Here is a 144179-nt window from a genome sequence, read left to right on the forward strand (position 1 = left end):
CATCTGTGACATGGCTATTACTCAAGCCTCCCTGAACTGCTGGAAAACATGACCAACATTATACGAAACCAGAGCGGCAAACGCCCCATTGCGGTCCTACACTACAACCAAGTGACTAGAAAGTTTAGCCTTAAAGCAGAGGCTGGTTACGCTATTAAAGCCGGCAAACAACTAGCCTACCTATTAGGGTTGATGCCCAACACCCTAGCGCTACAGATGCCCTATACAGCAGACATTACAGGAGGGTTCAACACGCTGTATGTATACACAGACATTGTAGAGCATCAGATAGTTGGGGACTTCTATGTGCCCTTATTGCGGTCCGTACTGGTGAGTGGTCAGAATAACGACTGTGTCAACATTGTTTATGACAAACCACACTACATTCCTGTGAGTAAGCATCATATTGACACCATTAATGTTGAGATAAAGACGGACCAGAACAAAAATGTGTCATTTCGTTATGGAAAGGCGATTGTGAAGCTACACTTTCACCTGGGCAGAACTCTGTTGGTTTAAAAATGGTGATACTGAAAACTTATGGAGACCCAACCCTTTACCAGAATTATTACAGGGCCCAGACAGGAAATGCTCTTCTGGGTTACCATGGCACCCCAGTTATGTATGGGGCAGGAATAGGGGGAATATTCAGGAGTCTTTTTCGAAAAGCCATGCTGCTTTTGAGAAGAGGCCTAGAGATTCTTAAACCACACACTAAGACAGCTGTTCGGAATATTGCTAATGATGTGCTTGGCCGGGTTAGGCAGTTTTGAAAAGAGTTAATCCACGAGAGGGATCAGGGCTGATGTATATTAAAAGGAGAAAAGCCCCGAAAAGAAAAACATCATGGGTACAACTAACAGGCCCACCCAGACCTTTTAAAAGAACATCACTGATGAGGAAAAAACCTCAGAAGCAGAAAGCTGAAAGAAAGAAGAGGTGTACAGCACCAACTCAAAAAGGAGATATATTTTAAACCATCATGGCTTTCATCCGTGGCAGTTCTGAGGAATGCACTAAATCTGAATTAGATCTATTCCAGATTGGACCTACGCAGACCTGTATTGAGAAAAGCCTGTTTATCAAAGAGCCACGCTTGGCAGTGCTGACGGACACTGCACTGCTAGAATTTTACATTGCTGGAAATTGCAAAGATTATATAGACTTAAACAATACATTGCTATACGTGAGTTGCAAAATTGTGAATCAGGATGGAACAAACCTGGCCAGAGGTGCTAATGTGGGTCTGGTGAATTATCCATTGGCATCCATCTTTAGCCAATTGGATGCGACTCTGGGAGACCAACTCATCAGTCAGAGCAACATCTCCTACCCTTATAGAGTCTTCATAGAATCTGTGCTGAATTACGGCGAAGACACCCTAGCCACACAATTTTCTGCAGGGTTATTTGACAAAGACAGCTGGACATCATGAGGCGGCAACCCTGGATGGGGAAAATTTAGGCTTTGTTAGAAGGGCTGCTCTGACAGCTGAAAGCCAAAAAATAGACCTCCTAGGTCATCTCCATGCTGATCTGTTTTTTCAAGAAAAATTGCTTCTGAATGGAGTGGATGTGAAAATTAAATTGACACACAACAAAGATGCTTTCTGTTTGATGGCAGATGATGCAAACAGCCGATACAAATTACAAATTGTGTCAGCCTCACTCTTTGTAAAAAAGGTGAGAGTGGCACCAGGTGTCCGGTTAGGACATGCAGAAGCATTGTTGACATCCAACGCCAAATACCCCGTGGATCGTGTCAGCATGAAAGTGTTTAGTATCCCCCGAGGAAGCCGTGTTAGCAATCAGGAGAATCTGTTTTTGGGCCAGCTACCCAAGCAAGTGGTTATAGGGCTGGTCGATAATGATTCCTTCAGCGGGGTTTACAATAAAAACCCCTTCAACTTTAAGCATTATGACATCAGTTTTGTATCTCTGTATGTTGACGGTTTCCAAATTCCCACAAAACCTCTTCAGCCTGAATTTGAAACAAGAAACTGTGTTTGAGAATACATGAGTCTGTGCAGACATCCGGCAAGCACATGAAAGATAGGGCTCTGTTAATTAACTGTGAGGAGTTCACAAGAGGCTACACTCTTTTTGCTTTTGACCTGTCTCCAGACCAGGAATGCGGGGAGCACTATTCTTTGATCAAAACAGGGAATCAGAGCAGAAGTTCAATTTGCAAGGGCTCTTCCAGCCACAGTCAACATGATAGTGTATGATGTTTTTGACAACATGATAGAGATAAATCATACAAGAAATGTTTTGTATGACTATATGTAAACATGGACAGCATACAGTTAACCTGCATCCTCTCTTCAAACCCCTACATGCGAAAGACTTTCTACGGTGTGTTTCCCTGTGACAGACTTCCCAAACAGAGATTACTACAAAGACCTGTGGGGTTAGTAGTCAATACCCATCTACATAACTTACCTGGAGAACACTGGCTAGCCATCTACCTGACAGAAGATAAGAATGGAGAATTTTTTGATTCCTATGGTCATCCTCCAGACCACCCGAGGATTCCCAAGGCCATTATGAAATTTCTAAGAAAAAATGCCAGCAGGATTGCTTTTCAACCCAGACAATTACAAACCCCAGACTCTGACTCCTATGGCTACCATTGCGTGTTTTAAGGGTCTAACATTTAAACAAAAGTTCAAGAATTGTATTCTCATGATGTAGAGAAATGACCGGATGGTGGAAGAAATTGTAAACAACAAAAGACACATGGCCAGGGCTTCCTCAGTTGTGTTTCATCCAACCCAAAGCTGTATATCCTGCAATGATTTTCATAGACTTGTTTACCAATAAAGCACCCCTAGGGGCTTAAATAATTTACAGTGTTGTTTTTTCTTTTATACCTGTAAAACAATCAATCACAGACGGTATATAAGGTTAAGTACACTTTTGAAATTTTTTATTGCTTTATAAAATATACATCAGAGATACTAGAAAGCAAGCCATGGAACGGTCTTTTTCTTTTTTTTCCTTTTCTTTGGAAGAGGTAGGAGGGTTCTTTAGGTTGTCTAAAGCTTCTCTATTGATAGGATCGCCCACAACAGATGTAGGTACGTTTAGTTCAGCTAGGGCAGCCAGAAAAGCATCCCAGTCTTTACGGATATGTTTGGCAGATAGGGCCTGGGTTTAAGTGATTCCCTTAAGTCCAACATATTCGAGCCGTCTATAGCATCACCCTTATACACAAAAGCACCTTTTTCATTCCAGGAAGAAACACTTTTGTTCTGCATCATTTTGTTTAACAGCACACTTGCATGATTCCTATATCTATCAGGAAGATCGTCCAGTACTTCCTGAACAAGCGCATCAGAATTTACAGAGGCTTCTGCAGAGATCTGGGGCAGAAGCAGGTTTAGTTTTTCTTTCTCCGCCTCCCTATGTCTTACATGAATGAGATACCTTTGAAGAAGAGCATCATAAAGTTTGACTTTTTCAAATTCCGTTAAGTTGGTCCTGTGAAGAATCCCCAGCATTTCAGTATAGAGGGTGTTGATGGCAGCTTTTGTGATGTTTTCCTCCTTAGGAGTGGTTCCCTTCAATTGCTCTAACTGATGGCTGGGAACCAGATACATCTTTTCAGTATATTCCATCACCGTTTAGCTAAAACTCCAGTTATTATGGAGATGGCGATACTCAATAACAGCGCAAGATACCCCCCAGACTGCTTCACTAATTGTTTCTTCCTTCTTAGCGATACTCTCTTGTTGCTTAGGCTTTTGATAAGGGTGTGCTTTTTCCTTAATATACGCACCTGCTGGGGAGTCAAGGGAACATTGCCTTTTAAAGTGTTCAGAGCTATCTCACAAATCGCCTCTATGAGCTCATCTGATGCTGCACATAAAATAACTTTTCTCTGATGTAGAGGGGCCTTAATAAGAAGAGTTAATAGGGGAAGGTTTCTTTTTATACGACTGTACATGTTGACTAGTCGGGTAGGCAACTCAACAGAATGCAGGGAGATGGTCACCGTCTTTTGTACCCGTGTGTGGGCTTTTTCATGGTGTATATCACAGGCCAGTCTGGAGGGAAAAGTCCAGCTCTTAATCTGTATGGTTCAGGTGTGGAGGCATTTAAATCCACAACCAAGTAACCGTAAGGTTTTTGTGTAGCCTCTGCAAAAGCCTCCATGAAGAACTGAGCATTTCTGGGATACATCTGCCATACTAAAGTTGCAATCTGTAATTTATCTCTGGGATTCTTAAATAGCACCATATATTTAGCATTTAGGCTAATGGCCCGGTTGCTTTTTCCCTTGCAGAAAATATTCTGCGTAATGAAAAAAATACTCAGATTTCTATGATGCACATATTGAGTAAAAGCTTTTTCCACTTCTTGATCCTGTGATGCACAATTCATCACATCATTAATAACAACATAATTTGTTCTATTAGGAGGTAGTAAATTGTCATCATCAAATTTCTCAAGCAAGCCCTTCACAAAATTAATAAAAGGGTATTTACATAGTAATTCTTGGTATAGAGGCTGCCAAACATTGTAAAACCACAGAATATTATCAGGAGGTGCTGAAAGTACACTATGAGCGTTGTCCAACATGTTTTTTTTTATAAAAAAAACTCTTTTCCCACAGTTACTAGGTCCTGCTAAAATGGCTGAGAACGGATGGTGCCATCTTGTATCCATGACTTAAAACCCGTAAGGAACAGTTTTAAATCCTTGGGTAATTACTTTTTTGTCATACACAACTTTCTGCGTTTTCTTGAGAGCTTTTGTTTCAAGAGTCCAGTGCCGTTTGTTTTGAACAATACCCTACTGATGCACTACTATCTCAGGCTGTACCCACTCTTCCATGTCTGGGACATAGGCAAAAACTAAGTCTTTCAGACTGTTGAAATTAATTTTTGTACAGTTATCCACTGTCAAGGCTATCCCTTTGAACTTCAGGCATGCAATCCCTCCGGACAGCTTGTAACTATATGATTTAGGTCCTGCTGACACATACTCTGTGATATATTGTCCATTAGGGACCTCGCTTGTGAGTTTGCATAAAAAAATCACCTAGAGGCGGATTCCACTGTTCCTTCTGATTCACAAATATCACAGAATCTGTGTCATGATACAGGCAGCGCTCTTGCAGCTTTTCTAGCAAGCTGAAGAGCTCCAGACGAGCATAAGCAGTTGTAAAGCAGGCTATGAACACGTTCTTACCCCCTGAGACCACCATGCGATCTTTTGAGTGTTTCCAAGTCACACAAGCAACTTCATCATCAATAAATTCATACATTCAAACCTCAAAAGCATCAGAGAACAGAATGTTAAACAAATCATCAGGATCTCTTACCACCTGTGTGTTAGGCAGATTGGATTTCTGAGCAAATTTCCCCCACAGATAATTCAAAAACAGTTTGGCAATATTTCATTTGGCTTTGTTTTCAGAGATCAGGGTGTGGCGCAAGAGCACCCCCTCTTTTTTATGAAACTCCTCTACATATTTCTGTTTATCAGTTCCACTGACACACCACTCGGGATACCCTGATGCCTCCTGTTTCTGACGAAGTTGCATGTCTATATAGTCTGAAAACAGGCCTGTAGATGTCCTTTCAAAATGCCACACTTCATAGATTTCTACCACCCTGTATCCCTTCTCTACAGCAACGTTCAGTTCCACTGTACACCACGTTCCTACCAGAGCCCTCTCCTCATCAGAATGGGTGCATGTTTCCAACTGTGCTTTTGCACAAGCTGCACACAGGGGAAACATGAGTTTTCCATTCATCTTGACAGGCAGCACTGGGAAGAAAAGACCTCTGGGAGGATACACTTTTACCTTTGCAATCCCAGAATAATTAGAGAGGGGCTCAAAGTTCTCATAGATTACCTGTGGATGCGCTATGGGGAAGGATTTTCGTTTAAGTATGAATGGATATAAACTGCAAAAATCATAATAATGTATCTGCTCATCCGTGTTTGGTTTATAGTAGACTGATAGCGTTAGTTTGCCTGCCGTAGAGAGAGTCTCTAGGTTCTAGAGGCTCAGGAAACTGCTGCAGCGAGAAAGTTTTTAAGTTCCTCATCTGTTTTCAGCAGCTGCTTCCATTCATGCTCCCAAATGCTCCTGACTTCATACCCCAACCCTTTCAGTTCAGCAGCTTTTTTCTCTGTAGAGTTATAAAGAGACTCATAAGATTTACCCAACAAAGGATTCCTGTTTTCTGGAGAATAACACAGGACACATCTGTGCCAAAACCATCTGTTAAATTCAAAGGCCGTTTTCTTATTATCTAGGATAGCATAACCATCAAGAAAATAAGTCTCAGCCTGAAATTCGCCACCCTTCAAGGCATGCTGAATCTGAATATTTTCTTTATGCTCTATGTATGAGAGCCACTGGATTGAAGGGGTAGAGAATCTCTTGAGCTGTTTGATAGTTGTCAGGCTGGGGGATGGCTATGGTATTATCCTTCAGAAACTTAAACCTGTACATGGCCAGGCTCACACTAGCCAGAGTAAGGTATTGGAATGGATCTATAGCAAGCCATTTAGTCACACACTTCTTTCCCCTGTTTACTTCCCTCCTCTCCTTTGTCATTTCTATGATTTCATGTCTGTACTTGGTGCATCTCTGTACCAGAATGGCTACATCTTGCTTGCAATAAAACACCAGCTCTTTCTGCATGTCAAAGGTGTTTGATTTGTTTTTCTCATACCATGCTAAAAAATTCTCCCTTTCTTCGGGCATCATCTGATGTACACCATAGTCCTCAACTCTGGGCATGGACCCCACATAATTCCAGTTCTCAGGAGTATTAAAATAATGGGGAAAATAGCCCTTACATCCTTCAAACCCAAAGCTGACGGAAACGTAGAGAGAGCCATGGGTAGATGACAAAGGGAATCAATGAAATTAATGTCTAACCTTTTTAGTTACACATATCATATCAGTTTCCCCCCCTGAGCAACAATGTCTACATCGTTTTTCTTTGATCAGCAGGCTGATTATAAAATAACCATCGTAGCCTTTTGAGTTCTGAGCTATAAATGTGCGCTTGCTGAACTGACTATCCTTAGTGAAGGTCTTAATAAAGTCAGCAAGGCACGACTCACCTTTAAATTCCCACGATTTGCCTGCAGGGGGCCACTCATTCTCAGCATTCTCCTTTTCGTCTGTCTTGCTGTGTTTCTTACCACACTTCTTTTTTACGTGCTTGGGCCTAGCCTTAAAACATTCCAGTTTCGCTTGTGTAAAACAATAATTTGGAATGTGAACACCTGTTGATTGGTGACACTCAAAATCATAAAACACATATTTTACAGACACGTCAGGTTTGTAAACTGATGGTTTTTGTCCTTTGTGATAAATCCCCAGCAGACGGAGCACTGCCTGCCCTTGCATTTTTCCTCATTGCGCCGATTTCTGGAAAGAGTTGCAGTTTACACAATAGTTTCTATGCTTGCATTTTACATCTTTCTTAGAGGCCAATTGCTTATGTCTATTTAAACAGGTTGTAGACCTGCAGAACATCTTAAAATTATTACATCTCTGCACTGCCCCAACATTACTAGCACATTCTGTACTCAAACAAAGTCTGCAACAATACATAGTTATGCATGTGGGTGTATAATGTTCTGCAATATGCACAATAGTTTTTAGAGCCAAAAAGTGCTTTCACATTGAGCACTCCATAGTAATGTTCATCATGGAGAAACATGGTAAAGGTTTTGGGGTAGTTTGAACCTGATGTGTGAAGCAGATTTCAGCCCTTTTTACCGAAACATCCCACCTGAATGTTGACCTTCAAATGGTCTTCAATAATGGAAACATCAGTAAGGGCAACTTTCTTTTGATCGGTCCATCCTAATTCCCTATGCAATTCCCTGGCTGCTGCCTACAACTCAGCATCTGCGGGGATCTTGTCGGCCATAGCAGCTAAAAGCCCCCCAGCAAAGCAGAGATTGTTACCTAGGGCATTTAAATCTACCAAGTACTGCCTTTTTTTACTGATGATTTTGCTGTAGGGTATAGAGCCTATTGCCCTATGACTTCTGCCGTTTGGTGACCTCACAATGGTGGCAATCAAACGCAGAGAGACATCTGCAAGTATTTGTGCATTGCTCTGCAAGAGATTGGTGATGTGTGCTAGAAAGTCCTCAGCATTCAATGCATCCCTGCCCCTTCTAACAGAAGACAACGGATTCGATAGCCCTGCACCATCCAGTCTCAGCTGAACAAAATCCCCAGGCTGTATTCTCTGTTGAATGTCATTGAGAATCTGTTGAATCCCATCATATAATCCTGCCACAGCCTGGGCATAGGAAGTTATGCGCTCAAGATTAATAAACTGGAAGGCCTCGGTAATACGTAAAGCATGAAACCCCTCAAATTCCTGAGGAAACTGGGCCACACACTGTACATATACCCGGGGCTGATCTTCATCAGCGGGTGCACATTCAACTTCACTATCAGGGGTTGGTGTAGAAGAACCGGCGGCACGTTGTCTGGTTCAACATCCTGAGAAGGTGTAGACAGACATGAACTTGAAGGCACACTATCTGGCTCAACATTTTTAGAGCCTTTTTTACTGGAGTGCTTTTGGTTTTTAGAGGCTGAGAGTGGTTTTTTAGCCCTGCTTAATATTTTTTGAGCCCTCCTTCTCCAGTACAACTGGTGCTGGGTTGGTTTGCGTTTCTTAAACCTTTCTGGGGGGCTTACCCCCACCCCACTGGTTAGCAATACTATTATGAGAGACGTGATACTGTTGGTGCTTTTTAATCTCATTAACAAGAGTCATCAGAACTGATGAATCAGAACACCCTCTACAAACTTGATTCATGGATAATCGGTACTGGTTAGCATTCATCATCATGTTAGCGGTTTTCACCATATTGTTAGCTTTTTCAATCAGAATGTTAGCTTTTTAAATCATATTCTCTATAGCCTCGTATGTATTCAATATCAGTCTGCGCTGCTCAACACGATTGTGTAAATCTTGCTCAATCCTGGGATGCCTGTTGAGGGTCGTCACACCTTGGCCTCTTAGGCGCTGGGTCAGGAACCTCCTGTATCGCTACACCATCACACTTTTTATTCTCATCTGCAAAGTATAAAATAACTGTCATTTATGGTTGTAACTAGGGTCATGTTTACACACACACACACACCTTACCCATGCTAGTGCTCTGGCCACATGTAACTTTAGGGGATAGAGAAGGGCTTCCTGTGATGTACACTGTGAAAAAAAAGATAACATAATAGTTGTTTTAGGATCTGTGTTTACACACACACACACACACACACACACACACACATCTTACCCATGCTAGCACCCTGACCCCTGGTAACGCTAGGCATCAGAGGCAGACTGTCGGTTATGCACACTGTGAAAAGATAACAGGCACTTTAGCTGATTCCTGGGATGTCTTGTGGGCCCCTTTTAAACTTAAAAATATCTTATTTACCTATATCATCGTACGCCTGATTTTTCTCAAGATGTTTAGTTTTTTTTTTTTTCTTAAGGGGTGGTCCTGATCCTCCAGATTCCTCAATCTTGCCATCACCTAAAAGCATATCATCATTTTAAAACTGAAATTAGAAACATGCTTCTTTACATCATAGGTTTTCTTAAGGATCCCTCTTCCAACATAAAAATGTCTTATTCACTTGCATCATCAGTCCTCTGTTGCTCAACAACAAGCTCTGTGTTCTTAAGGGGTGGCCCTGATCCTTCAGCTTGCTCAGCCCTGACCCCTAAAAGCAAAGAAACATATCAGTATTTTAAAACTGAAAACAGAATCATTTCAGTTTAGAGGAAACCCTAGCGTTTGACCCTGGAATTACATGTAGGCATGTTGAGACTTGCCCTGCCTGGAACCTGTATATAGCACAGCCTGGATTTATCTGTGTATCAGTAGCACATTCAGAAAAGATGCAGATGTTGCTGATGGTTGAAAGTGCTTTGAGCCTTGTTTGTGGGAAAACAGTACCCAACAGTACTGTTGTACAGTACAGATACAACAGTTCAGACCTGCACTCGTATTTCAAGATATCGCTCCCCCACTGATAGGTGAGCTTCAAAGAAAAATAACCCCTCTTTTGGACTCTCATGAAATTAAATCTACAGAGGAAGCATGCAGCAGCTTTAGGAGGGTAACAGATATGATGTTTGCTGATGGAAAAACAAATTGGGGTTGTCTTTTAACAGCCTTGCTGTTTGGAGGTCTTCTGGGTAAAAAATTACAGTTGCAGACATCTAGTGAGATGGATGAACTTGCTCACAAATTGACTGCTCACATCCTGAGTGCAAAATCAGAATGGATTTTGGAAAATGGAGGTTGGGTAAGTATGACAAAAATATATTGGTCTTAAGTTCGAGAAAATTAGCTGACTAACAATAACTGCTATCTATCTTTTATTGTAGGAACACGCCATTGCTGAGAGACCTCTCTATCATGTGATGACCAGAATTATGGACTTATTCAAGAATTATCAGCCTAAGCTGTGGCTAACACTCCCTATTTAAAATTTAACTATGAAATAAAAAAGTAAAGAATATTCAAAAGATCTCTTTACATGTTTTTTGCATGGCTTCAGGCAGAGGTTGCGGTTGAGGGGGGAGTGTTTTAGCTGCCTTACATGCAGACAGAGTTTAAAACATAATAGGCTTCTGTTTGAAGCAACCAGTTTCAGGCAGAGGGGGAAGGACATGCATACAGAGTTTAAATCAGAATAGGCTCCTGTTTAAAGCAAACAGTTTCAGGCAAAGGGAGAAGGAGGGGGGGTCTAGCAGCCTTAAATGCAGACAGAGTGTAAAAACAAATGGTGATTTAGGATCAAACATTGTGTCTGAATAGTAATCTGGAATAGAATACAATTTAAAAAAGAAAGTTTAATTCCTATTTTCAAAAAGGAATATACATTGTTGCCTACATAACACACATCCTAAGTGCAACATCTGTTTCTAATATAGCTAACAGAGGAGGGACCATCACTCATTATGACGTGAGAACTAGCATAGCTTTAAATTTCAAGAATCTTTTTAACTTTTTTAATAAAGTACATATAAAGTTCTTGTAAAATAAAGTACATATAAAGTTCTTTTTAAAATAAAAGTTAACTGGCATAGAAACATAATTCTTACTTTTAAATAGAATTTAAAAAGTTTGCATTTTCTAGCTAGGAAATAATACAAGGCATACAATGCTGCCTACATATCATGCTAGGCATCCTGACATCTGTTTTACATTTAGCATCTAGCAAAGGTAGAAGCCATCAGTCATTTTAACATGAGGTTCTTTAGCAACTTACTTTAGCAACTTTTTACACAGCTAGTTCTCTTAAATAAAAGTTTGCTTACATAAAGAAATACATTTTCAAATTGAAAGAAACTGATTTTACACAACTAGTTGTTAATTTTTCTTACTTTTAAATAAAATTTAAAAAGTTTGCATTTGTAGATTAGAAATAATGCATGGCATTTCTCACATCTGTTTCACATTTAGTATCCAGCAGAGGAGGGGTCATCAATCATTTTGCTTTTTACACAGCTAGTTTTCTTAAAAGTTTACATAAAGAAATACATTTTAAATTGAAAGAAACTGTTTTTATTTTCATACCTCCTAACTGCTCCTCATGCATAGGCAGTGTTAACAATGCAGATAAAGACACTCCTGCAATACAGATATAGTTCATAATTTTTAAAAAAAGATTAGCTTATTTGTCAGTAGCAGGGTCTAACATTTATTAAAATAAGTCTCATACCATCTAAGGAGCTATCCATCATGGTCTTTGCCCTGGAAAATCAAAACATATTGTTCTTGTGCACTACCCTGCTTTTTTAAAAAAAATAATAACAGCTAACAGGAACATGCAGAATGTTACTCACCTCAGGCTGTAAGAGAACAGGGGAAAATGGGTATGTTTGTACACTGCTGCCCTCGTGGACATAAAGTTAGAACATTATTATCTTTCCGGCGCCAGGTAAAGACCTTCTTATGCTCCCAGGCATTTTAATCATTTTAATCTTTTTATCTTTTTAATCTTGTAATACTAATCCTTTTATCATCTTATATTTTGTTTAATTGTATTTTGTTTTCATTGTGTCTTACATGTTTTGTGATTTTATTATTATGATGTATGTATTTTATCCTATTCTGTTTACCGCCCTGAGAGCTACTTGCTATGGGCGGTATATAAATGCAACAAAATAAATAAATAAATAAATAAATAAATGTATGCAGGTCTAAGCTCCCCTATTGGCTTAAGGTATGGAATTTATTTAATTATATCACATTATATCACATCACAAGGTTATCCTTTGTTCAGAGCTGAATGACTTTGGAAATTCTTTCCACATGCTGATCTTATAACCTGTGCGTTACAGCAGCAGAATTTTTTTCCCCCTTGACCATGTGGTGGAGGCTTTTTGTTCCCAAAACTTTTACAGAGCTGACATGGAAATTTTTCTCTCTATGGGTTAGGGTTTTTCCCCTTGGCCATGTGGTGGACGCTTTGTTCACAAAACTTTTTACAGAGCTGGCATGGAATTTTTTCTGCTTTCTAGGATTTCTAACTTTCCACATGCGGCTTACTCAGGATTAAGCAGGTATGTTGCATCTGCATATATTTATTTAGGTTATGACTGCATGGTTTTAAACAAAATGTTTATTTTCTTCTGCCAATGAAGTGACACCCTTAGTTCATTAGAACTTCATTGACAATCATAGCTTGAGGTTTCAGAGGAATGGGGGCCGATTTAGCTCCTCTGGATTGGTGGAAGGGGTTTGCAAATTCTAACATTTCTATAGGCATGATTTTAATCACCCACAGTTGGCTTTTTAATCAAAGCATGCTGAGGGAATGGGGCATGGGGGTGGGGTATTGTTGGGAACCTATGTATTTTATTGTTTTCTATTTAAAATTAATGAAAAAGGAAGGCAGCCTTAGGATTGGGTATCAGTGTATGGCTTTGTGGGGCTGGGAGATGAAGGGCCGTGGGGCTGAGATAAGGGCATGGAGGGTGGGGCTCATCGATCATTTTGGCAGGCTGCTTTCTGTTTAAACTATAATTCCCATGTTTTTAAACAGAATTTAAACACACAGTTTTCATACAAAAAAAACTTTTATTCAACAATTTAACATCTTGTGTTAGAACAAGGCAATTCAAACTGTTAAGATAACAACATGAAGCAGGCAATCTCAATTTTCTAGAGGACAGATTTCATCCTCTAAAATTGAGAGATGAAAAAACTTATATAACCCCTGTTGCTGATGACACTTCAACATGTTTTAAAAATGACTGATCAGTGCTCTTCAGGATCTGATCAACAATTTTAACAGAGTCCTGGGAACGGGCTACCTTCGTGACCAAAATTAATATCTCATTAACAGTTTCTTGTGTTAGTACAAGACAATTCAAGCTGTAGGCTGTTAAGATAACAACATGGAGGACATTTTTAAAACAATATTTTTACAGATAAATCGTAACTTCCTAGAGAGGTCACTTTGTGTCCAGAAAAGATACTCATGGGAACTCTGCCTTGGGGCATCAATGACACAACCGGCGCAGGCCTCCCGCATGTGTTGCCTTAAAGAGTGCTTTAAAATGGCATAAACAGTTGCCCTGACAATGCATTTCATTGCTCCCCTACTTTTTTTGGTAAAATATTGTCCGTTTCATCTGCTTGAATGCTCACAATACTTCTAAGGATGAGGTGGCTGGGTTGATTTGATGTCAGATCTGCAGAATCCTAAAATAATAATAATAATAATAATTTAGAAAAATCATACACAGACCTTTCTTTGGAAATGACTCCACAAACCTGCGTTTGAATGCTTCCTATTGATGTCATTTTCCAAAGAGCTGATGGTGGTGGATAAACTTCAACAGTTTTTTCAGTTGCTGAAGGTCCCTAGAAAATTAAGAACATGCTTTAACATTTTTGCAACCTTTATTTTTACACTTCCCCAATCATTTACTTTCCAAATAAAAGCTTACCAGTATTACAGTGTTATCAGAGGCAAGTCTCCAACATGCTGATCCATCTTTTGTTGACCTCAATTGCTTCCTCTTTTAGCAATTTAGCATGTGGAGAACCATCATCTTCATCAGAACTCGTGATAATATAGCGCTTTCAAGGGTTAGGGACCTCTACTGATGGCTGGTTGGTTAATTTCTCAGGACTCTTAGGAGTGCTTTCCTCAGGACTCTTGGAAGTGCAGGCTGCTTCCATGTCTACAGTTGGCTGCTTGGTTAATTCCTCAGGACTCTTAGGAGTGCTGGCTGCTTCCATGTTCAAAACTCAGAATGTGTTCAAGGCTCAGAACATGCCCGGGCATGCAAAATTGCCTGCTCTGACCACCCCCTCTCCTGATTGGTTCAAATCCATGGTCTACTGGTTGCCATAGCTACAGTGAGTCCTTGGGGAGGGTTGGAAATGGACACTTTTGGGGTCCATTTCCAGAGGGGTGAGGGGAGGTCAGGGGAAGGTTAGGGGCCATGAATCATAGCCCCTAGGTCCACAGCCAGGGGCTGGGACTGGTGATGTCATTTGGAAGGGGGTAAGGGCTGGGGGAAGGATGGAGGGGAGGGGAAGTCAGGGTCAGGGGTCATCATCCATCATTTTGACAGCAGGTGGTCTTTCTATACTACTTGTGCATTTGGTTCCTTTTTCCTAAGTGTAGAACTTTTCATTTATCCGTATTGAATTTCATAGTTGTTTTCAGCCTATCAAAGTTCCTTTGAATTTTGTTTTCTGTCTTAGTTATGCCCCCCAATTTTGTATCATCTGCAAATTTGATAAGCATGCTCTGTACCTCCTCATCCAAGTCATTAATAAAAATGTTGAAGAGCACTGGGCCCAGGACCGAGCCCTGTGGTACTGCACTAGTTTGAGAAGTTACCATTGATAAGCACTCTTTGAGTACGATTCTGGAGCCAACTGTGGATCCACCTGATAGTTGTTCCATCCAGACCACATTTAGCTAGCTTGCTAATCAGAATATCATGGGGCACTTTGTCAAAAGCTTTGCTGAAGTCGAGATATGTTATGTCCACAGCATTCCCACCGTCTACAATGAATACTGCCAATCCAAAAGATTTATTCTGGAAGTGTATGCTGCACAAAAGTATACATCTCAACCAATCTTGAGACTATATGCATACAGGAGGCAGGTTAGACACAATTGCTCAGCCTGATCTAACAGGTGGGGCTGTGTGCAAGCAGGTCTTTAAAAATAATCCATTGAGCAGCAAGTATGGCTACCTTTCAGATTTTTAAAAAGGGCCACACACAGTCCTTGCTGCTCCATGCTCATTTGGTTGAATTAGTGCACTAGTTAGTTTAATTGAACTTTTAAACTTTTAAGAATTAAAAAATACAAACAATTAAAAAACCTTCATGTCAATTTCAAACAAGCAGTTACTTGATTTTTCTAAGCAAGCTAAATTGTAGCTATTAAAGCAATATTCAGAATTGTGAAAATATCATCCAAGAAATGGCCAAGTTCAAAAGGTAGGAAGTAAAATTCTTCCATTTCAGTATTGCTTGAGAAGTTCATTTCCATGGCGACTGCATATGGCTTTTAATCAGTTTGCTTTGAAGGAGTGTGAGTACAGGCACTACTGTGCCAGTAAAATTGCTATATCAAACAAGTTTCAGAGAATATATTTTAAAACTGAGACTTGGCCCTCTTATTCAGGACACATTTCCAAGTTGGCTTCCAGTACTGAACAAGTTGTCCATCTCCATTCTTGAGGAACAGCAGAAAAAGAAAGCTATAATTGCTGCATATTGTTAAATGTTTTCAGATAGTCTTGCTAAAATGCATACTTCAGATTAATTGAAATTGTGATCACTGATGTTTTAACATTGATTAAAATGACTATAAGTGTTGCAACCTTTAAATTCATGCTCACTAAGTGAGACTTGTTTATCCTCTAATGCATGACTACATTAATATAAATTCTCACATTGTAACTTCAAAGCAACAGAATTTTAGTTTTGAAAAGGTCAACCAATAATTTAAAACAGAAATATCTTATTATATAGCAATGGTAAGAGGTTACTTTTTCTCCTGTTTAGTGAGCAATGATTCCATTAGATATTTTATTTTAGAAATTAATGCTGTTTTCACATTTGAGGAAGATAGGAGTCAGAAGGCAATTGGATGAAGGGGAGAAGCTCATTTAATTAATTTACAATAATTTACAGCTATTTTGTAAAAAGGCATTACAACTGATCAAACTGGAGAATGCATGGCTATTTTACAATTATAGGTACAGAATTTAAATATTCAAGCTTGTGATGAAAAAGCGGCAAGGTGGTTGCAGTGTACAATGTAAACAAGTAGCTTTGGAAAGTGAACAAAGTCCTTGAATCTTTATTTTTTTTTTAAAAAAAATCCTCTTGATTCGTTCCTGAAATATGATCACAGGTCAACATGTAAATACTCATCTAAAAACATAATTTAAATTGTGTTCAGGATAAAACCATTTTGATGAGGAATTCAGATTAAGATCCAGTCTGAGTGCGTGGGGCAGTGTTGAGGTCCCTGTAAAAAGTAAACATATTTTCTTTTAAAAAATGTGCTACAACATTTGTAGCACAGTGCAGCATTAAAACTTTAAATACAAAAATATTTTCTCTTCTGTTGGGATAATAGACCTAGCATACTGGAAAGTAGTAACAATACTGCTACTCATAGCATATCTGGTCCATGTCTTTCAAGTCATGTAAGGCAATTGCTGTGTTAGTTTATTGTGTATGGCTAAAGAAAAAAGTTCAGGAAATGTTAGTCTTCGCTATGTTTTCCGGCTACTCCACATGTGTTCCGGTGTACTTTTATGATCTGTTGAATGTTCAAAAGGAGATCTGTGTCCTAAGGGAGACCTCGAGTCATAAGATCTCTGATCTAATGGTGACCTAGGACCGCTACTGGAAGCTCTGTGGTCCATTTGCCAGTCTGAGTGATACCTATAGTCCCTCGAAGATTTATGATGGCTGTAGTCTGAACTGGATCGATGGTCTAAGTGTATCCGATGATCAGAGTGTGACCGACTGTCCTTTAAACTTCCTTCCAGACTTGACCTGTGATCTCTGTTCCTATGTTCATCTAGCTTTCTATGTTTACCATCACTGTAGTATCTGAAAAATAAAATAAATACTAGTAGAAGCAACCATAAAACAGTAGGCCTTGTAGAACATGCATCAAGAATTCATTATTTTTAAAAAAAATTGTTTGCAGTTTCCTAAAAATAAGTGTTCTTAGAAGTGTGGCATTTCTTGCCTTTGATAGTTGTCAGAAAAGTAAGCATTTTTAAGACTGTGGGATAAAGAATAAAAGATTATTGAAAACTAAGAAACAAACCATATGATTCTATCATCCTGGTGCGCTCTTGGGTAGGATAGGTCAGGATAGGTACAGCATAGGGTTATATCATTTTTCTCTCAGCAGTGCAATTGTGGACCAAACTACAGGTGACATTAAATGGATCTTTGCATTTAACCTGCTGATTTCTTAAAAAAGCAAACTACATCAGTTGGTGTGTATATCTGCACAACAATTAATGGGATCAGAGCAGACATGGAAGGGAATTTAACTCTTTCCTTCCCTGTTTCTGTCCTGAGGAAAATCCCTTTTCTAAAGGCATATCTGCTTTGTAAGAAAATCTCCCACTGGAACCAATGGAGAATTTTCTCCCAATGCAAATACTAACTTCAAGGAGGGATTTTCTTTAGGACAGTAATAGAGGAGGAAAGGGTTAAATTCCCCATCCATGACTGCTCTGATACCATTGTCAGCCCCCCATCAGCTGACACAATTTACATTTTTTAAAAAATTGCACATTAAATGCATTTAATGTCACCTGTAGTTTGTCCTGTAAATACACAAGACTATAAAAGGAGGAAGGGGAAGAGAAGTAAAAGTAGTGTAGGGCATGATATTTGAAAGGACACAGTACTTGGGGGTGGGCTCTTGCATAAAGGATGAATCCCACAAAACTAATGAAAGTTGTATAGTACATGTTCTGACTTCCCATGTGCACCCTGCTTAAAATGTAAAGTTGCTTGCAATCCTAGTTCTACAAGTGCAAGGACACAGCCTCTTCTGCACTTTTCCATTTGAATTTTTTTACAAGGCTTAAACTCTCCTGTTATCAGTCATGGGCTCAGCACAATATTACAGTGATCTGTTACATCAAACTGAGTGAACTGGTCTCTATAATCTAAATCAGAGTATGAGGCTAAAATCTAACCTGTTTCAGAGATCTAGGAAAAACTCTTCCATTGGAAGATTCCCTTCTGGGGCTAGGAGCAGCTTGTGGACAGGGGGATTTTTGGCAGGACGACCCTATGTGGGTTAACTCCCCAACCTTTAACCCCTATCATATTCATGCTACCCCTTCCTCCCCTGGCTGCTACTGTTGAGGGAAAAAATTAAAAACAGCAAATGCATTCATGCATGCAACTACCATCATACTTGTTTCGGCCCTTAATATGGTCAACATTTTCTGAGTTCAAAGGCCCAATGATCTGAAAAATGAAATGGACTGCCTTCAAGTCGATTCCGACTTATGGCAACCCTATGAATAGGGTTTTCATGGTAAGCGGTATTCAGAGGGGGTTTACCATTGCCTTCCTCTGAGGCTGAGAGACAGCGACTGGCTCAAGGTCACCCAGTGAGTGTCATAGCTATGTTGGGATTTGAACCCTGGTCTCCCAGGTCATAGTCCAACACCTTAACCACTACACCACACTAATTGGAGAGAAATATTGGGCAAGAATTATTAAATACATGGGAAATTAGGGCTCAGTGGATGGATGTCACTAACTCACCTGTTATCTTGTTTATAGTGATCCCAATCCCTGTGATCTTTTCCATTACTGAAGTTGGAATAAGGCCTTTTTCTAGAGTCACTTTTTCTGTAGGTATCTCCATGAAGTCTGTCTTTGTGATGATCATGGTACTGTGATAAGTGTCTGTCAGAGGAATAACTATCTCTGCTACTATCATCATGATTTGTGTTCTCTTTTAGGTGGTCCACATCTGCTTAATGCAAAGTACAGAGGTTTGTTAGTTGTGAATATTTAAGAGAAACTACTAACTGAACTTTTTGAGATCAGCGAATGGGCTGAATAAGTTACATTCAAGAATTTAAGAAATGTGTTTAAATAGTTCATTTAAAATATTTAAATATAAAGCATTTGCTTTTCCCACACACTCTAAGCCCTGACTGAAAATCACTGAAAACTTGCACTCTGATCCTTAACACCCTTATTTGGAAGGAAGCCCCATTGATTCCCAATGTAATTATGGTAGACAGTAATAAACTACAATTCAAAACAAGAACGACTAAATTGAATGAATTTAAATGCTTAGAGTGAATTAGATGCTAATCCTAAAATTTATTGCTGGAACGAATTAATTTATGCACAGCAACTGGGATAACAGTACATCATTGCATCCTGGTATGATGCTGGCTTCATCAGCGTACATAGTTAATTCAGGCTCCTGAGTTTTGCTCAAAGAAGGTACTTGACTTTCTGAGATCACCCCTTCCGCCTCAGTCTCCCCTCCCCCTCCAGCCTATATTCAGCAGATTCCCTCACTCTCAGGCGATGTTTCTTTGGGGGGAGGGCAGGCTTGGAGAGCTGCTGGAAGTTCATTTCTACCAGTTCCACTCATGCAATTTTCTCTAGAACCAATCTGCTACCTATAATGAAAACTGTTTGTTTATTATACAACAATTAGTGCTCCAACTCTGAGCTTCTTACCTGGATTTCTAATTAGTGTATTCACATTGCTGCTGATATTCTGGTCATTGTGCTGCTGAAAAAAATAAGGAAAATTAATACTCAGGTTTAATTTGGTAATAGCAACATTCTAACTATATCTCATTTCATGAAGGACTAATACCATTTTTTAAAAATAAGACAGATAACAGCTTATTGATTCAGTACTACTGTGCAGTCTATTAATATGGATTCAGAATCTGTAACACACTATAAAACAAAAAGGTACTACCTGAATTTCTTGGCGTTTTTTAATTGCATGTTTGTACAATTTGTGTAGTTTTCTGGCATCAAATTCCGTAAACTTCGAAACAAAAATCCACAGGTTTCTAAAATTGGAGAGAAAAAGGAAGTAATTTAGATTTCCAGTCTTCTGAAATGCCATTAACATCCTGATTCTACAGTGTATTATTCTACTAGTACCCCTTCCTCTTTCAACAAGCCTTTTAAGTTGAGACCTTATCCCAGTCTGCATCTGTGTTGCAATTGCTTTTCAATGTTTTTAAACTTTTTTTAAGACAATATATTTTTAACTTTTTTAAAAAAAGATGTCTTGGAAGCTTTTAAAAAAGTTGTTAAAGATGTTTTGTTTTAATGTATTTTAAAGTCTGTTTTTATGATGTTTTAAAGTGTTTTTAGTGCTTTTGTTTGCCAGCCTGGGCTCCTGCTGGGAGTACGAGCAGGATATAAATCAAATAATAAATAAATAATACACCACTGCTATTGTTTACTGATTTCGCTATTCTAGGTGAACAAAAAAAAGCCTGAAAATTCTATAATTAGCTTTAGGATAATTACACAAACACAAATCCTTAAGGAAAATTATACAACCATGAGAGTGGCTAGCATGGATTTTTCACATTCCACAATGTTAAATTGAAAATACCCCTCTTGCTATACTGCTGCTTCCCATAAGCTCATTTCAAAACTTATGTTCCTGAACACTTCCTTAACAACCCTCTACGTTTTCACAAAACAGTCAGAGAGAATCGAGTCGAGTTCAATGTGTAAAAAGAGAGAAAAAATCCAGACCCCTGTTGGACATGTTTGTCAGAGTTCTCATAATTTGTTGAAATTAATTAAAAATCAGCCATGTTCACAGAGTACCTGTAATCCTATTACTGACCTTGCACCATACTCTGACCTTCATCTTCTGCAGTTTAAAAGTAAAAAAAAATAATGCCTGGCTGATTTTTAATTAATTTAAGAAATTTTACATTGAATTCAATGATAATATCAGGCATGGTCGGTAAGAACCAACTGTCAGTGGTCTACAAGCAAGACTAACAGCTGTTTGGCTTGGCTGATCAGGGCCCCCCACACCAGACATTTATTCCACTTTAAACAGTCATGGCTTCCCCCAAAGAATCATGGAAAGTGTAGTTTGTGTAGGGTACAGAGAGTAGTTAGGAAATTTCTATTCCCCTGACAGAGCTGCAGCGCACAGAGGGTTTAACAGTCAGCCCCCTCTTCCAAGGATGGTAGCTCTGTGAGGGGAATAGGGCATCTCCTAACAACTCTCAGCACTCTTCACAAACTACACTTCCCATGATTCTTTGGGGGAAGCCATGACTGTTTAAAGTGGAATAAATGTCTGGTGTGGATATAGTGAGTGACAGCTTTGATTTAAATTTGGGTGAGAGACTACACATATCTGCTGTAGAATAAAAAGGTGAGGAAATGGTGAAAAATAATGACACTGTTAACAATGTTTTCCTTCTGGAAAGGAAAGAGGCCTTCCCTCTGCCCAGTGCCCACCCACCAAAGCTCCTCCCTCCCCTTCTCCCTGCCCACCCCCAGGTCAGTCTTACCTATCCTAAGCCTGATTGCGCAGGAATAAATCTCACTGACCTCAATAAACATGCAAATGATCAAACCTACCCTCCTCCTCCCTCCTATCCCCTCCCTCCCTCCCTCCCTCCCCCCTCATTCCCACTTCTCATCCCCTCTGTGGCCAGTTTCATCTATCCTAAGCATTTGCAGGGAAATAAATCCCATTGAACTCAATAAGCATGCAAATGATCAGACATGCCTTTTCCCTCCCCCCTCCTTCCTTCTCCCCTGCCTACTACAGCCTTCCCTCCCCCTTTTTCTCCTCCCCTGTGGTCAGTTTCACCTATCCTAAGCATGATCGCAGGTGAGTAAATCTACTGAACTCAATAAGCCTGCAAATTATCAAACCTACCCACCTGCTCCCATCCCCCCTCCTCCCCTTTGCCCTCCTCCCCCCATGGTCAGCTTCACTTATCCTAAGCATGACTGCAGGGGAGTAAATCCCATTGAACTCAATAAGCATGCAAATGATCAATCCATTCTCAGCAAACTTGCACAGGATCCCATTTCTTGCCTCCTGGATTAAAAAGCAGAAAAATTCACTAATAGGCAAAAACCCTTGCTGTTTAAGAACATACCTGTAGCCAACAGATATTTCTATCAAACTTTAAAAAGCAGTGAAATTGGACAGCTATAGTGAATGCACCAGGGGAGCAGGAGACCTGACCTCCTCTCTGAGATATTGTACTGCCCTGCACATTTGTCAAAATGCAAACGCAATTTGGGTTGGTCTTTCATAGTCCAATCCACTTCCTGTGTAGCTTGGAAGGATTTGGTAACGTGACTCTGGGCATATGGCGAGTGGTGGCAACACCTGCAATCAGCCCAAATAACAGAAACAAGACATGTGCTGTGCTGATCTTGCTTTAGCAGGGAGGAAGCAACATTAATAAAACAGTTGATAAGAGTTCAGATAGTCACTTTAAATGTTTGATTTACTTTGCAATTTTAGTGAAGTTTCGTATAGTAAATCATTTTCTTTTGCTTCTGTTTCTTTGAATATGTGAAGTGCAGCAACACTTTGCAACACTAAAAAAAAAGCTCCAAAAGCAATTGTGGAACAATGGCACTGACTATTTTGCAGAATAGTTTCCAATGGACATGAGGAGTATCTCAGTTTGCACAAGATCATCAAACAGTGGGAGGTGAAATATATTCTAACAAAAGTCTAGGTGTGCTCTATGTTTTTAATTGACCATGTCCACCTTTCCTTAAGTGGACTAGTTTAAGCATAGCAGGCTGAAAACATGCATCTTGGGCAGGCCAAGTTTGTTTTTTCCAACAGCTACAGTCATTGCTTAAGTAGCAACATATTGTAATCCGTCTGATTTTACATCAAACTGCAATTTCAGATTCAACAGTTAATGCCCCCAAAATAGAAATAGAGCATAACCTCCAGTTTGAAACGAGATGAAAGGCTGTCTTCACCATCATATGACATTGACCAATAGATTTTGAAATTAATATAAATTTGACAGATTTCTAGGATGAATAATGAGAGAAATATAATTTTCTAGATTAGAGTCTCTGTAGATACAGTAGTAACACAGAAAAGAAGCAAAGTAAGAAGAACACCAACAAGCATACAAAAATGTAATTATCTTTGGAGATGGCAGGTGTTGCCACCCCTTACCATATGCTCAGAGGCACGTTACTAAATTCTTCCAAGCTACACAGGAATGGACTGTGAAAGACCAACCCAAATTGTGTTTGCATTTTGACAAATTTGTAGGGCAGTCCAATATCTCAGAGAGGAGGTCAGGTCTCCTGCTCCCTTGGTGCATTCACTATAGCTGTCCAATTTCACTGCTTTTTAAAGTTTGATATAAATATCTGTTGATTATAGGTACGTTCTTAAACCGCAAGGTTTTCTGCCTATTAGTGAATATACCTCAAGCTGGTCAGAGATTTAACAGACTTGAGCTTCCACCTAGTGGTTAACATACAGATTGCACTATGATATAGTAACTACGTGGCTCTGTTTGTTCACATTACTTTTTAAAAAAAATATTATTCAGCTGTCACCTCGCAACAGAGAGCATACAGAACACATTTGCACTGTAAATGGGCCTAACACATTTTCTGCACTTCACATTTACTACCTTTTTCCCCACATGGCCCTAAAGAATAGACCATTAAAAGAAAAAGAGCCTGGGCATTAAAAAGCTAGCTAGGCAGCAAACCATACTGCACTTCTTCCACAACCATCAAACCTTGCTGGGCCTGTCACTGTGGGGCATTTGTATACATGAATATTTTCAGGAAAGAGGGTTTTGGATCTCTTTCCTCTTGTAATTTGAAAAGACACGTCCTGAATCTTCTCAATAGGTTTTACTGATTTTCAAATCAACGACACCAGTAAGACTATACATTAGAGGTTTGGCAATTCCCTCCCCCAACTTCCCACCATCAGCACAGTACATTACCAGAGCTGTTTTTCCCCCTCACAGAGAGGTGGGTTCTAATCAAACTAATGCCTGACTGGGAAAAGGTTAAGTAGCCCTTTCTCCTCCACCCTCACCCAAGATTTCACCTCCCCCATGTGCTTTTCCAGAAGTTGGGTCCTCGCAGTGTATAGCTTTGCCCACAGTTGCTAATGGAAGCACTTAGACATTTTCTTCTACCTCTGAAATTACTTACTTTCTCCACTGTTTTATTAGTTCAGGATTTGTGTATTCTTTTAGACACTCAGTTATATGATCTCCAATTTTGATAAGACACTGTCTTGTATGTTCCAGTTGCTCTCTTTCTGAGAGACCTTTCTCTGGTCTATCCAGCTGTTTCAGTGCTGCTTTGACAGGCCTCATTCTTTCTTTACACTGTAAAAAATAAAATATTCAGAGAAAGAGACCTAAATTTCTTTCAAAAAACGTATCAATAAGGTGATATTTATAGACACACTGGATATCTATTACATGAAGATTCTGACCACCACTGTTTGTTTCTTTTACTGCATATTTCCCATGAAAATATAATTTAAACCCAATTTAAATTTTACAAGCAGCATCAGACTTAATAATCCATATAAATGCAGAAATCATTGCTTAAAATATTTTAAAAGCAGTTTGCACAGAACAAATGCACCAACATTTATTACTGAAAAGCACCAACAAATGTTTAATAAAAATTCAGAGCTTATTTTTATTTTAAAAACTCCAGCCTTTAAAAAGAAAAAATAATTCAAGGCAACTTACAAAGCAAAACATATCATACAATATTTAAAAACATATACAACACCTAGCACTCCTAAGAAAGCAATTAAAATAATATTAAATAGACCAGAAACAGAGTAATTGCTGTAAACCGCCCAGAGAGCTTTGGCTATGGGGTGGTATATAAATGTAATAAATAAATAAATAAAATAAAACAAAGGACACTCAGCCTCTTAAATACATGTGTTTTAACCAGATGCCTAAAATGGTAACTTGTCAGACCCTGATAGACCTTGCTGGGAAAATACCGCAAAGTGAGTGCTACTACAAAAAAGGCACTGCTCCTGATAGCTACCCACCATGCTTCACAGGGATGAAGGACCTGGAGTAATGCCTTGGATGATAAATGGAGCATGCCAAGAAAAATATAAGGAGCAAGGCAGTCCATAAGCTACTCAGCTTCCAAGCCATTTAAGACAGAAGCAGTTTGCCTGGTTGGATATAGCTATTATACTAGCTTCTTGGCAACTGCAACACCGCTGCTCACTAGGAGAGGGGTGAGGTGACGGGAACATCAGGGCTGTACAGGCATACCAGCAGAACCAATGTGGTCTTCCTGCTGGTGTGCCCACATACCCCGACCTCCCTGCCAACTTGCCTCTCTCCCTCTCAGTAAACAGCAGTAACCCCGCTCCACTTGACAAGCAGCTTCCACACATAGGGTTTTAAAGGTTAAAACCAGCATCTTGAATTAAGCCCGTAAACAAACAAACAAAACTGAGCCCATAGCCAGTAGAGATCAGACTAGGGTTTTGAATACTTAGCTCTAGTCAACAGACTGGGTATAGCATTTGGCACTAGTTAGTTTCAAATCCTTTTTCTATGTAGAGCATTTCAGTAGTTTAATCTTGAGGTAACTAGAGTGTGAATGACTGATTTCATCAGAATAAGTCTGATTTCATCAGTTCTTTTAAAAATGCTATTCTTCCTATTTGATAAACAGTATGGAAGTTATAGGTATTTGATCCTCAAAAGGAGCTTGTCATACAAAGTTTTGGGCAATACCACACTTCTTTAACTGGACTTGTCTCAGCTGTGAGTTCAAGAAGAGAAGTACTTATTAAGGCATCAGGTGAAATATTATCGTTATAGCATGGTCTTGTTCATGGCCAAAAGAACATAACCTAATCAAATACACAAACCCAAAACAAAGCCCAGTCCTAAAAATTCTGCTGAAATCTGACAGATGGTTTTATAAGGCAACTGAATAATTAAGAATATTCAGTTTAGAGTTGACCGAACTGGGGATGGGTGAACAGACAACGCCAAAAAGTTTTGAGGAACCTTTTAGTGCCGTCATGATGAGGGTGACCCTTTTACCATTTTTTCAGGGGTGAATTTGCCAATTGTGCAGGGGCAATAAAACATGTCGAGACAATGCTCTCTTATCTTCCAAGGCTTGTCTGCAAGGCAGTTTCCTTTGCCTGAGTTCACATAGTGATGGAAGACAGGGAATACATCTTGTCCTGCATTTTCTCTAGTTCTGACCCAGGTTGCTCCTCATAATCCAGATCTGCTGCTGTTTTAGCATCATTTTTTGCTTATCACATAGCCAAATCTAACCGCCTACAGGACAACAGCATCAATGTTTAGGCAGAATAAGATTTATTTGAAAACAAAAACTGTTGCTGAAGCATTAGTTGACTGAGGCAGTGTCATGCAGCAAACCAGCACATAACTTAACCACAACTCCCTTTTTGTATTGAAAATGTTTGCTCTGAATAATTTGGTGCAGCCTAGTTCTATAGCACATCTCCAAGGTCTTAAATGAGAAAGATGACAAACAAAACGTGTTTTTGTTTATCATTTAAGGATCAATCATTAAAGAAATGCTGTCACTAGACCCCATTAAAAAAGCCTGGATAGAAAGACTTCAGTGCTTGAGGTGACCAGCCATTAGCGGCTAACTTTGCCTTTGTGCCAACTTCCCTCAGTCAATCAGCCTAGGGCCCAAAGGCAAGGAACGCTGCTTGGTTGGAGTGGATCAGCGAGAGAACACCTCCCTTCTGGTCTTCTCTTGCCTATAAATAGGCAGCCCTTCACCCCTGCCAGTCATTCTGTCTCTATTCTGCCTGCCAACTCACCTCTTCTTCCTGTATTAGTATAGTGCTTTCAGCCAAGTTGCAAATTGCTATGGACTTGCATTAGCCTCCAATTAACATGGCCGGGAAATAATTTTACCCACAATCATAACTGGCTTCATTAATTACAGGGCTTTTGACTTCCTGATAGCACTTTTAAGTACCTACTCTCTCTACTGGGTCAGATGTCTCTATCTACCCTAATACTAAGGAATCAGGCAGGATCATTAGCTGAGAGGTGAATGAAGGTGGATTCCCCACTGCCTCACACAAAGGAGAGCCCCCCCCACCTTGGGGGTGTGGAACATTGGCCAGGTCACCTTGCGCTCTGAAGCTATCGCTACACTCCCAGGTGTTGGGAAATGATTGTGGGGATGGCTTAAGCTGTTGCTTTCCATCTTCCTATGTTTACCTAGGAGTCAGGCTAGGCCATACATTTCCAACACATAGTGTATCAGAAACAGAAACCTTGCCTGCCTTGCTACTGGTAAAGGAGTAAATCAATAAAGTTGCGGCCTGCTTTTCTTCCAAAGGAAGTGGTCCCTTATCCTTCCTAGATCCACTCTTCCTTGCAGGCACAAATCAATGAGACAGATGTACTTAGCAGTCCTGACAATCACTTTAAAATGTATAATGAACAAAAAAGCACAAATATTCAGTGATGTGTAACTTGTGTAGGGTTAGATAATAATGGATCCTTTATGCCAGGAGTAGCTAACCTAGTGCCCTCCAGATATTTTGGACTGTAATGCCCATCAACTCCAGCCAGCATGGCCAATGATCAGAGTGTAGTCCACAATATCTGGAGGACACTAGGCTAACTACCCCTGCTTTCTGCACAAGTTTGGTTCATAGGCTTAAAGCACAGGTGGGAAATCTGCGGTCCCATTCTTCCATTCCAGCAGAGTCTTTACTTCTTGTTTGATCGTTCATTCATTCATTCGGCTTTAAAAAGTGTTTTTTCTCTATGTTGTTTCAGAACAAATGGAAGGGTAAATATTTTATTTGATAAAAAATAAATTCACGTTGATTAATTTTTTTTTTTTTTAGTTGTATGGCTTGTGGAATTTCCCACCCTACCCCACCCCAAATGTCTTGAGAACAAAATGGTAGGCTTCTGCCGTATGTGTGTATATGTGTGTGTACATACAGCACATTAAAGTCAGAAAGGAATTATTTTCATTTGCTTTCTGGAACAGTAGCTTATTGTTTAGGCTGGTGTGTGTGTGTGTGTGTGTGTGTGTGTGTGTGTGTGTGTGTGTGTATATATATATATATATATATAAGATAGATAGATATAAGATGTTATTTTAAAGATGTTTTTATTGTTTAATTGCTTGTGGGTTGTTGCCCTCGGTTCCTTTAGGAGGGAGGCTGGGATGTAAATTCAAATAACAACAACAGTAACAACCAGCCTATTAATCTCACTGGAACTTCTTTCTGAGTAGACCCGCATAGGATTGGGAATTCTATCAGAGGTAGCAAGGGTGAAGATTAATCTGGAATAAAGACTGACCTGCTTCAATGAATCCAGAACACTTTTGACTGGCTCCGTCCCTTAACTGGCTCTGCCTCTACCCACTACTGTCATGTGGCACATAAAAAAGGGTGACCACCCCTGCCCTAAAGTAACAATGGTAGAGCCTTACACTACAGCTGATCTCACATATTCAGTTCCAAACTACTCTTTTGCATCATTGGAATTTTAACTCAAGTATCTAAAAGGCTGCATGACCTTATGCATGCTTATATGTATGCATAGAATTGTAGCCTAGCTGTGCAATCCTATGCATTTTTACCCAGAATCAAGTCCAGAACACTGTACTTTGGACTGCAACCTCACAGTTCAATCCTATTTATTCCTCCTCAGAAGCATTTATAGAATTACAATCTAAGACACACAAAAGATCACAATTAAAATAGCAGTTGAACTATATTCAACAGTAGTTAAATAATGGAATATTCAATACTGTAATGTTTGCAATTGTGATAAATGCCCCTACAACAAATATGTTACAGTACTATCACTGTCAGCAACTAGTTTTGCTGAAGGGCTGCCACAGCCACAACCCAACCATCCAAAATGGCCTGCTGGCAAATACTACTTCTGCAGCTACCACTCCTTCAACATTCTTCTTTTGCCCCTGGATAAGCTATTGTTAAGCAGGGGCAGTCATCGAGGTCCAGGGGCCAGATTTAACCCAGGGCCTTCCTTCCAGTTACTGAACTTCATGTATGCTTTTTCTAATAACACAGTGAATCACATGCCTCATCATAATCCTAGCTAACAAGTATGACCAAACAACAGCACATTTTAAAATCTTCACTATTAGCAATGAAAAAGTCTTACTATACTGAACGTCTTCTGATCCAGTTCTTCAGATTCTTCAGATATAGGAACTGGCTCACTACTTGCTGTTATATGAACAGGTGTGTCTGCTGACAGACTTTTCTTGGTTTTGTCTTTGCTTTCAGATTTGGACTCATTTGCCTATAATGTAAAAGAGATCCCAGATTTCGACACTGATATGCTAAATAAAGATAATGGAGTACACTAGGCAAAGCAGCATTTCATACATCGCATATATAGATTAGGTACAAAATACAGTGAAAGCTCATTAGAACTATACTGCAGATTCAGATACACGACGGGTTTGACCATGTCCCCTGCGTAAAATATACAGGACAGCAGTTCACACATTTTTAAACTTATTTGATCAAAAAACGCGGTGGGTTTCCGACTTCAGTGCCTGTCTAGGAACCAGTACAGTACTCATTGGCTTTAACTCTTAAGTATGAGCCTGAACAGAAATGCAACCAGGGAAGGTTTCTGTTTTATCAGCCCTGCTTTCTATTTTATTTCTTCTGTTTGTTCTTCATCCTCAGTGTCCCTCAGCCCTGCTTTCTATTTTATTTCTTCTGTTTGTTCTTCATCCTCAGTGTCCCTTTCCCTGATGAGTCCTGCCATTTGCTTCCCTGGGTGTTTTTGAGCCATTTTTTCCTGTCAGCATTCTTTTAATTTTTCTCATTACTTTTCTCCCTTCCCCATTTCCTTTCCTGTGGCTTTTCTCCAGGCATCGTTTATCACTCAAGTCTTCTCCTGAGTTTTGGTCACTTCTCAAGCCCTATCATGATTATCTGTGGGATTTATTAACTGTTTCTTCCCTTCTTATTCCGTCCCTCTACAACTGTGACAGTTGCCTTTTTCATGCATTTTCCCCATTTTTTCCTCCACTACCCTATTATTTGTTCCTACTTTCCTCTCTCTGCATCCTGTTATTGTTTTTATTAGTTTTGGTTATTTTTTCTGCTTCAGCCCTGATCCTCTTATCCATTTTATTTTTTAAAAAAATCATTTTAAGTGCCTTTTACTGTAGTTTTCATTATAACGTGGAATCCCTATAATGCAGGTGCATTCTTTGTCCTCAGAACCCCACATTATAACGAGCTTTCACTGTAACAAGAGTGAAATGTAGAAAGAGGGATACAATATTTCTTTCCCTTTTGAGAGCCAGTCACAATCCATGTGAAGAATGCAGCAGAGCAAGTGCTGGGAAGTTCTGGCTGGTAGGACCTCCCCACCAGGCCTGCCTGTCTCATCCCAAGCCCTACTAGGCTTCTGTTTCCCTTATAGGAAAAAAGGGTTCCCCATCCCTGCAGTTGATAAACACAGCTTGTTTATTATGGAAATGAGGTGATCTAATATGGCTTCTACTTAATTACCTTCTCTTCTTTTACTTCCTTCTCTCTCTGTATGTATTCTTTTGCTTTACTTTCCCTCTTCTCTTTCGTATCTTTTTCCCTCAACTCTTTTTTGTCCTCTTTTTCTTTTTTCTCCCTTTTTAGCTCCCTCTTGTTTTCCTTGGCCTCTCTTTTGTCATCAGTCTCCTTTTTCATGACAATATCTACATCAGGTTTTTCTTCATTTTCTTTTTCTGTTTTTATTTTTTTATTTGGATGTTTCACTGCAGCCATTTCATCCTGGAACATACAAGCACGTATACCACAATGCAAAGTTTATGAAGTTCAGATGTAAATATTATAATCATTTAGTACTTGGTCATTTTTTGTGAATCATCCTTCCATTTAGTTCTGTTGCCAAACTTTTGTTTGCAGCAGCTGTTCCTTTTCACCTACATATTAAATGCAACAGTGGTAGACATGGAAGAGAGGTTAAGAGGACTGGACCACCCCTTCCCAATTTAAATTCAATTCTCAATTAGTTCCACTTACAGTAAGTGATAACAGACATAGCTTTTAGCATTTAGAGCAGCGTTTCCCAACTAGTGGGTCACCAGATGTTGTTGGACCACAATTCCCATCTTTCCTGACCATTGGCAATGCTGGCTGAGGCTGATGGGAGTTGTGGTCCAACAACATCTGGGGGCCCACTAGTTGGGAAAGGCTGGTTTAGAGTGATAAACTTGTATATTTAACTCATACAAATTAAACTTATTTGCTGACAAAAGATTCCTGCAGAAAAGTAGTAACTGCTACATAAAAAAGTACACACTTGTGCAGACAAGGAAATGAGAATTTCTTAAGAATGATGGTGGGAAACCCTGGCCTGCAGGTCTATTTAGGCCTGGTACTGGTCCTAAATTGGCCTGTGCGGCCGCTTTTCCCCAAACCACCTGCCCTATACGTAACACAGTATGTGACATCAGGAAAAATGGAAATGGACTGCCTTGAAGTCGATTCCGACTTATGACGACCCTATGAATAGGGTTTTCATGGTAAGTAGTATTCAGAGGGGGTTTACCATTGCCTCCCTCTGAGGCCGAGAGGTAGTGACCGGCCCAAGGTCATCCAGTGAGCTTCATGACTGTGTGGGGATTTGAACCCTGGTCTCCCAGGTCGTAGTCCAGCACCTTAACCACTACACCACACTGGCTTTCTGTGACATCAGGTATGAAAAGGTAAATATGTGGCTGCAAAGGAACAATCAGGACCTTAAAGTGTGCTCCTGATTGTTCTGGGCAAGCTGGGGTACGTCTCAGCACCAATCAGATAAGAAGTCCTACTGGGACCATCAAGAAGTCCCTAGTATAGGCAATGGAGCTTTCACCGTTGATCAACTGATCGGTTCTAAGAGTCCTTTGAAAGCAAGTTCTCAGCACCTATAAACTGATTGATGTTGACAACTGGCCTTCAAAGGACCCAGTAAGCCCCTTTCAAGTTGTCATCTGATGTCACATATTGACAAGTTGACAGCTCTGCCCATCTGTCAAAGTTGGAGCACAGAGGGTGGGGGAAGGAAGAATCTGGCCGGCCAGCAAGATATAGTTCCCCACTCCTGCCTTAAATTTATACATACACCACTAAAGTCATTGCTGCTTGACAATTACTTCTAATAGGAAACTTATTAATGCAATTGAGTGAGTGTGCAAAGGTTATAAATGGCCTGATAATATTTGGGCCACTTTTCACACATAGTTGCTTCAGAGAGCTAATTTACTAGAATGGTGAAAAGTGTTAGCAGGATACCAGAAGTCACCAGTTGAAATGTCACCTCACTGTGATCTTAAGAAAAGCCACTATTTCCACAGCCCCCTTGTTGAACTATAGGGATTATTTCAATGATAATACTTCAGAACAGTCTGTCATCAAAGAAATAATTCTAACACTTAAAAGTAACAATTTTTGCAAACTTGAATTTCAAGATATTCACCTTACTATCCTCCTCCTCTTCTTCTTCATCAGACTTGCCTGAAGGTGGTGGTGATGTATCACTCTTTATCTCCTCTTTAATTTTTGCAGCTTTTATGGCCTTACTCTTCTTCATTCTCATTTTCCTTCTTTTTGAGCCTCCCTGAATATCAGAAAGTTACTTTAAAAAGTGTCCTGTTAGTTATTCATTCCTCAAGTTCAAGTAGGTGCACATTTCCAAACAAATGATACAGAAAAATAACTTACGGCGCCAGACATTCTTTGTGCTTCTTTCCTTGCAAGATCCTTATTGAGTAATTTTATGAGGTAGTCTGCACGGGTCTGCAACTGCTTGGCTTGGGGTTTCTTATCCGGATCATCTGGTAGAATCTGAAAGGGCAATTTAAAATACTTTCTTCCAAGTACATAGACTTTTTTTTATCAGTTTGACATATAAGAAAAAATTCACTAAACTGGAAAAAGCAGTCCATCTTGATACTTTCAGCCCAACTTAATTCCACATAAAATGGAAGACGAGAGTCCTTAGAAGTCACTGATAGCCCATCTTGTGTATTCTTAATACAGATGGTCACAAAATTGTCCAAATGGCAAAAACTGCAAATTTCAGATAGATGGCCCTAGGCTATATAGCCCATCTTGGGTTCCATTTCTCGGACGTACACTGAGTTTTATGAAGCAATGTACGGGCTGACATTTACTCCTGTGGGTAAAATTAAACCACTGAATGTAGGGACAGCTGTGTTATTGGGAGCAAAGTCTATATATAATGACACAGTGACCTGGGCTTTATCCCAGGGAGATGCACTGCATACACATCAGATGCCCCTGCAGTATTTTATTTTATTTATTGTACTTTTAGACCGCCCTTTAGCGACAAGCTCTCAGGGCGGTGTACAACAGAATAAAACCACATTAAAATACAGGTGAATGAGGGTACAATACAACTATAAAAACATTTTAAAAGCAAGGTGAAGACAAAGATTAAAATAAGATTACAATTACAATTAAAATTAAGATTAAAATGCCTGGGCAAAGAAGTAGGTCTTTACCTGGCGCCGAAAAGGTAACAAAGAAGGCGCCAGGCGTATCTCGTCAGGGAGGGCGTTCCATAATTCGGGGGCCACCACTGAGAAGGCCCTAGGTCTAGTTATTGCTCTCCAGGCCTCCATATGAGTTGGAACCGGAGAAGGGCCTTCGATGTTGAGCGTAGCAAACGGGTAGGTACATAGCGGGAGAGGCGTTCCACCAGGTATTGCGGTCTGATGCCGTTAAGGGCTTTATAGGTAAGAACCAACACTTTGAATCTGGCCCGGAAACATATTGGTAGCCAGTGCAGTTGGGCCAGGACAGGTGTTATATGGTCAGATTTTTTAGTCCAAGTAAGAACTCTGGCCGCAGCATTCTGCACCAGCTGAAGTTTCCGAACCGTCTTCAAAGGTAACCCAACGTAGAGTGCATTACAGTAGTCCAATCTAGAGGTTACCAGAGCATGGATAACTGTGGCAAGGTTCTCCCTGTCCAGATAGGGTCGTAGTTGGGTCACCAGCCAAAGCTGGTAGAACGCATTCCGTGCCACCGAGGCTACCTGAGCCTCCAGTGACAGCAGCGGATCTAATAAGACCCCCAAACTACGGACCTGCTCCTTTAGGGGGAGTGTAACCCCATCCAAGGCAGGTCGGACATCTACCATCTGGGCAGAGAGCTCCCCCACCAACAGCATCTCAGTCTTGTCAGGATTGAGTCTCAGTTTATTAGCTCTCATCCAGTCCATTATCACGGCCAGGGAGCAGTTTAGTACATTAACAGCCTCACCTGAAGAAGATGAAAAGGAGAAGTAGAGTTGTGTATCATCAGCATATTGCTGGAAACGCACTCCAAATCTCCTAATGACCTCACCCAGCGGCTTCATATAGATATTAAAGAGCATGGGGGACAGAACTGAGCCCTGCGGGACCCCATATTGGAGTACCCAGGGACTCGAGTAATGCTCCCCAAGCACCACCTTCTGGAGACGATTCTCGAGGTAGGAGCACAGCCACTGCCAAGCAGTGCCTCCAACTCCTAAGTCCGCAAGTCGCCCCAGAAGGATACCATGGTCGATGGTATCAAAAGCCGCTGAGAGATCCAGGAGAACCAACAGAGTTACACTCCCTCTGTCTTTCTCCCGACACAGGTCATCATACAGGGCAACCAAGGCTGTTTCTGTACCAAACCCCGGCCGAAAGCCCGATTGAAATGGATCTACATAATCAGTTTCATCCAAAAGAGCCTGGAGCTGGCGAGCGACCACACGCTCTAGGACCTTGCCCAGGAATGGAACATTTGCTACTGGTCTATAGTTGTCAAGGTTATCAGGGTCCAAGGAGGGTTTTTTTAGGGGAGGTCTCACCACCGCCTGCTTCAGGCAGGGTGGTACCACTCCCTCTCATAAAGAGGCATTAATCACCTCCTTGGCCCAGCCGGCCGTTCCATTCCTGCTAGCTTTTATTAGCCACGAGGGGCAAGGATCCAGAGCAGAAGTGGTCACCCGCACCTGTCCAAGCACCTTGTCCACATCCTCGAACTGTACCAACTGAAATTCATCCAATAAAACAGGGCAGGACTGTGCTCCGGACACCTCATTAGGTTCAACTGCTACAATGTTGGAGTCAAGGTCCCGGCAGATGTTCGTGATCTTATCTTGGAAGTGTCTCGCAAACTCATTACAGCGGACTGTTGATGGTATTATTGCGTTCTGAGGACCAGAGTGTAAAAGTCCCCAAACAACTTTATAAAGTTCCGCTGGGCGATTAGAAGATGACTGAATGGAGGCAGCAAAGTACTGCTTCTTTGCTGCCCTCACCGCCTTCACATAGAGCTTGTTAGAGACCTTCACAAGTGCATGGTTACAGCCATCGGGAGTTCGTCTCCATTTGCACTCAAGCCGTCTCCTTTCTTGCTTCATCACTCTTAGCTCCAGGGTATACCAAGGAGCCAATTGAGCTCTGCAAAGAAGAGGGCGCACCGGGGCGATCCCGTCAGCTGCCCGGGTCATTTCCGTATTCCACAGTGAGACCAGGGTTTCGACAGGAGCGTCAGTTTTATCAGCCGGAAAACTCCCTAGAGCCTTCTGAAAACCCTCAGGATTGATTAGTCTCCGGGGACGGACCATCTTAATTGGTCCTCCACCCTTGCAGAGGGGAGAAAACATTGTGAGTCTAAACCTCAATAGGCGGTGATCTGTCCATGACAAAGGAATAGATGTAAAATCCCTCACTCCCAGATCACCATCCCCTAATCCAGTGGCAAAAATTAAGTCTAGAGTGTGCCCTGAGATATGCGTAGGGCCAGTAACAATGGCTGTCCATGGCTGTCATGGAGGTCATGAAGTCCTGAGCCGCCCCAGACAAAGCGGTCTCGGCATGAATGTTGAGATCCCCCAATACCAAGAGCTTGGGGGATCGCAACAATAAATCCGCGACCACCTCTGTCAGCTCAGTTAGAGAGGCTGTTGGGCAGCAGGGTGGACGGTACACCAACAGTATTCCCAGTCTGTCTCGCTGACCCAACACAATGTGGAGACACTCCAGACCATTAGCCACCTGGGTAGGGTGCCTAACAAGAGGGATGGAACTTCTATAGACCACAGCGATTCCCCCTCCCCGACCCTCGGATCTACCCAGATGCTGAACTGAGTACCCAGGTGGGCACAGCTGGGAGAGATTGATGCCTCCCAGATCGCTCACCCAGGTCTCGGTAATAAACGCCAGATCAGGCTCTCCTTCCATACACTCCATCATAATGATGGAGTGCCACCCTGGGCTCCTGCTAGGAGAAAGGGCGAGATATAAAACAAACAAACAAAGACAGATAATTTGCTAGTTTCTTAAATTATACAGTATATTACTCAGTCCTGTTTATTATTTATTTATTTATTTGATTTATACCCCACCCTTCCTCCCAGTAGGAGTCCAGGGCGGCATATTTCATACAGGCACAGTCTTCTGGTGAATAAAGGACCAGTGAAGAGGATCAAGGACCTCAGTAAGAAAGAAAGCCCCTTTAAAATTTTCAAGGGACACCATGGAAATACTCTCACCTGAATGTCTCAAAACAGAATAGAGTCTACTTGGCTGCAACAATTAACTGCAGCCAAAGCAACAGTACATTCAGACAGCAGACACTTGGACTCACCTTGTGTGTCAGGTTGAGATCTGGATCCATTTTTATCATTTCCCAACTACCATATCCATATTCATAGATGCCTATTAGAAGATTAGAGTCATCTTCTTTGCCCCAGTCTATATCAAAATGAGCAGCCTTCGTGTGACAAGGAATGGTGTATCTAAATGAAAAATATTGAACAAATTCAGCAGTTATTTGTGTTACTGCTGTTTATAGAAAGCTAGATACAATATAAACATTTACAAAGTAGGCAGAAATATAAGATGGTATTTATTTAATTCATTATTATTTTAATCTTACCCTCCCACTAAGGAGCTCAATGTGGAATACACCCCCCCCGATTTAATCTTTATAACAACACTGTGAGTAGACACCTGTGTGTATGGCAAAGCCATGGAGCCATCCTCTTGCATCGCTACAACTTACCTGGATGGGGTTGGTGTGGGGCAAGGTGGCTGTGACATTTGAGCTGTGTAAGCTCCGTTGATGCACCTTCATGGCCCTGACCTCACCACCTCCCTGCCCCGCCTAGGTAAGCTGCAGCAATGCTAGTATTGGGGGGGGAGGGCTTAGGCCCACCAAATAGGTCATAATTTGTATCAGGGTCTCTGGTTATAGACACTAACCACTATATGACACTTGCTGTGCTCTTTGTAAGTCTTACTCCTCAAATATGGGATAAGAGTTAGGTCAGGAAGTTAGTTCAGGAGACAGCGGTGGCAAACGCAGAGGGTAGTGTATATGAGTGGGTATGTGAGCAGAACTATTTGAATCCTCAGTAATTATGCAATCAGGGCTCCCCAGTAATATAAAAAAAACCCTTTGGGGAAAATGTTTTTAACAACAAACCTCTTCCTTTCCTCTGGATCTGAAGGAATGGATTTATGCAACGGTCCTAGCTCTTCTTCATGTGAGATGACTAGTTTTGCATTTACCTGCACTCCTGATATTCGGAATGTTGGGCCTTTAACTTTTCCAAGTCTGCCCCCTTCAAATAAGAACACAAAGCAGGTATATATTAGATCAGTTTTATGTACTGTTGTTCCAAACTGTGAAGGAACAAGATGCTCTTTCAACATGAGGTCACTAGAAGGAAGAGAAAATCAATACGAATATGCTTCAACGACATGAACCAACGATGTACCAGATACAAAAAAAGCAACAAGGAGTACTGACACAGCCTAATGGTTTAAGATAAAGTGAGAATATGATCACACCAATATTCACACATCATCTATGTAAAAATTATCATAACATAATCTACCCCAGTAATTGGGAACATCCAGCCTTTGTGCCTCTAGTACAAGTGTCCTCCCTCTGTTAGACTGATGCCGTGGCATTTGCCTATGCTGTTATTTTGGAGCAACAAGCTTTATTATTCATGATTTATTTATTGAAAACATATTGTCTCTGCTCTTCAGCATCCAGAGCATATTAAAAAAACAAGCAAGTTACTTTCTTCAGTCATATAATCTAAATAGACACAACACAAAGAGAAAAAGTGGAGGGATAAATAAAAAAGCAAAATCAGGCACCAATTCTTAAAGTTGAGAGTGCTTATAAGAACAAGCTGGTTTGGAAACAGTTCAGGAACAGAAGGAGCCAAAAGGAGCTGGTCTCTCAGCAGAGCTAATACAGTGGCCCTGCTCTACATCCATCTCTCTGCTCTGCAACCTAATGGAATGACTCCTACTAGGTGACAACTTAAAAGTCAAAAGAAGCTGGCCTGTCAGCAGAGCTGACAGAATGACATTCCAGAAATATATAGCAGGAATATCTAGCATGAGCCGTTGTAGTGAAATGAGAGTTACTGAGCAAGTTGCATACCCTAACCCTTTTCAGATAAGGGCCAGTACGCATGTTTTTTGTCATTATGTCCTCAAGAATGGACAAATTAATGTATGAAGTGGGCATTTATGAATATAGGTGGCATGGGGCTAGGGAAAAGCACTACAAAAATCATGGGAACAACTAATTTGGCAATGTCCTTGAGTGGACAACCCAAGAAGGTTGGGAATGCTTGCATGTGATCTCTCTACTTTAGCTCTAGGTACAGTCCTAATTCATCTTTTTTTTCATGCTAGCTGTACCTGCTCTTTCTAGTCCAGATGAGCTATCCTTTAAAGCCTTGATACATCCATTATGAACCAGTTCTCCAAGCCGTCTGAGGTCTGTCTCCGATTTATCCACTAATTCAGCATCTCTTGCTATGGCATCTAACCTGTTAACACAGCAAAAGTAGGACTCTAGTTTCAGTACATGATAGATGTATTCAAAATAGAAAACAGAAAAGGCATTAATGTTAGGTATTTATATAACCCTTTTAATGAGGAAACATATCAAGCCTCTCTAATAGCCTCTTGCAGTAGATTTTCTCCCTGGTGGCTAATGCAGGGGGCAGTGGATGAAAAGCATTTTTAAAAATACTTATATTCTACCCTGGTGCTCTAACAAGATGCACTTGCTAACTGGCCATTTGCCTGTTTCACCAACTCAATTTCCTATCCATTTGTTCTGGCAGTGGCTGATTTTCCCTCAACGATATGAGTAGACTCCCCCACTGCGAAGCCTCTCACATGCCCACTGGGAATTCACTTTCTTTTTCCAGAAGCTAGTTTCAGAGAAAGGGAGCTAAATCATACACAGTCTCTTGTTAAGCAAGTAATATATAAGTCACACAAACACATCTTTATATACTTACATATTTTTATTTATATTTCTGTGTGTGTGTGTGTGTGTGTGTACATTAAATAGCTATCAGCTTACTGAATACGTCTCAGGTATGAATGATCCTTCCGACTGTGTGTGATGCCTTTTCTGCTTTCTCTTTTTGGGGTGCTCTGATTAATCTAACCATAGTTTCCTGTGGTCACCAAGTTCAGAACAAGCTAGGGTCTTAAACCTACTTCAAATCAAGAAACTGAGCTTCTTGGGCACACAAGGAGCGGTATTCTCATATTTTTCCAAGAATAAATGGACTCTAACTCCTACAAATATATTTGCATAAGAAATGTCTATCCACTACCAATTCAATGTATGATCACAGAAAAGTAAAAGCTGTTATTGCCTTTTAAACAATGTAGCACAGGAATGCTTCATTATAATTTTTTAAAGGTCCCAGCTTTCAGGTGGGCAGCTTACCTTTCAAGAGGTCCCCCAAATTTCTTATAACTCTTGATAAACCTAATAAAAAATTATAGGATATAAAAACCTTGCACTTAACCCATCTTAAAGATAAACGAGGAAAATATGAATGCAATTAAAATACACTATGTAAAGGTAAAATATTAGGGGACTTCAGTGAATAAAGATCATCTATGTAGGATGACCTACTGAAGTAAGAGCGCACATAAATAATTTGTACTGGAGAACGTGATGTGTAAAAACCCCTAAATTTAAGAATTCTTTTTTTAAAAATGTCCAGTATCTTCACTAAATTAGAAGAAACAGGTCTCTTCTTCTTGTATGATCACTTGCTGGTTTACAGTTCATACAACATAATCCTATATGCATCTACTCTGTTTTATGTTGTCAAAATACAGCAATGGAGAATAAGATTTTCAATTAGGAAATCAAACTAGATCCATGTTCACTACTGTAAAGAAGTGTCTTCTTTATTGTCAAAATAAATACTATTAAATATTTCCGTGTACTACCAGATTCCATACAGAGAGATAGAGATGCTGGATTATAATCTATACTGAAGTAAAAGTATGGATTGTACAAATATTAGTTTACTTCTTAAAATACAAAACTATATTTTGGCAATCAAAACAAAAGCAAATCATTTTATTTTCTTTCTAAAATGAAGAACCATAAAGAGGACTGGTTGGGGAGATAAAATTATAGGTATTACAATAAAAATTCGAAATTCTATAAATTGTTACCACTCTATTTGAATTTAAACAAGCATGTACCTAATTTGTTCTCTTTATCTTCAATATAAATTTGTGAAAATTAATCTCCCATTTATCAGCAGTTTTTGCTATATCGTACCAATTAAAAAGAAAATGCTATTTTAAGACACATAAACAAAGGGCTGTATTCAACAAAGTCCTACTGACAACAGACCCATTGAAATAAACTTCAATGGGTCTACTCTGAGTAAAACTAGCACTCAATACCACCCTGTAATATGTATTTAAAAGAGTGACATTTGGAACACTGTCTGTGTAACATAGAAGCATTTCTACCTTCTAATAGTATCTTTTTAACTACTTTCCCTTTGTGGATCTTTCCCTTATTTTCTTACCGCCGAATCTCTGCATCACTAAATCCTTTAATGTTTTCCCGTGGAATGGTCCGTGGTCTTCCACGTTTTTTGGGTCGTTTTCTTTCTGAGATGGAGTCACTATCTGATCCAGAATATCTTCTGTTTCTACAACGTCTCCCTTCACTTCCATTAAAGCTGATCTATTGTTTTTTAAAGAAAAAAGAGTGCAAAATATCTGATGTTGAAACCATTTCCAGCATTTCAAATACAATTTGTTCTAACACAAACAAAAAAATGATAAGGGAAGCTTCTCAAAGGTAACACACCTGTTTTGCACAGTTTCGCATTCTGGGAAGCATATAAATTTCTTCCAGTTCCTTTTGTCTTTCCTCTTCTTCTAACCTTCGCCTCTGGACCTCTGGAATTATTTCTTCCCAGTTCCTTGAATTTTGCTCAGGCTCAAGTTCAATGTCATCTTCATCCATATTGGAGAAATTGGCCACCTGTTAAAATAGTGGTTTGCTAAAAGTAATTACAAGTGCCTGCACACACACACACACTCCAAATCTGAAGAAAAGGGATAATATTAATTAACTTCCAACCTAAGCTCCATAAATGGGCCAACTCTAAGCATGACTAAGCCTTTTCACCAAATGTGTTTTAGTCATATTTTCTGTTTGTTAGAGGCCCAGCTACGTCCCTATCTGAGCAGGGAGGACCTAAAATCAGTCGTACATGCTCTGGTAACCTCACGACTGGACTACTGCAATGCGCTCTACGTAGGGCTGCCTTTGAAGACAGTTCGGAAACTACAGCTTGTCCAAAATGCGGCGGCCAGATTAATAATGGGGACCAGGCGGTCGGAACACATAACACCTGTTCTGGCTCGTTTGCACTGGCTGCCAATATGCTTCCGGGCTAGATTCAAAGTGTTGGTTTTGACCTATAAAGCCCTATACGGCACGGGACCACGATACCTATCGGAACGCCTCTCCCGATATGAACCTGCTCGTACACAACGCTCCACATCGAAGGCCCTCCTCCGAGTTCTGTCTCATAGGGAGGCTCGGAGGACGGTGACAAGATCTAGGGCCTTCTCAGTGGTGGCCCTCAAACTGTGGAACAGTCTCCCCGAAGAGGTGCGTATGGCGCCGACATTGCTCTCCTTTTGGCGCCAGGTTAAGACTTGCCTCTTTGCTATGGCGTTTTAATATGTAACTCGTTTTAGTTTTAAATTTTGTTGTAATTGTTTTTGATTTCTTGTTTTATATATGTTTATGCTGTATTTATTATGAGATCTGAGATGTTTTGTATTTTTATATTCTGTTGTTCACCGCCCAGAGAGCTAATGCTAGTCGGGCGGTATATAAATCTAATAAAATAAATAAAAATAAATAAATTAAGGGAAGAGGAACAAAAGTTCTTAGTGGTTTTAAAAAAATTATTTTAATAAGTCTCAAAGCTCAAGTGTTAAAAAAGGATGAAGACCACATTGTAAATTCCTATTGTTTTAAATAGTTTTTTAAAAAAAACTGTTTCCTGAGGAAAACTGAGTGAGAGAAAACTTGGAGCTATCAAGTGAAGGCAATTCTAAAATTTAGGTTTTTTATACTTATGCTTAACAATGCATTACAGAACGAAAAAATATTGTACCTTAAATTGGGAAAGCAACTCATCTCCCACACTTAATGGGCCAGTTTCGTTTTCCCGTGTTTCAGCCCTCTTCAGTATTTCATCTATGTCCATTTCCTGAAACAAGAAAATAAAATTTTACAACTGAAATATTGATTTAATAGACAAGCAAATCAAATGCAGGAAATTAAACTTTGCTTACTTGTGGCTCCTGTTCTTCACCTTCTGGTTCCTTAAAAAGTTCCTCAGCACCAAACTTTAAAATAGCTGACAGCTCTTCTTTGTTAAAAGGAGTAGAGCTAAAAATGAAGGCACAGTTTTTATTTCCATAGTTAACAGAAAAATTGGTTAGTGAATAGTATATATTCACTTTTCTCTTTCAAAGAGAAGCGTAAGACACATTCAATCAATAACAGAATAACAATAAAAGAAATTCAGAAGCTCTCCCACAATTGTGTCTCGGCCCCTTAAGCGTCTTTTGTCATAATACTGCACAGCAGTTGAGAAAGGGTCAGGTAGAGAGAAGAGGAAACCTCTCCCTCAGGTCACTGCCCTCCTTTGTTCTCCCCTGCCCCATTTTTGTCACTTTATTATTCTTTTCAGCAACTCTGGACTACAGCGGAAGCACCTTCAATTTGGCTTCTTCCAAACAGTTGCTCTAGTAAGGAAGGAAGGAATCAACTTGAAGGCATCTTCTGTCAGTCCCCGCTGCCATTGTAAAAAGTGAGAAGAGTGTGTGTGATGATATCTGCAGAAGGGCAGAGAGGACTGCAGGATGGGAAAGCAGATTATATCTCAGGCAATGTGCGTGCTAGCCTCAGGAGCTAGATTTAGCCCTAGCAACCTGAAGGAGAGAAGCAGATTGACCCCCCCCCCCAAATCTTTTGGCAAGTCTTGTAGCCCTGGGGAAGCCTACAGAACTCCCTTAAAATTGTGAAGGATTATCTGCACACTTTGGAAGTTCCTTTTTAGATAAATGTATAGTTCATCCCAAATAGTGTACCTAGAAGGTGCAGAACCTGTATGCAGTACAGTTTTTCCTGTAGTGTCCATTCTCTGAATGACTAGATGATCTAAAACCATCTTCTTCTTTGCTCTTTCCAGGATATCTTCCTCTACTGATCCTTTAGTGACTAGCCGGTAAATATTAACCTATGCATAACCAAACAAAAAATTAAAGATTTAAGGGAATTACATAGTAAGGGAAATTAATATAAGGTTTTATTCACAAATACATTAAGTTGAAATGCAGCTTTTTAAAAATTCCCCTTAATTATGTAATAAAACTAGAGCAATTATGTATTTATGTATGTATTTTTAGATGTATTTAAATGAACAATATGATCCAACTACAGAGACATGTTTCTGCCTCCAGGGAGTGCAATCCTACAGCAAGAAACCATGCAAGCACCCACTCTACAGTGAGTACCTAATTCTGTTCCAACAGCCCATATAAACTATGAAATGAAGAATCTAGTAGAAACAGGATGAAGAATTCTAACCCTCCTGAATCCAGGAATGCCTTTTCACTGAGTTCAGCCTACATCTCACAGACACCATACATACATTTGAGAGGTGAGAACTCTGGTGACAAGAGTACAGAAAATGAGTTAATGGCCAGGACAGGATCCAGGACAGCCAGCAGCACTCATTCTTATTGCCACAATACCATCTTGCTCAAATTTATTGGTGACATAGCAATTTTAGATATGAGTGTTGTTGCTGCTGCAATATCCAAATCTAGTTTCCTATGGTCTTGTTTTCAGCGCTTTCCTCTTTTGCAAATAATGACTGCACAAATGCAATGAGATATCAGGCTGACCAGAGTGGTGGAGGATCTCCAGAATTCCATGGCAAACCTGACTGCTCTGTTCATAGTTTATGTGACGCAGAGCTGCCCTGTCTCAGTTAGGATGGGAGCACACACAGTTCCCTTTTGCCTGACTGCAGTCAAGATACACTAAGTGTACTGACACAGTACTTACACTACAACAGAAACATTTATATGCTAGTAATGCATTTGTTGAGTCGAGCTGATAGTTTTGAGAACTGTGCACATTAAGGCTGCTTTCATACATGGGCTTATTGTGTCAGTTTCATGCATTAAAATGGTAAGCACTTCTGTCCAGATTTCTAAAATTCCTTTCACACTGCAGTAACTGTTGTGTTAAGGAACTGTGGCCTTTTCAGCTGATATACTGGCTTTTGCACAAATGTCTTTTACACTGATGCAACAAACAGTACCTTGTTTTCCTCCCTCACCCATTATACACATGTACATTGCAGTTCCCCCACAATTCACTGCATGTGTTACAGTCTGAATAGAGGGGTGTGGGGGGGGGAGGAAGGAAGAAGAGCTGCTACCCGAACCTACATCAGAATACCACTACAATTTTCATTGGGGGGGGAGAAATTACACAAGCCTAAAGGACAGGAACACACTGCATACTGGGATGGCTATCGTGTGAGCAGCTGCACCTAGTGCTAAACTCCTGCTATTTTCCAGGGTCCCAAGCTTGCAAACGGATTATTTCTGGTATTATCACGGAAATGAGCACTAAACTTCCACTATATTCCACTAGATTTCTGGAACTAGCTTTTAAATCGTGTGCATGTTCAAATAAACTATGCAAATTACCAGGTAAGAAACAGTTGAAATAACAGAATAAAGTACAGTGTGAAAGCAGCCTAAGAGTGTAGGCCCACGGTAGGGAATCTTTTTAACTCCACAGCCAGATCTTTATCAGGATTTCCCCTGTAGGCCATATTTGACAGGTGGGTGGAGCTGCCTACCTATCTGTCATCACAAATGACATCAGGGCTTTTGTCCTTCGAAGTCAGGACCTTAAAGCACATAGTAAGCAGCAAGGTGCTGCTAAAAGCAAGGGTTTTCCCTTTGCTTCAGCAGATCTTTACAGCTGCAGAAACTAGGGGAAAAAACCTTGCTTTTAGCAGTGCCTTGCTGTCTACTATGCACTTTAAAAATGCAGCCAAACTGAGCAAGTTTGGTTGTGTATGTGAGTTTTCTGCAGGGAGCTCTGTTACACAAGAGATCCAGACCAAGGAGGATCGTTCTCCCTTTGCGTCATCCAATGAAGGGGGAAGGCAATCCTGGTTAGTGCTGGGTTCCTGCCTTGTGCAGTGCTTAAAAGGCTCCTGACAACCAGCTGGTTGTCGGGTGCTTTGGAAGCTATGCAAGGCATCTTTGGCAAAGCCTCACTCTTACCTGCATAACATAAGGTGTTGGGCAGGTGGGCATGGCTTGCCCATAATGGCATCATGGGCCAAATGGGGAAGAATGGTGGGCCAAGACTAGTCCATGGGCCAGAGTTTCCCCACCCCTGGTGTAGGCCTAGAACTTTCATGCAAGTGTCTCTGTATCAAGTTGAATCTTTCAGTTAAATGTTAACTCCAAACCCAAAACTAACATTGATAAAGGCTATTAAACTAACACATCCTAAAACTGCACCCACTTGTGAAAAAATAGCACAATAAAATTATTGACTGCTAATGTACCATTAGGTGTGCCCCAGCAATCCACCCTTTCATATTCACACTTAAAATTTTATTATTTAGCCAAGCCTTATCAGAATGATTTTTTTAATTATTGTGCATTGATCACAGAATCAGAATAGCAGAGTTGGAAGGGGCCTATAAGGCCATCAAGTCCAACCCCCTGCTCAATGCAGGATCATCTTGTTGAATTGTCATTTTCACTGGATCACAACTGACTGCTAGACTGACCCAACAAAACCATTCAAACGACTCACTCTCACACATATCCACAATGTGAAAAGCTCTTAAACACACAACTGCTAAATAGTGGACAGATGTGAAGCAAGAAAGAACACATGTCTGCTCTGGTCTGAGAGAGGAAATGGACTGATGGAGGGCATGGCTGATCAACCAAGACCAGTTTGCTTTTCCTGTCTCCGGCCATGAGGGGGTGGTGTAACCACCATATCTTGTGTTCACTACCTCTGGAGACTGAAATTCTTAATTATTGTCCATTGATTGAATTGTCATTTTCACTGTATTAGTTTTGGTTTATATTTTGTGCTTTATTTTTGGTTTTCTATATGCCACAATGATGTTCTAATGTGAGAGGACTATAATTTTTTAAAAATGCAAATAGGTTTTCAGATAATTTGTTCCTGTCCCCAGCAAAGTAATTTAGATACTTTGTATTTGTCATTTAAATGACAATTTAGTAATTACAATGCTTTTACAGAGGTGGTTAGATTTTCTTGCTATGTTTTTCCACCACAAGCAACACAAGAGCCAAACAGAAACCATTATGCATGCAGCTATAATATTCAGGTCTAAAAAAATGATGAAATCCTGGGTGGCAGAAGCAGCAAATCGGTCCTGCTCTAATACACCCAACTACTGGATTAGAGTTCTAATTTAAAACATACATACCTGTTTCTTTTGTCCAATCCTATGAGCTCTAGCCTGTGCTTGCAGATCATTCTGAGGGTTCCAGTCAGAATCAAATATAACTACAGTATCAGCAGATGCCAAATTTATACCTAGACCTCCAGCTCTGGTAGATAGTAAAAAGCAGAAATCCTGCAATTATGAGAGAAGAATGGATTAAAATAAAAACTGCAATATAACATTTAAGAAGAAAGGTAATTATTTGACATTCAAAGCACTGTATACATTAAACATGTTTTAAACTATTTAGACAAGAATGTAGTTGCTATAAAACAGCCCTTAGCAATGTATATGCACCAAAACATTTTGTCTCCAATACAAAAAAGGCCATAAACTTTTATTATACAGGTTTTTGTTACAGCTGTTTATTATATTTCTAGAAGTGGAAAAAAGTTTATCATCTTATACATTCCCTAAAAGATAAACCAAAAAATAAAGTGAGCAAATGAACACACTACCTCAGAACCTTCTGCATTAAAATGGTCTAGTGCTTGTTTCCTCAGTTCTCCTTTTATTGACCCATCTAGCCTCTGCAGGGAAAAAAGACCAGTTAGACTATGATGGTGCTGTGCATAAACAGCAAGAGGCCAATAAATGAAATAAATGTACGTGCAGCCACACAGTTTAATAATAAGTTCTTACCTGAAAGGGAAACTGACGATATTTCAAATATTCAGCAAGGATGTCCAGCATCCTCACCATTTGAGAAAATATAAGCACTCTGCTGCCACGTTCTCGTAAGCGAATCAGAAGTTTGTCTAAAAGAATGAGCTTCCCACTACTCCGGATTAAATTCTTTAAAGAAAACACAAGACACAGCATTTAATAATCAACTACTGCATGGAAGAATATGTTCACGTATTTTAATGCATTTTAAGAAACCACAAAGATTTGCTTACTCATCTACAAATCCATAAAAATATGAAGCAGCCTAAAATCCTATGGGAGGGATAGAACTATCTACTTGAAGCTGAACAATAAAACAGCTCCAAAGGCCTGAGATAATGAAAAGATCTTTACTTGACACCACCTACAAAAGGACAACAGTGGGACTAGGCAAGCCTGTCTGATAAGGACATTCAAATTCAGGATGCCACCACCGAAAAGGCCCTCTCCCTTAAACTCAACTACTGCACCTAACAACAACAACAACAAATATGTAGATAACACAAGAATTGCCTTCTTATAATCCTTACAGACACCCTTTAGGCAAAGTCAGAATTATTATCCCTCATATTAGGTTGGGGACTGAGGTTGAAATTTCTTAGCTGCTTGCCTAAAGCCACTTAGTGAACTCATGGGCAGATGTGAGATTCACAATGGGGACTTCTTGATTTGTAGCTCCGTCTCTTAGCACAAAAGGAGGACCTCTAACAAGAACTCAAAGTCTGGGAAGATAGACACTTAAGGCTTTGAAAGTCAAAACTAGCACTATGAATTGGGCCTGCAAACAGACCAAGAGGCAGTGTAGCTAACAAAGCACTGGAGTAATGTTTCTGATGTCCAGTCCCAGATAGCAGTCTTGCTGTTAAATTCTGAACTGGAGATTCTGGGCCATTTTCAAGGTAGCTCCACATATAACTCATTGCAACTGTCCAATCTGGAGGCTACCAGAGAGTGGATAACTGGAACCAGGATATTCCTGTCCAGAGAGTCACAACGGATGATATTGGTAAAAGGTGCTCTTTGACACAGAGTTGGATAATTTATATACTGGTATTTTAAAGCTGCATATCTATGGCTGATCAGCTTCTTTTAAAACAGGGGAACCTTGGCCCTCCTATGCTGCTCAAATCATTCCTTACAAGCCACACTGGCTAGGGCTGATAGGCGTTAGTCTAGTATATGGAAGGCCACAGATTCTCCATCCCTGCTTTAGGAAAATAGGCAAGGACTCCTGTATATCACAATTTTGTAATCCAAATGACTAGCCAGGCAATAGCAACTGTCCTTCTGGCAATGGGATACAGAATAGATTATGAAGTGCCACAAGGTATCCATTTGTATATACAGCCCCCTGCAAATTCTTTGGTGTTTTTTCCTTCCAAGAGGGAGTGTGAGCATGTGGACCATGGTAAACCGAGTATGTGGACCACGGTGCTTATATTACCTTCCAAATTATCTCAGCTTCATTATTTATTACAAGTTTTCAATTCATCTGATTATAGCAAAATGGTGGTGGCAGTTCTGCCAAAAGCTTCAGAAACCAGATTGTACTTGGACAGCTTCCAGTGGTGAAAAGAAAGGACTATAGTCCTTTGCCCTTGTCTTTTTCACTTTAAAATTACTGGTCTCTTCTTCTACCAACATCTAGCATGTAACCAGCAGTTAAGGAAAAGTATCTGCATTATGCAAAGACATGAGTACTGTACTCCAAATTATGCCAGTTTAGTAAAAAAAAAAAGACATTTCTGCAATACATTTCTTACAGAATTAGGTATGGCTGGCTGAGAAGTTTGTGTTTTGTTTTTGAAAACATTACAATTAGTACTGGAGAAAAAGATAGTTTGATGCTTTTAGTTTGATAGCCATCTAGCAGCAAGAATATTGTGGTGCACTACTAAAAGGAGAAAGTGAAAAACTGAATTTATTTCTGTCAAGAGATGACTCAATTACCAGGTTAGGAAAATCATCCAAGGCATCATAACCCATTGTTTATGAAACCAGGAACAAGTCCCCAGGGTAAGCCTTCCACCCTAGTCCTTCCCTCCATCCAGACCGTCTTATTATCCCAAGCTTGTTAACAGACAATACATCAACGTTTCCCAGTTAAGGCATAATGGGAACTCTGGCTTAATACAATTCAGAAACTAAGCTCTAAAGCAGTGCATGACAGGAGGGAGGGTAAAGTGCTCAACCTGCTCAATCTAGTAGCACTTTATTTCTCACATGACAGAGCAACTTTACCACTCTTGAATTCCACAACAGTATGAATTTATTTGGAATTATATGTAAGCATTTTCTCTTTTTAGCTCCTCCTCTCAGAGAGTTCAATTTTTACAATGTAATTTCATTCATTTCCCCTTTTTTATGACTTGCTACATAAACTGTGTAAAATCATTCCCTCCACATTCAGCACTTTATAGATGAAAGAAAATGTACTCACTAAACGGATTTAAGATTGCTTTATTAGCCTTAATATACTTTTGCTATGATAAATGAAGGTAAAAATGAATTCGACATTGTACTGATTTTAACTTAATAAATATTAACATTTTTTTAAAAAAATTGGATGCTCATTCCCAGGTTCATAAAACATGGTTTTATGAAGTCACAAATGACTGTTCAAACTGACCTACTCCAACATCTATTCCTGGGTTCAGAATTCTAAGTTTTAAAAAGCTACACTGTAAATTCACAATATTACTATGAAATGACAAGGTGAAGCAAGTGGTGACCAGAGAGGATACCTTCTTAGTTGGGACACCCTCTTTATAGATCTTCCTCTCCAGATAAGTTTGCTTGGTAGCCAATAATACATTTTCTTATTTTCCCAGGCCTTTTAATGTATAATATTGTATTTTTTTAATATAATGATGACTGGTTCTTGTATTTTACTTTGTTTTTGTAAAGTGCCCCAGAAGTAATGATTAAGGGCAGTATAAAATATTTCAAGTAAGTAAAATAAATACATTCAGTTGTACTACATTTAACTAAATCTGCAGCTGAAACCTTAAGTGATAGGAAAAATTACACAAAGCTAAAACATAAACCTATTTTGTACATACAGAGCAATTTTACAAAGACATGAAATTTTACCTGTAAGGCCTCCTGTTTATTATAGAATTCATTATCATCTGGTGGCTTAATGAGGTAGCAATGATTACAACACTTTTTGAGCTCCATCATGATATTCAGAAAGCCTGAGGTACTGCCCTTTGAACCTTTACTTAGTGCTTTGTAATTCCTAGTTAAAATCCACCTATAATGGAAGAACATGTGTTGTCAGCAATGGAACTGTGGAAAACGGAAAATTAAAGATGTGTAACAGACATGCAGGCTGCTCTTTACCGCATGAGAGAAATCTGTCTTTTCAGTTGACATTGTATAACTAATATAAATTATGTAGTCAGAGTAAATGACTTACTTATAATATTGCTTTTGCAATGCACTCATCTCCATTCTTAAAATTTGTTCAACCTTGGCAGGCAGAGATTTTTCTACATCTTTCTTAACTCTCCTCAACAGAAATGGTTCGAGTTCTTTGTGAAGACTTGCATAGCCAAATTCCCTTCCCTTCCCATGTTCCTCTTCAAAATCTTCCCAAGAGGAAAACCTTCAATATAAAACGTAACATCAAATTGTAACAGATTTTCAATATAAAAATACATGTTATGCCAGTAGTTTTACTGCAGTATTACACATTACATCCTAGAAGTGAAAACAAACATATGAGAAATACTCAGACTTGAAAAAAACAAGCATAATATGATAACCCAAGTTAATAAACCAAAAGAAAATTTGGATTATGAGAAAGTATGACCCTGGTTTTTAAAATGTATTTCAGTAAGTTCCAAACTACAGCAGGGCTCCACTTTTCGGCATTCCATTAATATGGCGTCAGCGGGGTGATCAGCTGGAGGATGGAGCTCCCCGCACTCCAGCTGATTGCGCCCGAGGAGGGAAAGATGAGCTGCAGATCGCTACAGCCCATCTTTTCCTCTTCTGGCGCGATCAGACTCCCGCTTGAGCTGATTGTGCCAGAGAAGGGGAAGGTCAGCTGTAGCAGCTGACCTTATCCTCCTCGGGGGCGTTCAGACTCGCACACTCCAGCTGATAGCGCCTGAGGAGGGAAAGATCAGCTGCAGCTCGCTACAGCCGATCTTCTCCTCTTCTGGCGCGATCAGACTCCCACTGGAGCTGATTGCACCCGAGGAAGGGAAGATCTGATCTTCTCCTCTTCTGGTGCGATCAGCGGGTTAGGTTCCAGGCCCCTGCACTACAGCTGATCCGCTTTCTGACAGTTTTCGCTTTCCGGCAGGGTCTGTATGAGTGGGGCCCTACTGTACTGGTTTTGAAGCAGCTTAAGGACACAACTCTATACACACTTACTTTGGAGGAAGTCTCACTTGAACTCACTGGCACTTACTTCTGAGTAGGCATGCAAAGGATTGTACTGTTAATCAGTTCTCTGTTCCCTTCTGACAACTTATCCATATTTTAATTTCCTTCTACTTTGCTCATACTTCAGCCAAATTTAACCTCAAATTTGTTGCTCAGAGAGTTTGTCCATAGTTCCAATATACATGGGACAAACAAGGACAAGTAATAATATTTAGACTGATGTCACTTCTCAACATATTGAAGGGAAGGTAAAAGGTGAGCAAATAAGACGTTACTGCGAGAGATGTAAGCCTACAGAGAGATACCTTACAGATGCAAAAAGCTGGCAAAAAATGAAAAGGGTCTTCCCTTAAGAACCAGCAACATCCCAAGTGCACCCATGATACTCAGGTTTTCTATCTTAATAAAAATACACACCGTAAAGCGGAGCTGACAGAAGACAACAAAGAACCTGAGTCTCTTCAGCAGTTTTATGTAGTCTTCCAGATTTACCATATCACATTAATATTATATTATACTAAAACTTTTGATCAACTTCATATCAACATATGAAGACAGAGAACTTATTCAAAAAAAGGACAGTGAAGTTATAATATTAAATTATTAAGATCTGAATGGATCTCTTTAAAAATAGGTGAAAGATCAATAAATTGGCAGGTGAGAATTGCTGCAAGCAAGTGTAAAGTGATGCATACTGGTAGAAAAAAATCCTAGCTATGTATATACACTGACCTAACTTTACTGTTATTATTGTTACTGTAACAGTTAAAGCACAATCAAATGGCCTAGTCTGTATGCACTCCTAAATCACAGTTTAATGGTAAGCAGGAATAAACTGTCATAATCCTTGGGGTACACTCTCCTCTCTTCCTGCTTGGCTAGGAGGAATACTTCCTGTTTTCCTGCCCTTTTCACAAAGCCTGCTTGTCATTAGCTGGATGAGTGGAATGCATTCCATTCTGGGTAATTATACTCCCCTTAAAGCAGGGGTTGGGAACTTCTGGCTCGTGGACCAATCATGGCCCACCAGGCTGTTTGGGCAAGTCATGCTCACCCACCATTGTACAGGTAAGAGCAGGGATTGGCCAAAAGGGCAGGTATTAGCCAAACCCCCTTCCCTTGTGCGGCTTCCAACGTGCCTGACAACCAGCTGGTTGTTAGAAGCTTTTGATGTGCTGTGCAAAGCAGGAACCTGTGCAAAGCATGACTGTCCTCCCTGCGCATTGGCTGATACAAAGGGAGGGTGATCCTGGTTGGTCCAGGTGTGCATGAGAGCTCCCTGCAGGGATCTCTCTTGCACAGCCAAATCTAGTGCTAAGCAGGATTGCGCCCCACATTGGCTGATGCAAAGGAAAGGTGATCCTACTTGGTCCAGGTGTGCGAACAAGGCACTGCTAAAACAAGTTTTTTCCCTTGCTTTTAGCAGTACCTTCCTGCCTGCTATGTACTCTGAAGTCCTGACTTCAGGACTTCAAAGGAGAAAAACCCGACACCATTTGTGACATCAGGTGATTGACAGGCAGGCAGCCCCCAATCACCTATCAGATTTGGCCTGAGAGGCAGATCCTGATAAGGATCTGGTCTGTGGAGCCAAAAAGGTTCCCCCTCCTGCCTTAAAGCAGCAGGTGTTCAGCTTGAGGGTACTCTTGGATCCAACACTGTTGTTGGAGGCACATGGCCACAGTAGCAGTTGCCGGGAGCCTTCTACCACCTACGGCCCTAAATGGACAGGGATACCCTGGTTTGTTTATCTAGCTCTAGTAAGCTCCAGGTTAGATTATTGCTATGTGTTGTATGTGGGGCTAGCTTTGAAGATGGTTCAGATACAGCTAGTGCAGAATGTAGTGACTAGATAGTTAACTGGAACAAGAAGTGAACACAGAACACCAGTTCTGGCCTAACTACACTGGCAGCTATTTTTCCCCAGACCCAAATCAAAGTGCTGGTTTTTACCTTTAAAGCTTTATTATACAGCCACGAGAGGGCCTGTATACTATAGTCAGCATGGATTTTTCGCATTCCACAATGTTAAATTGAAAATACCCCCAATGCCATTCTGATGCTTCCCATAAGCTCATTTCAAAACAAAACCTTACAAAATGTATAGTGCTGAACTCAGAAACACTTAACATTTCAGCTGATTGCAGGTGTTGCTACCACTCACCATATACTCAGAGGCACGTTACCAAATTATTCCAAACTACAGAGGAAGTGGATTGGACTGTGAAAGACCAACCCAAATTGTGTTTGCATTCTGACCAATTTGTAGGGCAGTCCAATATCTCAGAGAGGAGGTCAGGTCTCCTGCTCTCCTGGTGCATTCACTATAGCTGCCCAATTTCCCTGCTTTTTAAAGTTTCATAGAAATATCTGTTGGCTACAGGTACGTTCTTAAACAGCAAGGTTTTTTGCCTATTTGCAAATATGGTCTGGGGCCACTACACCTAAAAGATTATTTTCAACATATGAACCTGCTGAAACCCTGAGATCATAATCTAAAGCCCTTCTTTGTGTGCCAATTCTGAGAAAAGAGCAGATGGTAGCAATGATAGAATGTGTATTTTCTGTAGGAGTCCACCATTCATGGAACGTTCTCTGCAGGAAAGCCTGCTGGCACCAACCTTGTCATCATTTCAGCACCAGGCAAATACATGTTTATTTTCCCAGGCATTTGGGTAGATGGACCAATGGTCTGACTCAGTATAAAACAGCTTCTTATGTTCCTATGCATTAGCAAGCTCCTAATGTAAGCATCCTTTAACTTAGAACAGTTTAATTTTAAACTATTTAGTTTATTTAAATTGGAGGTTGATGTTCTGGTTGGTTTATTCTTTGCTATATTAGTTTCCTGTATTATTAGTATCATCATCTTCATCTTGAATTTTACTTTTTGTTTCTTACTACTCGGTTAGCTGTCCTGGAAACAAATCTATGTTGAAGGTGTGTGATTTACATTATTTAAATAAAGCTAATATATCATAAAGCTCTACCATGGAGTCAAATTTAGAATACTTTGTACAAGTTCTGATTGTTCCACCTCAAAAAGAGTATCAGAGAAACTGAACAGATACAAACAAAGGGTTGTATCCAACTAAGTTCTACTCGGAGTAGGTCCATTAAAATTAATGGACCTAAGTTAGGCATGCCCATTAATTTAAATGGGTCTACTTTGAGTAGAACTTAGCAGGATACAATTTAAACGAACTAAAATCAAGGTGTTTTTGCTGAAAGTTTTCAGGCTAGGCTGGGACGGCTGTCACCATGATGCTCTGACTCCAAGCTTCCCAGATGCATTTGACTAGCCGCTACTGGAGAAACAACACTGACCTATATGTTGACCATTGAACTGTACTGTCACTGAGTTTATTTTTCCATCAAGTCTGCAAGTCTGGAAATCTGTAGCTAGAAGGAGTTATGTCTTTGCCCAGTCTGGGAACGGACAGCCAAGGCCGTTGCCATGGTAGCATCAAGATAGACTGGGAGAGTTCTAGCAGCTATCTGTGTTGAGCTGAGTCTTCTGTGTCATGTCTTTGAACTGAGAACTTCTCTCCTAGGGGGGGGAGCAACTCTACATGTAATCTTAAAGCCTTAAGCCATAATGTCTTGTAGTAAAGACTCTTAACCTGATCTAATGCCTCTGTGATGTTTCTTGCTCAACTTAACTCCAATGTAACGTATGCTGTTTCACGCAACAACGCACACAAATCAACAGGGTTATGGGCCCAGATCCACAGCGCGTTACTCAGGAGTAAGTGGCTGGTCTGAACGGCAGACAGAGTTCCAGAGGGCAGCTTGATCAATTGTACCAGACAGAGGTGAGCAACATGGCTGTAAACCTGTCTGGGGGAGGCTTGCCAATGGAAAGATTGACGGAAAAGAATTATGCCAGCTGGAAGCTGAGGATGCAGGCTTTGCTGATAAAAGAGGATTTATGGGACATTATAGATGGACCCCCTCCGGCGGTACTGACCGCGGCCTGGACGCGTAGAGATCAGAAGGCGCAAGCTTTTATACTTCTGGCTCTATCAGACTCTCAACTGTTACACGTGAGAGATGTTACAAACACCAAACAGATGTGGGACGTGTTGGAGGCCCTACATGTGCAACAGACTGCGGGATCTAAATTGTGTTTGGCAAGGAAGCTGTACCAGATGCGCTTCACGGGTGAGTGCGAAATGAGTGAGCATCTCACGGAATTCAGGCGCCTATTTGCTGAGTTGCAGGATCGAGGCATGGAACACTCTGACCTTCAGAAGACCTATCTGATCCTGGCTTCACTCGATGGGACTTGGAATAATATGGTCATGGCTTTCGAAGCCATGCCTGATGGAGGTCTGAACGCTGCGTTTATTGAGGAAAAACTGTCCCAGGAATGGCAGCGGAGACAAGAGGCGAAAAGTGCTGAGGAAAAGCAAAGAGCCAAGCTGAAAGAAGAAAGCAGCTGCAGACAGGAAAACAAGCTGGAGCAACAGCGGCTGAAATCTTGTTATGCCTGTGGGGCTTGTGGGCATCTTCAAAGAGACTGTGCAGTCAAGCGCAACTCCAGGGAAGGAGGCTTGAAGCAGGGAAGTGTGAACTTTGTTTGTAAACAGAAGTCTCAAGATTTAGGACCTGTTAACTGGATTCTTGACAGCGGTGCGAGCCATATATTAATCAAAGACAGGAGTTTCTTTTACACGTCTACAGATGAGCAGGACTTTGTTTTACTTGCGGATGGATCGCAGAAGAACGTGGAAGCTCAAGGACTGGTGAGATTTGATAAACTTGGAATACTGTCAGATTGTTTGTTTGTACCAGAATTGGCTCATAATGTATTGTCAGTAAGAAAATTGGTGAGTTGTCAATTTTCAGTCTTGTTTGACAGAGGGAAATGTTTTGTGCAAAGAAGAGGCAAAGTTGTCTGTCAGGGTTTTATGACACAAGGGCAGTTTAGAATGTCCATGGGTGTGAAGTGTGCTGATGCCTTGAGTTTAATGGGGCGGAAAGAGAATGACGGTCAGAGCTGTAAAAAGACAGCTGTAAAAGGCACACAGTCAGTGTTTACTGCTCACATGGAATCTTCATGTAATGCAGTCAGGCTGATGCCTGAAAGAGTGCATCGCAGCCAAATTTACAAGCCACAGGGTAAGAGACGTGGCAAACGTGCACCTAGAGCACAAGAGAATGCATATTTCAGAGTTTGGTGTCCAGAAACACAGCAATTAGTTCTGAGCAGAAGCATTAAAGTCTCAGAAAAGCCTTGGGATCAAAGGGAAACAGTCATTCTTACAGGGTCAGATGACACACAAGCACAAACATTTAAGCCAAATCTAGACATAAAGGTGGAGGGCACACATATTCCACTCAGAGATGCGTTAAATGAGCTCATTTGTGGGAAACGAAGATCGAAGAAACGTAAGGCTGAGGAAATGGAGGATCCTGGGCACGCTGTGCCAAGCACAAGCACAGATGGGGGGGGCAGAGAGAGCAGAAGCCCTAGTGCCTTTAAGACGTTTTACAAGATCAAACATAGGGAAACCGCCTGAAAGATTCACAGTGGGGGTGGTGACCAGTCCTGGAATGCACAAACAGGTTGAAATGGATCCTGAAACGTTATATCTGACTTGTGTTCAGCCAAAGTTTGATTGAATAAAGTGTTAGCTAAATGTACAGAGATGTTCTGAAATGTAAACTGTATTGCAAGATGTATTGTAGAAATGTATTATTGTTATTGTTGTCATGAATTACAGACATGATGGGAAAAGGGGGGGATTGTTGACCATTGAACTGTACTGTCACTGAGTTTATTTTTCCATCAAGTCTGCAAGTCTGGAAATCTGTAGCTAGAAGGAGTTATGTCTTTGCCCAGTCTGGGAATTGACAGCCAAGGCCGTTGCCATGGTAGCATCAAGATAGACTGGGAGAGTTCTAGCAGCTATCTGTGTTGAGCTGAGTCTTCTGTGTCATGTCTTTGAACTGAGAACTTCTCTCCTAGGGGGGGGAGCAACTCTACATGTAATCTTAAAGCCTTAAGCCATAATGTCTTGTAGTAAAGACTCTTAACCTGATCTAATGCCTCTATGATGTTTCTTGCTCAACTTAACTCCAATGTAACGTATGCTGTTTCACGCAACAACGCACACAAATCAACACTATATGGACAGTAAGATCCAGAAAGAGTTCTTATATTAGCAAAGCTTGTTTTTTTACATGCAAACATATTAACGTATGAACAAAAATTCACTACGAAAACATCATTTGACAATGGTGTGCTGCAGAAACAATCTATATCAGTTAGGTTCTGTGTTGAGTTCCATGAATTTAATTTCACAATCTGGTAGTGGTCACTGAACTTACAATTTGTGTCCTTTAGAAGTAACCTTTACTGCAGTTAGCAGTAGGATAGTAAAGCCTTGATATTCCCCTCCTCAATCCTGATAGCTATCAGACACAACTTTATAGAAAGTAATAGAGTAGAAATTATTCTTTGAGGGAGAATAGGCAGGTGACAAGTAGCACAATAAAATTACTGTACTTATTTTAAAAAATGTATAATCACCAAGCCAGCTAATTCAAACTGAAGTTAACAAAACTTTTTGTTTTATCATGGTTCCAATGTCACTCAAAGATAATATAAGGATAACATTAAGAAGAGGATGCAGAAACTAAATTGTTTTTAGTGTTTTTAATGTGTGTAATTGTAGTAAACCACCCAGAGAGCTTTGGCTATGGGGCAGTATACAAACAAACAAACAAACAAACAAACAAACAAACAAACAAACAAACAAACAAACAAACAAACAAACAAACAAACAAACAGTATAGATACTATCAACCACAACAGAGCAAGAAAAAAAAAACAGAAAAGTTGTAGTCCCTACTATGTTTTTGAAAGTTAATATGAAATAAGGCCATCTAGATGGTTAGTATTGCAAGTTTACTTACTTTTCCGGCATGATGAAATGCAGCAAGGACCAGAGCTCTTTCAGGGAGTTTTGCAGAGGTGTTCCAGTGATAAGGAGGCGATGATTGGACTTGAAGTCTATTAATGTCTTGTACAGGAGGGAATCATCATTTTTTAATCGATGAGCTTCATCCACTCCTATAAATGCCCAGTTCAGACCACCTAGGAATGACTTTTCAAAAGAACATAAACATTAATGACATTTTGCTTCAGATATAAAATATTTAACATGGCAGTTTAAGTGATGTAGAAAAATTAACATTTAATCTATAATGAAAATTACTAACTTTTTCAATAATAAAATTCACAGGTCATTCTTTTTTCTACTGAAAAAACTGCTGATTGACAAGTCTAGTTCCTTCAAAACTCTGCTTTAATTTTGAGAAGTGAAGGGTGGTGAAATTACTCACCTTATCCTTCAGTAAAATTTCGTAAGTTGTCAGAAGGATGTTAAATTTCAATCGTTTGGTCTGTGGATGCATCCATTCATGTGTTCTTATCTACAGATAAGACATCAAGTTATGGAATTTTTAAAAATGCTGCAAAATGCCTGATAATATCTGATAATGTTACCTTCTAAACATTTGTTTATTTATTATATACACAAATACACACACACTAGAAGTCCATAGATATGAAAGATCAGATCAAAAGAAAAACCACCCAACATAAAAGGAGCCAGTACTCTTAATGTTGCATTGTATTTTCACAGTGCAGTGCTAAGGGATGCACAACAAACATAAGATATACTTCTTGCCCCAGCACAGCTTAGCCTGTTTCTTTGTACCTTGCAACTATTCCTTTGTAGCTGTTAGGAAACAGAGGACTTGATCTGACTTTGACTGTGAACCATACATGTAGTACACAAACACAAGTAGCTCCCTCCATTCCCTTGCTCATTCTAGAGCCTTTATGATGGAAAGATCCATCACTGTGGAAGAACAATATAACCAAAGGCAGATGTCAGGGAACTAGTTTTTATATACAATCACATTTCACAAAGGGAAATGGAGATTTTGTCTTTTTATTTACATGTAAATCTCAATTCTCTTTGAGGGACAAAACAACAGCCCAGACTGTTGCACTCATTCCTTTGGGATGACAGAAAGCAAGTTTAAGATTGATGAGGGAGGGGCTTCCTTGCATGAAAAAGTTCTGTATTAACTAAATGAGAGCCAGTGTGGTTAAGGTGTTGCACTACGACCTGAGAGACCAGGATTCAAATCCCCATACAGCCATGAAGCTCACTGGGTGACCTTGGGCCAGTCACTGCCTCTCAGCTTCACAGGAAGGCAATGGTAAAGCACCTCTGAATACTGCTTATCATGAAAACCCCATTCATTGGGTTGCCATAAATCGGAATTTACTTGAAGGCAGTCCATTTCCATTTTTTAAACTAAATATATGTATATATGTGCGTACACACACACAGTTTGTATAATGAATAGAAAACTGATCAGACAGACAGAAAAAAGGAAAAATGCACATTGGTTAGATCCTTCCAATTGACAGTGTTCCCCTATCATTTGACGATTCTCTAAATAATCTAGTACTATGTCCTACAGGTTCAATGATACTGTATGGGGTTGGTTATTACCCTCTTCTCAAGTAGAATAAACACTTATAGGTAAATACCAAAATCTTAGTTCCTCCCCAAAGAGCAGAATGACAGCCTCGACTACCAGAACTTACAAAAGTGGTTCCCTAAAGAGGGTGGAGAGTTATGCCACAGCATAGTTGGTTACTACCTATAGGACCTTCCTCCAAAAGGCAGCTGACCAATGGGTTTGTTTTATAGCATCTGGTGTAAATATTGAACAATGACCATGCTGTGGTTTAACAGATACAACCCAAGGATGTTGAAGCTGCAGTCCCCTCTAACTGAGTGGCTGTCAGACACCTTCACTTCCATAGATGCATGTTCTACTACAGTGGATGTAATTCAGCCAGATAGAGGAAAGAAGATTGACACCTTTTACTTGGAAAGATATGAATAAATAACTCGGCTGTTTAAAATTTTTAGCCCTTAAGCTAGCACAAAGGATAGAATGTTGGACTTGAAATTAGGGAGACCTGGGTTCAAATCCCTGCTCGGCCAAGCAGCTCATTAGGTGACATTGGGCCAGACACTACATATCTGCCTAACCTTTTCCATGAGCTTGTTTGAAGATAAAGTAGGAATGGGGACCTGGGTTCTTTGGCAGTGTTACAATGCTGTATCATATCCATTCATCCACCCACACATATTCTGTATCTATACACCTCTTAACTACGTTACACCTGTATCTATCTGTGTGTGCACACATGCATGTATATATAATACCTGTATCTATGTATGCACATGTGCAAGCATGGACACACACATTTATAAGCCCTGGGATTTCCAAATGACATCAGATTTCCCCTTCAATGGAAAAAATGCTCTTTTAAGTTCATAAGTAAAAAAAAAAGAAACAACTTTTCAGGATACTACCTATTACCTGTGCCAAATAACATAATGAGACAAGTTGCTGCTGTTAAACTGCCTGCTGAGATAAGCCTTGGTGGTTCAATTGTCCATATGAATTAGACATGCTTGTCATTGGATATTGAAAGACCAGGAAACTGAGTAGTACTGCTCTAGAGCTCAACTGATATTCTTGGCCTCGGGCGCACTTGTCTCTTAGGTGACTAATACTTTTCAGTGGGTTCCTTAACCTTGGAGGCTCATGTCCAACACAATTGGGAGTCTCTTAGGTTTCACTAGAGAGATTATGTGGGCATGTTTGGACTATGAATTCAAAGACTTGCAAAAGATTCAAACGCTAATCCTTACAAAACTGATTGATACTGTAGAAAAAGCCTTGTTGTATGTTTGTGTGTGTGATGGTGGTGGTGAAGCTGACAGTGGAGTTGTATCCACAGCACCTCTATGAAAAAAAACTTCTCTGTTCAGTACTTTCAATAGCTCCTGAGTACAACTCTTCCCTGTGAACCTGTAGACAGGGCCAGCTCCAGGCATGCAGGGGCTTTTTAGTTTAGAGAAAAGGTGGGTTGGAGGAGATATGACAGAAGTGTATAAAATTATGCATGGCATGGAGAAAGTGGATAGAGAAGTTTTTCTCCTTTCATAACATTAGAACTTCTGGACATCCAATAAAGCTGAATGTTGGAAGATTCAGGACAAACAGAAGTTTCTTTTTTTTTAATAATGTTATTTATTTAATTTTGAGAATTGCATTATTTTATTGATGTATGTATTGCTATATTTGTGTTTTTGTAAGCCGCCTTGAGGGCCTTTTGGCCATAAGGTGGGGTATAAATTTAATAAATAAATAAATAAAGCACGGAGTTAAACTATAGAAGTTGTTCCCACAAAAGGCAATGATGACTACCAACTTGGATGGCTTTAAAAGAGGATTGGACAAATTTATGGAAGATAAGGCAATCAATAGCTACTAGCAATGATGGCTATACTCTGCCTCTATAGTTGGAGGCTGTATGTTTCTGAATACCAGTTGCTGAAAGCCGCAGGAGGGTAGATTGCTCTTGCACTCAGCTTCTGCTTGTGGGGTGTGATGTCCCTGTATTTTAATATCTGTAAATATGGTAAGTGCGGGTTTATTATTTATTTATTTATTTAAAAAGTTTATATCCTGCTTCAGTTCCAAAGAATTCTAAGCGGCAAAAACAATGACATAATATAAACAAATTATACAATATACAATATATAAAAACAATTATCTCTCACATTATACTTCAAAAGCTAACCGAAATAAAAAGGTCTTAACTTGACAACGAAAACTAATCAAAGACGGGGGGAAACGAATTTCCTGCGGAAGAGAGTTCCAAAGAGTTGGAGCTACCACTGAAAAAGATTTATTCCTAATACCAGTCCGATGAATTTGAGAAAAGGAAGGAATATTAAGGCCAGGGTCTGATGAAGATCTTAGGGGACGAGCAGGTTCATAAAATGAGATACGATTTGATAGGTAACTAGGGCCTGAGCCAGATAACGCTCTAAATGTTAACATCAAAATTTTAAACTGAATTCAATAAGAAATTGGGAGCCAGTGTAGTTGTTTTAGGAGTGGGGTAGTGTATATTAAGCGATATATGGTAAGTGACTGAGTGAGAGGGGGGAGTACATGGGCTAGAATGCTGGAGAATGCTGTATGACGATTGGCTGAGTGTTTGAATGGCTGAAGGTATAAATGAGAGGATGACAGTTGAGTCAGGGGGGGAGTTGTTGAGGAGGTCGGTTGTTGTTGGTTGGATTATATTTGGCTGGTATTGAGGAATATTTGGCTGGTATTGAGATAGATTATATTTGACTAGAAACATAAAGAGTAACACAATATATGAAACCATACACTTGTTAAATATACCCTTACGAGGAAAGGTTGCAGCATTTGGGGCTTTTTAGTTTTAGTTTAGAGAAAAGGCAGGTCAGAGGAGACATGATAGAAGTGTATAAAATTATGCATGGCATGGAGAAAGTGGATAGAGAAAAGTTCTTCTCCCTCTCTCATAATACTAGAACTCATGGACTTTCAAAGAAGCTGAATGTTGGAAGATTCAGGACAGACAAAAGGAAGTACTTCTTTACTCAGCGCATAGTTAAACTATGGAATTTCCTCCCACAAGATGCAGTAATGGCCACCAGCTTGGATGGCTTTAAAAGAAGATTAGACAAATTCATGGAGAACAGGGCTATCAATGGCTACTAGCCATGATGGCTGTGCTCTGCCACTCTAGTCAGAGGCAGCATACTTCTGAAAACCAGTTGCCGGAAGCCTCAGGAGGGGAGAGTGTTCTTGCACTTGGGTCCTGCTTGCGGGCTTCCCCCAGGCACCTGGTTGGCCACTGTGAGAACAGGATGCTGGACTAGATGGGCCACTGGCCTGATCCAGCAGGCTCTTCTTATGTTCTTATACCATAAGTGATCTTGTTATTTCCTGGTGTTTATAAATATTTTCTTGGTTTACCAAAGGCCTGATCCTGGGCTGGGGTTTACAAAGACCAGAAGGGAGGGCAGGGTATTTACCAAGGCGGAGAAACAGTATCAAATGGTGGCAGCGGTGAAGAGATAGTGTATCATCAAGTATCCAGGGCAACCCAGGGCTGTATGCTTTATTGGCACAAAGATACAGGGGGGTTGTGGCCTGCAAGTGCACCCAGACACAAAGTAACAATAAGCCAGAAGGGGACTAAGGCAAAGTCTCAAGGCCATATTGTGAAACGGGGAGTGCCTGGTGGTGCTGCCTAGCAGTGGGATCTTGTGAGATCTGTGCTAGAGCCGGTGAGAGAACAAATAAAACCCAGGATCCTGACTGGAGGGACCTGACAGGTGGTGCCCTGAGGTGGGATCCTCACACGGGGTTCCCCCAGGCATCTGGTTGGCCACTGTGAGAACAGGATGGTGGACTAGATGGGCCATTGGCCTGATCCAGCAGGCTCTTATATCCTTATGTTGCCCTGTCTTACTTTGCAAAGAAGGAAGTGAGATGAAAGACGGACCTGTTATTTTCCAGGACCCTTTCATTTTCTAGCTTTCCTGCTCTCTCTTTCCCACCCCTGCCTCACTTTTTGCTCCAAATCCTTCTGTCTCTTCAGAGGCAGGAAACAGGTCATCCCTGCAAAGAAATTACTTTGGAATAATTTGTCAATCTTAATCTTGCCTCTTGTCATCGAAGAGAGACTGACTTTCCAGTAGCACAAACAGGCTTGCTCCTTAGAAAGAATAAAAGCTCCTTGAAAATGAGATTCACTCCTCAAGTACAGGAGTGAGAAATATGCTTCATGCTTCATTACTGTTACACTTTACTTCTTGATCAACTGTAAGAGAGTCTCTTAAAAGTGATGTTGAAAAGCAGTCAGTGAATTTTATTAAGAAAATTTGGAAAGTAAAATCCTTTGTTAAAATATTATTTAGTTGAAGGTTAAAGAAAATTAAATCCAAACTATTCAAAGTATCATTTTCATCTAAGTTTCACATATGACATGCTAAGACCTAGAGTTTAATGTTTTACAGTCCACTTCATTAATGAATATAAATTGTTATCTGTAAATACCTCTGTAACCACAGTGATTAATTATTATGTTTTAACTTATTGAGTTTAATCATTTAAGCTTGGATGTAAACTACCTCTAAGGTGACAGTATCCATTTTCTAGATAGGAGCAATGTGTTAGCAAAAATTTAAACAGTAATATTTATTTATTTAAGACATTTTTATATTGCTTAATCATTGATATTTCTAAGCTGTGTACATAAATACAAGCCATACATAAAATGAAACAAAAAAAAATAATCATAAAACTAACCTTAAAATGAATGCAGGAACAAGAAAAGTCTTAGTCACAAGCCTGAAGTTCAACAATGAGGGTGCCTGTCTATTTCTCACTACTCAATTAAGGAGCAAAATACTGGGGAATACTCACTGTATTTTTATTAATTTCTAAAACAAAATTACAACTTAAATAACAAAAACTAACATAAATAATAACCTTTCACAATAAATGTGTAACATGGGTAATTTTTCCCACAGTTAGTACATATAATACTAATTTTGGATCTACCAAGAATAGATTGACATTATCAGATTAACACATCACTTACCACATTTCTGCTAGTAATATCTCCCAAATAAACTACAGCATTCATCTGGGGAGCCCATGTCTGGATTTCTCTTTGCCAAGATGTCAAAGTGGAAAGTGGTACTACCAGCAAGAAGGGCCCATACAACTGATGCTCATGAAACAAGTAATTCAGAAATGAGATAGTCTGTATTGTTTTTCCCAAGCCCATTTCATCTGCAAGAATGCAACTGTTTCCCCTGTAAAGTGAAATATATAAGATAGATGTTACAGTTTGGAGCACTATATATTCTAGGGGTGTGCATTGACTTGTATCTGTAGCCTGGTAAACAGCCCAGTCTGTTTCAAGCCACTCTGTGTCCTTCCAATTTGACTTGTTATTTGAGACCAAATTAGATCTGGTCTAATTTGTGAGAACATTTCCCAATCATCCCCATTTGTCTTGTAGCTCAGGGTACACACCGACTTGATGCACACCCTTAATATATACACACATATTAGACAACCAAAATAAATGATGTTTGTGTAAGTCCTATCTTCAGATTTTAACTAGCTTACAATTTTAGGTAACCATGCTAATTCATAATACAGTTTGCTTGGAAATATGAACAGGATACAAATAACTGTTTATTTTTGTAACATCAGTTAAATGCAACTATCACATGCACACAGATCATTGTTCATCAGTGAAATGACAGCTGTGCATGATTGTGATTTTGCTAAGTTTGCAAAAGAAACACTTTTAAAAATAAGAACGCATGCGTGCTGAACATACAATTGAAACATTTTGTTATGTACTTACTTGCACCAAGAGTGAGCCAACCAGTTCAGTCCATTTAACTGATAATCTCTTAGCTCTAAACTTTCATGTCCTCCAATATAAGATGGCTGTTTCTTTAGGGCCGCAAACCGTGGCCTCTGCTTTAAAACCTGGCAAAAGGGGGAAGGGATATCAGCTCTTCTCCCAATTCAAAAATAAAAAATAAACTGTTGTTATGCAAATGAAAAACTGAATCTATGACAGCCAAGAACCAACTACCACCCAGATCACAATGCCTTAAAAATAGCTGAAACCATGAAGCCTTAAACTTTTCATTGTTGGGTTAGCTTTCACACAGAGCAGATGAAATAATAAAGCTGTGTCTGGGATCATTCAGTTAAATGCTCTTTTGTACAAAAGAATGTCCTGACAACAGAAAATGAGATGTTGGGAAGAAGGTCAGGCTTAATCCCTTGTATGCTATGCACAAGGATTATGCATTTATTTATTTAGTATTGCACTCTTTCCATCATATGAGCTCCCATTTGCAGTGTGAAAGTAGTAGAGCCCTGACACTGGATACTACTTCAACTGCTGAGAAGTAGGCATTATTAAAAGAAGCCAAGTATACCTACCTTACAGTCCTTAAAAGGAGTAGTCTTGGACTGATTTCTGCTAAAATACTCGTCGATGCGTGACTGGAATTTTTTTGCAATGAGAGCACCATCTTCCCAGCTGCACTCTGAGTAAGGGAGACCCTGCCATTTACAATAATAATCTGGATAACCTGCTGGTGACTTCTGGTTTGAATGGGCTGTGGAAAATGTTTTTTTTAAAAAAAATGAAATTTAACTGTACTTTCTTATTCAGACATGACATATAATTAAGCTCAAATAAAAGACTGTGCTAAACAATTCATGAATAGATCTATTAATACCAACATGTAAATTTAAAGTCTTTAAAATAGTTAATAAAATATTATGAAATACGAATTACTTCCAACTACATTAGCACTGAACATGAACAAGGTACATGTGTTAGGCTGATACGTCATCATCATTTCCAGTTTCAAAATGTATCACCTACCAATTATTCTCTCTACTATTTGATACTGTTTGTGCAAATCATCTGTGAGTTCTTGCTGGCAGTTGTAATATTCCACATCTTCCGGAGAAGCATTTTTTAACCTAGAATCAAGTTACATACAATAATTATATCTCTGTAGAACATATATAGTTTGTCAATCTTGTAGTTTTCAATGGAAGTATTAGAAGAAGATTGCTTAGAAACATTGATGAGTGGGAAAAAGAACCCCATTAGATTGAATTTATTGAAGTTGTAATTTCTAGTGTCTGGGATCCCAAGGGTAGAATGTATACTGGGGCATTTCTACACATGCAAATGCTTTCCACCGCAGATTTACACTGCCATATGATCCTGTGAAGAAAGATTCAATATAGTATGAGAGAATGCAGCTGCAAGTGAAAACTGCTGGACATGAGAGGCACTTTCTACTCATATCAACTAGCATTTGATTTTGACATTTTCTTCTCAGCACAAATTTATTTACCAATGGCAAAGAATACTTTTGTTATCATAATTTCCCAGGCCACTGCCTACCAGAATGTGGCAGGAGATATGCATTACAATTCTATACATGTCTGCTCAGAAGCAGACGAGTCCAATGTGATTTACTCCAAAGTAAGTGTGCACAGGACCCCAGCTTAAACTTTTCTATAAATCATCAATTTCTTCTGAAGATTCAAGAAATGATTGCTCTGAGATGCTGCATACACTGTATGGAACCTAGATGGCTGTTGGTTGGCTGACCACAAACCAGGGATCATGGAGGGCGGTTACTCTTAGCCTCTCTTCATTTCTGCCTAGGCCCAAGCCCTGATGAAGACACTATCAAGAAATGCATCAACAATCACTGTTACTAGGACTTTAAGAAACATCTTGGGTGAGGTAGTATACCTCAAAGGTCAGAAGCAGTACTGATTGTGCTATTTCTTGTGAAGAGATCTATGGCCATCTGACTGGGAGATACATATTCCTGAGATATGTAGGCATAAGGAATTTGTTCAGTGTAATTCTCACAGGGTGACACCAGCAACTCCATCTTGAGCTGATGTATTTGAAGAAATCTTTTTTAGATTTATCTGGATCATCTTGTTAATTAGTTTTTAGGCATAGGAATGGACCACTGGTCTCACCTGAAGGGTGATTTTCATAGAAGGACTACCATCAAGCGGGTTATAGCTCCACCTATCGTCCGAAGGCAAGAATGTTTTTGAAGTCAAGACTAGGGGCGTCAGGCCCCTCCCACTCTCCAGTTCATTCGCAGCGAGTCCAAAGAGATATCTAAAGATGCAGGAGAAAAGGCCAACAGGCCTACCAGCAAGAACATAACATAATAGCAATATTCATAATAATATTAACATAGCGAGATAACATTAATAGCAGTCTTGACTTCACTAGGAAATCAACATATAATAGCGTAACAGAAATATATAAAAACCCCAGAAAAATATCTAAATATCCTCCAACTGGGAGGGTCGTGATGGCAGTCCTTCTATGAAAATCACCCTTCAGGTGAGACCAATGGTCCATTTTCCATAGAAGGACTGCCATCAAGCGGGATGTACCAAAGCAGCCCATAACAGGGAGGGACCACCCACATGCTAATCATCATTAAGAACCTGTTGCAACACTCGTCTGCCAAAAGAGGCATCGGCAGAGGCATAACGATCTATTTTGTAATACCTTATAAACGAATGTGGGGTAGACCAAACAGCAGCTCTACAAATATCAGCAACAGGAGCGTTAGTAGCAAAAGCAGCCGTAGTGGCCACTGACCTAGTGGAATGAGCTGTTATACTAGCTGGAACTGGCAGCTTAAGGGACTCATAGGCTAAGGTAATACATGCCCGCAACCAGCGGGATAAGGTAGAATTAGCTACTTTATGCCCTATAGAACGTGGATGAAAGGATACAAACAAAGACTCAGTCCGTCGTATATCCTGGGTCCTATTCAGGTAAGTCTTGAGAGCCCTCCGAACATCCAATGAATGGCAAGCCTTCTCTAGAGGATGGGTAGGATTCGGGCAAAATGAAGGAAGCACAATGTCCTGATTGCAATGGAAAACTGAATTGACCTTGGGACGGAAGGCAGGATCAGTTTTCAGCACAACAGAGTCCTTGTGAAAAACAGAGAGATGGCGGGCAGAAGACAGTGCCCCCAGTTCCAAAACTCGTCTCGCAGAGGTGTTCGCGATCAGGAACAGGACCTTGAATGACAACAGTATCTGTTGTATTGTGGCTTTGGAAGGATCGAAGTGCTGGGAGTGACACCACCTGGAGAATGCCACCCAAATATGTTGATATATACAGGTGGTGGATGATCGTCTCAAGGCCAAAATAATGTCAATAACAGTATCAGACAGGCCGGCAGACTTTAAATGTCCCCGTTCAAAAGCCACGCTGTTAGCTTGAGCCAATTGGGAAACTGATGCAATATTGGGCCCCGGGCTAAGAGGTCTGACGTGACAGGGAGCGTCCAAGGATCCATCACTGACATGGAAAGGAGATCCGAGAACCATGGTCGACGGGGCCAATATAGAGCTATCAGAACCAGTTTGGCCCTCCCGCATTGCGCCTTTCTCAAGGTTCTGGCTAACAGTGGTACTGGAGGGAAGGCGTACAAGAGGCCATCCGGCCATGGTAGCGAGAGGGCATCCATCGCTTCCGCTGTCGTGTCCAGGTATCGAGCGAAGTACCTGGGTAGTTGGCAAATGCGACTGGAGGCAAACAGGTCGACTAAGAAGGCGCCGAACCTACACTGGAGAAGATGGAAAACGGTCGGATGGAGTTTCCATTCTCCCGGAAAGACCTGAGCCAGTCTGCTGTCACATTCCAAACTCCTCTGAGATGTTCTGCTTTTAAGGATTGCAGATGTCGCTCTGCCCAGTCGAATATGAGGGAAGCTAGGTCCTGCAGAGGACGTGACCTGGTCCCCCATTGTCTGTGTAAAAGAGATTGGGCACACGTGTTGTCCGTTCGAATGAGAACATGGTCCAAGTGGAACAAAGACTGAAAAAGGAGCAGAGCTAAGTGACAGCCTTCAGTTCTAGCCAATAGATACTCTGAGTCTGCTCTGCTGTGGTCCAGACCCCCTGAACGAACTGGGAGTTGCAGTGGGCTCCCCAGCCGAGAAGACTGGCATCTGTGGTGATAACAGTCCTGCTGGGTTCTTGGAACGGAGAGCCCTGGGTGAAATGTTGGACCCTCGTCCACCAGCGTAAGGAATGACGCAGTGCGGGGCTCAGGGTAATTGCTCGATGGTTTGACCTGGCAATGTCCTGCTGAAAAGGCAACAAAGCCCACTGGAGTGGACGCGTATGAGCTTGAACCCATGGATGGTGGACACCAACGTTCCGACAGCCCTAGCTAGAAGCATGACGTCTGCGGTTGCTTGGTGCATCAGAGACCGTGCAATGTCTGTGATAGCAGTTAAGCGGTCTGGGGACAGGAACACTGTCGCCTGCAGGGTGTCCAACATCGCCTCTAGATGTTGTAGACATTGGGTTGGTTGGAGATGGCTTTTGTCGAAGTTGACTAGCCAGCCGTAGGTCTGCAAAACATGGAGCGTGAGCGTTAGATGGCGATAAAGCAGATCCTTGGAACTTGCATGTATTAAAAAATCATCCAAATAGGGGTAGATATGGACCCCCTGAAGCCGGAGGTAAGCCACTAGTACGAGTAGCACCTTGGTAAAGACTCTCGGGGCAGACGAGAGGCCGAACGGCATCGCTCGATATTGAAAATGCTGGGGGCCGAAAGCAAACCGAAGAAAATTTCTGTGGGCTATGCAAATAGGCACATGGAGATACACTTCATGGAGAAGCCAGGAAGTCTCCTTCTTGAAGGCTTTCTGTAATGGAGTGGAGGGATTCCATTTTTGAACCTGCGGTACTTTACGGAACGGTTAATGAACTTGAGGTCCAATACTGCCCTCCATGACAGATCTCGTTTGGGCACAGCAAAAAGGAGGGAGTACACCCCTTCCGACCTCTCTGTTGTAGGGACTGGCTCTATCGCCGCTGTATCCAAGAGGTGATGTATGGCTGTCTGCATGATGCAGTGCCTGGCTGGTGCCCTGAGACAAGGGGAGGGATGAAACTTGTCTGGAGGTATTGCCCAAAACTCTATTGCATAGCCATAACAAAAAAGCTCTCTGATCCAGGATACCTGAGTCAGACACAGCCAATGGTCTCCAAACAGAAGCAGTCTACCCCCAACCGGTATTGCGTCAGTACTGTTTGTGCTGGCGAGACCCTCTCCTATATGAGGACGTTGAGGTACCTCTGCGCCCTTGGTCCTGACCTCTGCCTGGGAAACGTCTGTACCAGGCTTCCCTGAAAGGACGGAAAACATAATTTCAAAATTCGTGGCCTCGTCCTCGAAAGGGCTGGGTCGTGCGGTATGGGGTGAAACGTCGGAAAGGCCTGCGATTGATGTTCCTGACAGTGGCCAAGACAGGCTTTCGAGCATCCTTGGGGTCGACAAGCACAGCCTTTAGGGCTTCCTCGCCGAACAGTAACGAGCCGGAATAAGGTGCCCTTGATAAATTAACTCTGGCTGTGGAGTCCGCTTGCCAGTGACGAAGCCAGAGAGTTCACCTGAGCTGCCATAGCTCGTGCTCCCAGCTGATTTGCGTCCAAGGTGGCATCAGCCACAAAGGCTGCTGACTTGCGCAATTTCACCAGCGACCTCCTTAGAGATACAGGATCGGGATTAGGATCATCTAAGAGGTCATCCAACCACATCATCGCTGCCCTGGAAAATGTGGAAGCTGATGCAGAGGCTCGCATGGAGAAAGCGGTGGCCTCATGATTCTTGCGTAAAGCAAAATCCAGCCTTCGCTCAGTGGCGTCCTGTAAATGTGAATCTCCTTCCCTCGGCAAAAGGGATCTAGAAACTAGACGGGAGATTGGCTCGTCTATGCCAGGGACGGCCAGTCTGCTTGTAAAATCAGGCGCCAAAAAATAAAGTCTGTCTGCAAGAGCGTTAAAGTGGCGTGTTAGTAACGAATGAGACTATTCGTCCTTGGCCAGTTTAGCAATAGGGTCTGGCACAGTAAGGTAGTGCTCCGCTGGTGTAAGAGATTTCAAGACCCTGGCTCCTTTGATAGCGGGAGTGGCAGCTGCAGGTTGTGTAGACTGGAGACCAAGGATGTTCAATACTCTGCGAGCCAGAGGCTGGTAATCTGAGGCATCAAACAGTCGAAAAGATGTATCCTCCTCATGGTCCGAATGATCACTCCATTCATCTGCTTCAGCTTGCCCGGCAAATGGTGAGCCTTCCCCACAAGAGCCGTCATCAACAAATTTGCCCCTGGCAATGTCAAAAGGATTTGGAGAGCCTGGTGGATCTGCCTCATTGCATACGTAGCGGTTCGCACTGCGCTGAGTAATGGCGGGGACTTGTGATGGTGACTGAGTAAAAAACGACAGCATATTTTGTAGTTGTGATATGAACTCATAAGACAGCTGCGGCGCCGATGAAGTAGATGGTTGCGCTTGGAGAGGTGACGTTGTGGACGTCTCAGCCTGCTGTGAGGATGAATAAGCCCTAACTGTTCCTGGCCCGACCTCTCGGAGACCGGGACAGAGACGTAATGTGGGCGCTTGATTGTGCTATGGCTGGATAGTTGTTTAGTGTTGGCAACCGCTTTGGATGGCTTATGCTTAGGTGCCTTAGATTGTCTCGGCTTGGTTGCCTGAGTTGTCGCTGGCTGTTCCGCCATCATATATTTTCTAGGGGGTTCAGTACATGGCCACGGGTGGGGCAGAATGTACAGACCCAAACAGGCTCAGTACATGGCCACAGATGGGGCAGAATGCACTGGCTCAGATGGCGAGGTACACGGCCACGGATGGGGCAGAATGTACCGAATTAACAGGCTGTACAGTTCAAACAGGTTTTGTATAGTATCAACAGCCTTAGTACACGGCCACGGATGGGGCAGAATGTACAGTTCAAACAGGTTTTGTATAGTTTCAACAGCCTTGGTACACGGCCACGAGTGGGGCAGAATGTACAGTTCCAACAGCCTTGGTACACGGCCACGGATGGGGCAGAATGTACAATTTCAACAGCGTTGGTACACGGCCACGGATGGGGCAGAATGTACGGATCAAACAGCCTTGGTACACGGCCACAGATGGGGCAGAATGTACAGTTCCAGACAGCCTGGGTATAGTTAAAATGCATAATTTCAAACAGCCTGGCACACGGCCACGGATAGGGCGAAATGCACAGTTCCAAACAGGCTTTGCACACGACCACGGATGGGGCAGAATGTACAGTTGCAACTAGGCTGGATACACGAAAAGGCTTCAACAGTCAGCTTCAGGCAGTTGTTTATGGTGAAGAACTTATAACAGGTTCTGCTCTGCAGCATGTACATGACAGAAAAGGCGTAGAATAGAATCCTTTGCTATGGAAAGGACAAAACAGAATGGTCCATTGGAATCACCTGAAGGGTGATTTTCACAGGTATGCCTGCCATCAGATTGGGCTTTACTGCCATCTAGCGTCCGAAGGCAAGAATGCACACTAGAGTTAGAGCCCCTTCCACTCCAGTCTTCATTTGTGACGAGTCCGAAGTGGTGTATCTGAAAAGAACCAGAGGCCAAAGGCCCTAGCAGCAAGGAAAACAGAGAGAAGAAACCGGAACAGGAAACACCATAGAACTTGCAATCTAAATACAGGTTTTAACTAAAGAAGAACCAGACAGAGCACTAAACCTATAGCATATAAAATATACAAAAGTGAATCAGTTTTCCAGAAATCCCCCACAAGGGAGGGACGTGATGGCAGGCGTACCTGTGAAAATCACCCTTCAGGTGAGTCCAATGGACCATTTTCCACAGGTAGCCTGCCATCAGATTGGGATGTACCAACGCAGCCCCCTAATAGGGAGGGATTCCTAGAAGTTTACAGATCAGAAAGTACATGTTGAAGGACACGTCTCCCGAAGGAGGCATCAGCCGAAGCATAACGATCATCTTATAATGCTTCACGAAGGAGTTAGGGGTAGCCCATACCGCCGCCCTACATATGTCATTAAGATGAGCATTATTTAGAAATGCCGCTGTGGCGGCAGCTGACCTGGTGGAATGAGCCGTGATGTTAGACGGCACTGGCAAATTAAGGGACTGATATGCGAGGGAAATACAGGCTCGTAGCCAACAGGACAAAGTGGATTTAGAAACCTTTTTTCCCAAAGACCTAGGGTGAAAGGATACAAATAATGCTTCTGTCTGCCTGATGTCTTGGGTGCGAGAGAGGTAAACCTTGAGTGCTCTCCTAACATCCAGCGAATGCCAGGCCTTTTCGAGAGGATGGACCGGCTTTGGGCAGAATGAAGTACAATATCCTGGCCACAGTGGAATACTGAGTTGACCTTTGGACAGAAGGATGGGTCAACCCTCAGAATTACTGAGTCCTTATGAAACACGCAGAGGTGACGGGCCGATGATAAGGCGTGTAGCTCCGAAATTCGTCTTGCAGAAGTAATAGCAACGAGAAAAAGAACTTTGTAAGATAACACTCTGAGGGGTACTGAAGCAAGGGGCTCAAACGGAGGGCGCTGTAAGGCTTGCAAGACCTTAGAGAGGTTCCAGGAAGGAAAGTGGTGGTGTACGGGCGGAGAAAGGCGGGCAGCCCCTCTTAAAAAACGTTTGATGAGCGGGTGAGCTACCTGGGGGGCGGCCGATGAGGAAATGGATAGGATCGAGGAGATGGTGGAGGCATGGCGACGCAGAGTGTTCAGTCGCAGACCCAATGTCAGACCTCTGTATAGGAACTGTAGGACATGCTGTACAGTGGCGTGAGGTGCCGGAAAACCTTTGGAAGTGCACCAGTTGGAAAAAGCACGCCAAGTACTCTGGTAAATGCAAGTAGTTGACGGTCTTGATGCTAAGATAGTGTCTATCACCCCCTGAGAAAGTCCGGCAGTATTCAACTGCGTCCGTTCAAAAGCCAGGCCGTCAGGCTCAGCCAGGTCGGGTCTGGATGCCAAACTGGTCCCTGGGTGAGAAGATCCGGCCTGAACGGGAGGGTCCAGGGATCCACAACTGACATCGAGAGAAGGTCCGAGAACCAAGGTCTGCGAGGCCAGTATGGTGCTATTAGGAGAATCCGAGTCCCTTCTTGTCGGAGTTTCGTCAACGTCCTGCCCAGGAGGGATATTGGAGGGAAGGCATACAGAAGCCCGTCCGGCCATTGTGTTGACATCGCATCCACTGCTTCTGCCATCGGCTCTAGGTACCTCGAGAAGTAACGAGGTAGCTGGCAGTTGTGGCTGGAAGCGAAGAGGTCCACCGAGAGGCAGCCAAACCGGAGCTGGAGGAGGTGGAACACTGCCGGATGAAGCTTCCATTCCCCAGGGTTGACCTGTTGCCTGCTGAGCCAATCGGCGGTTACATTTAGAGCCCCTCTGAGATGTTCTGCTCGTAACGATAATAGATGGTTCTCGGCCCAGTCGAAGATTCTGGTCGCCTCTTCCTGCAGAACCCTGGACCTGGTGCCCCCGTCTGTTGATATGAGATTTCACGCAAACATTGTCTGTACGGATGAGGACGTGTTGTAGAGAGAACAGAGGCTGGAAGTGCCGAAGGGCCAGATGAGCAGCTCTGAGCTCCAGCCAGTTTTTGTTGTGATTTAGGTCCTGAGAGGACCACACGCCCTGAACGAAGGTGGAGTTGCAATGGGCTCCCCAGCCGGACAGACTGGCATCTGTGGTGATTAAGACTCTGGCTGGGTCCTGAAATGGTGTCCCCTTGGTGAGGTGGGTTGTCACTACCCACCAGCGGAATGAGTCCTTCAACGATGGGTCCAGCGGAATCACACGATGGTTGGACTTGGTAATGTCCGCCTGAAAAGGTAGGAGAGCCCATTGTAGTGGTCTCGGATGATGTCGAGTCCACGGGACGATGTGAATTGTGGAAATCATTGACCCGAGGAACTGCGCCAGGAGCATGACATCTGCCCTTGAGCAATGTGTCAGAGAGGTTGCCATGGCTGTGATAGAGGCAATCCGATCTGGGGACAGGAAAAACATGGCTAAAGATGTGTCCAGTATAGCCCCGAGGTGCTGGAGGCGCTGGGTTGGTTGCAAGTGACTCTTTTTGGCATTGATCAGCCAGCCGTGAGAGTCTAGGGCGTCTAGGGTGAACCGGAGTTGTCTGTTGGCCAAGTCCCGGGAGCATGCTCGAAGGAAAAGGTCGTCGAGATAGGCGTAAATGTGAACCCCCTGTAGGCGAAGAGATGCCACCATGGTAGCCATCACCTTGGTGAAGACTCGAGGAGCCGAGGAGAGGCCGAAGGGCATGGCACGGTATTGGAAATGGTGTTGACCTAGTGCGAATCTCAGGAATCGTCTGTGATCCGGGCAAATTGGAATATGTAAATACGCGTCAAGTCGATGGATGCGAGGAAATCCCCTTGTTGTAGAGCTTCCACAATAGACGCCAAGGACTCCATCTTGAAGCGGCGGTACTTGACAAAGCGGTTGAGAAACTTGAGGTCTAGGACCGCCCTCCATGAGGAATCTCGCTTGGGGACCATGAATAGGACGGAGTACATGCCTTGTAGCCTTTCGGATGGGGGTACAGGCTCTATAGTGGCTATGTCTAGCAGGTGGCATAGGGCATCTTGCATCGCCGTCCTGCGTGCCTTGGAGATGGGGGAGAGGCAAAGTCTGTCCGGGGGGGGGAGTTCGCCAAAATTCTATGTTGTACCCCTGGATGAAGATGGTCCTGACCCAAGATATGTGTGTCAGAATGAGCCAGGAGCTGGAGAAGGACAGTCTGCCTCCAATGGGAATGGTGTCAGAACTGCCTGTGCTGACGGGCTCCTCTGCCATAAGAGGCTGACAGGGCTTGCCTGCCTTGGTATTGGCCTCTGAACTGGAAGCGTTGTCTGGGCCAGGGTGCCTTGGAGGAGTGGAAATCTGTAGACCTGGTATCTTGTCCTCATCCACCAGGTCTTCCTCTCCGAAAGGGCTGGAAGGAGTGATAAGGAGTAAACCGCCGAAATGGTCTGCAGTCGTCTCTTCTGGCTGTTGCTAAGACAGGCTTACGATTGCCCTTGGGGTCGACAAGGACTGCTTTAAGTGCGTCCTCGCTAAAGAGCATACAGCCCGAGTATGGAGCCACGGATAGGTTAGCTCTGGCGGTAGCATCAGTGTCCCAATGTTGGAGCCATAGGGTTCAACGAGCTACAATTTCAGCCGCAAGGGCCTGTGCACTGTGGTGGGTCGCGTCTAGCGTAGCGTCAGCCACGAATGCAGCTGCCTTGTGTACTTTGAGGAGACCCTTCCGTAGCTTGGCGGGATCCGGATTAGGATCGTCTAGAAGGTCATCTAGCCACATCATGGAGGCCCGTGAGAAGATGGAAGCGGCCGCAGAGGCCCAGATGGAATGAGCGGATGCCTCGTGGATCTTTCGTAGAACAAAGTCGAACTGCCTGTCCAAAGGATCCTTGAACTATGAATCTCCCTCTTTGGGGAGGAGAGACCGAGACACAAGATTGGAAATAGGTTGGTCCACCCCCAGGACGTTCAGGAAAGACATGAATTCCAGGGCCAGGGTATACAGCTTGTTGGCCAATGTAGAGGAATGGCGCAGGCGGAGAGGGCGAGCCCATTCTTCTCTGGCCAGCTTGTTGATGAGATCTGGCACAGGAAGGAAATGATTCACTGATTTGGGGGACTTGAGAACTCTGGCACCCTTCACAGGAGGGGCAACCGGTTGTGTTTGTTCTGGTTGAATGCCGAGGGTGTCCATTACTCTGCGCGACAGAGGAGTGAAATCCGCTGGGTCGAAGAGGCGATAAGAGAGATCTTCATCTGTGTCAGATTCCCCACTCCATTCGTCAGGGTCGGTCTGGAGAAAGTTCAAGTAGTCATCCATCTGTGAGGGCTCCACACCCAATCTGCCCCTGACCACATCATAAGGGTTAGGTGAGGGTAGCGGGGCATCATCATTGCAGTCAGGTTGTCTCGCAGAGCAAGACTGCCGCGAGGCTCCGGGCTGAGAAGGCAGTTGTGGAGGAGGCTGAGGTTGAGATAGGCACCCAAGCAGCTCTCGTAGTTGGAGCAAAAATTCTGGAGTCAACTGTATCCCTGCAGAGGAGGGAGTGGGTAGAGCCTGTTCCTGTGGCGGAACGTGAGTCTGCACAGGTGGAGTCAGAGGAGGAAGAGAGATGTCAGATTGGCAAGGAGTTTGGCTGGGGAAGCCTTCAAACTCCTCCTCTGATGACTGAGAAGGTGAATGAAAAAGCGCAGGAACCGCTGCGTGTCGAGGTTGCTCCGGAATCGGGGGTGAGACATACCGTGCCCTCTTGGACGCCCCGTGGCTAGACAGGTGTTTAGTCTTTGCTAAGGCTTTAGCGTGCTTATGTTTAGCTGGTTTGCGTTGAGCTGGGGCGATGCTCTGACGACCTGCTCCTGAGGTTTGTGGCACCTCAGGGTTCGGATCTGCCATGTCAGTGTCTGGATCACACACACAATGGGGAAGGTGCTGTTACAGAGCTGAGCTAGAAATAGTATAGAACAAGATGCAGAGTGGCCAGGTGCCAGGGGAAATATGACAAGGTTCACTATGGCATCCAAAGATAAGTGGGTGTACGCCCACCAATAAAGTACTAAGACCCCACTAAGCAATCAGGACTCCAAAGTATAAGAGGGGAGTCGAGATGCAATATTGGCCACCAGCTAAGTACACGCACACAATGGGGAAGGTGCGAGACCGCCAATTACACTGCCAGGAAAAAGGGAGCTTTTTAAAAAAAGCGCAGCGTGGCCAAAGCTAGATACACGCACACAATGGGGAAGGTGCGGTACCGCCAAAGTGCACTGACGAAAACTAAGCATCAAACAGTGGTGCACTTAAGGGGATACACACACACAATGGGGAAGGTGTGGTATCACTTGACTATAGGTAGCTCTAAGGAAAACAGGTCTCACATGTAGAATACTTTGGAAAAAACACTTGAAAGGTGAAAAACAAAATGGCGGCCACGATATCGGGGAGCCTAATGGCGGCCGCGATATCGGGGAGCATAAATAAGGCAGCCAGGACGAGACACCGGGCCGCGAGAAGCCTCAGAAAAGAAAAACTTCAAAAGTGTAAAAAACAAAATGGCGGCTGCGATATCAGGGTGCCTAACTAAGGCCCCAGGAGGGCTGAAAAAGCAGCTGTAGGCCAAAAAACACAGCGGGGGGGAGCCACAGCCACGGGACCCCCGACAAAAGCAGCAACCGCCGCTTGAGGAGCCTCAGCAAAATAAGGTCCCAGGAGGGCTGAAAAGTCAGCCGGGACGAGGTGCTGCCGTATAGGCAAGAATACGCTGTCCTGAAGGCGCGGGAACGGGCGGTGAGCCCACGAGGGAGCCAGAGCCGGAAGCTACCCTGCGCCGAGATTGAGCGGGGGGGAGCCGCGGGACACCTACTCGACGGAAAAGCAGCAGCCGCCGCTTGAGGAGCCTCAGCGAAGCACCCTCAAAAAATCCGAAACAGGAAAAAACGACGCCAAGGAGAGAGAAGGAAAATTATACAAAACAAGAAAAAATTTGCACACCCTCCGAACACCAACGTGGGGAGAGAAACAAACAGGAGAAAAAAGGGTCGAATGGAAGAAGGAATAATGACTTATCTATCGCTCTGTCCAACAATTTAACCTGCCTCGGACGAAGGCAAGAATGAAGACTGCAGTGGGAGGGGCCTGAGGCCCAGGTTTTAACTCTAGTGTGCATTCTTGCCTTCAGACACTAGATGGCAGTAAAGCCCAATCTGATGGCAGGCTACCTGTGGAAAATGGGCGGGAACAGAGGGAGGAACAAAATGGCGCCCGCGAAAATAGCGGGAAAATTGGCCAATCAGAAAAGCGTGGGGCGAGGAAGAAGCAATGGCGATCACAGGGGAGCACCAGCGAGCTTAACTTCTGCCTCAAAAAATCAAACAAACTCTGAAGCCTTGAGAAGCGCGATCACTGCTTAGAAAGTCAACGAGCGTGACGGAAAAAAGGAGCCGCAGCCGCAGGCTCCAACGGCAGTCTCGGCAAGAGTTTAAAAAGCCACAGAACGAGCCAGGGGAGGCAGGGCAGCCAAACCAGAACGGGACACTGAAGGGAAAAGAGCTGGAGCTGCAGCCGCAGGCTCTGGAGCAGCCACGAAAATAGGCGGCGAGTTGAAAAAGGGAGAGAGGCGGTGCAAGGCAGAGAGCTGCAGCCGCAGACTCCTGTAGTAAACCTGCGTCCGCCTGCTAAGGAAGGGAGAACCTCAGCCGCGGTCTCCCAGAATCGCCGTTCGGCTAGGCAAGGAGCTGCAGCCACAAGCTCCTGGAAAACGTCTGCGGATGCTGACTAAGAAAGGGAGAGCCGCTGCCGCGGCCTCCCAGGATAGCCGCTGCCGCGGCCTCCCAGGATAGCCATTCGGCTAGGTAGGGAGCTGCAGTCGCAAGCTCCCTCAAAAAGGCTGCGACAGCCGCCTTATGAAGGAAGAACCGCAGCCACGGTCTCTCTAAGAGCCGTAAGGCTAAAAACCTGGGAGAAAAAACGGTCCGGGTAAGGGAGAACCCCCCCCAAGGAATTCCCCAGGAATAACGAGACAAAACGATGTTAAATACAAGACAGAGGGAAGGAAAGAACGTGGAATACACCGACAACAAAACATTAGAAATCTGTTCAATGGCATAATTGTGAAACTCCATGTTTCAATTATGAAAACCCAATACCAACTGCCTTGCACATCCAAAGGTCTGAGATATTGTGTTTTACCGACTGGAAAGAATAGCTGAAAGTGCCCTCCTATCTGGGATGAGGTCACCTAAGGCTCAGTCACTCTTTCTTGGAGGTCTCCCTTCTTATGAGAACTCCATCTATGGTTGCAAGAGCCCTAGAAGCTACCCCTTGCTTACTTGGAGGACTTAGAGCATCATGTGCAAGTGAGCTCTTTTGGCAAAAGAATCATGCTGAGCAGTCATTCCCATCGATCTGGGCTGACTTAGCCAGGGGCTTCCATGAAGACAGTGGAAACCTAAGCGTGGATTTATTCTTTGACTGATGGCTGCCTTGTCTATCTGCTCTCCAAACAGGCTGTTCCGATCAAGCTCAGTAGAGGTGAGGACAAATTTGGTGAACCTGCTTTCTTTCCCAGAGTCTTGGACAAATCTTTTTTTTCCTGGTTATGACCCTGGCAGCTGTCACGTCCTCATATGGTACATGCATCTCCAAGGTCTGACTACCTAGGATGATGTATGAAACACGTAAATGAGAATTGATGCAACATAGCAAAGAGACCCTGGACACCAGCGATAATGCTGAGGCAATATCTGTCACAGTTGCACTAGTTACCACCTGGCTCCTGCTGGGAGGAAGGGAAAGATGTAAATTTAATAAATAAATAAAGTTAATAAATAAATAGTTCCCTCTAATTCAGTGAAATGATCCCTATATAAAGTCAATTAATTTGGGGGTATCTATTTCACCAATTCAGATAGATTTTTTAAAGTATATTTTGATTTTCTGTGTGTGCTCAATAAATATCCCCATTTTTAAGACCTGTGTGACTATATGTTACAGGGTATATCTGCCAAGATGTGCAGTTATTACTGTCTAAAGATCCTAATTCATGACATTCCTAAAACATGTGTATGTGAAACATGTATGTCTATTGAAAAGGCTTGCTAATAAAGGTTACCCACCCAGATCTACAGAACGCAAGATCAACTTTCCTATCCACCTGATCCCTGCATAACACAGCTCCCTCCAGAGACTCTCAAGAGTCCTTGGTTACGGAGACTGCCTCATAAATGTTAGACACCATAAAGTCTTGGAAAATCACAGCAAAAGGTTAAGTGTTTTCCAATAGTTTGCTCAGATGGGCAGCTTGATCTCCTTGGGTACTCCAACATCCAATGCTCCACTACTTGTATCTTCTATTAATGAATCTGCCACCATATCCTCCCCTGCAGCAAGAATCCTACATTCCTACATAAGGGCCAGTTTCACACCACCACTCTGAACAAAAGACTAACAACATGTCATGGCCTTGGTCCCCGCAGGCTGTCAAGGTACATGCTTCAGACCCAATTCCCCCACCTTGGGCAATTGATCTGGAACCCAATTCCCAATTTCCCCTTGCCAAGACTGTGCAAACCAACACCAACCCTGCAAGGTAGAAGACAGGCTGCCACCACCCCTTCACTGGTTCAGATCTGAGCTAGGGGAACTAAGAGCCCAGAAATAGGTAAACCAAGGTTCAAAAAGATAACAGCCAAACAAACACTCCTTGTCCAGAAACCTCCGGTAAAACCAAAATACAATCCCTTCTTTGGTAGTTTGTGGTCAGTGGTCAAAGTGCTGGATTCAGAGGATACTTTTTGAGTTCAGTGGGATTTATTTCTGTGCAATCATGTTTGAAAATGGAAATGGACTGCCTTCAAGTCGACCGGACTTATGGCGACCCTTTGAATAGGGTTTTCATGGTAAATGGTATTCAGATGTGGTTTTACCATTGCCTTCCTCTGAGGCTGAGAGGCAGTGAGTGGCCCAAGGTCACCCAGTGAGTTTCATGGCTGTGTGGAGATTCGAAACCTGGTCTGCCAGGTCATAGTCCAACACTTACCTGGTGGGAGGGTCAGGGGGAGGGGAGGAGATTGGGTGTTGGGCACTGGGCAGAAGGGAAGCCCCTTTATTTTCCAAAAGGAAAACATTGTGAACAGTATCATTGCTATTCAGCGTTTCCCCCACCTTTTTATTCTACAGAAGGCACATGTAGCCTCCCACTAGGGTTGCCAGGTTCAGGGCCTGAAACTGATCCTGCATCTTTAGGATAAGAGAATGTCAGCCAAATGCAGGTGTTCTTACAACACTGTAATGGGAAAAACCACAAGGTAGAATTCTCCCTCCCCCCTCCACAACTTTTAAAGACACAGAAGACCTCTTGGAGGCTGGGCCTGGCAACCAAGAGGTCTTCTGTATCTTTAAAAGTTGTGCAAGGGGAAGGGAAAATTCCACCTTGTGGTTTTTCCCATTACAATGTTGTAAGAACATCTGCACCTGGCTGACTTTCTCTTCCAGTCTCACGCCCTGAACCTGGCAACCCTACCTCCCACCCAAATTTAAAACAAAGCTGTCCCTGGCCACATCCACACCAGGCCTCTATTACACTTTGGACAATCAATTATTTATTTACTTATTGTATTTATATACCGCCCCATAGCTGAACCTCTGTGGGCGGTTTACAATAACTAAAAACATTAAAAACAAATATACAAATTTAAAAGCACATCTTTTAAAAACAATTTAAAACAATTTATCATGGCTTCTCTCAAAGCCAATCATGGCTTCTCTCGAAGAATCCTGGGAATTGTAGTTAGTGAAGGGTGCTGAGAGTTGCTAGGAGATGCCCTGTTCCTCTCACAGACCTTCAATCAGAGTGGCTGACTAAACCATTCTCTCAGGGGAATAGGAGTCTCCTCTCAGCACCCTTCACAAACTACACTTCCCAGGATTCTTTGAGGGAAGCCATGACTGTCTCCAGTGAAATCAAGTCTGGTGTGAGTGTGGCCCCGATTAGCCAAGCCAAGCAGCTGTGAGGCTTTTAGAACACTGACAGTTGGTTCTTACTGAGCATGCCCCGCATTATCATTGGCTTCAAGCCAAACTTTCTTAAATTAATTAAAAATCAGACAGGCATTTTTTTTTAACTTTTAAACTGCAGAAGATGAAGGTCAGAGTATGGGACAAGGTCAGTATTAGGATTACACGTACTCTGTGAACATGGCTGATTTTTAATGAATTTCAACAGTTTATGAGAACTCTCAGAGAAAAAAGTTCAACAGAGCTCTGGGGTTTTTTCCTCTCTTTTTAGACTTTGAACTCTCTATTCTCTCTGACTGTTTTGTGTATCACCATGAATATTGAGAGGTTTGTTAAACAAGCGTTTCTGAGTTCAGGACTATAAGTTTTGTAAGGTTTTGTTTTGAAATGAGCTTATGGGAAGCATCAGAATGGCATGGGGGTATTTTCAATTTAACACTGCGGAATGTGAAAAATCCATGTTGGCTATAGTATACAGCCACTCGAGTTGTATCTAATGATGACTTAGTGGTAGCGGAAGTGCTTCCATTTGTATAAGGCAGGGCACCTGATTTTCCTTATGAATGAATTACCCCTGCCTAATTTGAGCATTCTGACAATTATGTTCACACATGGATAAAGATACTTACCAACACAATACTTCAATAAGATATAATACATTCTTGTGTTAGAATATTATGATAGACAGTACTTGCCATCGTTTTGTTTCTTGATCCTTTTTCTTATAGTTATCCAGTTTCTTCATTCCTCTAACATTCTGCTGTTTCAGGGTTTCTTCAGTTTCCCACGTGTTATGGATATGGGACCAACCCTTCCATTTAATCAAGTATTGCACATCACCAGGGTCTTTTGTTTTATCAAATCCTGCATTTGGATCTCCATCAGCTTCAACTGCATATATAGTGGTTGTAGCACCAGTTGCTGAAAAGGAGAGCACAACCACAGCATCAGCTGCGATACTAAATAGTTTAAAATAAAATAGCACACATTATCAAAACATTTTTTGATGACAGAAGCATCTGTTAGCACTCCAAGGAGTATTAGAATGGTGGCACAGCTCTGTGCCATTCAAAAGGTTAGTACAAACTGCATTAATACTGGAAGGATTTGATTAAAACTATAGGATATAAATAAAGAGAGGAGTAGGACAGTGGCTAAATATATATGTAAACAACATGCATTCTCATGTATTTCACACAATAGAAAGAATTTGAAACTGTATTCAACAACTTGAGATTTTTTATAAATCTAACTCAATATTACCTCCTTTTTGTCCAATGCGGCTATCCATAAATTTTTCAATTGTTTCAAATTCATCTTCCTCAGGCTGTGGGACATCCTCTCCACAGACTTCCAGCAGATCATCTGAATCTGTCTTTGCTTCTTCAGCTTCTTTGTAACTAACATTTACTGTTGCCTGGCGGCGAGATCCTCTTTTATCATAATCATCATCGTCATCATCTGATGAGTCGAGTTGCCTTTTTTTCTGCCCTCCACTTTTCTTTCCACTTTTTTGTTTTATTCTTAAACATCAGAAGAACAATAAAAGCAAACAGACTTTAATAACACTTAGCAGTAAATGCTCCAGAATAAATGGCAGGTAATTATGCTCAGAACCCTATAGGTTGTGCTGGTGTACCATTTTTATAAACTTCCTATAGAAAATCTCGGAAGCTGCAGAATATCAGTGTATAGCCTTTGCCACTACATTCTAGTCAGCTGACTAGAATGGTATTTAGCCATAGCCCAATGATTTCCCTACTATGGTCACTGCGGCTTCAGTCTCTCATAAGGAATAAAGTATAATAAACTAGTGACAGTAATCAGGAATACATGTGAACACTATAAAATGGAGAATATGCTCATCTGTGAGTTCTTCTATTTCATCAGACAGTGACCCAGACACTGGGTTAATTTTCTGACCACTAGACAGCAGGTTCTTTAGAAGAAAAACTTAGTTAAGGGTTCGAGGGAAGCATCTCTCATTTGGTCCCATGAATTTTTCTTCCACAGTCAAAGAACTATTCCGAGCTAGGAAACAGGAACACCTAAGCAAAGAACTTTAAGGCAATGAACCCACACAAGAAAAACAGAAAGACTCAGCAGAGAAAGTTCAGGAAGAAGAATTCACAGATAACATATTCTGACAACTCATCACAATCTAGCAGTCCCAACACAGGATGGTGTGGCGAGGTCACATCTTTTGATCTAGTGAATGATCTAGTGATTCCAGAGCCAAAGAATCCACTCTTCCAACAGAAAGACTTGGATCCTAGTGTCCATGATTGCTCTGAGATGCTGCAGACACTGTATGGAACCTAGACGGCTGTTGGTTGGCTGACCACAAACCAGGGATCATGGAGGGAGGTTACTCTTAGCCTCTCTTCATTTCTGCCTAGGCCCAAGCCCTGATGAAGACACTATCAAGAAATGCATCAACAATCACTGTTACTAGGACTTTAAGAAACATCTTGGGTGAGGTAGTATGCCTCAAAGGTCAGAAGCAGTACTGATTGTGCTATTTCTTGTGAAGAGATCTATGGCCATCTGACTGGGAGATACATATTCCTGAGATATGTAGGCATAAGGAATTTGTTCAGTGTAATTCTCACAGGGTGACACCAGCAACTCCATCTTGAGCTGATGTATTTGAAGAAATCTGTTGATTCTTTTTTAGATTTATCTGGATCATCTTGTTAATTAGTTTTTAGGCATAGGAATAGGAAAACTTCTATACTCCTTCGATGAGAAAGCACCAATTCCTCTACTTCAGCGTCCATCAGTCTTTGTACTGTTTTTTGCATGAGCCTTAATTCTGCTAACAGCACTAAGCACGGAGACATTAGAAATCTGTTCAATGGCATAATTGTGAAACTCCATGTTTCAATTATGAAAACCCAATACCAACTGCCTTGCACATCCAAAGGTCTGAGATATTGTGTTTTACCGACTGGAAAGAATAGCTGAAAGTGCCCTCCTATCTGGGATGAGGAGGTCACCTAAGGCTCAGTCACTCTTTCTTGGAGGTCTCCCTTCTTATGAGAACTCCATCTATGGTTGCAAGAGCCCTAGAAGCTACCCCTTGCTTACTTGGAGGACTTAGAGCATCATGTGCAAGTGAGCTCTTCTGGCAAAAGAATCATGCTGAGCAGCCATTCCCATCGATCTGGGCTGACTTAGCCAGGGGCTTCCATGAAGACAGTGGAAACCTAAGCGTGGATTTATTCTTTGACTGATGGCTGCCTTGTCTATCTGCTCTCCAAACAGGCTGTTCCGATCAAGCTCAGCAGAGGTGAGGACAAATTTGGTGAACCTGCTTTCTTTCCCAGAGTCTTGGACAAATCTTTTTTTTCCTGGTTATGACCCTGGCAGCTGTCACGTCCTCATATGGTACATGCATCTCCAAGGTCTGACTACCTAGGATGATGTATGAAACACGTAAATGAGAATTGATGCAACATAGCAAAGAGACCCTGGACACCAGCGATAATGCTGAGGCAATATCTGTCACAGTTGCACTAGTTACCACCTGGCTCCTGCTGGGAGGAAGGGAAAAATGTAAATTTAATAAATAAATAAAGTTAATAAATAAATAGTTCCCTCTAATTCAGTGAAATGATCCCTATATAAAGTCAATTAATTTGGGGGTATCTATTTCACCAATTCAGATAGATTTTTTAAAGTATATTTTGATTTTCTGTGTGTGCTCAATAAATATCCCCATTTTAAAGACCTGTGTGACTATATGTTACAGGGTATATCTGCCAAGATGTGCAGTTATTACTGTCTAAAGATCCTAATTCATGACATTCCTAAAACATGTGTATGTGAAACATGTATGTCTATTGAAAAGGCTTGCTAATAAAGGTTACCCACCCAGATCTACAGAACGCAAGATCAACTTTCCTATCCACCTGATCCCTGCATAACACAGCTCCCTCCAGAGACTCTCAAGAGTCCTTGGTTAAGGAGACTGCCTCATAAATGTCAGACACCATAAAGTCTTGGAAAATCACAGCAAAAGGTTAAGTGTTTTCCAATAGTTTGCTCAGATGGGCAGCTTGATCTCCTTGGGTACTCCAACATCCAATGCTCCACTACTTGTATCTTCTATTAATGAATCTGCCACCATATCCTCCCCTGCAGCAAGAATCCTACATAAGGGCCAGTTTCACACTACCACTCTGAACAAAAGACTAACAACATGTCATGGCCTTGGTCCCCGCAGGCTGTCAAGGTACATGCTTCAGACCCAATTCCCCCACCTTGGGCAATTGATCTGGAACCCAATTCCCAATTTCCCCTTGCCAAGACTGTGCAAACCAACACCAACCCTGCAAGGTAGAAGATAGGCTGCCACCACCCCTTCACTGGTTCAGATCTGAGCTAGGGGAACTCAAGAGCCCAGAAATAGGTAAACCAAGGTTCAAAAAGATAACAGCCAAACAAACACTCCTTGTCCAGAAACCTCCGGTAAAACCAAAATACAATCCCTTCTTTGGTAGTTTGTGGTCAGTGGTCAAGGTGCTGGATTCAGAACCAAATTAGTCTCACTCAATGAATACACAAGGTTAATAAGAAGTAGCTTTATTAAAAATATAAGTGCACATTTAATATATAGCAGCAAGACAATTCCTCAAAACCGCACACCTAACCAGGGATTTAGGTATAACACAAGAGAGTTCAACACACAACAGAAAATAATAAACTAACTAGCCTGTTCTACTTACGGAAGAGGTAGCTGTTTGTAAATCTCATCTCTCCTCAGAGAGACATCAGCATAGTAAGAAGCAGTGGAACCCCACATGGATAACCACCCTTCCAGATGGAATCAAGGGAACATTCAAAGGAACGTCCAGGGGGAACATCCCAGGGGAACAACGGCTATGGGTCTCATCCCCTATACTTAAGGAAAAAGGCACACAACGGTTCAGGATGAATCAGCCAATCAGTGGTGGCCCCCAAATTATGGAATGATCTCCCTGACGAGGTGCGCCTGGTGCCAACACTGTTATCTTTTTGGCGTCAGGTCAAGACTTTCCTCTTCTCCCAGGCATTTTAGCATGTGTTTTAAATTGTTTTTATATTGTTTTAATTTTTAAAATTGTGTTTTAAATTGTTTTTAAAATATGTGTTTTAAATTGTATATTTGTTTTAATGTTTTTGATTTCTGTAAACCGCCCAGAGAGCTTCGGCTATGGGGCGGTATACAAGTGCAATAAATAAATAAATAAATAAACAAACAAACATGAGGGAGAAGGCGGAAGGCCATAAACAGGAAAAGACTAGCAGACATAGGAATGACAGGGAAGGAATAACTGAAGATTGGCTGGGCCTATGGTGCCTGGGATACGAATTTAAGCCCCAAGACAATAATCATCCCTCTTGCAACTTCATGCTTTTCTTAACCAACTTTCTTAACTAATAGAAAGAGAGGCAGTGGGAATACTTGCTCCACCTATCCTTGGAACACAGAAACCATGAGTGAGAAAGAACACTGAACCTACTTGGGCTGAGTTTCTATCTTCTCTCCTTCTAGTCAACAAACCAAGACAAACTGTGGCCTAAAGCAGTCCAAACTTGGCAGCACACCATTCTACAACAGGAGCGAGAAAAAGAGTGAATCTATGCAAAAAAAATTAGAGATGTCTCCTCAGCCAGGAGACAAGCCTTTCTTCTAAAGATCCTCTGTCCTTGTGACTGGACTCCTAGATGGCAACATGTAGGAAGGATGTGTATATTTTTTATCAGAAAGAAAGAAAGAAAGAAAGAAAGAAAGAAAGAAAGAAAGAAAGAAAGAAAGAAAGAACTTATAATCTAAAATATTTGTCACATACCTGCTTGGAGGCTTCCTGCTCTTGACTTTGTTTTTTGGCTCATAGTCAGATTCACTCTCTTCACAACTACTTTTATCTCTGCTTTCTTCCAAATCAGAATCTGAAGCAGTTCCAGAGACAGATCCTGACCCAGACATTTGCCAATCTTCACTACAGAAATTAAAGTTACAAAAGGAACATTTATACACCTAATATAGATAATCAGAAATAAGAATGATCTCACTAGCAGACAAAATTAAGACATTTCAGTATAAAATTTTAAAAGAAGTGCGCCAATATCCAAACACATTTTGAAAATAACAGTGTTGAACAATAGCAAAGTTAAGTAGAAATGTAATGTAGGAGAGGTTACAGGAAAAGGATAAAGGATGTAAACAATTAACAGGAATTTATGAAATAGTTCAGTAAACACTTATCTGCCACTTTGTCTGTGTCTCTACAGCTTTTCATACACTTTTTAATTAATTAATTGCTCAATTGATCGATATCCCCCCCCTTCCTCCCAGCAGGAGCCCACTAGAAGTACTATCAGAGACAATTCCAGATTCATTAACGTGAATGCTAATTATATAATTGAAATCACTATTTTCAACATTAATAACTTTCTTTTACTGCCATCTATATTGCGCATATCAAATAAAAGAAGCAGTAAGTAAATTCTAGGGGGGAAATTACATGAAGTAAACCTCAGTAAAATAAGGTGCTGATTAACAACACAGCTTGAACTTCCATTAAATTTAGTGAGTCTGGCAGTAGTCTGCAGAGACATTAGCAATACTGGCCATGGTTAATGTTCTCACCTCTGATGAGCCTCAGCTCTTCTAAATTTGTACCTGCAGGTAGGGGATCATCCTTAAAATTACAGGGCTTTTTTGGAGGCACACTCAGCACCTTTGATGCAAAGCACTACTTTGAGTAATCCAAATGACAATTCCCTGGGCTGGGTCATCTCCAAAGTGAAGCACAGTAGATAACACCATGGAAGAAGGAGCAGGGAATAATCACAAGCTGAGGGAGAGGATAAGAGCACCTTCATGTTGCACCATACATCAGAGGCACTTCTGAAAACCTCAGAAATGCAGTGTAACTTCAGACAGAACCACTCTTGTTTCCTCCAGCATCAAGTTCAGGAGGAAGGGGCACGGAATAGTCTCCGACTTTGTAATGTGCTCAGGAGGTGTTCTGAGTTCATACAAACCCCTGTGTGATGTCAGAGAAAAGACCTGTACTGGTCCCCCTGTGGGAGAAGGATGGGGTAATAGCAAACAGAAATTTTGGCTGGCTACCTGAACAGAAAAAGTTCACTGGATTATGCTTAATGTGCTTTAGCCTGTTGAAAAGGAATACTTTTTAGCCAATTGCATTCCTAATACTGTTATAGTTGCCTGTATTCTGTAATGAGAATGTTACTATGCAAAGATTTTAAATATGCAAATCCTGACATGCCTCTGTATAATTGGCCATACAAAGTATGCAGATAAACAAGTATATTGAAAAAAATGAAATGGACTGCCTTCAAGTCGATCCCGACTTATGACTACCCTATGAATAGGGTTTTCATGGTAAGTGATATTCAGAGGGGGTTTACCATTGCTTCCCTCTGAGGCTAGTCCTGCCCAGCTGGCTAGGGCCTGCTGAGCTTGCCACAGCTGCAGAAGCCAGCCCCTTCCTTGTCAGCAACTACCAGCTGGGGGGCAACTGGGCTCCTTGGGACTATGCAGCTTGCCCACGGCTGCACAGGTGGCAGGGCACGTAACCCCTGAGCCACTCCCTGTGGGGGTGATCTTTAGCTGGCCCTTTACACCCAGGAGACATGAGTGGGGATTTGAACTCATAGACTCTGGACTCCCAGCCAGGCTCTCCTCTCCACTGTGCTATACCAGCTTCCTATATTACTCACTGAATACTAAGAACACCCTCCCCCCATAAAATAACACTGACAAGATCAGGTCTTATAAGCCTTATTTGTTCTACATAAAATGGATTATAAAAGCTACATCAAACTATTTAATGCTTAATTTCCTACTCTTTATGTTTCTTCCTCTTGATTTCACTGGATGAGTCATCAGCAGAGTCTTCACTACTTGATGAGTCCTGCATTGAAAGATAAAATATAAGATCAATTAATATGTAAACAAGCAGTTACACTATTCAACACTGTGATTCCATTTCTACATCAGTTTACCCTGATTTATTTGAAAAGTGTCTGCAATATAGTAATAGCAGTCCTAAAGAAGCTTTTGTGCAACTTAAAATGCACTAATTCCAACACCACCCTGCACACAGAGAATGAAAGTAGAACAGGTAGATCAATATTGCAAAAGTATGTTTTGTATGTTTTTTTGCAAGGCGATAGAGACACATAGATTAAAATCTAGTGAATAGTGACAGTAATTATGCAGTACAATCTGTTTTTGGAAAAATGTTATTATATTTTATATATTAAACCAATACAGAGAATCACAACAGAACTAAACAAAAGGGAGAACAAACCATTGGTACATCACAAAATACTTGGCGTTAGAATAATAGCTATTCAGCACATAACCTTAGAATCAGACAGTAGAGAGGCAGGAACTGAAATAATACAGTGTCATGTAACCATATAGTGAAGTTAGCGCCCATTATCAGCGTGTTAAAGATATTGTACTGGTCCCAAGAAAGAGAACAGATGGAATCTACTGAGCTACATAAGTCACTGATTTGTAACTTTACTTAAAGCACACTTTGACTTCAATTTCACTTTTAACATACTGGGCAGTAAAAATCTGTGTTTACATTTAAAATATTAACTTGTAATTAATTATTCACCTCTTCTGAGCCACTGTTTGAGGATACTGCTTTTGACTGCTGCTGCTGTTTCCTGAGCATTGCTGATCTCTGTACAGCCAGAATACTTGGGTTTGATTTCCAAAACTGAAGTAAAATTCAAATGAAAATGTTATGTAGCCACACAAAATACAAACAGTATAGTACACATCTCATTTCGCCAAATCCACAAGTTTTACAAGTAGATCTACGTTGCAAGAAATGTTATCCTAATGCGTGGGTGGTGAACCTTTTCTTGCCACAGGGCCAGACAGTTATCTCCCCAACCCCTGGTGAGCCAAGGCTGACAAGTGGGCACAGCTGCCCACCTGTCAATCACCTGATATCTCAGTGATGTCAAGTGATGTTTCCTTTTGAAGGCCCAATTTTCAGGACTTCAAAGTGAAACTGAAGGTATGCTCTGATCTGCCCAGGATAGAAACATGCATTTAAACATCCCCCCTCCACACGGAAGCGTGGAAGGAATTGAAGGTGTGCTCTGATCAGCCCATCAGCTGAACGATGGACTGGAGTGCACTTACTAGCAATGTCAGCTGGTGGGTGTGGTTTGGGTAAAATCAGCTCAGGGCCCAAAGTGGACCCCTTGGGGGGCTATAACTGGCCCAGAGTCTCCCCAGTCCTGTCTTAGTGACTGTTCAGATTTTGTTCACAAGCTAACTTTAAAAAACAAATGGACATAATCAAAACTTATTTACATTCCTTCCACTCACACTATACAAAGAATAATTTCAAACTGAAGCACCATTATCTTGCATCTTTAAAAGATCCCCTTAAGCACTCTGTGTCAGCAGGCATGCTATAGTGGAGGATCTATTGTGGACTAGATTCCAAAGACGCTTTTTTTTGGTGACAGACACATCTAATGCTGGCTTTAGAAGCAGATTTTGTATGACCCACCAGAATATGGTGCACCAGATTCAAACCACTCCAACTAAAAACATTCACAAATTATTTTGTGTGTGTTTTAAATTGATTAAAACTTGAGAGAGTTACAGTGATATTGATAAGCCAATGAAATGTCATTTTTAAAAATGCATCTAGAAGACTTATTGCTCTGCCTTTTTTGTGACAAAAACGAGACATGATTCTTTAATGTATTTATTTTATACATTCCTTCTCAACTTAAATGAAAGAGACTTTTATACTCATGGGTGTTGCTAAATACAATAAACTGAAATTATTTGTTGCTGAAGACCAATATAAAATCTTATAACACCTTAAACAGTTTGGTTTCTTCAACAAGAAACATATTTAAAAGAAGCACTGGCAACGTTTAATACAAGGCTCATTCATGCAGGCATATTTATCCTACTGTAAATGAATTCTGGCTGTCCATGTACTTCCTTTCTGACTTTATCAGGAATGTTTAAGATATGCCTGTAATGTTCCACACTTGTAGGTGAAAATGTTATATGTGTTCTATTATGTTGTATGTGGTAAGTTAGTATAGTAGAACGATTAGAGTAAGTGGTGAGAGTTGGGAGGGGGGAATGAGTGAGACAATGTTGATGTAGGCTGCTATGATTGGCTGAGTGTGATTGGGGGTTGAGAGCCTGTGTTTGACTGTTTGGCAGTTGGGAGAGCAGAGAGGCTGGGCGTTTCAAGAAAGGGTAGGAAGAGTGGTTGTAGTGTGGGTAGAGAAGCAGGTTGTTATTATTCGTGTTAACTGAGCAATTCAATGAGTATACTTCACTAAGGAGTAAAGACTGTTTATTTGTAACCACACGCTTAAGAACCTGAACACAAAGTATTCTTGTTCATATCCAAATGTTATATAATAAATCACTTTGATTGAAGAAGGCATGCTTGGTTATTGGCCAGCTACTATAATACATATTCACTAATAGGCAAAAAACCTTGTGGTTTAAGAATGTACCTAAAGCCCACAGATATTTCTATCAAACTTTAAAAAGCAGGGAAATTGAGCAGCTATAGTGAATGCACCAGGGGAGCAGGAGACCTGACCTCCTCTCTGAGATATTGGACTGCCCTACAAAGTTGTCAAAATGCAAACACAATTTGGGTTCATCTTTCACAGTCCAATCCATTTGCTGTGTAGCTTGGAAGAATTTGGTAACATGTGCCTCTGAGCATATGGTGAGTGGTGAAAACACCTGCCCTCTCCAAAGATGGAGAACTATATTTTTGTATGTTTGTTGCTGTTTTTCTTACTTTGCTTCTTTCCTGTGTTACTAATGTTTCTACGGAGAATCTAAACTAGAAAATTTTATTTCCCTCATTATTCATCCTAGAAATCTGTGTCAAATTTATTTTTATTAATTTCAAAGCCTTTTTATTGGTCAATGTCATATGATAGTGAAGATAGCCTTTTTTGTTTCAAACTGGAGGTTATGGTCTATTTCTATTTTGGGTGCATTAACAGTTGGACCTGAAACTGCAGTTTAATGTAAAATCAGACTGATTACAATATGCAGCTACTTTAGCAATGACTCTAGTTGTTGGAAAAAAGAGGATGCATGTTTTCAGCCTGCTATGTTTAAACCACTTTATTTAAGGCAAGGTGTTCACGATCAATTAAAAACATAGAGCACACCTAGAATTTTGGTAGAATATATTTCACCTCCCACTGTTTTATCTTGTGCAAATTGAGACACTTCTGAGGTCCACTGGAGACTATTTTGCAGAAGTCAGTTATGTTAGGAGTTTGTTTAGTATAATTTTTGCAAAGTGTTGCTGTACTTCACATATTCATAGAAACAAAAGCAAATGATTTCATACAGAAAACTTCACTAAAATTGCAAAGTAAATCAGACATATTTAAAGTGACCATCTGAACTATAACTGTCTTAATAACTATATCAACTGTCTTCCTCCCGGCTAAAACACGATCAGCACAGGACATATCTTCTTTCTATTATTTGGGCTGATTACAGGTGTTGCCACCACTCACCATATGCTCAGAGGCACGTTACCAAATTCTTCCAAGCTACACAGCAAGTGGATTGGACTGTGAAAGACGAACCCAAATTGTGTTTGCATTTTGACAACTTTGTAGGACAGTACAATATCTCAGAGAGGAGTTCAGGTCTCCTGCTCCCCTGGTGCATTCGCTATAGCTGCTCAATTTCCCTGCTTTTTAAAGTTTGGTAGAAATATCTGTGAGCTATAGGTACATTCTTAAACCGCAAGGTTTTTTGCCTATTAGTGAATTTCCCTGCTTTTTAATCCGGGAGGTAAGAAATGGGATCCTGTGCAAGTTTGCTGAGAATGGATTGATCATTTGCATGCTTATTGAGTTAAGTGGGATTTACACACACACAGGGCAATCATGCTTAGTATAGGTGAAACTGACCACAGGGGATGGGGAAGGGAGGAGGGGGATGGGGAAGGGAGGAGGGGGATGGGGAAGGGGAAGGGAGGAGGGGGATGGGGAGGGGTGGAAAGGCAGAGGGGAGGACTGGGATGGGAGCAGGCAGGAGGGGGAGGGGAGAAGAAGGACAGATGTGGTTGTTTGCATGTTTATTGAGTTCAGTGGGATTTACTCCTGTACAATCATGCTTAGGATAGGTAAAACTGACTGGGGGGGAGGGACGGAGGGCTGGAGTGGGCAGGGAAGGCGGAAGAAGGGAGGAGAAAGGGAGAGGAAAGGGGAAGGAGGGGAAAGGCAGGTCTGATCATTTGTATGATTATTGAGTTGAATCGGATATACTCCTATGCAATCATGATTAGGATAGGTAAAACTGACCAGGCTGGGCCTGGCAACCAAGACGTCTTCTGTATCTTTCACAGTTGGGCAGGGGGAAGGGACAATTCTACCTTGTGGTTTTTCCCATTACAATGTTGCAAGAACACCGGCACTTGACTGACTTTCTCTTCTCCTAAAGATACAGGATCAGTCTCAGGCCCTGAACCTGGCAACCCTACCTCCCACCCAAATTTAAAACAAAGCTGTCCCTGGCCACATCCACACCAGGCCTCTATTACACTTTGGACAATCATTATTTATTTATCTATTTATTTAGTTTATTTATATACCGCCCCATAGCCGAAGCTCTCTGGGCGGTTTACAATAACTAAAAACATTAAAAACAAATATACAAATTTAAAAACACATCTTTTAAAAACAATTTAAAACAATTTATCATGGCTTCTCTCAAAGCCATGACTCAAAGCCAATCATGGCTTCTATCAAAGAATCCTGGGAAGTGTAGTTAGTGAAGGGTGCTGAGAGTTGCTAGGAGACGCCCTGTTTCTATCACAGATCTTTAATCAGAGTGGTTGACTGTTAACCATTCTCTCAGGGGAATAGGAGTCTCCTCTCAGCACCCTTCACACTTCCCAGGATTCTTTGAGGGAAGCCATGACTGTCTCACGTGAAATCAAGTCTGGTGTGGGTGTGGCCCTCTGATTAGCCAAGCCCAGCAGCTGTGAGGCTTTTAGAACACTGACAGTTGGTCCTTACTGAGCATGCCCCGTGTTATAATAGGCTTGCAGCCAAAATTTCTTAAATTAATTAAAAATCAACTTTTAAACTGCAGTAGATGAAGGTCAGAGTATGGGGCAAGGTCAGTATTAGGATTACAGGTACTCTGTGAACATGGCTGATTTTTAATGAATTTCAACAGATTATGAGAACTTGCAGAAAAAAGTCCAAAAGGGCTCTGAGTTTTTTTCTCTCTTTTTAGACTTTGAACTCTCGATTCTCTCTGACTGTTTTGTGTATCGCCATGAAAATTGACAGGGTTGTTAAGCAAGCGTTTCTGAGTTCAGAACTATACGTTTTGTAAGGTTTTGTTTTGAAATGAGCTTATGGGAAGCCTCAGAATGGCATGGGGGGATATTTTCCATTTAACATTGCGGAATGTGAAAAATCCCCACTGACTACAGTATACAGCCACTCTTGTGGCTGTATAATGAAAATGAAATGGACTGCCTTCAAGTTGATTCCAACTTATGGCGACCCAATGAATAGGGTTTTCATGGTAAGCGGCATTCAGAGGTGGTTTACTGTTGCCTTCCTCTGAGGCTGAGAGGCAGTGACTGGCCCAAGGTCATCCAGTGAGCTTCATAGCTGTGTGGGGATTTGAACCCTAGTCTCCCAGGTCATACAGTCCAATACCTTAACCATTACACCACACTGGCTCTCTATAATACATATAAGGACTGGTAAAAATATAAACAAGGGTTGTGAAACAGTATCAAATGGTGGCAGTGAAATTACATCAGAGTACAGCAGCAGGTTAAGGCAGCAAACCCATAGCTATGATCTTAAGAAAGGATGCAAAAAGGCATGGGGGGCGAGACTTGCCTGTAACCCTGGTGGATATAGTGAGGACTGAGGAAATAAAGCAGCATTGCTATATAAAAACGTATTTGGGGAAAAATAAATAGCATGCCCATCATCTATTACAAACAAGGTGGTGGTGGTGGTGGTTGAGGGAGCAGGACAGTGCCACTTTCCATAATTCAGAGGGGGGACACAGCAAGTTTAAGTTGATGCTTGACTCAGTGAAACAGAAAGGGCACATAGGGTTGCAACCAATTTTGCACAGACAGAGTTCTGCTCGCTCAACCAGATTTCCCCTTTCTCTCTGCTCCCTATCCCCCTCCAAAATCTACTCTGAAAAGTGTCCCCTGTGCTGGGGGCTGCAGGGGAGATGAGGGGTACATTCTGTAAAGCAAACAGAATGGCAGCATTGAATCCAACCTACACAGCTAAATATCTCATACAGAAGTTAACATCAATGATTATATACACTGGGAATTTCTTGGAGGTGAAAGTTTGGCAGTGACAGAAAGCTGCCATCTAATATTTTTCATCAGATTTCCAACATCTCATTTAACTAAAATGTTTTCTAATTCACACTATCTATCCAGACGCTCACTTAATACACCATTCATTTAGAATCAATTATATCTGAGTCTAGATTACCTCAGCTCCATCGACCTTTGGAGGTTTAGCTTGGACTTTCTTTTTAGATGTGTCAGACTCGGATTCTGATTGACTGCCAGACTCTGAATCAGAGTCTGAATTGCTGCTTCCCGACTGGCTGCTACTTCCATCGCTACTGCTTCCAGAACTTGAACCAGATCCAGAACCTGATGCTGAACCAGAATCATCATCTGACTGACTGTAATTATAAATAAAAAGTAAATATTATCAGAGTGATGAAGAACAGATCCAGATGTTTATCCATCATTTAAAAGCCCCGTAGTGTCAGATAGTACATGCTGCGGCTCAACATGATGTTCAGCTGATTTTCAGTCTTTGCAGTAATGCTTATATCTGCAAACTGGAGTTCTCCCCATAAATCTCTCAAAAGGGACTGTCAATGAATTTAGAAGCCTTGAATAAGCTTTTTGGGGGATGCGTTCTTAGAACACATGATATGGTACAGAATGGAATGACCTCAGACATCTAGTTGCTAGGCAACTGAACATACTGGACAGATGTCTTCCCATCCAGATGACAATTGTTCAAATGTTAATGGTTAAGGCTCCAAACTATCAAGACCTTGCCACATGCACTAGAGCTGTGGACATGCAGTTGCATGTGTGTCTTTGCTTACATGCATACAGACAGATATAGATTTAAGTTTCTTTTTCTTCTCTGTCTAAAAGAGGGGGGCATAGAAGCATAAACTGTATAAATAAGGGATAATCATTATTTGGAACTGTTTTAGAAGAATCTCTTAATGATAAGCCATACTTAACATATACTTCTAACATATGCTATAAAACAGACATACATCAATGTTTTTCACTGTTCTTACACATTTGGTCATAAACCTTTGTTAATGTTGAAGAAACTGGTGTTACTAACCTAGGCCCACTTCATAAGATAAAAGTTACACTATGTCATACTCAATAATACTGGCAAGGGCACATAGACCACTTTTCAGTATGAGTAATGAAGAAAAGGCATGTATTTTCTTAACACATTTTATAAGATATATTGCTGGCACACAATATATTCACTAAATTGTGGCAAAGTGATCCTAAGAAAGGGGTCACCAACTATGGGCACAATGGATTTCTGAGCAAGTATCGTGGGCACCATCCCCTCTAGTCATGTCTTTCCCATCTCTTGTGGATCAACCCCCCCACACACACACACACACTGCCTGAAGGACAGAAAGCATGCTTGCACACACTTTCCTTTTCCAAGGGAGGTGGATACAAGTGGGATCCAGTAGAATTAATCTAAGTTTTGAAAAGCATATATAGTTGAAATAGCATCATTCTTCCAACTTCCTCCTTCAGCTCTATGTACTTTTCAATGGAGAAAAAGGTAATGATCCTCACCATCTCATGACCAAGGGAGCAGTGAGTGGGGGGCTCAGAAACTTTGTGGGTGCCAGTGGAAGAACTTAATGGAGCCATTGTGCCCACAGTCATCATGTTGGTGACATCTGCTCAAGACATTGTAAATTAACGAATATGAGTAATCACAACACAACTGGCTTACCACTGGGACTAGAGACAGTAGCTCCTTTTCTAAAAAGCAACCATTTGAAGAAACACCACCATAGTTACATAGTTATTAGCAGTAATATAACTACTGTATACAAGAGTTTTTCTATAAACTGGCAGACTCATCATTAACAAGTTACCAGGTCACCAATGACATCTAGAAATTGTTCGGTATTATAAAAATACACACAGAAATAGGAACTAATTTGGTTGGTCCTATTTCTTAGCAGAGATATAAAAATACAAGCAGCAGAATGAGAATAAACCAGCCCCACCTTTCTCTATATAAACAACAACAGACACAATCTTTTAGGTAAAAGAAAAGAATGTTTACTTACGACCTCATATGTTAGGAACATAGGCTCTAGCTTAGAAGAAAGAAAATAGGAGTCTCAGTTCATTTTAGTGTTTTAGTATTGATGCTCTCAGAGAGAACATCTGTGCCATGTGGCCTCTCTCAAAGGTGGATAGATCAGCAATGGAGAATATTCAAAATCCCCCAGGACAAAGGATGAGGAAGTCAGGTAAGTAACCCCACCCATTAGGAAGTTATATCATGGTAAAACAGGTACATGGGATATTCCCCAAATATCCCTTAAAGGGAACATGCAACATTTGCCTATTCCAACAGAAATTGCCTTCAGATATGTGTCAAGACATAGCCCTTCTCAGCCCCAACATTAGCCTAGCCTTTTAGAAACACACACGCACACAAACCCAGTAAACTGCCATCACGTCAAATAATATAATCATATTGTTATCATTCAGTACCTACAAATTAAAAGTATTATCAACGAAGGACCGATTACTGGTTTATAGTATTAACTACTTACAGTATGCATCATAGTATCTGTAAAAAATGAGATTACCAACAGATCATCCTGCGGTTGTCAATCCAGAAGTTTACTACTGGCCATTTTTAGCATGACAAAGCAACCTGCTATTCAGTGCTGTGTCACCGGACATGAAACTTGAACGAATTATAGAGATCTCAAAAGAGCTCAAAAGGAATAATTGGACAGACAGGACTACAAATGTACGTCACTGAATGGGAGCCATGTATCATGAGGTGCTAGCAATATGCAATTCTTTTGGAGAAATAATTGATGCTAACAATACCAACTACAGTGAGGCAACTGTTCACCATGAATTGTCTGGGACTTCATTGTGTTATTGTCTGTTACCGTGCTCTGTGAATTCACAATCAATAGAGGCAATCCATATGAAACGTCCAGTCTGATATACCTTCATAATTTCATCACCCAACAAAGTGTAACTAGAGAGACTGCTCTCCATTTCATGATAGTGAAAGAACATGGTGAATTTTACTGAACATTTAGAAGCAAACGGTTTGTGAAGAAAACTAAAAAAAATCTTTGTACATCATTACAAAGGTGAAACTATCAACAACGAAGAGGCAAACAACAATGCCTATTCCAAAATCAAAGTCTACACTAGGTTACCAAAAAAAAAGGTGTGTGTGTGTATATATAGCTAAAGAAAGCGGGAAAAGCATGAAGTATATTTTAAAGTATGATCTATCGTCATCAAATATGCTGTTTGATGACAGTGGCTTTCCCACTAAGCCAGTAAATTATATTCTGCTGGCTGAGCCTGAGAAGCAAGTGGTACCATTAGATTACTGCTTTCAACAACGTGGCATCATGGAAATTGCTGTTATTGTAGATTTTATGTCACAAGTTCACCAACAGAGAGTACAAGATATGAAAATATTTAAAAATGCTTTTGACAAACTTTGGGCAAATGCAATGCAATACCAAAGTGTACAGAGTAGACTTTGTGTTTGTTAGCTATACTGAGCAGTCCCTTAGAAAGGGAGAAAGAGAACAATGAAAGACTGCTGATCAGGGCTGTGGAGTCAGTATGCCAGACCTTCGACTCCGACTCTATTTTTCTATTGTCCAACTCCGACTCCTTCATAAATGACAAATGTATATTAACTAATAATAACAAATTTACTGTAGTAAAATGGTAGCACAAGGCATTTCATCACCACCACGTGAATCCAGAGCTTGGACAAGTTACTTTTTTGAACCAATCCCTGGGGCTCATGGGAGTTGTAGTTCAAAAAAGTAACTTTTCCAAGCTCTGGATTCACGTGGTGATGAAATGCCTTGTGCTACCATTTTACTACAATAAATTTGTTATTACTAGTTAATATACATTTGCCATTTATGAAGGAGTCGGAGTCAGAGTCGGAATCGGTACATTTCTACCAACTCTGACTCCACCCAAAATTGCTCCCGACTCCGACTCCACATCCCTGCTGCTGATCCAATGAAAGTGATGAAGATAGAATGCGACACTCCTATTCCCGTTCAGATGGGCAGGTTCTGATCTTCCAACAAAAACTAAGATATGTTCCAATTGGCACCAGTAATTGTTTCATCGACAATGCAAAAGTGACGACCATGATTACAGTATTAAGTAGAACCATGCAGGAGACAATGATAACAGACATGCACTTACAGCTAGAAAGCAGGAGGCTGAAACCTGCTCGGAGCTTAAAGTCTCTGTTAAAGAAGCAGATGCTAGAATGATAATCCATCTATTTCATGCTGTTCAGTCAGGAATGAAATGCCTCACTGTAATATCCAATGACACCGATGTAGTTGTACTCCTCCTTCAACATATATTTGAGCTATTCACAAATAGTTTGGCAGAAATTTAGATAAAAGTAGGAGAGACAAAGTGTGTTACGTACCTCTTCGCAAACTTGCAAAGCATCTTGGAGCTACAGTGTGCAGTATTCTAATTAAGGCACATATCATTACAGGCTGTGATATCACAAGTAAGGCAGGAACAAAGCCATCGGCCTTGAAAGCAGTACCAGAAAAGTTTCTACTTGGTTTTGCAGACGAAAATACTCAGGGAACACTCAACAAAGTGAAGGAATATCTTGTTAAGGTTTTACATCCATCAATGAAATGTAAAACATTTGACAACCTTCAGTATTAACTGCAGATGCACCAACACATACCAGAACATCCTCTATCTTTCTCAATTAGAAATGGACATTTGAGAAGACACTTTTTTTATTCTTCAGGCATGCTTACCTCTTTCCGCTGGATGCGACACCAAGTGGTATCCTAAAGCCTGAACTATGACTTAACATGATACCTTCTAAGCTACTTGTACAGTGCACATGCACACCTTGTGTCACCAGTAGATGCAAATGTCATTTAAAGTATGTGTCTTGCACAGAGTATTGTAAATGTGGAGAACAATGTAAAAAATTGTAGCTGAAGAGATAAAAAGGAGGAACTATTGTCACACTCGTATTTGCTCCATCCTGACAATAATTTATGTGTAAGCAAGTTAAGAGTGTTTGCATATATCAAATGTATGCCTTTGTTGTGTACATTACTATTTCACTGTAATAATATATCTTTCGCAAAATTATGTTCAATACCAACAACCTGGTATAATAAACAACATGAAACTTGTTTACCATAAAATCTAACATCCATATGAATTTAAGAATCTTGTATTTGAATTCCTTGACCTCAAAAACATATATTCAGACAACAGAAAGATGTCTGTAAGTGTTCTAGGAACCAAAATGAGTATAGTTAAAATTTGGCGACAGCTATTTTGAAAGATGGCATCTAGAAAATCTGTTCCAGACTAGGGTGATGTCTGGTTCTCTCATAAGTACATTACGTAGCTTTGTTGGTTAGACAAATCAGAACATAAATTTTTACGGGACTTCAATATAGGGACAGGACACTAACACAAACAACTGCTGGTTAATAAGCCAATGCAAAGGATTGTATCCAACTAAAAGTAGACCTATTGAAATCAATGGACTTTACCTAGCAGGTCCACAAATTTCAATGGGTCTGCTCTGAGTACAATCCAAAATGTATGGACCTCAATTTTTCTCCTAAATTGTAGAAACTGCTCCAGCACAGTATATTTACCTACCTCAGCATGTTTTAGTAAGTGATGCTAAAAGTATTCTGTGTACGTTAGAAAAGTAAAATATATCAAAAAGCAGTGTAATGAGTTTTATACTTAATATTTTGCCACAAATATAAAGGGGCAAACATCAAGATCTTGATTGATCAAAAAATTTACTCTTACTTTGCTCCAAATTAAATAGGATATTTGATATTTAAAAAATTCATACCCTAAACCAAATTGATCATTTATTTTTAGGAAAAAAAATAACATTGAATTATTTGATTAAGGAGTATCTCTCATTTTTTATGGAATCCACTGAGGTTCTTAAGTCTATCACTTTTCTGTCTATCCCGCAAAATTAGATTTAATGTGCAAGTGAAAATAACATTCTTACTGCATAAAGTGTTGCAACAAGAACATAACCAGATTATTTTTTAAAGGATGTTTCCTATAGGAACAGGGTGTGGTTACAAAATAGGCTATTTCTACATCATCATGTGACAGGAAAAAATTCCTGCTCCAATTAATCTGGATTATCTGAAGATAATTGTTTTATAAATTACATTAATGACACCAAAATATCACTAGTAAATTGTCTTTTTTCCAGAATCAGATATCTTATGCATTTTTCAAAGTAGTAAGTACTAGCTTGTGAATTATATTCATTTACGATTTAGCATTACTCCTGCTACCAGTTCATAAAGCAAGAAAGTATCATAATATGGCACAAATATTAGGAACAGTTAGCTTCCTAATGAAGACAGTAACACAGACAGCATATCAGCAAAGTTTGTACTGTGGTACAGTGTATTGTATATGATGAGTTTCGATTCCTGTTCAACAATGAGCTTCATTCAGTAACTGACTTTATACATTCTGTTAACATATTCAGCTTATATTATATTTCACAACACTTGTGAATTAGGTTCACACACACTGGGAGAACATAAGAAGAACCTGCTGGATCAGGTTAGTGGCTCATCTAGTCTAACATTCTGTTCTCACAGAGGCGGATCAGATGCCTACAGAAAGCCTGCAAGCAAGACCTGAGCACAATAGCACTATGGTTTCCAGCAACTGGTATTCAAAAGCATACTGCCTCTGACGAGGTGTAGAGCACGGCCATCAGGGTTAGTAGCCTTAAAACAAATTGTAACATTTTTAATAGGTTTAAGTGGTGTTTCTGCTTGTACTTTCACTTTTCATAACAGGATTTTTTATACCATAATTGTTTTTACATGATCTTTAGTTATTTTGCAAAAGAGTATTATCGATGAATGGAAGATGAAACTGAAGGAAAAAATCATACAAAGAGTTTAGAGATGAGAGATGCATTAATAGGGAAAGTAGATATCTTGAAATTTTGCAAATCATGGAGCCAATAAATGAGAGAAATTTTGTCAAGTAAAGAGATGGCTATGTAGCTAAGCTGACTAGTTGTTCCTTGTTTCTGCTAACAAGCTTATGCTCTGCTTTTTCTAATGGTTTGTGTTGCGGAGGCAACCAATAGCGGACCATAAAACACCAAATGCATTTCAGAAACACATGGAAACAATATATACCCTGTGTCATGAATATGATGGAGTATGACCACCTCCTTTTTACAATAATTGACAAGTTATAAAAATCCCTGGATGGAAAGCCCACAGTACCAGCTCCCTATATAGTGTTCTACCTCCAAGATAGAAAGTTACCTGAGAAGAATGGCTTAGTACAGTAACCTTGTAAGGATTGGTCTATTTCCTTTAGCCCATGACTTTTCAAAAGGATTTTCAACCTCTCAGTATCTGTTTGTATGCAGGCCTACGTTACAGAACATCTAGCATGTTAAAACCAATAAAGGTATTTGTATTGGTCAATACTGAGATAAAGGCATCAACAGAACACGCAATCTAGAAGAGAAATAAAAGAAATTTCTACTACTTCACTCTGGCTCAGCATTAATAATAATTCACCAACTTGGCCCTGTACGCGTTTGCACTGTTTTAATGGTTTTTAATGTTTTATTGTACACGTGTTGTTGTACACCACCCTGATACTTTGTGGGCCAGCTGTGTATGATGGCTGACACGACATCAACTGTGGTTTATCTGAAACCAGAAGTGGAAGCTTCCAATCTCCTCCCCTCACAAATGGAAAAGGGGAGAGAGAAGAGTGTGTGAGCCCAAGGTTTGCTGCAGCATATTCTCATCTGAGAAAAAAACAAAACAAAACTACAGTGCCTTGCAAAAGTAATCAGACCGGGACCAATGCTCTCATATTAATGAATTACAAATGGTACATTGTAATTTCTTTCTGTATGTTATTTTATTTTATTTTGAAACACTGAAACTCAAAATCAATTATTGTTAAGGTGACATTGGTTTTATGTTGGGAATGTTTGTAAGAAACATAAAAAACTGAAACATGTTGCTTGCATAAATATTCAACCCCCACACATTAATATTTCGTAGAGTCACCTTTCACTGCAATAACAGCTTGGAGTCTTTTGGGGTAGGTATGTTCCAGCTTTGCACACAGTGTTGGAGGGATTTTGGCCCATTCTTCTTGGCAGATTCTCTCCAGGTCGTTCAGGTTGGATGGACGTTGTTTGTGGACCGCAATTTTCAAAGAGCGCCACAGATTCGCAATGGGATTGAGATTAGGACTTTGAGTGGGCCACTGTAGGTTATTCACAATTTTGTTCTTGAGCCACTCCAATGTTGCTTTGGCCTTGTGCTTGGGATCACTGTCCTGTTAAAAAGTGAATTTCCTCCCACAATTCAGTTTTTTAGTGGCCTGAAGCAGGTTCTCTTGCAGTATTTCCCTGTATTTTGCTCCATCCATTCTTCTTTCAATTATAATAAGATGCCCAGTCCCTGCTCATGAGAAGCATCCCCACAGCATGATGCTGCCACCACCAGACTTCACTGTAGGGATGGTGTGTCTTGAGGCATGGGCAGTGTTAGGTTTGTGCCACACATAGAGGTTTGAGTTTTGGCCAAAAAGCTCTATGGCCTCATCTGACCACAAAACCTTTTCCCATATCACAGCTGGGGCACTCTCATGCTTTCTGGCAAACTCCAGATGTGCTTTCAGATGTTACTTTGCGAGTAATGGCTTTTTCCTTGCCACCCTCCCATACAGGCCAGTGTTATGCAGAGCTCTTGATATAGTTGACTGGTGCACATTACTCTACTCCCAGCCACTGAACTCTGTAGCTCCTTCAGAGTGATAGCTGGCCTCTCTGTGGCTTCTCTCACCTCTCTTTTTTTTTGATCGAGCGCCAAGTTCGGAGGGCCTGGGTGGTGTGATGCAGCTTTCACTTCCTGATCGATCCAACTGTGCTCACTGGGATATCCAAACACTTGGATATTGTTTTGTACCCTTTTCCTAATCTATGCATTTGTATTACATTATTTCTCACGTCTGTAGAATGCTCTTTGGTCATCATTTTCCTTCAGATCCACAGCCTGACCAATGATCCTTCAACAGTGGGGTTTTTATCCTGATAATGTGACAGCAACTTTAATGGTTCATAGGTGGAGGCCAATGGCAAGGTAATTGTGTCCTCGATAGGGCAATTTCTTTCATCTGTGTAAACTGGGAGCTTCCACAGTACAGGGGTTGAATACTTATGCAACAAATTTCATTTTTTTACGTTTCTTACAAACATTTCCCAACCCAAAACCAATGTTGCCTTACAATAATTGTGAGTTTCAGTGTTTCAAAATAAAGTATCATTTAGTAATAGGCAAAAAACCTTGTGATTTAAGAACATACCTATAGCCAACAGATATTTCTATCAAACTTTAAAAAGCACGGAAATTGGGCAGCTTTAGTAAATGCACCAGGGGAGCAGGAGACCTGATCTCCTCTGAGATACTGTACTGTCCTACAAATTTGTAAAAATGCAAATACAATTTGGGTTGGTCTTTCACAGTGCAATCCACTTCCTGTGTAGCTTGGAAGAATCTTTGCAGATGGCATGCCATCACTCACCATATGCTCAGAGGCACATGTTACCAAATTCCTCCAAGCTACATTCTTCCAAATCCATGCTGGCTATAGTATACAGTCACTCTCATGGCTGTATAATACAGAACGAAATTACAGTGTACAATTCATAATTCAGTAATACAAGAGCATTGGTCAGGGGTCTGATTACTTTTGCCAAGGCACTGTAAAAAATTAGTCCAATAGATGAACAGGATTTTGAAAGTATAGCAGCTTTTTATGTTATGTGATCTCAAGCAACTGACAGGCACACCTAATATTACCACTTCACAAAGGTATAGTATAATGTACAATGTAGTCTATATTTCAATGTCATGTTGAAGGATATACTTCTATTCTTCTCTAAATAAAATAACCTTTTGTAGCCCTTCCAAAGAGCGGGCAATTTTATTTGAAGCAATTTTATAATGAGAATTTACATTGTGAAGACACTGGTTTATTGTACATCTCCAATGTCTCAAGCACTTAAACACGTTGCCCCAACAAAATTAAGAAGCAATAACCTTAAGTTAAAATCTCCAGTTCACAAAAGCAGGAGGGCTCAATGGAATGCACATTCAGAACCCTCTTGTTCATTTCTTTTCAAAAGGTATGCCATACTTAATCCATTAAGCACAGCAAGGAACTTTTGTTTTAAACTTAAAACTATTTCCTGTACAGGTACCCTGTTCAGATCTTGTAAGTTCAGGTCTGTGGCTTCCTTTATGGAATCAATCCATCTCCTGTTTGGCCTTCCTCTTTTCTAGTCCTTTCTGTTTTTCCCAGCATTATTGTCTTTTCTAGTGAATCATGTCTTCTCACGATGTGTCCAAAGTAAAACTAGTAACACCTATTCAATGCAATTGTAGCTGAAAAAAGAAATCAACACTTTCCAGCCTCATCTGAAAATCAACTGTAGGTCAAATTGGCTGAATTCAAAGTATTTATTGTAATTAGAGAAGTCACTGCTCCTCATTTAGATTATAGCCATGGTCAGACAAAAGGACAGTGTGCCAACAGAAAGAACATGATTTATAATTTATTAATATGGTTTAAAACTTGTCTTAGAGTCGACACAAAAAGAACTAGGGGCAGAAGACAGTAATTTACTTAATTCTGTGGTAGACTGAGAATCTAGAATCAGTTTGAGGATATACACCAGGGAATAAAGAACAGGCTTTGTCCCAATAAACTTTTTCTTGGATATGACACATTTCCTTGTTGCTAGGGCTGTCACTCAATCAAGAAGTTATTAGAAATTCTGACTATTAAGCAACATGTAAATAATTAGTTTTAATATTTTTCGATACCGTTCACCACGGTATCCTTTTAGATCGCCTGGTGGGATTAGGAATAGGAGGCACCGTTTTACGGTGGCTCCATTCCTATCTCTCAGACAGACATCAACAGGTGGCATTGGGGGATGAGGTTTCAGACCCTTGGCCTCTCAATTGTGGAGTGCCACAGGGTTCTATCCTCTCCCCCATGCTATTCAACATCTATGTAAAGCCGCTGGGGGCCATCATCAGGAGATTTGGGCTGCAGTGCCACCAATATGCGGATGACACTCAGCTCTATCTCTCATTTAAGTCCTCACCAGAGTTGGCTGTGGACACCATGTCCAAGTGCCTGGAATCCGTAAGTGGATGGATGGGAAGGAATAGGCTGAAACTAAACCCCGATAAGACTGAGGTGTTACTCGTGGGAGACAAGAGAAGGTTAGGAGAAATAGACCTGGTGTTTAATGGGGTAAGATTACCCCTGAAAGACCAGGTCCGCAGCCTCGGGGTCATTCTTGACTCCCAACTGTCCATGGAGGCTCAGGTTTCAGCAGTGAGCCGGGCAGCTTGGTATCAATTACATCTGATAAGGAGGCTGCAACCCTACCTTCCTGTCCATCTGCTCCCACGGGTGATACATGCCCTGGTCTCCTCCCGCTTAGACTACTGTAATGCGCTCTACGTGGGGTTACCCTTGAAAACGGTCCGGAAATTACAACTGATACAGAATGCGGCGGCACGATTGATTAAGAACAGCCGTCGCCATGATCATATCACTCCGGTGTTAGTAGATCTACACTGGCTACCAGTTGTTTGCCGGGCCCAATTCAACGTGTTGGTGTTGACCTATAAAGCCCTATACGGTTTCAGCCCAGTTTATCTGAAGGAGCGCCTCCAGCATCACCAATTATGCCTCCTGACGAGATCAGCCACACAAGACCTTCTCTCAGTCCCACCAGTTAAAATAGCGAGGCTGGTGCGGACTAGAGAGAGGGCATTCTCGATTGAGGCCCCCACCCTCTGGAATTCCCTTCCTTTCGACCTTCACCATGTCCCCTCCCTGATAGGTTTCCACCGAGCCTTGAAGACGTGGCTGTTCAGGCAGGCCTATGGGATCCCTGGGGTGGGTTAGCTTTTAACACTGTTATTAATCAGAATTGTAGTGTTTAGTCTAACTATTGATTGTGGCCCTCAGTGTTTTATATTGTATTTTATTGTATTGCTGTACGTCGCCTAGAGTGGCTGTTAATTCGGCCAGATAGGCGACTCATAAATAAAATTTTATTTTATTATTTATTATAAAATATGCTACTTGATTAATCAAAGCATTATTTAGTAAATATTCTAATCAACTGATCTATTCAACCAACCAAATGTTGCACCACTATATCATATTTTCTCATGATTTTAATAAGCTTATGTCCCCTAAGTATGCTTAAGATCAGTGTCAAATGGCAAACTCTACAGGACAAAGATAATACCACCATTTATATTGTGCTTTAGTGTCCAGTGTGTTTCACATACATACACATACTGTATTATTTACAAAATCCTGTAAGGTAGGTTGTTGGCATTGTCCCATATTACAGATGAGGATTCAGACAAAAGCACCACCTTGTGAATTCATAACAGACATTCAAACCAGGGACTTCCTTTTGTGTACGCTCAGCCTCTTAACCACTACACTATATTCATCTGATGCCCACCAAATGGGAAGAACATGAATTCAAATGTGGTGAGCAAGAGTCAGACTCAGCTGCCCCCTTTCATCCCTTTCTACCTGCTTCCTATAGTCCTTTTCTCCTACAACCCCAGATTCCACCTGATTTTCGAGCTTGTCCATCCCTCCTCCAGCTTCCTCTGTATCTCATTCCCTCAGTCCCCTGGCCTCTTATCTGTTGCCTAGCCTTAGTCTGCCTCCCTGTGTGTCATATTCCTTCATTCTTACACAGCTATAGTCCATCATTAGGGTATTCAACACACATTCCTATTAGAATACAAACACAGGGATGTATGAACAGGGATGGGGCACAAGTATTAGCTGGTGATAAACCCTTCTCAGGCTGCTTCACAGTGACTTTCCCCAATGTAGTTCCTAAGGGAAAATGGCATTTTGGGAGGTCTTGAGGGGACTCTCCTGTAGATGAGCCATCAAATACAACCTATTACATTCCACAACTTTCTGGCCAAAACTTTCCCACTCATACTAACAAAGCAGGTAAGAGGAGAAAATGGACAGGCAGACTTGATCATTCACAGACTTCTAGAACATCTTTATAGAAAGTAATGGTGGCTTGTTTAGAATCCTGTCTTATTTCTTATCAACCTACTAATAGGCATGGCAATTGGAAATCTGTTTTAAATTCCATGTGTATGGCAAATATACATGTTTATGAATTATTCCACCAAATACACTACTACAAAACTATAAAAAACTAGTTTTATCAAAACTAACAGGACACGATCTGGCAACTTTATCTGTTGTTGGCAGGCTAGCTACTAGTTTATAAAGCTGGGAGACACTCCACCCCAACATTGCCTAAATGATTTTTAAAAGGACTTCAGTTTGGTTCTCTTTGCAAGGAAGCTGCTTGAGACCTGATGGAAAAAGTAGCAGAAGGAGTTAAATCGGTCACCTCCATGGAAGTGATGTCGCACATGCACAGGCAGTGCACATGCACCTTTGGCAATTCAATAAATATGTTCAAAAAAATCACTGCAAAAATTTGGCCCTTAGAGAGGAGCCTATTGTTCAATTCTTGTTGAATCAAGCTAGCTAAAGAGTGAATACCACTACTGTCTCCACAAAAGAAAATCCCATGAGCCCAAATACATGACTCATAACTGGATATGGAAATTGAGGAATGGCACCTCTCTGATCCAATCAATACTGGATTTTCCTTTGAGGCATTTGTCCAGGAAGTTACAAAAACTAAACTCTTAGAGACTTTTTTTGTTCTGGGCTCTGGTTACCCAGTTCCACTATGGAATCACTTGCTCAATCACTGGTGCAAGTTCTGGATCCCCAGCTCCACTCTCTTGAATATCACTCTGCCTGAAATCACTTGCTGAATTACTTAGCGAGCCAGGACCCAGAGATCTGACTCTACTGCTTTTCCTTTGCTTGCTAAAGCAGAGGTCCATGCTTTCTGCAGCTGCTTCAAAAGCCCTCTTTTCCTGCTTTCCCCTGGATCTTTGCTAGCTAAAGCAGAGATTCAAGAAGCCATTTTCAGAGCCTGCCTACTGCCTTTGCTATTTTCCTGCCTCACCCAGGAGTTTTAACATGCCTCAGTTCTACTTCTTCAGCACTGGCCACCAGGACTGAGAAAGGTAAATCTTGCTCTCTATCCAATCTTCTGGAGGTCCTTTCCCTACAAACTGTAGCCTCCTCATCTGCTGCCTCTGCCTACCTTTGACTATGTGTGTGACTTGTGTTTCAGAGGCCACCATCTGGCCTTCCCTGCTCAGCTGTGCATGACTGAGGCCTAGTCTGCAAACTGAGCCCAGAGAATGAAAGGGCAGGCTAGTGCACCTTTCTCAGCTGTGCTGAACTCAACCACCCATCCTCTTATGCTTTGTGTACTTGCTCCTTCATGTGTATGTATGTTGAGGGTGTTAGGATTATTTAGCCAATTCTCTCACTGAATAAATAAATGTGTTGTTGCTGTGCTATTCCCCACTGAAGTGTTAAATGTGTATATTTTGATACTGTGTGTGTATGCTCAATAAATATTCCCATTTGTAAGATTAGTGTGTGTGTACATTACTGGGTAAATTTGCCAAAACGTACTATCGCCAATGTCTAAAGATCCTAATTCACAAGACACCTAGAATGTGTCTATGTGAAACATGTGTCTACAAAGGACCCTCGTTAATAATGTATCCTAAGTTGGATCCACAATTTTATTGCCTCTCATGCAGTTCTAATCTTCTAAGAAGAATCTTGCATTAAAAAACTGGAATTTTTTAAAAGTCCAGATATATTCTTGGAAATGACAGACTATCAATCTACTGCCACACCTGAGCCTCTTGCAGTCTTGCAGAAGGAGACCAAGGCTGAAGTGAGAGTGTGGAAGTCTGAGTAGCTTCTACTCCACATTTCACCAGGCTGCAGAAGAAGGCAATATCAAACCTCACTCTGAACTGCAGGCTGCTTCCACAAGTAGTATTGGTGGGATCACCTGTCTACAAATCAAGCCACCATCTTTGTGACACAGCTGTCTATGCTAGAATAGCTAAGGATCAAGTGACAGCTGCCCAAGTTTGCATGCTACAACAAAGACAGGGGGACATTATTTTTGTACCACAAAATTCTCAAATACAGAACATACATGTGATTGTTGTGACACAGGGAAATCTTTTAATTTTCCCTTCAAGACACACAGCGCCACAAAAAACCGGGCTATTCTCACATTTCGATTTCAAACATCTTAATTACACACACATTAACTGGTAGTACATTCAAGCCAGACAATATAATTCCATACAACACAATTTATATTCACTGATGCAGGATGTTGTGATGGCCACTACTTAAGATGGTTTTAAAGAAGGATTAGACAAAGGCACCAAGCACAGGAATATCAGCAGCAATTGGCTCTAAAAATGTAACGGGTCTGCTGGAGCACACAAACAAACGCCTATCCATCTGTATCTGGGCATCTCTTTAAAGAGCAAAAGGGGCATTGGTCTTGCTTACCAGAGGTAAGCCCAAACTTGCAGCTAGTCACTTAGCTAGGGAGTGTTCTGATACTAGCTTGTCAGAACTGCAGCTCAAGACACCCTATGCTACATAGGTATGAGTAGACAAGTAAACCTATGTGAGGTTTACAGTACAATCCTATATGTATCTACTCAGAAGTCCCATTCAGTTGGGTTTACTCCCAGATAGGATAGGACTGGATCCTTTATCTGCAAGGCTGGATAATTCATAACTGTACATAACAAGGGCCTTGCTAGATCAGCCCAAAAGCCCATCTAGGCCAGCATCTGTCCTACAGAAAGCCTGTAAGCAGGACCTGAGTGCAACAGCACCACACACACACACTTGTAATTTCCAGCAACTGGTATTCAGAGGCATACTGCTTCCAACAGTGGCGGTAGAATATAAGCATCATTTGTACAAGTCCCAAGTTACTATGTTCTGCTTCAGACTGGAACATTTTGTAGATTCAGTTATCAGTAATCAAGGTACTTAAAAAAGCCAAATATTAACCTGAATTCTAAAGGTAATTTTCATATTACCTTTCCCTAGTTATTTCTTAAAACATTCATAGCAAATGGTTAAGAAACAACCAACATGTGTCTGAAAAAATGCACTAAATTTTTCTCAAAAGTGCCAAATACTAGGACTTATTACAGCTCTAAGACACATAAAAAATAAAGCTCCCTGAAACTACTTTCACTAAGTGTATGCTTCTGTTTTACCTCTCACAATTTGCATTTTGGACATGCTCTATCAGGCCATTTCCCTGTTTCTACTTTACAATCTGTTTAAGCATGTATGGGAAAATAACATGGTCACGTGCAGAGTTATTTCTCTCCATATACAATAGCCAAGCTCCAATTAATGGACTACAAGTATTTTTAACCGGGGAAGTGCGGAAAGCAGGAAGAATTGACTACTCTAGCTTCAGCACTCCCCCTATATGAAGCCATCCTTCATTCCATGAAATATAGGAGTGATACTCCCTCCTGTTATCCCTAACCATAAGCACAAGACAAGCAGATCATGAAATACCACTGTGATAGAAAGCAAGGATCAGAAGTGATGAACATGACACTGGAATGCCTAGGGGAGATCCACAAGATGTCTCCTATGGAGATTACTTAGCCTTGTGTAAACAGATACATAAGAAACAGACTGGGCTAAACAGCCTATCTGAACTGAAAGTATAGTGTTGCTGCAAAGACATGCCTATCGAGTGTTGGTTAACTATATTCCATTACTGTTTGAGGCACACTATTAATACATTTACTAGAATCAATCCCAGATCTTTCTGTACACTCTTCTTTCTAAAGAAAATCATTCTGTTTCAAGAGCCCTTATTTTGATAGTTCAAAATAAACAACTTAATTTTTGTAAAGACTTCACTTCCACAACCATGTGAGAAAAAATAAATGCCAAATGTTTTTTAATTGCATACCTTGATTCACCACCACTGTTCCTTGCACTTTCTTCATCACTGTGCCCATTCATTGTAAATATTCACCAAGATAAAAATATAAATAAAAGTTCTTCCAGTTTAAACTGGATATAAAATGTCCACTTCTCTTCCTTGCACTTCAGATATTCCACATGTAACTTCTTCTACTGTGCTCAGTAGTTAATGATTTTTCCAGAGTTACCCTAAAAAAAGTAGATGACACAAAAAAGATCTGAGATGTTTACATATCAGTACGATTATGAGACTACAGTAATCTAGCTGGATATGTGCTAACCCATCAGATTCTGGAATTATTTATTTGTTACATTTATATCCCTGCTTTTCCCTCACCTGTTCATTTTATAATCACAACAACCTGGAGAGACAGTGACTGGCCCAACATCACTTTGAGGCTGAGTAGGGATTTGAACCTGAGTCTCTCCAGCTGAGTCTGACAATGAACATTCAAAATGGATTCTCTCAATGATCCTTATTACCCTTTAACTTTGTAAAGTAAAGTCAGCATCATTACTCAGAGGCAATCCAGCTACATGCACAGGGAAACCCAATTTGAACCTTTCTGTAGCATTCTGACATGGATCTAATGAGCAGGCCATTAATGGCAATGCCAAGGTAAACTAAGGAAATAGTGTTGGTGCAGGCTGGAGATTTTTTCTTTTGAGAGTAAGACTGCAATCCTAAACCCACTTATTGGACTGTGTCCTACTGAACACAATAGGACTTACTTTGGAATAAACATACAAAGGATTGTGCTGTAAACCAAATACATACATTGGCCATTTTATAAATTGCTAGGACACCACTAATAAGCACTATAAAAAGCTTGCCTAGTCTCATTAAGATTACAATCCACTGTCTGCTTACTTAAGTACAAGTCCTGCAAGTAAACATACATAAGACTGAGTTGTAACGAAATTATATTTTTCTGATCAGTTTCTGAACAAATGCACAAATCAAGAAATCCTGGCTATGATTACTACAGCTTTGCCCCTTTAAAAATGCTACACTAGCTCAGTTAATAAGGGTTAGAGGCACAAGAGTAATTCTAACTAATTTATAAGAATGTCGGGTCCTTATCACCTATTTGGGCACGATAAAAGCTAGTTTAAGAATATCATAGCACCAAAGATCATTGCCCACAGGGGCTCAGTCTGCAGTTATGTGCAGGTTTTTTTTTTAGGGAACCCAGACAAAAGGCGGGGCCACTGTTCAGAGCAGCAGGAAGACACAGCACAGAGTCCCTGATAGCCAGCTTGTCAGCCAATGACGAGCGCGCCTCGTGGATTTAGTGGGTGCCAAAACAAATGGGCTTTTCCCCCTCCCTCCGATTCCCCCTTAGCATGGTGGGTGTCTCTCACTGCTCTTCGCAGGGCGCCTTTTTCATTATTACTACCACCCCACTTTTCTTTTTCTTTTTGGCTGGCTACGGTCCTCCCGTCTTCCCCTCGCCCGCTTACGAAAGCCTCGTTGCGTCCTTCATAACCGCCGCTCCTCAGCCGCCTAGTAAACAAAGGGAGATGGCGGGGGAAACTGGAAAAAAAAAAAGCCAAGGCTAGGGGAGCAGCGTGGTCGGCTCGTCCGAGCCTCTACGGGAAGGAGGGGGGTGAGCAAGAAAGCAAGAGCGGGCAGGCGGGCCACTCTGAGGCGCAAGCCTGATGGTAGCTGAACAAAAACGGCATTTCTTCCCTCTACTCTTTCATCCTACTCCCCATACCGCTCCAAGCAGCCCATCTGAACCGAGAAAACAACCTGGGCTGGGCCCTTCCTTCCCTTCTTTGCTTCCTCACCCTCTCCCTTCAGGCCGGAGCCCGCGCCTCTGCTTGCACCTCACTCTAGCCCCAGACTTTCACCTCCGCCCTTCCTTTGCTCCACCGCGGCCTGTACAAGGCGCCCAAGCTGGCTATGTATACCTCCAAGCCTCACAGTCTGCCAGTCCGTGCGGCGCTGCCCTCCACTCCCCCCTCCCCATCTTCTCCCCTTTTACTTCACTCTCCTGTGGGCTGCTCTTACCTGAGTGCCGCCAGGCCTGCCTGGCTGCCTGGGCCTCTCGTAAGGAATAAACGTGGAGAGGACGAGCCGTGGAAACCCCTGCTGCCCGGCCTCCAAGAGATTGGCTAGGAGGAAGAAGCGCTCCGGGGCCTGCCTGGATCTCTTCACTCTCCCTCAGCCGCTTCTGGCCTAGTCGCAAAAGGAGAGAGCAGAAAGCCCGAGCCCCTCAGAAAGAGTGAGGCGGCTTAAGAAGGAGGGGGGAAAGAACGGGTTAAAAAAAAAGCCCGAGGTAAGCGGGCGCGCGTCGCCGTTGCTTTAAGTCCTTACGGCCGCCGCCGCCGCCATCACGCTGCCGCAGCCGCTCAGTACAACCCCCTCCCCCTCCCCTCGTCCGATGGAAACCCCGGGCGTGATGTCAGCCCTGGGACAGAGCGGGAAGGGATGGGAGGACCCAGCGAGGAAGGGAAACTGGAGGTGCGGCCGGCGCATCCAAGAGCTGGACGACGACGACGATAAGAAGGGACGAGCCAGGCTTGCCGAGAGGGAGTCTGGTGAATGGCGGTGGGGGAATTCGCCTTTCGGTGGTCACGAGGGTTTGTGGGAATTACAGCTTTAGGGCTCGCTCGAGGGGGGGGGGTTGCGAAGACTTCGCCCCCTCTCACTGAGAAGGCTTTGGTTTGCTACCCCGAAGCCTGTGTGTGTGAACTATGTTCTCTCCCCCCACTTCCGTTTTCGTAAGTCTGCTGTATCTCACTATATTCATCCCAACTGCTTCTGAAATGAATTCTGCGGGTCTGCTCACAAGCTAAATAGTTGGTGGGCAGACTGATGTGCGTTTCTGCATGTGTAGTAACAGCTTCGGACTACAGTTCTGTACACGTTTATCGAAGAGAAATATCCACTAAAGTCTGGTTCTCTTCTGAGTAAGCATGCATAGGATTGGGCTGCTTGACTAAATCTGGTCAGTTAAAGTCATATTATGTATCTTTTAAATGTATTTGTGTGTATATACAGTTTCTCTGTACTTACTATTTGTGGACACAACTTGTGACTTAACAGCAAGTAAAAAGCTACCTTCAGATGTTGCTGAATGACAACTCTCATCAGCCCCAACAATTATGGCCAGTAGCCAGGGATGCTGGAAATTGCCTTGCAGCAACATCTGGAGGGCCCAAGGCTCTCCACACTTGTTCTAGTTGGAAGTCTATGTACACTGTTTCTCACTGGTGGAAAACTCTTCTATTCAAGCAGCATGTTCCTCTGAGTAGTTGAGGCATAAGGCTACAAAGTGTGGTTAAGTTCATGGAAGCCATGATTAATATTGGGAAATTGTGATGTCTTTTACTTTGAACTATGGTGCAGCTATGTTTAGAATGCTGGATACAGTTCTGGTTACCCCAGCTCAAAAAGGTCATTATAGAGCTGGAAAAGGTTGGAAAAGTGGCAAATGAATTGATCAAAGAGTTGGAGTGTCTTCTCCAGATGAGGAAAGATAAGAAATATCTGGGGCTTTTTGGCTTAGAACAAATTGGGATGGAGAACATTTCTTTTATAGCACCTGAACTTGGGATCATGCAGTGAATTCTCTGAAGAGACTCTGCAAGCATGTATTTGTTGCAAAGGCAGAAAATGAAGTATTGTGTGACCCAGCTTCATAATGCTTCAACTGAAAAAACTAAGTATGTTGTCTGTTACTGGAATTTCAGAGCATTACAATTACTCTATTGCAAAGAAATCACAACAACTAAAACATCAGTTTCAGAATTTTCATGCATCAGCTTGAAATCAACATCGGAAGCTCAACTTAATGCACTGCAACCACTTTGTTTCACTAGTTTGAACACTGAAACTTAATTACAAATAGGTGTGTTTCAAAGGAATTTGTATGTTCTATCCAAACGAATACAGGAAGCACCAAGCTACATAGGTGCCTAACAAAAAACTGTGAAAGGAGCATCAAACAATTTGTAAATATGCTGAAGGAAGAGCAGATATTGACATGTATAATGTAGATTTCATTTATTAGATTTCATTGCCAGAATTATATGCTACCATGGTATGTGTCATACTGCATACCAGAAAAAAGCAGAAACAACATCCCAGAGTTAAGGAGAAGTCATCATGATATATCATGAGATAGGCACATTCAAAACAGCATTTTTTTGCTTTCATTGAGCAGTCTGTAAGGGAGAATAAAGAAGTGCATATGATGGACATACAAAAGCTGCATTGCTTTGTTGTCTGAAATCTACCAAAGTGATTTTGAAGATGCATCAAGTATTTTTACTGTTCAGCATCTCGAGACAAAGCTTTTGCAACATTTTGGAGATAGCTAAGGAAGGATGCAAGTAACAAAAAAGGAAACATAACCTTTAAGAGCAACTGTACAGAAGCAGTCAATGAAAAGAAGTGCACTTCAATATTCATCTGAACTGGTTGAAGGTGGAACACCTTGGGGTAAAAGACTGATCTTGCGTTTGTTGGGAGAAGGGAGTAGAGCTACTTTCTTATGAGACCTCTTTGCCTCTGTTTATGCTCTACTTCTGTATTTACTAATAAAGGAAATATTGCAAAGACACCATAAGTTTCCAGTGCTATCTCATCCAAAAGAAACTCAGCCTGATAGCTGATGTGGCTGCAATCCAAACCCCTAGCTGATAGTAATGGGACTTGATGGCATGATGTAACTGCTGCTGGATCCTGCTGGCCAGGATACAAGGGGGGTGTTGGAGGAAAAAAGCTGGTGCAGCAAAGAGGCCCGGATCATCCCTGTTGCTATCCTGTGGTGCAGCAGGGTCAGCTCAGGATCCAGTGGATCCTGAGCTGGTCTGGCCCCTGAAACATCCTGTTTTGAAGATTTCTGCTGGGCTACTGCCATCAGGAGTGCCACCAGTGGTAGTTTCTACCAGCTGTTTTGGTGGACACATTGGAGCATTCCTTGATGGCAGAGCCAAGCAGGGCTTGACATAGGGACACCTCCGCTTAATCCAAACCTCTTCCAGTGTAGTAGATCAGGCATAGAACTGATGTGCTTATCTGTGCTAGTAAGTAACTTGAATGACCATTTACATAGGTAACGAAGAAGCTTGAAATGCAAGGGGGGGAAATCATTGTGGACACTTGATTTCACCTCTAAGCGTTCACCTTCCAAGCTTCAGGCTACCCAGTAATATCAGAGCAGGCTCTGACACACACACACTGCTTTGTCTTCACAGAATCTGTGACATCAGAGCAGATCAGTCAATGGCATTAAGAGAAGAGCGTAAAGGACCAGTCAGATGTTGAGGTGGTTTTATGGGAGAGCAAAAATCAGCCCTCCTGTACTGAGAGGCTCTTAACTATTGCTCTTATAGGTGACAAAAGGAATTGTCAAAATAAGATCAAATGAATAACTATAGATAGGGTAGAAGAGAGATTAAATTGTTATGGTAATTTCTTGATTTTAAGGATACCATAAAAATTTTAAACTAACATTTTAATTAAATATATGATTAGATGCAAACCCCATTTCCTGAATTTTCATTATGCAAGCCATCCTATATGAATTCATTATGAGAATTCATGTTGATGACATAAAATGCCCATTTGTTAGTTTCTTATTATTTAGCCACTTGATCAGTGTTGTGCATGGTGTTAAAATGTGTCAAGCTTGCAAAAAGGCACTAGCTTTATGGGGGAGGGTTGCTCAAGTATATGTTTTTATTATTTGTAACTAAAGTAGAAAACATAACTACAGTAGGGCCCCACTTTACGGTGTTCCGTTTTCTGGCGTTCCGCTGATGCAGTGGCTTTCAATTAGGGGAAATTCCCAGTTTTAAAGCCGATTTTGCGCTTTTGCGTCATTTTTGCGTGACGTAACCCATTATAGTCAATGAGTTCCGCTTTACGGCGGGGGCCTGGTCCCTAACCCGCCATATAAGCTGGGCTCTACTGTACCTTATAACCAATAATGCAAAAACCATAACAGCAAAGAAAAGATGACATTTAAGTGGTGGTTGTCTTGAAATTTGAATTCCAAAACATGACAAATAGCCTGTTCTTCAACCAATTTGTCCAGAACTTCAGTTTCCTTTAGTTTCAATAAAATAGCAGTGTGCCTGATATTGCTGTACCATTTTGTGACTGGAGCAATAGCAGACTTTTTCCACTTAGTTGTAATTCACATCTTGGCAGCATTACATTCACACTTCCAGATTAACAACATTGACAAGTCCTTGAGATAATGTAGTACAATTTTAGGGTCTTTCAGTATTAAGTATCCAGTCATTTTGTTGATAAAATTTTTAAATGATAAGTCTAAAAAGGCTGTGTTACGGAACAGGCCCCCCAAATTTGCGTGAGTGGCCCCTCATCAACAAGAATAATATAGTAATAGTAATGTCCATTCTCAAGAGTCTTGCTCTTTATTATGCCATCCATGCAACAAGACAGCTTGGGAGACCTTCAAAGTTTGTGTAAGTACAAAATATCTTTGGAATAAAACCACACAGAAGGGAGGACTCCAAGAATAGTCCAGTAAGGACTGAGCATGCTCAGTGTGCTCAGAATTCTGACTTATTGTGGGAGAAATCAGAATAGAATGGAGTGTCTGGAATTCTGAACTTTAGAACTGAATACTGCATTATTTGGGGCATGTCCCACTAATTACAACTGAAACTGTGTCTTGACATAGTTTTGAAATGCCTCTTCCCTCACAACCCCACCAAGTTCTTGAACCCGTTCAATTACATGTGAAGGTTACAATCCTGAAATTAAAATTGAGTTTATAAATCATACTGAAGCTAGCTCTTAGGTTTATGAGCTCTTAAGTAGTTTCATAATATTGGGGCATGTGAGCTATAAAGACCTGAGAGGAATATTTTTGCTTGTTGCTCTAGGTTTGAGTAGTTGTAGATTCTGGCTCCCTCTAATGGAGAAATATGATGTATTTTCCTAAAGCATAGGTAAGGACAGCTGGAGATGTGAGAGTGGGGAATCATACTAACTTCGTTGAAATATCCCTTGTGCTGCTGTATAGAATGCTTGTACATAAGAAATAGAGTGTAGAATTTCACAGCTATATGTGCAAACAAAGCAGGCTCCTATATAGAATAAGGAACCTGCTTATTAAACTCCATCTCCAAAAAGTTAATTTTAACTTTTATCTTTTTGAGTGCTACATGGCTTGCAGGGATCAGGTGTAGTGAAGCCTTATGCAGAACACCCTTGAGACTGTTAGCCCTATTTATCTCTTGCCCTGGCCTGGGTAAGTTAGTTTCCTTTTCTGGTGGTAAATTTGTGTAATGTGTATATGTGAATTCAATACAGACAGTGCCTGAGGGAGGGGAGACTGAGTTTGAGTACTCGAATTGGATAGAAGAGATGCTTTCTGCTAATTATCCTACCATAAGGCCCCTGCTCATCTGAGGATCTACTCTGCTGCATCCTTAACATAGTGACTCACCCCTTGGGGGTTGCAGCACATAGAGCCAAATGCCCCTACACCACCCCTCAGAATTCAGTATTGTACCTTGTTTGAAGCTGGTCCTTCGGACAGGTAAAACATTTCTTTTATGCTTGTGGACCAACAACAAAGGGTAAATTTCTATCCGATATTCCATATCCAAAAAAGAAGCTCTGTTAAACAGCCCTGCTGGTTCCCAAGAGCCTCTGAGCTTTTTGGTGTGCAGGTATTTATAACAAAAGCATCACATTACTTAACTTTGATAGTGGGCACCTCTGTGGCCATCACTTGCCCTATATTTTTTGTAAGAATGCCAGGGAATGTGTACCATCGCTAAATATATGATACATTGATGAGTTAGATATTACAACAGGGTGGAAAAAGGGCTAAGACCTATTAAGAATTCTATTAAGAACCCTTGCAATTGCAGATAAATGTACAGTGATGATTCCCGCTTGCTAACAAATGTCCTTGACATGGATTATGTAGAAGGAAGCCTCCCTGGGTTCACTCTTTCTAGAGGTAAAGTGGCAGGTGATCTGAAAGAGGGGCTTGAAGTGCCTTCAGAGCTGAAGTAGGTAAAGTGCCATTGAGGGCCAAATCACTTTTTTAAATTTTAATTTTAATTCTTTAACTTTGCTAATTTATTACTTGTCATAAACTTAGAAGCTTGCCTGGTTCTTTCCTGACCATGGCTACACTATTAATTGAAAGGGAAATAAAGTGTGGATTGAGTCTTGTGTCTTTGTGAATCTGGTAGCCAAGGAGAAAGCGAGAGAGAGCAGGAGAAGCTCCAAGAAAGGTCTTGGCTTAGGTTGCGCCCCTTTGTACAGAGCAGGCAGAAAGGCTTGTTCAGGCATTACCCTCAGCTGCTAGCTTGTAAGATTTCAAAAGGAAAGAGCTTGCTTGTGTTTAGATCTCTACTGTGGTGAATAGGTTTAGTCAGATTCTACTGGACATCAGTGGAGCAGAGTTGCTTTGAAATTGCTTCTACTTCCTCAGTTTTAAGCTGAGCTTTCAGCTGAGCTTCCAACCCCAGGCTGCTGAGTCTGGGGGTACTGTGTACTTCAGAGGGGCCCTTCTTTAGTCCATCTTCTGTTGATGAGTCCTCAGAATTTATGATAGACGCTTGGTCATGCCAATAAGTGTTTGTGGGATGTTCTGCCCTTTTCTCTGAAGAAGACGACAGGAAGCTCAGGAACAGAACACATGCTTTACATGCAGAAGGTTCCATGTTCAATCTCTGGCATGTCCAGGTAGAACAGGGAAAGAGTACTGTCTGGAATGCTGCAGAACCATTACCTGTCACTGAGCTAGATAGACTGATATTCAGTATAAGGCAGTTTCCTTTGTTCCTCAACAGAGAACCTTTCAGCAGCTTAGTTGTCATTTGACTTTCAACTCAATAAGAGGAGACTGCAATACCAGTTTGCTTCTCCCACTGTCCTGAAAGGCCACTTGTGTCTACAACCTTCAACTTGGCATTTAGACCCTTTTGTCACACCTTGGCAGGCAGCTCCCAACACTCTAGCTCTTAAAATGCAACAAATAAAGTTCTGACTCTTGACTAGGGTTGCCATGTCTCATCCAGGCATGTACCTATTAAAAGTGAAGTGAATGTGAGAGACTGAGTCAACATAATTTCTGCACTTTTCATCCCCTAGCCTCTGCCAAGCCTTGTCTCCACTTCCTGTTGCAAGCAAGACTTTAAGTTTGCTCCAGAGCAAAATCAGACATGTGAGGATACCAGGAGACAGTTGTGATGGCTAGAAGAAGACGTGGCTTCATCATCTCGCACTTCCTTGGCTCTTAAAAATTATGCATATCTCTCAGTTGGTGGGTTGAACATTTTGTCATTTGAAAATCATTAGAATCCACCAATTGTGTATGTGTTTCTCTTTACCTGACTAATTCAATCCCATATCCTGACCAAGAAGAAAATGCCAAGTTTTCATCTTAGGAGTCTAACAACAATAAGTGGTAGCAATTTGAGGAAGTCTCAAAGGCTATCCCATTCTGAAGAGAATTGCTGACCTGGGGTGAATTCCACTCATTTGCCATTAATCCCCAGGATGTTCCCTGTGTCTTGGTCATAAAGGTTTAATTGCTAGGTTAAGCTTAACTATATCAATATAATTGTGTGTCACTTGTGCTTTTTAAGTAAGAGGTTAATGGTCTTACTCCATTAATTTAAGACATATGAGATTTTGCTTTGCTCATAAGATGTAGATCGCTGGTTAGAGCTCTACCATAGGAACAATATTATAGTAATGTGTCTACACATGCCTCCATGCTAACATTATAACTCTCTTTGGGATGGCCTTAGGCAAAATACACAAACTAGGGGTCACTTAGAAGATGAAACCAAAAAAGGGGTCAAAGACCAAGATGCTGGAAAATAGGAACTTTTATTATAGATAAAACCCAATGCGTTTCAGCCTGTTATCTGCAGGCTTTCATCAGGGGCTATGGTAAATCAAACAAAAGGGACAAGTTAACTCTACACACATATAAAATCATACACACATACATAGTACATATAAGTCTTTAGGACAATCTGATACTCACATAATGGCTTATAAGATTATAAGACCACCAAATCGCTTTCTGTACTGTGTCAAAATCAAATGTCTCAATGAGTAATGCAATTGGATGGTCTGTATATATACACAAGCAGTCCAAAGCGAAGTACAAGTGAATACAATAATGTTCCCTGTAGCATGAGGAACAGCTAACACCTAGATGCAAGAAACAAATGAAGGACTAAGGGAAATTTTTGAAATTTACAGTAGGGGCAGAAGCTCAAAATCTTCATTTAACCCACTAGGGGTCATTGTTTTTAAAGTTAAAATCCAAGATAACTCTTTTCTTAATAGAATATCTTCATTCCGTACACCTTCTCCAAAACCCAAAATCTTAGATCGGCTATGGAATGTGAGCATTGGCTATAGTGATCTACTAGAGGAGCTCCCATCCTTTTATTCCTTAAGTTGCTAAGATGCTCTCCTATGCGTTTTTTAATCATTCTTGAAGTCTGACCCACATGCATTTTTGAGCAGCCACACTGTATCACGTAAATGACTCTTGAAGTGTTGCAAGTTGAAAAGTGATTCAGAGTGTGTCTTTTATGATTGACTGGATTGGTAAATTCTGTCATTTTGCAAGTGTATCTGCAGAAAACACAGTGACCACAGGGGTGGTGACCCCTGGGTGCAGTGGTACCTGGAAGGACCTTTGTGCTTGGATACAAATTTACCTTGAAATCACTTCTGACTAGGATATCCTTCAAATTCCTGGTTCTCTTAAAAGAGATCAAAGGTGGCTTTTTCACTTAGAAGATGAGCCAGGGGAATAGACTGAGCAACTTACTCTTACTGATGATCTTTTTGGGAAGCATGATTATATGTTTTATTCCCTTTTCCCTCCCAAGAGTTTTGTTTTTTTTAAAAAACAAAAACAAACTAATGATTGATGTAGACACCTTGCCCAACAGCTTTCATTAGGCATCTCATTCAGTTCCACCTGGCAAGTGAGTCTGGAGACAAGCTCTCCTGGGCTTGTCCACCCGCAGTCCTTCTTACTGACTTTTGGGACAAACTAAGTTTTCTCTGACAGTTTTCTGGAAAGAAAAAATCAACTAAATAAAATGCAGCTTGTGAAGGAGGCATCTTATCTACCACTAGGAGTGAGACAACCTTTGGTATCAATTGACTGAGTTGGGCTAACACTCTAGAGGGGTCAAGCAATGTATCTTGCTGCCAAAGGCATGGTGCAAAGCAGGGATGGATAACCTGGCGCCCTCCAGAAGTTGCTGAACTGTTATGTTATGTTAATGTTTATTTATACCCAGCCTTTCAGCCAAATGGCCCTCAAGGCAACTTACAGAAAAAATAAACACAAATAGAGCAATATATCAATAAAGCAATACATCAATAAAGGAATACATTGTACAAAAATGAAATTAAATAGCAGTGTGGCAGGGGGCAGGGATGATGGGAGTTGTAATCCAAGAACATATGGACAACCGCAGGCTAGCCTCCCCTTGGTATAGAGGTTATACTGGCGTAAGAGGAAGGAGGGTCCAGAAGGAGGAGAAGTCTGAGAGCTGCACATAGCCAGAATCTGTGGAGAAAAGAAAAATGTGACATTGATTTGAAATAACTAGGCAAATATTATGCTGCAGATCTCTAGGTTTGTTCAGCACCTCATTCATTTAATCTGCTATATAAATAGTTTTAAATGGGGAGGGGAAGCAATATTATCTCTTATGATCTTGCATACTGTGGGAATCAGCTAATTATATAAACAAAAAGCTATCACAGTTCAGCAAAGAGAAATCTGCACATGGAACCACTTTTCTACATATGACTCTTGCCAATTGCATATAGAAGAAAGTGCAACAGTGGAAGGGGGGCAATAATCCCTTGACTCAAGCCTTTTAGGTTGTGCATGTTGTACTTAGCCTGAATCACAGAACTATGAGCATTTCAAAAGACTGTATGTCCACACAGCTGCATGCCTGAAACCTCTGCACCACTTCACATGCCCCTTTTCCCTGATAGATGACCAATGTTTATCATTGCTAAAGCACACCTACTTTGTTATGTTATAAAGTCCTTGATATATCCAATTTAAAGGATCTCATGTATTAAACCTAGGAAAGACCTCTGGCTGAGACATTGCAGAGATGTTGCTGGTCAGCGTAAGATGCTAGGATAGTTAGACCAGTGGCCTGAGCTAGATATACTCTATTTTATTCTAAAATAGCATGAAATACATTCGGTGCCAAGAAAAAAAATATCTTGTGAGCTGTATAAACACTGCAAATGAAGCAATTTTGTATTTTCTTACTGGGTATAATTTATTCTGCATTTTTATTGTTTTGTATAGCTAAGCATGGGAAGGAGTAAAGAGCTCTGCAGATTTTTGAGATTTCTTCAAATATTCCCCACATATTTTCAAGCTCATATGTACACCCATGAGGACTAGAAACCCTTTTAAAAATGAAACCTGAGCAAATAATCACCATTTCCCTATCTTGCAATTGATCCATTTGCTCACTGCTGCTAGAATATCTCTGTTTAATTGAAAAAAAGTAAGATCCCCTAAAATTGATGAATGGTTTCTTAAAATCTGGGACATAGCTAGTATGATCAAGCTGTCATACCTAGTTAGAATTAAATAAGGAAAGGCTGTAGAAAACTACTTTGTTTTATTGCATATTGGATTAATAAAACACAGGACAGTGTTCAACCATATGTTTTACTCAATTCAATCTAGTCATGAACATCAGAATATTAAGAAATGCAGCTGTACATTATCTGAAATATGACCTAGCAGAGATGAATTATGATAAATATTTGTTTTTTCTTTTTTAAACATAAGGTTAGAAAAGATGTATAAATATGTGTGAACGTTTGTATTTTATTTAATTACTTAACTTGAAATCATATAATTGTATATAATACTGCTTTTCCTTTTTTCACCCAATAAATATTTTTCTAAAAAAAGAAAAGAAAAGAAAGCTGTGATTCTCGGGAAGCTGATTTCCCCCCTTCCCGGTATCACTTTCTGTGGAATCATAGCGTACACATTATAAAACAGCTCCTTATACATGTTCTGTGAGCTGATTTATAATTAGAAATGTATCTCTGCTATGATTCTGTGGATTGGGGTGTTTGTGTGTCTTTAATAATATGACCCAGGCAGGTCACTGCTTCATACATCTACATTTCTGACAACATATAGGTATATCATGAAATGCGAAGAAATATATGCTCATGGGGTCTGAACTGGTGGTGACTGACCAGGAATGAGACCTTGGGGTTGTAGTGGATAGGTTGATGAAGATGTTGATCCAGTGCACAGCAGATGTGAAAAAGGCAAATTCCATGCTAGGGATCATTAGGAAAGATACTGAAAATAAAACTGCTGATACCATAATGCCATTATGCAAATCTATGGTGTGGCTGCATTTGGAAAACTATGTTCTAGTTGCCTCACCTCAAAAAAGATAAGTACTTCTTCCCACAGCACATAATTAAAATATGGAATTCGCTCCCACAAGAGGAAGCGATGGCCAACGATGATGATGGATTTAAAAGATAATTCACTAATAGGCAAAAAACCTTGTGGTTTAAGAACGTACCTATAGCCCACAGATATTTCTATCAAACTTTAAAAAGCAGAGAAATTGGGCAGCTATAGTGAATGCACCAGGGGAGCAGGAGACCTGACCGCTCCGAGATATTGTACCGCCCTACAAATTTGTCAAAATGCAAACACAATTTGGGTTGGTATTTCACAGTCCAATCCACTTGCTGTGTAGCTTGAAAGAATTTGGTAATGTGCCTCTGAACATATGGTGAGTGGAAATGCAGAGGGGAGGATTGCGATGGGAGCAGGCAAGTGGGGGAGTGGAGGAGAAGGACAGGTTTGATGATTTGCGTATTTATTGAGTACAGTGTGATTTACTCCCATGAAATCATGTTTAGGATAGGTAAAACTGACCGGGATGAGGGAGGGAGGGCTGGAGTGGGCAGGGGAGGAGGAAGAAGGAAGAGGGGAGGGGAGGAGGAAGGGAGAGGAGAGGGGAAGAAGGGAAAAAGCAGGTCTGATCATTTGCATGCTTATTGAGTTCAATGGGATTTACTTCTATGCAATCATTGTTAGGATAGGAAAAACTGACCATGGGGGAGGAGGGGGGGAAAGGGAAGGACGGTATTGGAGGGAAGCAAAGGAAGGAGGAGGGGAGGGCAGGTTTGATCATTTGCATGCGTATAGAGTTCAATCGTATTTACTTCCATGCAATCATGCTTAAGATAGGTAAAACTGACCATGGGGAGGAGGAAGGGGGAAAGAGGAAGGAGGGGATTGGAAGGGGATGGGGTGGGGAGGGAGGGGCAAAGGAAGGGGGAGGGAAGGAGCAAGAGGGAGGGGATAGGAGGGAGGAGAAGGGAGGGTGGGTTTGATCATTTGTATACTTTTTGAGTTCAATGGGATTTAATTCTGTGCAATCATGTTTGAAAATGGACATGGAATGCCTTCAGGTCGACTGGATTTATGGTGACCCTATGAATAGGGTTTTCATGGTAAATGGTATTCACAGGTGGTTTTACCATTGCCTTCCTCTGAGGCTGAGAGGCAGTGACTGGCCCAAGGTCACCCAGTCAGCTTCATGGCTGTGTGGGGATTCGAACCCTGGTCTCTCAGGTTGTAGTCCAACACTGACCTGGGGGAGGGGAGGAGATTGGGTGGGTGGGCACTGGGCAGAGGGGAAGCCCCTTTCCTTTCCAAAAGGAAACATTGTGAACAGTATCATTGCTTTTCAGCATTCCCCCCACCTTTTTATTCTACAGCAGGCACATGTAGCCTCCCACCCAAATTTAAACCAAACCTGTCCCTGGCCACATCCACACCAGGACTTTATTTCACTTTGGACTGTCATGGCTTCCCCAAAACAATCCTGGGAAGTGTAGTTAGTGAAGGGTGCTGACAGTTGCTAGGAGACGCCCTGTTCCCCTCACAGACCTTCAATCAGAGTGGCTGACTGTTAAACCACTCTGGCCACTGGAGCTTTCTCAGTGGACAGGGCTCTCAGCACCCTTCACAAACTACACTTCCCAGGATTCTTTCAGGGGAGCCATGACTTTCTCAAGTGAAATCAAAGTCTGGTGTAGGTGTGGCCCCCTGATTAGCCAAGCCCAGCAGCTGTGAGGCTTTTAGAATACTGACAGTTGGTTCTTACTGAGCATACCCGACATTGTAATTGGGTTCAAGCCAAACTTTCTTAAATTAATTAAACTCAGCCAGGCATTTTTTTTAACTTTTAAACTGCAGAAGATGAAGGTCAGAGTATGGGGCAAGGTCATTAACAGGATCTCTGTGAGCATGGCTGATATATAATGAATTTCAACAGATTATGAGAACTCCGACCAAAAAATGTCCAAAAGGGCTCTGAGGGTTTTTGCCACTCTTTTTAGACTTTGAACTCTTGATTCTCTCTGACTGTTTTGTGTATCACTATGAAAATTGAGAGGGTTGTTAAGCAAGCGTTTCTGAGTTCAGGACTATAAGTTTTGTAAGGTTTTGTTTTGAAATGAGCTTATGGGAAGCATCAGAATGGCATGGGGGTATTTTCAATTTAACATTGCAGAATGTGAAAAATCCATGTTGGCTATAGTATACAGCCACTCTTGTGGCTGTATAATTAGAGAAATTCATGGAGGAAAAGCTTATCAATGGCTTCTAGCCATGATGGCGATGATCTGCTTCCATAGACCAAGGCAGTATGCTTCCAAATACCAGTTGCTGGAAACCACAGGAGGGGAGAGTGCTCTTTGCACTCAAGTCCTGCTTGCGGGTTTCCCATGTGCAACTGGTTGGCCAGTGTCAGGATGCCAGACTAGGTGGGATATTGGCTTGATCCAGCAGCCTCTTCTTAAGTTTTTAAGTTATGTTGTATTTCAAAATTGTGTTAGGCAATATTCTATCATTTTAATCAATCTGTTTCTCAGGGTTATAATTTTTCTTTGAAAATGACTATGTATTTTCCCGTTTGCTGCTAGTTAAAAAAAAAACAGTCTGTCCTCATCCAAATTTGCCTGAGGCTATTAGACAGCAACTAACAGTGTTATTAATGATTTACACAGTGAAAGCCTGCTTTCATCTAGAAAATGAGCTCCTATGTACAGCAAATAACTGTGTTGCAGGTGTGAGATTTTAGGATCAAAATACAAGGATTATTGATTTTTTAATAGCTATAATTAAGCAGTAATTGGGTAAATCTCTACGTTGCTATTGACTCAATCTCACTGGGGTAACTTCACATGAACAATCAACTCAAATAAAAGTAAATCTAAATATTCAAACTGTAGATCTGTAACAGGTGCATGGACTTGTGCGTTTCAGTTCTATTACTCCTGAACAGATGGTGTGTTGCCAATTGTTTGCTTAGGACTTTTAAAGATTCCAAAGGTGCAGTAAGGGGTAGAGCTAGATGAGGCAGAGGATGTAACATTGAAACCACACATAGCAAACATGTTTGGAAGAAAATGTATTTCTAAAACGACTTGTCTGAAAAGGGACTGAAAGGTTAATAAGGTGAAGGGAAAATCACCTACTGTGTACTATTTTTACTATAAATACATTATAATAGGTAAAACGTAGCACTAAGGTGAACAGTCTATCAGCACAAGGTTTTTTCGTAGTGCAATAGAAAGTTCTTTCCTCCTTCTGTGTTTCCCCATATCTGCTCTGGGTTTACCACAAACCTGAGCAGATTTGGGAATGGTGCCGGGGGAGGAGAGGGGGGAATCCCCTTTCACCCTATGTTCTATTTCTATTTTGGATGGATTTGGGGTCATCCATTGGTCACCCTGATGGATGACCTTTATCGGGAGAAGGACAGGGAGAGTGCGACCCTGTTATTCTTACTTGATCTCTCAGCAGCTTTTGATACCATTGACCATAGTATCCTTCTAGGCCGACTTGGTGAGATGGATATTGGAGGCACTGTTGTACAGTGGTTCCGATCTATCTCCAGGGTCGCTCTCAGAGAATAGCATTGGGTGGCTGTCTTTCAGCCCCCTGGCAGTTGTGCTGTGGGGTGCCGCAGGGAACCATCTTGTCCCCCATGCTGTTTAACATCTATATGAAGCCCTTGGGAGCAGTCATCAGGAGATTTGGGGTGAGGTGTCAGCAGTATGCTGATGATACCCAGATCTATTTCTCCATAAGATCTGAATCAGGAGAGGCCGTGCAAGCCCTGGACCACTGCCTGGAAGGTGGTGGGCTGGATGAGGGCCAATAAACTGAGTCTGAATCCTAGCAAGATGGAGGCACTGTGGGAGTTCAGATAATTGGTCGGTTGTCTGCTTTGGATGAGGTCGTACTCCCTCTGAAAGAGCAGGTCTGTAGTCTGGGGGTGCTCCTGGATATATCTTTGTCTCTAGAGGCCCAGGTGACCTCTGTGGCTAGGAGTGCCTTTTACCAGCTTCAGCTGGTAAGACAGCTGTGGCCGTTTCTAGACTGGGATAGTTTGACCACTGTTGTCCACCCACTGGTAACCTCCAGGCTGGATTACTGTAATGCGCTCTATGTGGGGCTGTCCTTGAGGTTGGTCCGGAAGCTACAGCTGGTGCAAAATGTGGTGGAGAGACTGCTCACTGGGGCAAGGTATCGCCAACATGTCACCCCACTGCTGAAAGAATTGCACTGGCTGCCCATTTGCTACCAGGCCAAGTTCAAGGTTCTAGTTTTGGTATACAAAGCCCTATACAGCTCAGGACCAGGATACCTGAAAGATTGTCTTACCCCTTATATACCCAATCGATCACTGCACTCCGCAGGTGAGGGCCTCCTGCAGATACTATCTAATCAGGAGGTTCGTTCTGCACAATATAGGAAATGGACCTTTAGTGTGGCTGCACCTACCCTGTGGAATTCCCTCCCCTTGAATATTAGGCAGGCGCCATCTCTGCTATCTTTTTGGTGCCTTTTGAAGACTTACCTCTTTCAACAAGCCTTTTAAGTAGAGACCTATCCCAGTCTGCGTCTGTGTTAGAATTGCTTGTTAATATGTTTTTAGTAATGTTTTTAACCCTTTTTTAAAAAGATGTTTTTAAAGCTTTTTTAAAAAATGTTTTTAACATTGTTTTTTTAATGTATTTTAAGGTCTTTTTATGATGTTTTAAAGTGTTTTTAGCATTTGTGTTTGCCGCCCTGGACTGCTGCTGGGAGGAAGGGTGGGATATAAATCAAATAATAAATACATAAATAAATAATAAATATTTGAGGATCTTTTCTGGTTCTTGCATAGCTGCCCTCCCCATTCCTAGCCTTCTTCTGATTTCTTGACTATTGTCTCCATTTTGGTTAATGACTGTGCCGAGGTATTGATAATCCTTGACAAGTTCAAGGTCCTCATTGTCAACTTAAAAGTTACATAAATCTTCTGTTGTCATTATTTTAGTTTTTTTGATGTTCAGCTGTAGTCCTGACTGCAGTGATTGTGCACATCAATGTATAAGAAACCCACAGACAGAATCACCTACTTAAGGTATGACGGTGCACATCCTAGAACATTAAGACAAAATCTACCCTACAGCCAGTTCGTCAGAATCAAACGCAGTTGCACTTCTGATAAAGATTTCAGAAAACAATCTGTGATTTTGAAGAAGAACCTAATGGAGAGGGGCTATCCACGTAATGTAACAGAGGATAATTACAAGAAAGCCTCTCTCAAAAGACGTTTGGAGCTCTTACATCCCAAACTTAAAACAGTTTCTGAGCAGTTACAGTGCAGTTTGGCCTTTAACCACATCACCAACAAGTTACAAGGCAGCATTAGCAGACATTGGCACATCATACAACATATCCCTGGATGCCAAGAGAAACCCATGATCTCATTCAAAAGAACTAAAAACCTAAGGGATATATTGATCAGAAGTAATTTCATTGAAAAAAACCAACATCATCCTGAACTTGCAGTGAGCACAAGTGCTCCCAGGGGTCACCACTGGGATTAAGCTCAGGAACACAAGAGGTTAACTTCAAAACAATCTCACGATGGTACATGGTTCCAGTTAAACTCAAGAATCCACGAGTTGTTTTTTATTTTACAATAATTTTTATTCAAATTTTCATAAAACAGACAAAACAAAATAAAAAAACATAACACAATAAAAATAAAAAATTTGACTTCCGATTTGTCACAGATCAGCTATAAATATATAATATATATCAAACCTGTCCCTTAATACATACAAAATCACTTTTCTCCATAGTCTATCGTAATTAATCGTCAAATCCCATTATCATTTCATTTTTATCTTTCAACAAAAAGTCTAAGAGAGGCTTCCATTCCTTAAGAAATGTATCTGTCGATTTTTCTCTAAGTAAACATGTCAATTTATCCATCTCTACTAAGTCCATTAATTTCAATAGCCATTCTTCCGTTGTTGGTGTTGATTCCATTTTCCACTTTTGTGCATATAATAATCTTGCTGCCGTAATCACATATAATATTATTCTTCCATATTTCTTTTCTATTTGCTTATCCATAAAACCCAATAAAAAAAATTTTTGACTGAATATTTATCTTTAGAATTTTTTGCATCATCCTACCTATCTGTGCCCAAAATAATTTTGCCTGTTTACACAACCACCACATATGATAAAATGGTCCTTCTTGTTGTTTACATTTCCAACAAACATTAGAAACATTACTATACATTTTTGACAACTTTTCTGGAGTCATGTACCAACGATACATCATTTTATAGAAATTTTCTTTAAGATTATAGCATAATGTAAATCTCAAGCCTTTTTTCCACATATTTTCCCATTGATACATTTGTATATTATAACCAATTTTTTTTGCCCACTTTACCATACATTCTTTTACTTGTCCTTCTTCCATATCCATTTTCAGCAAGAGTTTATACATTTTCGCAATTATATTTTCATCATTTGTACACAAACCTATTTCAAAATCAGATTTACTTATTTCAAACCCATACATTTTCTTATCCATTTTATATCTCTCTAACAATTGTAAATAGGCAAACCATTGAGAACTATATCCTTCCTTTATCAGTTGTTCTCTCTCTTTCATTATATATTCTCCATATACATTTTCTAAAAGTTCTTGATAAGTTAACCATTTCTCTTTTCCAGCCATTTCTCTTCTATAAAATGCTTCTTGACTTGAGACACATAATGGTATTTTCGAGTAAAACCTTGGTTTATATTTATTCCATATTTTCAACAGAGGACGTCTTATAAAATGATTATTAAAATCCACATTAACTTTTACTTTATCATACCATAAATATCCATGCCATCCCCATTTCAGGTTATGGCCCTCCAAATCCAATAGCCTTTTATTCCTCAATAATAACCATTCCTTTATCCAGACTAAACAACAGGCAGCATAATAAAGTCTCAAATTTGGTAATCCCAGTCCTCCTCTTTCTTTGGCGTCTTGTAATAATTTAAATTTAACTCTTGGTTTTTTTCCCTGCCAAACAAGTTTAGAAATATCTTTTTGCCATTGTTTAAAAGGTAAATCAGAGGATATTACAGGTATTGTTTGAAACAAAAACATCATTCTCGGCAATACATTCATTTTTATCATGGATATTCTGCCCATTAATGACAATTGTAATTTATCCCATCTTAACAAATCTTTCTTAATCTCTGTCCATAGTTTTTCATAATTATTATGAAACAACTTTGAATTTTTATTTGTCATAATAATACCTAAATATTTCAACTTTTCCTCTATTTTAAAATCTGTCTTGTCCATCAACTCTTTTTGTTCTCTTGAAGATAAATTTTTCACCAACATCTTTGTTTTTTGATTGTTGATCTTAAATCCTGCTAACGGTTCAAATTCTTTTAATTTGTCCATCAAAACATTAATTCCTTCCAAAGGGTTTTCTAATACAGTTATCAAATCATCAGCAAATGCTCTCAATTTATATTCCTCTTTTTTTATCTTTATTCCCGAAATCCTTTTATCTTGCCTTATATCTCTAAGCAGCACTTCCAAGACCAAGATAAATAAAAGAGGAGATAATGGACATCCCTGTCTTGTACCCTTTTGTATTTCACATGAGTCCGTTAACCCCCCATTAACAATTATCTGTGCCTTCTGAGATGTATAAATAGATCTGATCCATTTTATAAAATTATCTCCAAAATCCATTTGTTCCAAGACCTTAAACAGAAATTTCCAATTCAAATTGTCAAATGCTTTCTCAGCATCTAAAAAGATCAAAGCTGCTTGTTTATCATTTCGTTGTTCTAAGTATTCCAACACATTCCAAACGTTCCTGACATTGTCACGTAATTGTCTTTTACGTAGAAACCCCGCTTGATCTTCCTGAATAAATTGTTGCAATATTATTTTCATTCTTTCTGCCAAAATCATTGTAAAAATTTTATAGTCATTATTCAATAAAGATATCGGCCGGTAATTTTTTGTTTTGGTTAGGTCCTGCTCCTCTTTAGGTATTAATGTTATATTGGCATTTTTCCAACTGTCCGGTATCTTCCCCTCTTGCAAAATAGAATTCATTGTATACTGTAAAGGTAATAAGAGTTCCTCCTCCAAACATTTATAATACACTGCTGATAGTCCATCTGGTCCTGGCACCTTTCCTAATTTAATTTTACTTATAGCTTCAGATATTTCTCTTGACGTAATAGGACCATTAATAGCTTGTCTCTGAAAATCTGTAATTTTAGGCAAATTCTGTTTAGATATATACTCTTCTATTTTTTCAGAGGGAATTTCCTGACGCTTGTACAAAGTTGAATAGTATTGATGAAAAACCCTTTGGATTTTTACATTATCTGTCAACATCTCATCTCCTTCTTGTATCTTTAAAATAAGATTTTTTTTGTCGTTCTTTTCTTAATTTATATGCTAACCATTTCCCCGGTTTATTTGCAAATTCAAAAGTCCTTTGTTTAGCAAAATTTAATTTCCTTTCAATTTCTCTGTCAACATTGACACTTGTTTCTGTAACATTTTAATTTGATTTACAATAGAAACTTTAGTTGGATTCTTTTTCAATTCTTCCTCTTTTTGTTTTATTTCTTCCAAGATTAATTGCATTTTCTGTTGTTTCTTCTTTTTTAATTCAGAGTTACATTTAATAAAATATCCCCTCATAAATGCTTTACTTGTATCCCAAACAATATTTTCATCTGTTCCTTTATGTAAATTGTGTTCAAAAAACTCTTTTAATTTCTTCTTACATTCTTGCACTATTTTATCATTCTGTAATAAAGATTCATTTAGTCTCCATCTAAATCCAAGATTTTTTTTTTTGAAAGTCAATATCACTGGATTGTGATCCGAAAAGGTTTTTGGTAATATATCCATTTTGGAAATGTCTTTCACTAGGTTTTTAGACATCCAAATCATATCTATCCTCGAGAATGTTTTATGTCTTTCTGAAAAATAAGTAAATTCCTTTGCATTGTCATCTATATCTCTCCAAGCATCCACCAATTCTAGATTTTCCATCAATTCAAAACAAATCTTCGGTAATTTACCCTGTGTCTCTTTAATATTTTTCTCAGAAAGTCTGTCCATTTTTGGTAAAATTACTCCATTCCAATCACCCATAACACACCAATGATCATATGAAAACTCTGACAATTTTTCCATAAGTCCTGTGTAAAACCTTGTTTTATCTTCATTGGGGGCATAAATGCCCACTATCAAAATTTTTGTACCCTGTAAAGTAATTTCAACCCCCACAAATCTACCACTATCGTCCAATAATATCAATTTAGGAAACAATTGTGGGTTAATATAAAGAACAACACCATTTTTTTTTTGATCCAGCCGAAATAAATTCTTCACCCAAATTTTTACAAATCAAATATTTGGAATCTTTCTTCTTGATATGAGTTTCTTGTAAACAAATTATATCCAATTTTAATTTTTTCAAATAATGAAACACTTTCTTTCTCTTCTGCGACGTATTGGCTCCATTTATATTCCAAGTTAGATATTTGTAATCCATATTTAAGCATGTATTTTAAAAAGTACCTGATGCTCCCTTTAATCCATCATTTTCCTTTCCCTCCTCTGCATGTTCCTGTTGACTTTGTTTCCCAGGAATTATATCCATGTCTTTGAGTTTGTCTTCTTCCATGTCTTTTGAAGCTTTTCTCAAAAAGTCCCTTGCTTTTTGAACAGTATTCAATCGATATTTTTCTTGTCTGAATGTAAAAATCACTCCTTCTGGAACATCCCACCTAAATTGAATTTTACATTGTTTAAGTTTTTCTGTAAAGAAAGCATATTCTTTTCTCTTGCGTAAAAGTCTAATAGGGATTTCTTTCATCACCAGTATTTCCTTGCCATCGATTTTAAATATATTATTGAAGTGTTGTTGTAATACCATATCTCTGGTCCTCTTTTTTACAAAATGCACAAGCACATCTCTTGGGATTTTTTTCATTGTTGCATATCTTGAATTAATTCTATAAACTTTATCTATTTCAAACTCCATCAGATCTTCATTCCAATCCAAAAATTTTACCAGAGCATTAACCATTTTATCTCTGATATCTTCACCTGTTTCTTCAGGAATTGCACGAAATCTCAAACAATATTCTTTATCTCTCAATTCCATCACAGCGATATAGTCCAAATTTTTTTCCAATTTCATATTTAATATATCTGTTCTATTCTCCAAGGTTTGCACCTTTCCTTTAACATTTTTTACCTCCTGTGTTACTTGCCCAATTGTGCCTTTAATCTCATCCACTTCTATTTTGATATGATCTTTTATATCTTTCAATTCCATCTTCATTTTGCCAAATTCATCTTTAATTTCCTGTCTATCCTGTTTCATCTCTTGTTTGAGATCTTGTTTAAGATCATTAATCCCATCCATTATTTTCTGGAACATGTCTGGGGAGACAGCTCCTTCCTGTAAATCAGTTGAACCTCTTTGCTCCAGGGCCTTAGCTGCTTGCCTAGTTGTCATTCTTGAAAAAAAACCTTTAGTTTCTGCTATTAACCAATGTTCCCAAACCTAGAGGCAGTCTGTTTCTTTTTTTCCCCAACAACAAAAGAGTTAATATTCCAGGCCTGTTAATATGATCTAGCCAGCACAGTTCTTATCTCCTGCACGTCCAGGAATGTAAAACAAGTTTGGTTCACAGCACCCAGCCGTCAGTAACATACACGAACAGCAGATTCGTCCAAAGAGAATAGTCCAAAAAAAAGAAAAAAAATAGTTCCAGATATATTTCCTTCAAATAATCAAATCATCTTATCGGATAAGTTGCCTCTCATCCGTTTTAATCTTTATAATTCCAATTTTAAGCCAGCTTTTTGTCATTAAGCTATAAATTAAGTTCTTTAAATTTTCTTTCTTCTTTAATTTTGTATAAAAGGAAAAAAGTGTGACTCACCCAGGTTTCTCAATTGCTGATTCGTAAACAAGTCTCTTTTACTGTAGTAATTTAAACCAAATGATAAGATTTAGACAGAAGGAGGCTCGCTCGTTATAGAACGTTTTTAAGGGAAAAAAACGTATCGCTTTTTTTCAGCACAGCTTGCTGGAAGTCCTGACTTCGTCTTCCGCTGCTAGATAAGCCTTCTTATCTCAGGAGATTCCTGATCAATTCCAGCTATCTACAGCGCAACGAAGTTCCATGGATAATCTCTTCGGTTCACCTTTGTCTTGGAGAACATTTACGCCAGTCAAAAATTCCTCTTGACTGGTTTTTAACTGAAAAAAGCTTCCTCTGAGACAGAGCTCACTCAGAGGGAACCACCAGCAGAGCACTCCTTCCGGGAAGTCAAGAATCCACAATGAGTTGTAAACACGAAAATAAATATTTAATTACCATGAAGTAAAATAGAAACAACAACTAATAACAAAGCACTTCTATCCCCTTATAAGGTGCATGTCTGTTTAAAATGAGTAGGTAGACCAGACATGTTTCCACCTTTTGGACTTCAGTGGCCAATTAACTAAAATGTGTCAACAAAATACGTATGAATAATAATGGTCAATACCTCAGCTAGTACACAATTATTTTAAAATCACAAAATGCATGGTGGTAATTGCACTCATCCAAAGGCTTTAATACAGAAATTCTTAACTAGAACATTAATCAGGTTTGTCCAAATACAAGAGCCTATCAATCCTGCACTAAAAATACAAAACAATATTACATCAATCAATCTTAATTTTGGAAGTTCCAGAGAGATCTGGAAAATAAAGTTTACAGCAGGAAGATGCATAAGCAGGAGCATATAGCTAGAAAATATGTCTTTTTCAGTGATTCAGAGGATAGAAGGGACAGTCTAGGGGAAGAAACAAACTGGCATTCTGACTTTTGTTGATAGATTTTATTTAGTTGGAGCACTCATTTTAAACAGGCATGTACCTCATAAGGGTATAAGAGTGCTTTGTTATTACTTGTGTGTATTTTATGTCATGGTTATTTAATATTTATTTTAGTGTCTGCAACCCATTTTTGATTATTTTCCTTAACTCTGTTCTTTCTCATATGGTCTTCTGTTAAGGACAATCAACCTTTTTTGTGTGTTTAGACTAAAAAGAATAACCAAAAAGATTGTTTTTTATTGTAAAATCTGTTGTTATTATTTAAAACACAATAAAAATTATATATATGTAGGTAATGGAGAATTTTTATATATCCACACATATAAACATAGATATTATAAGGTATAGGTTTATGAAATGGTAAGAACCTAAAACAGGCTAAATAGGACCCCTAAAATCCAGTCTCACAGAGAAGCAAGATCAACTTGAACTTCTCAACTCATGAAATGAAGCAGACTGTGTGCATGATTAACTTTTGATTAATGAGTATATTGTTTATGAGCAAGCAAACATGTAGTAAGAATGTAACAAGTGCTGGATGTGCTGGTTAGATCTTCCCATGGTAAAGATGGAAGGTTTTAGTTAAAATTATGGAGAATTCATAATTCCTATTCTCATTTTTTTTTATATAGATATATATGTTAAGAAATATATTTTGAGAATCCTAAAATCCTAGCGTTAAAACTAGGCCTGTGAGTGAGTCCTGGATAGCAAGCAATGGTCAATTCGACCCCACTTTGAACTCCTGCTTTTGCCAAAACAGGCCTGTGTGTGTTTGACTTTAATTAATGAGTACAGGAATACCCCGCATTAACGTACACAATGGGTCCAGAGCGAGTATGTAAACCGAAAATGTACTTAAAGTGAAGCACTACCTTTTTTCACTTGCGCCGCCACTGTGCTACCTCTCCTTCACGTGGAGCCTCAAAGCCCCACACTAAAGTTTCTGCTGCTGCGCTTCTCAGCTGATTGATGCGGTCACGTCTCCACCCCCCACCAAAAGAACAGGCCACAACCAAAGGTTAAGTGTCCGTTCTTGCGAAGCGAAGTACATAAATGGGAATGGTGCTACTGTAAGTATGTCCGTACTCGTGAGTGTCCATAAAGTGAAGTTCCATATAGCAGGGTAATCCTGTATATTGTTCGGAAGCAAATGAGCATATAACCTATGATTGATGTTTTAAACTGTTTGATCCTGGGCAACTAATTGTTAATTAAGGAAAATAGTTGGCAAATCACATATATTTTATTCTTGTGTAGAGCAATGGCTCTGACTAGGGGAAAAACTTTGTAACATTATCAAAGTAGGAATGAGAGAAACTTTTAGTTTTAATACGCATTTCTAAGATGTTCCTGTGTGTTTAATTTTAGTCTTGATAAATGGAATACAAACTTTGTAAGTGGGTTTTCATGGTAAAATGGTATTTTGAAGTGGTTTGCCTTTTCCATTCCTCTGGGGCTGAGAGACGGTGGCTGGCCAGAATCACCCAGTGCCTTTCCTACTGTGTGGTCTCCAGTCATAATCCAGTACTTTTAATCATAACCCTTTCTCTATAGCTATGTATTTTCTTTAAGTAGGAATGGGACTTCTAAGAAAATATAAGAAATAAGAACCCCTATAGCAAATTAATAGAACTGTGGTGCTCATGAACTTCCAGTCACCCTAGTTGAGCCAAACCCAACCTGGTATCATTGTACTGCTCAAGGAACATGTTCTAATACCTCCAGGTGTACCTGGGTTAGCCTGGCTGATCAGGAACAATGGAATTATAGAAAGTACCGTGTATGCATGAAAGCCCACTCACAATAGAAGAAGGTAGTGTATGGTAGTAACTGGTTTCAACTGGTCTGGAAGAGCACTAGTCAAAGGGGACAGCAGAACAATGGTAATACAGTAGGGCCCCACTCATATGGTAGGTTACATTCCAGGCCCCCGCCGAAAAGCAAAAACTGACAGAAAGTGGGGCCCTACTGTATTCCAGCCGCCGCACTCCAGCTGACAATGATCAGCTTTAGTGTGCGAGCTCCCTGCGCTACTGCTGATCGCCCTGCTGGCACTACCATATTAGCAGAATGTGGAAAAGTGGGGCGCTGAAAAGCAGGGCCCTGCTGTATTAGTAAGACAGACAGAATATTGGCATAAGAAATATGTTAAGACAATGACAAATTACCTGTACACTTGTTCATGTAACTAGACAGTAGAATTACCTAATGTTTTCTGATTGGTTTGGAAATATTGCAGAGAGGAAGAACCGTTATGTTATGTGGGAAGGAACTTGTGGGATTGGTGAACTAATGTCACATGCGTACTTAATACTGTATAAAAGAGCCATGCAGACTGTGCCTCATTGTAGTCCTCACCACTCTCTGGGAGGCTCAGCCTGCGTACGCTTGTAAAGAATAAAGGCCTACCTTTTTGCTTCAAGCCTGTGTCTTCAAATTTCTTCAAGGACCCCAATCCAAGACCCCAAAAATTCCCCAACATGGGCTTTGGCCCATAAAAACTTATACCATAATAAAAACAGTTGTTAAAGTCCCACAGACTATCTGTTGTTGTTTTCATGGTGACTGAGAGAAACTCCCACCCCCCAACTGTGAGAAAATGGCTGTTACGGTGAAGATTTCATTTATATTTAATATTATGGGGGCTCTTGACTTACCTAGTTCAGTCTTTTTTTCTTTCCAGCTTTACAGACTGTTGGTCTTTCCTCTGATCCAGGCAGGGCTTTTCTTATATTCTTTAAAGGGGAAACAAAATAGAGTATAAAATGAAAGATTTGTACCTTGAACCCGAAAATAATTGGCCGAAAGGCAAATGTATGTATTGGAATTTAGCTTTTAAGCTTGGGATCCATATCAGGGATTTAAATAAACAGGAAAAAAATTAATGAGCACAGCAAAAGAGCTTGCTCTTTCTTCTCTCACCAGAGCCCTATTTACTGAAGAAATAATTCTCTCCAGCTGTCAGTAGATGTCCTCAGTGCCATACTTTATCATCTGGCTTGCCTACTAACAACATTTTTGTCCTCAAATTACATTTTGCCTAGTTTGTGTGTAACACATTCAGTTTCTTTGGCCAGTCACTTGTAATTAACCAGAGTACCTTCAAATCATGGCTTGTAGAGGTCATAAAGGCAAATGGAAATAGCATGAGCAACATTGGGACTGGCCTGGTTACCATGAATGAGCAAAAAGGCAGGGCAGCAGAAAAGTGAAAACATATTTGCACTGAAGTCGGAAGGAAAAGAGCATGTCAGCTGGACTGAAATATTGTTGGTAGCCTTATATTTACCCTCTGCTTCTTCCTCAAACTGCTGCTTGGGAATTTTAGAAAGGTTGGGTCAGGAGACTTTGAAAATGAGAGCTGATG

General features: G+C 40.9%; 1 protein-coding gene across 5 annotated transcripts; it reads right to left on the bottom strand.

Annotated features, from left to right (window-relative positions):
* Positions 1-16150: 16150 nt before the first annotated feature.
* CHD1 (chromodomain helicase DNA binding protein 1) lies at positions 16151-117892 on the bottom strand. Of its 5 annotated transcripts, XM_061623161.1 has the most exons (38): positions 117497-117892; positions 115466-115668; positions 98597-98795; positions 92686-92790; positions 91901-91968; positions 89875-90024; positions 85301-85560; positions 84733-84958; positions 67452-67552; positions 67001-67179; positions 66408-66535; positions 65628-65844; positions 59438-59527; positions 59009-59199; positions 51108-51296; positions 50780-50942; positions 47663-47815; positions 47479-47550; positions 47003-47152; positions 43584-43732; positions 42783-42879; positions 42602-42697; positions 41275-41451; positions 40988-41148; positions 39877-39918; positions 38826-38956; positions 37585-37723; positions 36745-36895; positions 32818-32940; positions 32573-32713; positions 30625-30882; positions 29252-29392; positions 24249-24427; positions 20008-20104; positions 19758-19812; positions 18819-19029; positions 16956-17126; positions 16151-16533 (listed from the first exon to the last, which is right to left on the bottom strand). In XM_061623161.1, exons 2-38 carry the CDS (start codon positions 115516-115518, stop codon positions 16494-16496), a joined length of 5253 nt encoding a protein of 1750 aa, XP_061479145.1. In that variant the 5' UTR covers positions 115519-115668; positions 117497-117892; the 3' UTR covers positions 16151-16493. The 5 variants fall into 5 exon arrangements, with proteins under 5 accessions (XP_061479145.1, XP_061479135.1, XP_061479117.1 ...); XM_061623151.1 differs by having other exon boundaries at positions 16151-17126; positions 19758-19809; positions 117497-117890; XM_061623133.1 differs by having other exon boundaries at positions 16151-17126; positions 117497-117890.
* Positions 117893-144179: the final 26287 nt, after the last annotated feature.

The sequence above is a fragment of the Rhineura floridana genome, chromosome 1 (assembly GCF_030035675.1).
Source record: "Rhineura floridana isolate rRhiFlo1 chromosome 1, rRhiFlo1.hap2, whole genome shotgun sequence".
In the NCBI taxonomy this organism is placed as follows: Eukaryota; Metazoa; Chordata; class Lepidosauria; order Squamata; family Rhineuridae; genus Rhineura; species Rhineura floridana.

Bases quoted from the DNA above. Each gene is read 5' to 3' on its own strand.
- CHD1 (XM_061623133.1), bottom strand. From the start codon at position 115,518: ATGAATGGGCACAGTGATGAAGAAAGTGCAAGGAACAGTGGTGGTGAA. The intron at 59,200-59,437 runs GTGAGTAATTTC...TCTTTTGAAAAG, and splicing joins AAATTTTACTGAAGGATAAG to TCATTCCTAGGTGGTCTGAA. The intron at 47,816-50,779 runs GTAAAATTTCAT...TTTTCTTTAAAG, and splicing joins ATAAACAGGAGGCCTTACAG to AATTTAATCCGGAGTAGTGG.